General features: G+C 55.8%; 4 protein-coding genes across 7 annotated transcripts in view; all 4 read right to left on the bottom strand.

Moving 5' to 3' along the window:
• Positions 1-11,528: 11,528 nt before the first annotated feature.
• RABL6 (RAB, member RAS oncogene family like 6) lies at positions 11,529-72,046 on the bottom strand. 3 transcript variants are annotated; one of them, XM_086625024.1, is made up of 16 exons: positions 71,917-72,046; positions 63,823-63,957; positions 57,548-57,595; positions 55,578-55,607; positions 51,132-51,184; positions 49,482-49,573; positions 48,368-48,508; positions 46,530-46,635; positions 40,764-40,867; positions 31,062-31,411; positions 28,689-28,854; positions 19,001-19,213; positions 17,737-18,085; positions 15,774-15,945; positions 13,988-14,037; positions 11,529-13,362 (listed from the first exon to the last, which is right to left on the bottom strand). In XM_086625024.1, exons 1-16 carry the CDS (start codon positions 72,044-72,046, stop codon positions 13,165-13,167), a joined length of 2,337 nt encoding a protein of 778 aa, XP_086481150.1. In that variant the 3' UTR covers positions 11,529-13,164. The 3 variants fall into 3 exon arrangements, with proteins under 3 accessions (XP_086481150.1, XP_086481149.1, XP_086481148.1); XM_086625023.1 differs by lacking the exon at positions 55,578-55,607; XM_086625022.1 differs by lacking the exon at positions 55,578-55,607 and having other exon boundaries at positions 28,689-28,887.
• A 1,739-nt stretch (positions 72,047-73,785) lies between these two features.
• On the bottom strand, positions 73,786-79,648 carry AMBP (alpha-1-microglobulin/bikunin precursor). Of its 2 annotated transcripts, none has more exons than XM_086625253.1 (10): positions 79,541-79,648; positions 78,688-78,830; positions 78,333-78,409; positions 77,722-77,835; positions 77,131-77,232; positions 76,522-76,559; positions 75,592-75,670; positions 75,334-75,501; positions 74,986-75,162; positions 73,786-73,817 (listed from the first exon to the last, which is right to left on the bottom strand). In XM_086625253.1, the coding sequence occupies exons 1-10, from the start codon at positions 79,646-79,648 to the stop codon at positions 73,786-73,788; spliced, it is 1,038 nt and encodes a 345-aa protein (XP_086481379.1). The 2 variants fall into 2 exon arrangements, with proteins under 2 accessions (XP_086481379.1, XP_086481378.1); XM_086625252.1 differs by having other exon boundaries at positions 75,592-75,694.
• Positions 79,649-98,887: 19,239 nt separating this feature from the next.
• Positions 98,888-99,242, bottom strand: NRARP (NOTCH regulated ankyrin repeat protein). The gene is given in 2 exon segments (XM_086625338.1): positions 98,888-99,082; positions 99,084-99,242. Coding segments are annotated over 2 exon segments (354 nt in total).
• Positions 99,243-110,715: 11,473 nt separating this feature from the next.
• Positions 110,716-140,670, bottom strand: part of EXD3 (exonuclease 3'-5' domain containing 3) — a 331,172-nt gene continuing 301,217 nt past the window's right edge. Inside the window, exons 21-22 of the mRNA XM_086625151.1 lie at positions 121,596-121,689; positions 110,716-111,047 (exon numbers count right to left, since the gene is read on the bottom strand). Of these exons, the coding sequence (XP_086481277.1) occupies positions 110,716-111,047; positions 121,596-121,689 (426 nt within the window). The remainder of the gene's footprint in view (positions 111,048-121,595; positions 121,690-140,670) is intronic.

Genomic DNA, 140,670 nt, shown 5'->3' on the forward strand with positions numbered 1-140,670 from the left:
AGGGTGCCCCAGCACCCCCTGCCCTGCCCGCACCCCTGGAGGGGCTCATCCTGCCGGGGGGAGCAGCACCCCCAGCCCGGGAGGGTACCCCCTGTGCTGGCATCCAGGTGATGGGTGAGCAGCACCTTGGGGCAGCAAGGGACACCCCGACCCCAGCCAGCCCCCGGTGCCCCCCGGGCCCCCTCTCTGCCGGCCAGGCCCCGGGCCCCCATCCTGGAGGGGCCCCCACAAACGGGCAAGGCCGGGGGGCTGGGGGCACTCCGGGGCCGGGGGACCCCGGGTGGGTTTGCGGTGCCCGGGCCGGGTGGCGGGTGCGTGGGGCGGCTCCCGGGGAGGCGGCCGGGGGAGCGGGGCTGTCCCGGGCGCTGCCGCCGCCGCGCCCCGCAGACCCCAGGGCGGCGGCCCCGGCCCCCCCCCCCGCTGCGCACCGGCACCGGGCGACACCGGGCCCGCTGGGCCGCGCAGGGCGCTGAGCCCGCCCGGGACCGGCGTCACCGGGAACCGGGGCGAGATGGCCCGGCCCGGGCACTGCGGCGGCTGGGATGGGGCAGCGCCGGGCTGGGGATGAGGCTGGGGGGCACGGGGGGATGGGGTGCGACCGGCTGGCATGGCTCGGCCCGGGGGAGCGGGATGGGGATGGCCCTGGGGGGCCTGGCGGGATGGGATGGGAACGGGGATGTGGGGCATGGGGGATGGGATAAGGGGGGGATGGGATGGGCTGGCCCGAGGGTCTCGGGAGGATGGGATGGGATGGGATGGGGGTATGGAACACGGGGGGATGAGATGGGAGCTCGGGGGGGAGAGGGGCATGGGGGGATGGATGGGATGCGATGGTCCAGGGGGGTTGCGGGGGGATGACCCGGCCGGAGTCCCCCGGAGGTACAACAGGCCCCAGCCCCCCGTCCGAGTCCCCCTTACCTGCTCCGTGCCCGCCGCCCGGCGGCCCCCCTGCCGCATCCCCGCCGCCGCGCTAGGCTCGGGCTGCCGCCGCCCCGGTGGTCATGGCCCGGCCCGGCTCCGCCCGATCCGGCCCGGTCCGGCACGGCACGGCACGGCACGGCACGGCACGGCACGGCACGGCACGGCCCGACGCTCCGCCGCGGCCGCCCGGCTCCGCCGCCGCCGCTTGTTTTCCCATAAATACGGCAGGCGGAGTTACCGGCCGGGGCCGGGACCGGGAGCCACCCACCGGCGCCGCCCCCGGCCCCGGTCCCCATCACCGATCCCCCATTCCCGATCCCCGGTCTCCGGTCCGGCTCCGCTCAGCCCCGGCCCCGGCGCCATCCCCGCCCCCCGCAGCATCCCCCGCCCACTGCGGGACCCCCCGGGCAGGGTCTGGGGGACGCCCGGCGCCCCGCGCCGCTCTCCCGGTGCCATCCCTCGGGGGGGGTGGTCCGCCGCACCCCGCGTGTGGGCACCCGCGGGACCCCCGGCCGAGGCACCGGTGTCTCCCGGAGAGGTTCCGGGGGGCTCAGCCCCACGTCGAGCCCCATGAGCCCACCGCCCCTGCGGGGATGCCCTGCTGCCGGCCGCCCCCCAGTGCCAGCAGCCCCCCGGGCCCGGCACCGCGTCCCGCCTGACCTTGGCGGATCCCCGCGGTCCTGCCCGGCCGCGGCCAACCGGGCGGCGAAATCCCCCGATAAGCTCCGCCGTGGAGTGGCCTCGTTTTCCCGGAGGCGCCGGGGCTGCCTCTGCCCGCGGGGGGATGCTCAGCGACCCAACGGGCACCGTGCCGAGACGGGCAAAGGCGGCGTCCGATGGCTCTTGGCACACAACGCCAGAGCTCTGCCTCAGTTTCCCCATCTCCCACATCCTTGATCCAGCCTCCGCTGCCCACAGCCCCGAGGGCACCACTGGTGCAGCTGAGGGTCCCACTACCTGTGGGTGCCCCAGCAAGGGGCCTTGGCACTGGGGACCCGCTGAGTGCTCACGTGGCTCCGAGCCCAGAGCTGAGGTCGGCCGCCCTCTGCGTGTCTCTGCCCGGTGGGTCCGTACCATGATTTGCTTGATTTCAAACCCCTTCCCTCCCTCCGCTGTGGCACTGGGAGCACCCTTCCGCAGGATCCCGTGTCTGCACTGGGAGCACCCTTCCGCAGGATCCCGTGTCTGCACTGGGAGCACCCTTCCGCAGGATCCCGTGTCTGCACTGGGAGCACCCTTCCGCAGGATCCCGTGTCTGCGCTGGGAGCACCCTTCCGCAGGATCCCGTGTCTGCACTGGGAGCACCCTTCCGCAGGATCCCGTTCTGCGCCGGGCAGAGAGCTGGGGTGAGCCCGGGGTCTGCAGCAGCTGGTGTTGCAGGAACGCAGCCCAGGTTGATGCATTTTGCCCCCAAATGCCTCCCGTGCTCCCAGGGACGCTGTGGGCACAGCTGAGCCCCCGGGGGAGCAGCACGCACCCTGCCTGGGACCAGGCTGAGCCCCAGGAGCTCACTGCACAGATGAGTGGGGCGGGGGCAGGTGGGGAGCCGGGTCAGACAGGGCCAAGCAGCCCCCCGGGCCCTCGGGCCACGCTCAGCTGGGCCCCACCGTCCCCCTCAGCACTTCCATTTTCCTCCCTGCAGGATGCGGCGCTCGGGCTGCTGGTTTGGCCGCTCCCGCTGTCCCCGGCTTCCTGTCCCTGTGGCCCCCACAGCCCCCACCGTGCTGCTCCATCTGCTCCCCGCCTGCTGCCAGCCCTGTGCCAGCCAGCCCAGCGCCGGAGCTGAGCACCAGCAAGGCTCATGACAGGGTCACTGATGCACGCGGGAGCACGGGCCAGGCCAGCTCGCTGCCCCGGGGGGTGCCAGGGCTCAGCATCCCCCATGGGTGCAGTCACCCAAATGATGCAGGAGCCCAAATCCTATGGTAATCCATGGAGTCCCGGCATGGAGGATGCTGCTGCCAGGTGGGCACAGAGATGCCCACTCTGAGGGCATACCCTGAGGTGTCACCCTCTGTCCGTGCAGCTGTGGCACTGGGTGACATCTGCATAGATTGAGGTCACCTGTCCAGAGATCTGCACTTCAGGGCGGCTGCGGGGCCTTGGCTGCCGGAGCACTGGGGACGAGTGGGCTGAACCGTGTCCGCCGAGCCCGGTGGCGAGGGGTGGTGGGACCATCTGCTTCCCCCATGCAGCTGCTATTTTAGGCTGGGAAGTGTTGAGGGATCCAACCGGACCATGGGCACATCTCCCCGCCACCGGAGATGGCAGCGCCATGCATGTGCTGAGATCACTGGGGCTGTGGACACAGCCTCCTCCTCCTCCTCCTCGAGCCAGGGGAAGCCAGGGTGAGAGGAGAAGGAAGGATCCCACAGGAGGAGGATGGAGCCGAAGGCTGTGGCCGTGCTGGCTGGTCAGGGCTCGGCAGACGGGCTCTGGCAGCGGCTGACACCTTCCCTGCTGCTTTGGGCTGTGGCCCCCCGCCGCGGGCACCCAGTCTGGGGCACCCAGGGAGGGGGGCAGCCCCAGCCCAGCCCCATGGGTGCTGAGAAACCATGGGGTGACCCTCGCGCAGGGATTGGGGGCTGCCCCCCAGCCTTGTGCCCGCTGCCCGCGGGGGTGGCAGCCCCTCGGATGGAGGGGACCCCTTGGCAGCAGCCGCACATGGGCAGCAGGGCTCTGCGGGGCGGATGGGACTGTCACCCGCCCCTGCGCACAGGAGGGTGGTGTTGGGTGCCCGCCATGGCTGTGCAGGTCCGGGCTTGTCCCTGGCCGCGCTCTGGGGGCCCCTGTCCTGCTGGTGAGGGACACGCGGGCGGCCAGAGGGACAACGGAGCAGGGCTGGTTCCCGCGGCGCTGCAAGACAAAGGCCAACGCGGTGCCTGTGCCCAGGCAGGAGCAGCCTCTGTCCCTGCGGCTGGCATGCATGGCGCAGTTGCCCGGCATGGGTCGCTGGCAGGGCCAGGAGCAGGCAGGTGCAGGGACAAACCCCCTCCTCTGCCGGGGGTTCTGCCCGCACAGTGCTGAGACCCCCCCGAGCTGCGCGCTGCATCCCCGTGACTCAGTTTCCCCACCAGCAGCACGCTCCTGGCCTGGTCCCTGCTGATAATGGCGGGGAGAGGCCGTCCCCGTGCTGCGCAGGTAATGGCAGCTGGAGCTCTTCACATGAATCATTCACCGACTGCTGGCACGCACCGGCGCCGCAGCCCGCCCTGGCCCTGCCAAAGAGGCCAGAGGTGGCCGGTAGCGGGTGGGCAGCACAGGCTGGGGCTGAGGGCTCGGTCTGTGCATCTCCCCATCACCGCACACCCCCTGCCACCACATCTGTGTGTCACAGACTCAGCTCTGCCGTGCCCCAGCCAAGGGGGAAACTGAGGCACGGAGCAACAACTTGCCCACAGGTCACATCGGGGGTCTGTGGTGACGCTGGGGACTTGGCCAGCCCCAATGCAGGACAGACCTGGGCCTGGGGGGCATGCGGGGGCTCAAATCTGCCTTACACAGCCTGTGAGGCTGGGAGGGGGCATCTCCCCAGGCCTCCCCGAGGACCAGTCCACTGGGGCCACGCAGAAGGCTGGGAATGCAGGGCCGGATGGTGACGCAGCCTGTGGGCCACCCACCACCCCTGCCCTCAAAGGCCACCACCCTGCCATCGCTGCAGCGCAGCCGGGTGCCTCCTCGCGGCCCCTGTCCCGGTGCCGGTGCTGGGGTCACCAAGAGCCCGCTCTGTCCCCGCTCTCCCATGGTCTCCCTTCCGACCAGCACATCTCCACGGGAGCTGGGCAGCGGCTGCGGGGTGAGCGGGCAGAGCCAGCCCAGTGCCGCGCGGCAGGAAAACCCCAAAGGTTTCGGGGCTGGCCGGGTTCACCCGCTGCCTGCCCGGCCCCGAGCCCTGCTCTCTCCCACCCGGCTCAATGGGATCCAATCCCCCTGCGCCCCGTGGTGCAGCTCAGAGCAGGAAGGGGCCACTCAAAGTGGGGTCCTCCCAAGTGTGCCCTGGGGACACTGAGCCCAGTGGGGCCGGGCACAGCTGCAGAGGCCACCAGTCCCCAAAACCACTGGGCAAAGGGCTCTCCTGGCCACAGCCCCCGCGTCAGGCTGGGAGAGAGGTCTCGCAGAGCCAGAGCAAGGTGGCAAGGGACAGGGAGGCTGGTGGGGACCACATGGACACGGGTGGAGGAGGAGAGCTCTGGCCGTGCCAGTACGGGGCAGTTTCGAAGCTAGAAACGCTTCCTGGGCATTTGCAAAACGCTGTATCACTCTGCCAGGAGGGCCAGAGCCACGGGGGAAGCAGGTACAGGCAGGACAAGGTGGGCAGCGAGGGAAGGTCTTCAACAAAGGAGTTTTCCCAGGGCTCCCCCAGCCCCAGTCTGGCAGGGGGACTGGGGCACTGGTGTGGTGGTGTCCAGGGAACCCAGCACAGCCCACTCTGGGGGAGCAAAAGGAGCCGATTCCTCAGAGAAGCTCAGAAAGCAACTGGGGGAAAATAACTGGAAGGACATTAAAGACAAAGAAAGGATGCCCACCTCTGCCACGCGTGCTGGGCAGCGGCAAGAATGCCCAGCCTGGGGAGACAGGGGCCAAGCTGCCCTCCCACAAGGTGCCCCTTCAATCCCAGGGGACAGGGCAGGGTGATCCTGCCCCGTGGGCACTCGGGGCTGTCAGGGGCGGTGGGTGTGATGTGGCAGATCCCCGCTGGCAGCTCAGGACCTGCTGCCACCCAACATCTTTCTGGTTGGCGAGGGGCTGGGTGGCCCCGATGGCACGGCTGTGAGTCGAGAGGGAGGCGAGCAGCGCCCGCGCGGGCTGGGCAGCTCAGCAGCGGCACCGCGATGGGAAGCGACGGTGCGGAGCGGGCAGCCGCCAGCCCGTCCTCGGGGCTGCCCGCGAGACGGAGCCCAGTGTCAGGGCGATTGCACCCGCAGGGTGACGGCTCAGCGGGAACGGGGCCGGGGCGCGAGGCGAGCGTGAGCAGCTCCGGTGAGGCGGGTGAGGAGATGGGTGCTGGGTCTCGCTTGGCTTCCCAAACGCAGCAGGAACATCCGCACGACCCCAGTGCCAGGCTACAGCAGCGGGTTGGGTTCTGTACCGAGCACCGAGAGGCGATGCAGGATGGGTGCCATGCCACCCGTGGTGCAGCAGGGGCTGGCCAGGCAGGTGGGCAAGGGGTGGCTGCCAGCCCCCAGGCTCAGTGGTGCTCCACTCAGTGGTGCTCCACCCGCGGGTGCTGCAGCCACCGCGGTGGTGTTTACCAGGGTGAGGGCTCCAGCACTGGGGGAACAGTGTGGGGCAGCCCAAAACAGGACGGGGAGGCCGTGGGACCCACCTATGGCCACCCTATGGGAAACAGGTGTGATGGGCACCCAGTGCCTCGCCATGTCCCCAGGGGCCTGGGGAAGAGCCCATCTGGGGACCTATGTGCATCGTGGATGGCATCGGGAAGGGGTTGGGGATGCTGCACATCACCCCGCTCCCTCCCACGCTGCTGAATTTATTCAGACATTAATATTTGATACCTTCCCTTCGCCTGGGCTCATCCATCCCCGGTTGCCGTACTCGCCGTGTGGGCAGCCAAGGTGGGCAGGGCGGCACAGCCCACTGGGGCACAGGGCATCACCCACCGCAAGGCCAGCGGAGCAGCTCTGGGGTGGCCAGAGCTGGGGGCTGGCAACCTCCGCACCCCCTCCCCTGCCCGTGGGCAAGGGGTGAGGTGGGTGGGGGGCAGCACAGGCAAGCCAGGGGGAACGGGGACAGTGTCTGGCGTGTCCACGGGGGAGACCTCCCCCCTCACCCCCCCCCCCCACCCCAGGCATCACCACCACAAGCTGCTTCGAAATCCTCCGTTTCCAAGGCAACGTGGGGATCCCACAGCTGGGATGGGATGGGATGGCACGAGATGGGGTGGGATGGGATACCTCCTGCTGCCCTGCCTGCCCGCTCGTTTGCCCCTTGCTGCTGCCTGCTGGGCACCCCACACCTCCTGCGTGGGGAGACGTTCTCGTTTTCCCCGAGCGAGGAGCACCGAGCTGGGTGTCAGCGCGATGCCGGGCTGGGTGCAGGGGGGCTCTCGCCTCCTTCCAGCTTCTCTCCTCCTCCTTCCCTCCCACCACCTCCCTTCCCCCAGCTCTGAAACAAGGGAGAAGCCAGGCCCTGCCGCCCGCTGCAGGGGCTCAGGAGGGGGCTGGAGCCTGCCCGCAGCCCCCAACAGCTTTGGTGGCAGAAGAGGGTGAGTGTGAAGCCTGTAAAGCTGCTGCTGGCTGTAGAGAGGGTGGTTAACCCCACATATTCCTGCCTGCATCCTTGGGAATGACAGCTTGGTCCCCAAAGGCCAGCAGGCAACGAGTCTTGAGCTTAAGCACAGGGCACCCATCTGCTGACCCACAGCAGTGCCAGCGGCAAGAAGACGCCCCTTTGGTGTGATCCCCCCATCACTGTCGCCCTGCAGTGACACATGAACTGACCTCCTCGGTGCTGGGCTGAGGACCCCGACAGCGGGCAGTGCCGGAGGCAGCCAGGCCAGGGTGGGAGTCGACCACCTCGTATCCTTCCACGGAGCCGTTTCCTGCCAATGGCATAAAGGGTGTTTCTCCTACCAGCTCCCGGGAAAAGCCTGCTCTTTTCCCAGCCTGCTGGCTCCTTCCCGCAGCCCGTCTGCAGCTGCCAGCACAGTCTCCGTCTGCAGCTGCCACCAATGCTGAGCCGCCGGTGCAGGCAGAGCTCCCCTGCGCCGACACACGCTATCCTGGAGCAGGGAGAGGCATGCAGAGGGGGGCAGACCGGCATCTCTCAGGTGCCTCCTGCCACCGGCACACACGGCACCCCGCTCCTTGCTCCCGCCGTAAGCAGAGCCTGCCAACAACGTGCAGAAAACCGGGGAGTTTTATGGGTCCGCAGCCTGGCCGGCTGCCCCACGGCAGGACCCCGCGTACCGCTCCGAGCGCAGCACACGTGTAACGCTCCTGCTTCAACCTCTAACGGTGCTCTGGTTTCCCCAGGCTGCTCCGTGCCTGAACCCGCAGCTTCAGCCGACCACGCCACGTCTCACCTGCCCGCGGTCTGCCTGAGCCTACGGGACCCAGCGGGTTCAGCCACGACGGCTCGGAAGGTGCCAGGGGATTATTTCCCTTTGCTGAGCAACTTCCCTGAGAAGCAGGTGAAAGACACAGACTGGATACTCCCTGTGAGCCACCGCAGGGCCAGAACAAGGGCGACGTGCCTGAGATGCTCGAGGCTTGTTTTGGAGGCAAACCCATGAGTTAAAAAGGCTCAACCACTTGCCCCGGTATCTTTAAGCAGCAGACTGAGCCAACACTGGATTAATGATATTATGCCATGATTGAGACTGTTGCTAGGTTACAGCAACCAGTCCCTAAGCCCATCCTACTGCGGGATTTCCCCAGCATCACTCGTCTGCGAGCACACAGGCATCCCAGAAGGACGCACAAGCACTATGGTCTCTCCGAGAAGCAGGACCCTCGAGCACAGGGAAGCTGCAGCCAGCACACCCGTTAGGCATCTTGCCCCCAGTTTCAGAAACCTTTTCATGGTCACTGCTGGAGGGAAGGAAGCAACAGAAATAGGGTGAGGCTGAATCCCTCAAAGGGCAGGATCACTGCACTCCTTGCATGTGGCCCTTGCCCACAAATCACAGGGAATGATGAAGACCTGGTGCACTGGTGAGGCAGCTGCTGGCTGCAAGTCCCTGGCAGGATACAGCTATGAAAAAGGCCAGCCCCACCACAGGTCGCAGCAGGAGATGTATTGTACCGGAATGATTAAATACCAGCCCTGGCATGACCTCATCTGGACTGGCAAGGCCACAGAAGGATGAACTCGAAGGGGAGCTGGTGCCAAGGACGGCTGTGGCACAGGCGGGGGACAGCCTGTCCAGCAGAACAAAAGCAGAGCAGGGATACGAGCCCCGTGCGCGCAGGGCGAGGAGCAGCAAGTGGCATTCCAGCTACGGGGCTGGCAAAGGAACAAATAGGCATAAACTGGCCAGGAATAAATCTGGACAGCAATTATCAGACAGCTCCCGAGCCTCAAGGCAGACGACTGATGGACAGCTTCCCGCAGGGACGCCGGAAACTGAGCCGGTTTGGGGGTGGTGGGGACTCCAAGGACCCGTCAGTCTGTCCTTGTGCTATTTTTCCACCTGGTATGTGGCCAAGCGGGTGGAGGAGGCTGTAGGTTGGGTACCAAGAGACATGATCCTTTTGGCACAGGCTGTGCCATGCGGGGCTGGGGTACACGCTCAGCAGTGCCAAGCAGCTCAATTCTCTCGCAGGGGTGAGTTCTGTGACAGCCATGAACACAGGAGCTTTGGGAAGCAGGGCCGGCCACCTGTGCTACGGAGACTTGGGCCATCAGGAGAAAGACGCTGTGAACACGCTGCTTTTGCACAGGAGGAGCCCACGGGGAGAGGACAAACCAGCACAGCCATCAGCTCCAGGCCGCTCGGGTGCAGGTGAGCTGGAAGGTCTCGCTAAAATCGGCTCCCAGCTGGGAAGCCGCAGGGATGCCGGCACAGAAGGCACGCCGGGAAGCCGGCGGAGACCAAAACGTCAGTCTGCTCTCGGAGTATGACTTCACCCACGTCTTGTCACAGCAGCTGCATCAAGTAACACGCCAGCAGTTGCCAAGAGTGACAGGAGCTGCTGGATTGTCCCACTCCAGGGACGGGGACAGCCAGGAATGCTCCCCAGAACAGACACCGGGCACACAGCTCCCATTCATCTCGGGTTAGCAGATCTGGCCGGGACGCTCCACAGGCTGTCCACAGAGCAGCACACCGACTCCTGCAGACGAGGGACGAACGCCCAAGTCCTCTCTCCTCCTGGAGAGCTGCCAGAGCAGCCTGATGCTCGGGCGAGCGGAGGCTGCTCGGCAGGCAGCTCTTGTACCGCGCCGCGCAAGGCTCGGCCAGCGGTGAGCGACGCCGGCTCACCGGGGAGACAGGCGTGTGTCTCCAGCAGCAGCCCCGAGGACAGGGCTCCCCTCGCCGCGCGGGGGAACCGGGTCCAGCCGACAGGCTACAAACACAGCGATAAATTTGCACTTCTCCCTCCTGCTGCTCTAAACCAACTGAGACCTTGTAAAACACGCAGCTCTGGCCAGTGTTAACTGCAAGAAATTGCAGCTCCTCAGCCTCAAGCTCTTGGTTTTTCTTTTGGATGACTGATAAACCCAAAAGCAAATACACTGGTTCCTCCAGAGATGCTCACAGGAACTATTTATATCGATGTGATCTTGCAGAAGCTTCCCCATAATGACAGGCACGTACACGTACTTTTTATGTTTAGCTTATTGGAAAGACTGGGCATAGGAGAGCCCAGCTCAGACGAGGCCGATTTCTTTCCCTGCTCACTCGCGCTCGCCAGCGCTGGATTACACCTCCTGCTGCAGTCCTGATCAGTTCAGGAAGGGACCTCAAAGACCATCTAGTTCCAACCCTCCTGCCATGGGCAGGGACACCTTCCACTACGCCAGGTTGCCCAAAGCCTCATCCAACCTGGCCTTGAACACTGCCAGGGATGGGGCAGCCACAGCTTCTCTAGGCAACCTGTGCCAGTGCCTCACCACCCTCAGATTGAAGAATTTCTTCCTTAGATCTGATCTAAATCTTCCCTCTTTCAGTTTAAAACCCTTACCCCTCGTCTTATCACTACATGTCCTTGTAAAAACTCCCTCTCCAATTTCCTGCTATTCCCTTCCATGCTCCGACCTCACTCCCTGGGTGGGATTTCTCTGACCCAGCTGCCAAAGCCCAAACATGCCACACACCTTCCTGGGGCTCTGGCGCAAGTCAAGAGAGCTCCTGCATCTGCTTTTCTCTTTTGAAGGAGCATTTTGGAACACAATGACTCATCTTTGCTTGTTTTTGTCTCAGCTCCTTGCACTGACGAGAACACGAGCCGCAGGGAACAGAAAGGCCCCTATGGTGGTCAAATCTGGCCCAGGTGAAAGAGGAAGCAATGCCAACATCAATGTTTCCAGGGGACTCAGTGTCTGCAGAGCCTTCTGCTCACCGCGTTTGCAACGGAGCAGAGCTCAACGGAAACCCCATCCCCCTTACGCTGCGTCAAACAACAGCTCTCTCAGGACAGACCTCCGTTTTGGGGAAAGAACTCATGTATTTTACATTCAACTTGGGGTTTTTTGGGAACTATTTTTAATTTAGCGCCCCATTCCATGAAGTGCAAGAACGCAGCAGCACGAGGAAGGGGTGAGCGGGACGCCCTTCTGTGAAACAAGCCCGGAGGGACATGCGGCTCCCGAGCCCAGGCGGACACGCTTGTGGTGGAGAAGAAGACGTGCAGAGGCAGTTGTACGACAGAGCTTTATAGTCAGAATGGATTGTACCAGGTTTTTTCGATGCAGAACGGAACATGACCCAGAATCTTCACGGAACAGAAGTGCTTTCAGGAACGCAGCCAGCTGAAGCTCGAACACCTGCCTGCCTTTTCGCAAGAGAAGCCGCCAACCCGCCGCGTCCCAATCCACGTTTTCCTCCCCAGACGTGCAAAGTTTGAACTGTCCCATGCAATTTTCCTACAGTGTCATGTGAAATGTAGTAATGCTCAGAAAAGTAGGCAAATGCTAACGGCAAACAGACCCGAACAAGATACTGCTCATGCAGCAAAAAAACCAGTTTGTTTTATAGGGGAATAGTTACAAGTGCATTGCGGGGTGCAGGGGAAAGAAAAATGGAGCAGGTAACTGCCTGCTGTTCAAGACAGCTCTGGAGAGGATAACGGATCCAAAGAACACCTCGCTTTGTAGGGAAGTAGAAGGAAACCCCAAACTGGATTTCATGGTTGACGTTTTACAACAAAAAGGGGAGAGGGAGAACAAAAACCAAACCTCAAATCAACCTGCAAGCAACAGAGTAATGTAATGCACGGATCCTTGAGGGAGCTTCACCATCTGAGCCGCGAAAGGGACACCAGAACCAAAATAGAGGGGGGTACAGAGAACCAACAAGCTCCATCAAACACAGGGGCTGCTCACTGAGACGCAGGCAAGTGCGAAGGGCTGGGCTGTAGTGCCCATCCGAGGGCGACCGATGCTGCTGAGCAGGCACCAATCCATGGGTCTAAGTTCACAGGCTTCCCAAACTCCTGGGATAGGAGAAGACTCTCCACTCGGGGCAGCACGCTGGCTGCTGGGAGGCTCGGCCCAGTAAGCGCAGCGGCAGTGTGGGCAGAAGCTGGACCAGGAAAGACGCTGTCTGAGCTACAGCGGTTGTCCCTCTCAGCGCAGAGGGGCAGCCCGTGTTTCACAGCGTTAAAATGCCTGAGAAGCAAATGCCTTGCCATGCTAATACTTCCCTGCAGACAGTTCTGAAGCTCTGGATATCTTCATTTCCACGTGAGAGTCATGTCCCTGAGAGGTACCGAAGGGGGGGGATTCTAGTGTATGCAAATTCACGGGTGGGAAATGCAGAAAAGCACTGATTTTTCTCTCTCCTTTTCAGGTTAGCTTTGCACTTTGCATTGTTTTCCCAAACTGCATAGCAGCTTACGTGTAGTGTCTGAGACACTGGGGCCACGGAAATCAATGGGGCTTCATGAATTCCAACAGCAGCACCAGTGAGTTGCTAATTAAGCTGCTGTGCAGAAAGGTCCCGTTCAAAGGACTCCAAAATCACACATGCTCTCTCTCACTCTGGCCCTGCGGCTGCTGTTTTAGAGAGCTGTACCATGGCATGATCTGCTCGATTTAAAGCTCATCAACTGCTGGGTAGAGCAATGGCCAATACCACCTTTCTCATTAAAAAAATAGGAAGGATAAAAAGTTAAAGACTTGAGACAGGCGAGCACGATGCGTTCATGCGGCATGTTTTGTTGCACTCCTCTTAACAAGGCAGGAATTTCAGGTGTGCAGGAGTGGTATATAGCAGGGGTGGAGCAGAAGGCAGGTCCCCTTCGCCTCCCACACCCCGCCAGCTACCCGACGGGGCGTCTCTGGAAGGACAAAACCCAACAGCCTGGAAGCAGGCCTGGGAACCGTGCCCTGAACCTTCCCCTTACTCAAGTACATCTCAGCTGGATTTTCTTTGTGTAACAAACGCACCAGAACAGCACACACAGATGTAAAGCTTTTGTTTTGCCAGCTCTGTTTTGAGAGAATATATGGCAAACAGCCAAAGCTTTACACATCTGCACCTGTCCTGGTGTGACTTGTAAGAAAAGATGGAGAGAGCCATGACAGAAGAGTCCGCTGAGCGTACATGCGGCCAGCCTACAGCTCCTCGTAGTCCCCACCTCCTCGTGGCTTGCTCATGCTGCCTCCTCCTCCTCCAAGAAAAGCCTCCAGTTCATCTATCTCATTGTTTTTCTCCTTGCTCTTCTTTTTCTTCTTCTTCTTCTCCTCTTTGCTCTCCTCCTTCTCTTTGCTCTTCTTATGTTTGCTCTTCTTTTTCACAGACTTCTCTTCTTCCTGCAAAATGAGAAAATTTTTATTAGTAAATCCTCTGAGCATGCCAACAACCCAGCACATACCGCCCTGAAACTTGGCTCTGATGGGAACCTTACTTAGGGTGAAGCATCTACTACCAAGGCTGCCCTGGAGTTAATTCCAGAAGACCCTTCTGCGAGTTTGGACAGAAGAGAAGAAAGACCATCTGGTTTATATGTAGCAGTAGTCTGTCAGGCAGTTTGTGCCCGACAATATCACAGTATTGGACAGGCAGAAATGTCAAAGACAAAGCCTCCTGCAGACTCCCCTCACAGCCTCTGAGATCAGGTCTGTCAGGGACACCCCTCTGCTTGGAAAAAGTCATGGTGCTACCAACAGGCTCAGCCCGGCAGAGATGCACTGCTCTATTTCATCCTACACTGTACAAACTCACACAGTGCCTTTTCAAAATCCAACCGTTGTAAAAAGCTTGCTTTTAAGCTGCAAAGCAGCTAAGGGTCTGCAGAGCCTGGGAGGCACAGACCCAGCTGCAGGATGGGAGGAAGGAAGGAAGCCCACCAGGTACACAGAGTACGCTGTAGAAGGCCACCCCTCTCCTTGGCTGGCAGATAATATGGCAGGTCAGCTCTGAGGAATTAAAAAGTACCTCTTTGCTTTTCTTTTTCTTCTTCTTTTTCTCCTTAGAAGGTTGTTTATCTGTTCAAACAAAAAAAAATAACATTGTTTTCAATCAATTTAAGCCCTAAGAGATGCAATTCTGCCCTGTGCCGATTTCTGGGAACAAAACGTGGCATTCTGGAGCCACGTGCAAAGGCAACGCCGACTCCTCCGGACAAACCGTGCCCCTTCAGAAACCAACACTGGCCCCAGCAGGCACATCCTAATTTAACCAGACACATCTAGTTTCATTATAAGCATTATATTATCTATGTTATGCTGTGCTATGAGCACTCGATGTTGACTGTATCACAGCTACTAGGAAACAAATACAGAGACCAGCTCTACAAACTGGTCCAAAGGCCAAATTTGAGACCAGGTTATTATTTCCAGAACTGAAGAAGAGCTCCTGGGAACAATTTCCTTCTGATCACTAAGTATTTCAAGGCAGACAGAAATCCCACCAGGCCAGTTTGTGCTTCTGTGAGCCGAGCTGGTAATGGCAGGAGCTCTCAGGACAGTCGGCGGATGGGAGCTCCCTCGCAGGGTCGCGCTCAGTTGTTCCAACTGTGTGTGGAAATTGTACCACCACGAGGCCAAAGCGTCAGTGCTGCAGCTCATTCACAGTATCCAACGAGTCCCTGAGTCCACCACTGTCAAACCATGTGTCCCAGGTTACTGTGGCTGCTGACTTGGCTGCTAATTAGGCTGCGGAACTGCCTTTGCACAACACCTCCTTCAGCAGGAGAGTATCTACTCAGCTCTTTCACAGGAGGGTTTACAACTGCACCACGTTTCACATGTGGTACTCGATTGCCAATCTTACCTACACGTTCCTGTCCTTGGTTGATCTGTAAATACAAGTCAGCCACGGAGAAGTCTAGTTGCTGGTCAAGCTCCAACTGACTGACTACTGAGACGTGTTTTTATATTCAGCCCAGAAAGAGGAGACAGGAGGAACCCACGTTGAATTATTAAAGATGCTAAAATGAAGTTAAATTATTGACCTGGGCCTCTGCAGATGCACTTCTAGCTATTTCAAGCTGTGCTGTTCAGCAACTCCAAGTGACAACCGATGAAGCCAGCGCAGCCTGTGACACCTTGCTTACACTTTTGGAACAGCTATTCAAAGAGATCTCTCCCTGGTGCTGCTTATGGCTTTTTCTCCCTTAAGTCTTTAACTTCTCATCTTTTGTGGTGACATCAGGGGCAGATCTATAGGAAGTTGCTTTGCAGCAATGCCAAGACAGCAGAAATTATTTGCACGAGTAAGATTCGTTCCCTCAGGGGATGGGGGAAAAAAAAAAAGGCTGAGGAATGCTTAGGTTGTGATCAGAACCCCACCCCACCTTTCCCAAAAATAGAAGAGTAAATTGGCAGGGTATGTCAGAGCATTTTGCTCAAATTGATCCAAGTTCTTGAGGGGGTGGACAGTGCGATGCTGAGCACCACTTCCCAGGCATGGCAGGCTAAGCAGGAAGCCTTCTACGGAAGCAGCTTGTGAAAGATGTGCTCCTGCTTCCAGCTGGGACAGAAATAGTACATGGCTGCTGCCATGGACGAGCCCAGTTCCTCCCCTCCTCACAGGGAAAAACTTCCAGAAAGCTATTTATGCTGTGTTAAATCACAGTAAAGACTCACACAGGGAACTGCACGAAGTTACAGGGTATTTCATTTAGTGCAAATTGGTTTGCTCGCACCCTGGAACCGTTTTGGAAAAAACAGATGCCTGATAATCAAAATCAGCAAGAGTGGAAATAAGGTGTGACCTTTACCTTCCTCACTGCTCTCCTTGGGACCAGTTTCTTCCAAACCCAAACCGAAGAGATCTGAGTCATTTTTCAGTTTAAAGGAGTGGACTGCTGGTTTCACAGGCTGGGGTGGCTTTGCCAACGAGGTATCGTCATCGGATGTTTCAGAGAGATCTTCCCGGACCGGGAATTCATCCTAAAGACAAGAAAAGGCAGACAACACAGACAAATCTTTCAACCAAAATCTCTAAGCGTTTTGTCTACAGAGACAGCAGGCAGGGAGGAGGGAAGGTGGCTGAACTTGGCTATTCCCTGGAAATCAATGCCCTTGGATCTTATGAGCTCTATCTATTTCTTGCCTGGGTGGAACGTCTCAGTAGCATTGGTACTGAAAGTGTGCTCTGATAACTCAACATTTGTGCAACCAAAATCAAATTTCTCATGTGAAGAGATAAGACGAGACCTTCAACTGTGTTAGCTCACCAGCATCAGCCTCTAACTGCCCTAGAGAGGCACCTCTGCTTTGGAGGAAACAAATCTCATAGGCTGAAAACTCACTTCCAGACCTGACAGACAAAACCTTTTTGCTGTGTAGCTCGGTGGGGTCTACCAGAGGCAGCAGGGTCAAGGAAGCAGTCTGTGATTGCAGAATAACTCTCTTCATCGAGTCAAAAGGGAACGTGCTCCCAGGGCAAATTTGCCACTTCAACGTGGCCTAAAAACCAGGATTCTGCAGAGACTGGTTATCACCCCAAAATCCTCTGTCTCTGCGCGATGGGAATGGAAGTGAAGTTTAATGATCCTCTGATACTTTCAGAATTCGTTACCCACTCTTTATATCCTCCATACTGACCAAACACAGCCCCGCTCTGCTGCTGACTTAGGCAATGCCCCCTCCTCCCTGCTAAGGGAGGTGATTTTACTGCCTTGTCTGACTGGTAAACCTTGAACTTGAAGAGCGTTCACAAGTTGTGGGGCATCTCTGTGACACTGTCACAACGGCAAGCCCCCTCACAAATCCCATTTCTCACCATCACGTGCTAAGAGAAGTGAACTTCCTGCAAATACTTTTGCTGTCATATCAAAGTGCCAGGAAAAGCAGGTACTGAAACTGCTAAACGAATGGAAAATTCCTTAATAAACAGCATGACACATAGGCAAGGTCAAAGAAACTGGGACAACTGTCCTTTCTGCAGGATTCTAGAATGATGCAAACACATAAACCACTCCTGAATACCAGCTAACTCAGATACCAGGAGTACCCCTGAACAGCAACTGCCCATCCCAGATCACGGACAGCAGTTTCCATGGACGTCTCTGCTGGCTGCGAGTGCAGACCACTGAAATCAGGGATACCGAGAGCCGCAGCAGCGAGCTCCTACCAGCCCAGAGAAGATGCTTGTGTCCTCTCCATCTTTAACACACACCAGGTGCAGAGGGGACTCCTGCTGCACCGAGTGCTGGAGCAGACACCTGCAGACTGCACCCAGCTGCTGCCCACGTGTTCAGCATCACAGAGACATTACAGCTAACTGGCTATACTGGAAAGTCCTTCTCAGGCAGATTTTCCTACTTCAGTAAGGAGCTTTGCCAAGCAAATTTCGTTATGGCCTTTTGATTGCTAGATTGACTGTAGGGAGATGACTTATTCTCTCTCTCTGGCAGCACACACTTCTACAGACTAAACTTTGGGTGAAAACCCACTAGATTTGTACTTCATACCTTCCACACCACTGGACCAACTGTGCTCTGGACTTACTGAGAATAACCAGCACATTAAAACCCTTATGCACAAATCTTGTTGCCGTGTGGCTTCAACAATCGCTAGTGGGTTTGCGCTTACATCTGTCTCTTCAGGTCGCTTAGCACCTGGCGTGCTGCGACTGCCACCGAGATGGGGGAGCAGATGAAAGCTCTGCCCGGTGAGACGCCTCAACTTCACGCTCAGCTTCGCAGCAGCGCGCAGTGATTCATGCATGTTATTTACCATTTTCTTCTTCTGGCTGTCAGAATCCTCGCTTTCAAAGTCTGGGTCATCCATAACAAATGAGAGCATCTGAGTAGCTATTGGTCCCTCTTGATCACTGTCAGACTCCTCAGGCTTCTCCTCTTTGACCACTTTCTGCTTGAGAGCATGTCCTTTGCTTTGGGAAGTGGTCTTTGGGGCCTGGACTGCTGCTGGGGTGGCAGCAGCAGCAGCTGGCAAGCTAGCGTTAAGCTTGCTGCTGCTGCTTCTTTCAGACCCAGAACGTGGAGGTAAAATGTCAGGAGGCTTCGGGTCAGTTGCTTTGGTCAAAATTGCTTCGTTCTGTGGTTTCAGAGAATTTCTGGAAGACCTGAGGAGAAAGAAACAAATTGTCAGAGCCTGTCCACACTCCCACTCGGCAAAGCAAAGCACAAACACAAATAGCTGAGCCCGCCTCGAGCTGCAATGCGCATCTCAACAGGAGGAGCAGTTCATCCTCGAACCACAGAATCACAGAACGGTTTGGATTGGGAGGGACCTTCAAGACCATCTAGTTCCAACCCTCCTGCCATGGGCAGGGACACCTTCCACTACACCAGGTTGCCCAAAGCCTCATCCAACCTGGCCTGGAACACTGCCAGGGATGGGGCAGCCACAGCTTCTCTGGGCAACCTGTGCCAGTGCCTCAGCACCCTCAGAGGGAAGAATTTCTGCCTCAGATCCAATCTAAACCTACCTACACCTAGGAGAGCGTGTGTGTGTGTGTGTGTGTGTGTGTGTGTGTGTGTGTTCAAACACTCAGAGGCTGAAGTCGGTGCTCCCCCCCGAGGATGCCCACGCGCAGCTGCCCACGCGCCACGCCTGACTATCGCCCACAAGATGTGGCATGTGAAGAACGTGATCCTGTTCACCGTTCTCCAGCACAGGGTGTGGTGTACGACTTCCACTCCCCTCACCACAACACTCGACTCCTCTGTCCTCCTCACGCCGCTACAAACAGACGTGCAGATGCTCCAGTTACAGCCTCCTGTTCGAGCTTGAGAAAAACGCTGGGCCATTCCCGAGCAGAAATGTACCAGTGACCACAGGTGCACTGCGCTCAAAACAGTGCACAAAACAGTGCATAAAGCAGTCACATCTGAAGCAAACACAGCCCCAGCTTACAGCTGAAGGAACGGGCAGGGAGAGACACCAAGACTTGCCAGATGCCATGCAGAAGTCAGTGGCAGGGCTGGGAAGAGGCCCAAGTTTGCCAGCACAATGCCACACTTCAGGCTCTCCGTACCTTTTTTTTTCCTGCTCTATGTTGATGTCTTCATCAGGTATGAGGACGACTCTAGAGTCTTTCACCTCTTCCTCCTCTTCACTGGAGAGGGTGATGTTCTTGCTGGGCACTAGTTCTGCTGCCAGCATGGGTTTGCTGGAGATTTTGTCATCCAGATCCAGGTCATCTTGGAAACCTGCCACCATGGGGTTCCCCCCGGGCACCTCTCCGTCGCTGCAAAATAAACAATGATCAGACACAGCACCCTCAGGATGTGCTAGGACAGACATGTCTCCCCTTCAGAGCAGACTGTTGCTTGCCTGGCTTTTTTGGCCAACTTCAGGGTGAAGGTCCCTGAGCTAGGGGCAGCTGCACTGCCGGCCTTCCCCCTGCACACTGCCCAGCTGCTGCCCCGGGCAGGCTGGACCTGCGCCCCGTGGGCTGCAGGGCTGGCACAGCCCGGTACAAAACAGGCCACAGAAGGACGTGACACACAGTGCCTGCTACTGCTCAAGAGGAAAGTAGGGGCTGGAAAAGGTGAGCCTCAGTGCTACAGAGCAGGCTGTTGCTTCAGCTCTAATCAAAGCATCTCTGGTCCAACACACAAGGATCAGCCAATTAAACCGTGGGAACAGCCTCCCTTAATCCCCACATCCTGTAATTAAACCTGATCATATACTGCCACTACTATGGGAATTCACTTGCAGCTATTAGCGTTTCCTGGAATTATTCCTATTTCTCTGGTGCTCCCTGAAGCAGGCAGCTACCCAGACACCATAACCATGCTTTAACATTCTCCAAATTAAATTAACCTAAGGACACACTTTTAGAGCTAGCAGTCTGCCAGACTCCCTGGATGTAACACAGTTATGTGTTCAGAGGCATCTTGATAGAGAGCTTCGCAGCTGAAATTACCAGCTGAGGATTCTTGTCTGAACATCCTCAGGACTCAACAACTTTAATACTTTCTGAAGGATTTGCTCATGTCAGGAATATAGATATCTCCCTGTCTCAGCTGACGAGCCTTTGCATTACCTTTCCTCATTCTATTTGCTTTACCTGCAACAGATACCCAGTTCCTCCGTGATAACCCACCACACACGACGTTCACTGTCCTTTTCACGACTCGATACAGATTGTACTGTACGATCTGTTTGTACACAGCCTTCGGTTTTAGGCAGAGACAAAAAAAATGATTACAGTTTGGAACAGATTAGATTTTAGAGGCACAAAAGGAATCAAAAAAACCCTAAAATCCTTAATCTGGATGAAGGTGGTGTTCCCAGTCATTCGTGCATGGCCAGCACTGGAAGAGACAGTGGAGGACGGTGAGCTGATGGGATGGGAAATGCCGAGGCCCTAACATGGTCTGGCTGATTGCACTACTCGCTCTGGCTCTTCAGGCTAGTTACTGGTTGGCTAATTAGTTTTAAAGAATTGATACATCTGCCAACAGATAACGGAGTTATTTGTGACACACGGGACACCACGCTGATGGCAACCAGTGCGGCACATTGAGAGTGATCACAATCCGTGCTTGTCTGGGCTAGAGCGCTAACGCCAGGGCTAACGTCCAGCCCCCCCTTCCGCCTTCCGTGTGGATCCCTCTGCTCGCAGGACTCGCAGTGCAGCTCCCAGCTAGGCAGAGGCAGGCTGCTGAAGGGCCCCTTCATCATTAACACTGCTGCTCTCATACCGAGCCAGAAAGGAGGCACACAGCCCGTCCCACACAAAGGAGAAGGAAACTGGTGCCCAAAACAGCCTCCAAGGCTGCTGGAATGACAAGTGAGCGATTCCCGAGGTCTGCGAAGCACTGGCAGGCCTTCCTCTTGAAATGCACTGAAAAGAAAATGGAGTTGCATCCTAAAAACGGCAGGATATTATTCTGAAGTAGTGACACCGCATTTCTTTAACATGTCACTGCTCTATCAAGCACGGGGACTCTTCAGAGATCGCAGCCGCTGCCGCCGTCGTACCGCACACCACACGAGACTCGCAGCCTTTAAAGCGTTCCCAGTCCGCACAGACCATCCCCGTGTGCACACACCAGCCCAAAGTGGGTCACCTCCCTTCGCAGTGAACACACCGCCTCCACCCACAACTTCCACACAAATTGTTGAGCGACAGCTTAAGAGCAGAGCAACGGAGCGCAGATACGTCAGGAGAATCACTGCTGCAGTATAAACAAGGCCTGACAATGCAAAATTAGTATCAGCTTGTGGTCCTGAGGTTCCAGCTGGAGGGAATTCAGAGCATGCAGAAACAAGCACATTGCACCACTCTCTCCAACACCTGACACGCTGCCAAGGCCGTGTTAGTGTTGAGCCAACGTGTTTGCAGGCGCAGGTACCCACCAAAAATGACTACGCTCACCCAGGTCTGCGCCTGAGCTCCTGACCAAAGAGCACGTCGGGGTTTCCCCAGCGAGCTCCCCGTCGTGTGCACAGGACGGCTGCTGGCGACAAAACAAATCCTGCTGCAACCCGAGCACACGGTCCGAACCCCGGACTGACCATGTTCCACCAGCCCTGCCGTGCGGCCGGCGGAGCCAGCCCCGTGGGCAGCCAGCAGAATCCTCCCACCACGTCAGTTTTTGGGGCTAGAGGAAGAGGAGAAACCCAAACTCTAGTAAAGCAGATAAGCTGAGGGACTCACATGCCACAGGACCAGCCTGCATGACTCTACTCTAGGAGATGGGGGTCTTCTGGTGTGAACCAGTGTCCTCAGCTTCCCTCACCTGGTCTAGCGCAGATGGGTACCACTGTATAAATAACAGATGCCATAAAGAACCAGTTCAAAGCCCTTCAGATGTAAGGACAACAAAATCTCATCAGTGCTTAAGATAAATGCCTCGTGACGCTGAGAAGACAGAACAGGAACAAACTTGCTTTCAGACACCTACAGCCCACCCATGGACACAGGCCAGCCTGACCCAGCCGGAGGGAAGAGCGGAGCCAGTTTGGAGCCAGATTAGCTCCTCCGGGGCAGTCACATACACACTGGCCCAGGGCATCAGGCTAAAGAGCAGCAAATTAAGTTCTGAAACAGCAAATTGGGAGACTGAACTGCCTTTCTAATTAACCAGTAAGGAAACTGATTTGGGCAGTTCTCTTTATTGCAAGCCAGAGAACCATAACGCACCATTAAACAAAACCCAGGACTCCATCAATCCCTGTAGGTCTGTGCCAAGATTTACTTAGAGCAACACCAAGAGACGTCAGTAAGTGCTGAAAGTCTCGGCGGCTGTTGGATCTTTAGGCAAGAGCAGCCTTGTTCCACAGCCATGAGAGCGCTCCTCATGGCCAGCACGCTTCGGAAAAACAAACAAAAAAGTGTTTTTTTCTAACATTAGTGCTCCATGTCAACTCTTGCTCCATTTTTCAGAGACATTATGGAGTAGGGAATGGGAGGAGTTCACACGACGGCACTGCAAAAAAAATAATCGAGCATTCCCCACGTCACTAGAACACACCAGAAGTCCCAGACTTTGCCACCTCTTTCTGAAGCTCAGAAAGGAAAAGCAAACAAGCGCTTACAAACGGCAGCAGGTTCAGCGTAACATCCTGCTGCCAACGAGAACTCCTTCCCCGAGGAGTTGTCCTCTATGTGAGACAGCAGCTGGAGTGCATGGAGCTCTGCCTGGGGATGGGTGAGGAGCCAACTGAGAGCTTATGGGTGAGGATTCAAGAGAGGACAGGTGTCTGCTACAGGCTGCCTGACCAGGAAAAACAAGTGGATCAGGCCCTCTATAAAAAGATAGGAGCAGCTTCATGTTCACAGGCCCTGGTGCTCATGGAGTTCAACCACCCCATATCTGCTGGAGGGACAAGACAACAAGACGTAAGCAATCCAGGAGGTTCCTGGAGGGCATCAATGATAACTTCCTTCTCCAAGTGATAGAGGAGCCAACGAGCAGAGGTGCTCTGCTGGACCTCATAGCCACAAAAAAATGAGGGGCTTGTTAGGAAGGCGAAGGTCAAAAGCAGCCTTGGTGGAGTTCAGGATCCTGAGGGCAGGGAGGAGGGTAAAAAGCAAGCTGGACTTCAGGAGGGCAGACTTTGGCCTCTTCCAAGATTTGCCTGGAAGATTCTGGCGAGATAAGGCCCTAGAGGGAAGAAGGGCCCAATAAAGCTGGTTAATATTCAAGGATCACCTCCTCCAAGCTCAACAGCAGTCCATCCCAACATATAAGGAGTCAGGCAAAAATGCTAGGAGGCCTGCATGGATGAACAAGGAGCTCCTGGACAAACTCAAACACAAAAAGCAAGCGTACAAGGAGCGGAGGCAAGAACAGGTAACCTGGGAGGAATACCGACACATCGTCCAAGCATCCAGGGATGAAATCAGGAAAGCTGATTCCCCAGAGGGAACTGAATCTGGCCAGGGATGTCAAAGACAACAAGAAGGGCTTCTAAACTACATGGGTGACAAAAGGAAGACTAGGAAAAATGTGGGCACATTGCTCAATGAGAAGGGGGACCTAGTCACATAGGCCATGGAAAACGCTGAAGTACCGAACGCTTTCTTTGCCTCAGTCTTTACTGGCAAGACCGGTCTTCAGGAATCCCAGAGACCAGGGGGATAATGTGGAGCAAGGAAGATGCACCCTTGGTGGAAGAGGATCAGGTCAGGGATCCTGCACAATGCAGAACTGGACATACGTGAGTCCATGGGCCCTGACGCGATGCACCCACGAGTGCTGAGGGAGCTGGCAGATGTCACTGGAAGGACGCTCTTGATAATCTTTGATCAACCATGGTGACGGGGAGAAGTGTCACTCCTATCTTCAAGAAGGGCAAGGAGAAGGACCCAGAGAACTAGAGCCCCATCAGCCTCACCTTGATCCCTGAGAAGGCAGTGGAGCAGCTAATCCTGCAAACTATTTCCAGGCACGTGAATGACAAGAAAATCATCAGCAGTAGTCTCGGTGGATTTACCGAGGGCAGCTCATGCTCGAGCAACTTGATAAAAGTCTACAATGCAATAACCGGCCTGGTAGATGAGGGGAGAGCAGTGGGTATCCGACTTCAGTATGGTCTTTGACATTGTCTCCCATAAGATCCTCGTAGGGAAGCTGTTGATGTACAGGCTGGATGAGCAGACAGTGAGGTTGACTGAAAATTGGCTGAGTGGCTGGGCCCAGAGGGTGGTGAAGAGTGGCACAAAATCTAATTGGAAGCCAGTGACTAGTGGTGTACCCCAGGGATCAATACAGAAGTCCACCAGACCTGTTTATCACCTTCATTAATGACCTGGATGATGGGGCAGGGTGTACCCTCAGCAAGTTTGCAGATGACACCCAACTGAGACGAGCGACTGATCTGCCAAAGGGTCATGCTGCCACCCAGAGGGACCTCATTAGGCTGGAGAAATGGGCTGCCAGGAACCTCCTGAAGTTCAACAAGGCAAAGTGCAAAGTCCTGTACCTGGGGAGCAACAACCCCGTGCACCAATACATGCTGGGGGCCACCCAGCTGGAAACCAGATGGGCAGAAGAGGGCCCGGGGTCCTGGCACACGCCAAGTTGAACATACGTCAGCAAGGTGCCCCCGTTGCAAAGAAGGCTAATGGGCTGCATTAGATGAAGAATTGCCAGCAGGGCGAGGGAGGTGATCCCTCCCCTCCGCTCAGCACTGGTGAGGCCACACCTGGAGTCCCGTGCCCAGTTCTTGGTGCTCCTCAGTACAAGAGGGACATGGGTATACTGGAGAGAGTCCAATGAAGGGCAACGAAGATGATTAAGTAACTGAAGCATCTCTCACATGAGGGAAGGCTGAGAGAGCTGGGACTGCTTAGCCTAGATAAGGCTTGGGGAGACCTTATCAATCTATTTAAATACTTGAAGGAGAGTGCAAAGTAGATGGAGCCAGGCTCTCTTCAGTGCTGCCAATGACAGGACAAATGGCAAGGGCCACAAACTGAAACACGAGAGATTCCCTACGAACATCAGGAAACACTTTTTCCACTGTGAGGGCGACTGAGCACTGGCAATGGTTGCCAGAGGCTGTGGAGTCTCCATCCATGGAGATATTCAAAAGCTGACTGGACATGGTCCTGGGCAACCGGCTCTGGGGGTAGCCCTGGTTGAGTAGGGAGGTAGGACCAGATGACCTCCAGTGGTGCCTTCCAGCCTCAGCCATTCTGTGATTCTGTGAACGTGACTATCTCTGCTTCACACGTGACACACGCCATGCACCAAGGTGTTCTCACATGAGCTAACTGCCAGACTCTTGCTTACGGCCAGCAAGGCAATTCCTCTTATTTGGGTAAGAGAAGTAGCTACAAATTCAACATACAGCCCCTTCTTCTGCCACATCTTCAATGGCTCTTCAGTTTTGGCACTTACACTTGGTTACAGCACACCCAGAAGAAATGCTGGCAAGCTGCATAAGCTTAACACTCAGTTATCTGCTAAAAATGTTGAGGAGACCTGAACACACACCTCTCCAGTATGTTCTCAGGCTTTGTTCCTGCCTCAGATGCAAGGGGAAAGCAGCTTCCAGTATTTCATTTTTTTAAAACCAATAAAATCTCCATTAGGTTTGAGAGGTTTCACAGGAGAACTCTTTAGGTCAGAGATAAATTTCTGCAGCAGTAGATTTTGTTGCAACTACAACCACCTACTCACTGCAGCAGAAGCTGGTTATTAGGGACAGTGCTTACAGAATTCTTACGTTGCTCCTGGGCATCTTGGGGTTGTAACTGGCACCCTGAAGGAAATCAATTATTGTAGGTGACGGTCAGAACCACATCTACATCTCAGAATTTGGTCTGTGAAAGCCCAAAGCTGTCTCCCTTTCTGCCCCCACCAGTTCATATGCACTGGAAGGCTACCAAGACTGGGGACAGAACACAAAAGGGCATCACAGCCAAGAACATGACAGCCCTACAACCAAGGAGCAGGGCTCCTGCACCACTGTTTGAGATGTTTGGCTTTTTGTATAGTTTAACACCTATTTGCTTCCAATGACTGACGTTCTGGAGAAGAGAAGCCAGCAAGAACTGCAGCTGAAGAGCTCTAAGGGCACTCCAGGACCCAGTCCTTCAGCAAACCCCAGGAAGGTCAGGCTTGGCTCTCCCAACATTTCCTTGTTAAACAGAAAAGCAGCCCAGCTCAGCTCCAGCTGCGAGCATGATGCTTTGCAGGCCAGCATGCTTCTAGCAACCACCACTTTTTTTTTTTTCTCTTTCCTTCTTTTTTTTTTTTTTCCTTAATAAAACATCCACGTGTTCTACCATCACAAGGGGTGATGATTCAGGCTGACCTGCATTAGACAGGCATGGAGCCTCACACACAGCATTGATTCCAAGTGGTTGTGGGTGAACTAGAGAACACTGAATCATGACAAAGATGTTAAAAGATGCAGAATCCACCAGATTCAGAGATGAGCTGTATCAGCTCCTGCTTAATCCAGTGTTGATGACAAGAGGCAGCAGGCAAGGACTGTTCTAAGCAGAGGGATGCAGAGCCTGTGAGTATGCTTAGGTCACCTCTTAAGTGACAGTCTGCTTTCAGACAGCTGGCTGCACATCCTGTTGTCTGAGCAGCTCAGTATGCACCATTCCTTTTTCCTTTTTTTTTGGTTGAAAACCATCAAAGCCAGGAAAAGAAAAAAAACAAAAGGAAAAAAAAAAAAAAAAAGAAAATCCAGCCTATAGCATAAGCACAGCTCTGCCATTTGGAGAACAGAATTATAGAATCACAGAATGGTTTGGGTTGGAAGGGACCTTAAAGCTCATCTAGTCCAACCCCCCTGCAGTGGGCAGGGACACCTTCCACTACATCAGGTAGCTCAGAGCCCCATCCAACCTGGCCTTGAATGTTTCCAGGGATGGAATATCCACAGCTTCTCTGGGCAACCTGTTCCAGAGTTTCACCGCTCTCATAATATAAAATTTCTTCCTTAGATCTAGTCTAAATCTACCGTTTCTCAGTTTAAAGCCATTGCCCCCTGTCCTGTCGCAACAGGCCTTGATAAAAAGTCTGCCCCCATGTTTCCCATAGATGGGCCTTGGTCAAGGGGCGGTGAGCAACTACACCGTACATCACTTGTGTGGACACATTTATCATTGTACATATATGTATATATTCATATATTAGTAGTAGCAGTATTAAATTGTTCTTATCTCACCCCACGGGCCTCTTTCCCTTTTCCCTTTTCATTCTCTTCCCCATCCCCAGGGGGTGGGGGAGGGTGAGCGAGCGGCTCTGTGCAGTTTAGTTGCTGACCAGGCTAAACCAGGACAGCCCTGGAAGGCTGCTGGAAGGTCTCCCTGGAGCCTTCTCTTCTCCAGGCTGAACAGCCCCAACTCTCTCAGCCTGTCTCCATAGCAGAGGTGCTCCAGCCCTCGGATCATCTCCGTGGCCTCCTCTGGCCCCGCTCCAGCAGCTCCATGTCCTTCTTGTGTTGAGGACTCCAGAGCTGAACCTCTCCACTGCAGGGGAGGTCTCAGGAGAGCAGAGCAGAGGGGCAGAATCCCCTCCCTCACCCTGCTGCCCACGCTGCTTTGGATGCAGCCCAGAACACGGTTGGCTTTCTGGGCTGCCAGTGCACATTGGCTGCTCATGTCCAGCTTTTCTTCCACCAGTACCCCCAAGTCCTTCTCCGCAGGGCTGCTCTCAATTCTTTCATCTTCCAGCCTGTATTGACACCAGGGATTGCCCCGACCCAGGTGCAGGACCTTGCACTTGGCCTTGTTGAATCTCACGAGGTTCTCATGGGCTCACTTCCCCAGCTTGCCCAGGTCCCTCTGGATGGTATCCTGTCCCTCAGGAGGATCAATCAAGGTGTCAATCGCACCACTCAGCTTAGTGTCACCTGCAAATCTGCTGAGGGTGCACTCGATCCCACCATCCACACCACTGATGAAGATATTAGACAGTACTGGTCCCAGTATGGACCCCTAAGGGACACCAATCGTCACGGATCTCCATCCATACATGGAGCTGTTGACCGCAACTCTTTGAGTGTGACCATCCAGCCAATTCTTTATCCACTGAACAGTCCATCCATCAAATCCATCTCTCTCCAATTTAGAAAGAAAACACTGGGAAGGAACATTAGAAATGGACAGAGAAAAAGAAAGGTATCCTCTAAGATTTTTCTAGAATCTGCAAGCAAGCACACTAGGCAGTGACATTGCCAAGGAAGCATGACCCTCTCCATCCTTCCTTCCAGAATCCCATCAAGCCATGGAGTGCCCTCCAAGTGTCCTCCAACAAACACAAACCCCTTTATAATGCCTCAGGAATGGCAGTACCAGGCCACAAAGAAGCCTGGCCATGCTTTGGGCCTCTGCAGCAGGAAAGTATTAATTAGGCAAAGCATAACAACCCTGCAAAGTGCACTGTTTTCCAGAAGGAAAGTACCTCCAATGTTTCAGCACGTTTGGCCAGAAGGGAAATCCCTTCCTGATCCAAAGCAACCCAGTGGTTTAACACTGAGCATGAAGGCAAGATGGCAAGAGCAGGAAGGCGGGGACCAGCTTTGACTGCTGCTCCTCACGCCGGGGGAGCCGTGCGTATCATTAAACAGGACAGTGAATGCTACGACTGACTGTACCACAGCCAGAAAGGCTTAGGGGCAGCTGACTGCTCTGGAATCCCTTTCTGAAGAGTTGCAACAGGCTAGCCCAGCCTGACTCATCACTCAGACGGCACATCCAGACACATCCCTGGCTCAGCCTCCCTCCATCCTCCTCTCCTTACCTTTCACTATCGACACGGTGTTTAGTCTGCGGTTTCCCTTTGTCCTTCTGCGGGGCTGGGTCCTCTAGAAAGCTGTGGTCCAGGCTGTCATCAGGAACAAAGTCCTCCACGCTCTGTACTTTTGCAGGGGCCTCAGGGTGGGGAGGAGGAGTGGCAGCAGCAGCATCTGCATTAGCAACAGCAGTTGTAAAACACAACGCTCACCACGAGCGAGACAGGAATCTGCTTTTGACAGACGCATCCTGCCCACAGACAGCAGCCACAAAGCAGGACCTCAGCTACACAGGAAGGGAGGAGGAAGGGTATGAACAGGATACTCCAACCAGTCCAGAATCTTGCACGAAGGCATTCACAGACCACCCACGGCCGCTGCGGTTTACGTTGCACCAGGCTCTTGGTCGGAAAAGCTCTCTCCCATGGCAGCCGACTGCTCTGCAGGGAATGCTACAACCGACTATACCACAGCCAGATCTTACACCTGTGCTGTGTGATGTCCCTTCATTGCTCCCTTACCTTTCCCAGACTGCTCAGCTCACCCACGCTCCTCCCTCTTCAACTGTAACTGTCAAAGGCAGAATTGTTCACACTGTGCTTTCAGATGCCCCGTGGAACCAAACGCTCAAAAGCTACTGCAGACAGAGACTTGCTCTAATACAAATTACTTGCAGAGATACCTTTACCCATCTTCAAGGTATCAGGATGAAAACTCATGACATTAGCATAATCAGGAAGCCTAAAGCAATAACAATATTTTCAGAATTTGCAACATTCAACCTTTTTCTTCTGTCTGGACTCACTTCGCATCTAGGCCCTTTTCTTTTGGGTGAACAAAATTAATCTATTTTTTTTTTCTAGATTTTGCTCTAGGAGTACAGCTCTCGGATCACTTTTGCATACGAATAACACTATTACTAATGCGACAGAGTAGCGTTGGTGTAAGAAAAAACACAGCCAAAAGAATTACTACTGCAAGACTTCAAGGGAAAACCTAAATAGCAGCTCCCATAAAAAACAAGTGTTACTCTGCAACAGTGATTTTTCAACTGCTTTCCAATTAGCTAGTCCCTAGGTATGTTCCAGCAGAGGTGCAGACCCTTGGCACGCTGCATAAACCTAGTACTACTGACAGATCAGCTTTTCCTAGCTGCCTTTTGCGACCCCCCCTCAAAAGCACCCTTGAGATACCAGGACTGCAGGCTACAAGGCTAAAACAATTCTTGTGCTAAGTGATAGATTTAAAGAAAAAAAAAAGAAAAATTAAAAAACCCAAACACAAAGATTGTAACAGTAGTAGCAGACCACGTGGCTTTTTTCTACATATCAGTATGACAAAGATTTTTTTATTGACAAGGGATTTCTAATATTTGCTCCTCTTTGTTTGTTTGTTTCTGGGTAGGAAGAGTCATCAACAAACAGAAATGGGTGTAGTGTGTCATACCTGGTAACTGATCCAGGATGCAGAGCATTGTGTGCAGGTCTAAAACTGAAAGATTTCAACATCTGAGACTGCAAACTGTGTTTCCAGTACCTCCTCCTTTCTTTCTGTGGGTGTCTCGAGAGTACTGCGAGCTCTAGGGATTGACAGTTTGAGAGGGAAGGTATTTCCAAAGGGTGATTCAAACCATGTCACGCTAACGATTTTTAGGCAGCGCCAGCTCTGCAGCTCCAGTTAGCGTCGCAAACAAAGTGGATGTGACAGGCGAATTAAGGTCCACATCAGCAAAAGCACATGCAACAAAACCCTCGATGCCTCCGCCCGGCAACTTCGTCCGGCAGCGGTCGGGACCGAACGCTGCGCTGCTCTGCTCCATTGTGTACCAGCACTAAGGGAGCAGCCAGGGCGGGCTGCCCTCCTCCTCGGACCACCTCTGAAGGAGCGCATTTCCCCGGAGGGGAATCCGCTGCACAGCCTGGACTTACGTGATCATTTCTGGCTGAATAACCTTTAAAACCAGCACTCCGCTGTTCTCCGTTAACACACAGGAGGCCCTTTGAGCTGCCAGACTTTTGTGAACACAAAATAGCGTCTCTAACAATTTTTCTTGCTATTCAAGAGGCTTATGTGCTCCTGGTAAGAAGCTGACAGTTATTTTATTAGTGTGCCCTGCGTGTTCAGTACCTTCCTCCTGAAGCACGCTACAGGCACCCCCCAGCTGACTGCACACTGTCCCCATCTAAGCCCAGCTCAGAGACAAAACAGAACTCCAATCAAGAGAAAAGTAGAGTCACAGCGCAGCTCTCCTTGGATACATGCCTGGGGCCTGTGGTCTTCAGATACCTGTCTGCTCCACCTCTCGCAGGGAAAAAATGAAAGGAAAACAGAGAAATGCCCATGGGTGACGCCCTGCCTAGACAATGCACTCCAGCACCTACCTGGCTGGGGAGGAGAGGGGTCTGACGCAGGAGACGTCCCAAACAGACGTGAAATAATGCTGCGCCTCGGTGGCGGGACTGCAGCCGGAGGTGCTGGGGAGGCTGTAGCTGGCGGAGGCTGGTGGGCTTCGGGTGCAGGCACTGGTGAAAAAGATGGGGGGGGTTCAGGAGAGATGGTGGAGCTTGTAGAAAGAGGCTGCGGCGGCTGTGGGGTGCCAGGGCTGGAGCTGCCCGTCGATGTGGAGCTTGGAGGTACTACGGGTGACTGGGAGCCAGAGGAAGGGCTTTGCCCGTTAGTTGTTAGTGGCGACGTGTGTCCTCGACTTCGGGCTTCCATCATTTCAAGGAAGCTGCAGGGAAGACGAATGGCAAATATAAGGAACGGAGAGAACATGTTCAACAGAGCTCCGAGCACGATGCTGGGCTGCTTTGGCTATGTGCTGAGCTGGGAGGGTACTGGTCTGCTTTTGGTTGACGATGCAACTCCCTGGGCCACAACAAATCTGGTTCACCCATGTGAGCTAAACCCACCCGATCTGTGTCGAGGTGTGGAGAACCCCAACCTGCTTTGTACTGCAGGATGATCCCTTTGCAATGCTGCTGGGAACAACCTGGATAGACAGACTATAACAATATGCCAGGGCTTGAAACACAACCGTAAGTCAGTTCTTGGACATGTGTCTCTAAGGGAGTAAGTGCTACAGGAATGGCACATTCTTAGATTCTGCAGAAGAGATCAGAGTGTTCAAGAAAACTCAAATGCTATAAAAACCTCTTCTTTCAGCCAAGAATGGATTTGAGAGGAGAATCCTTCATCCTCAAAAGAAAAGAGCTACCCAGAGGGCTCACAGAGGACCAACTGCAATTATCCTTCTCACCATGTGCAGATACACAGACAGTCTCGCCCCCTGCACGCACTCCCCCTCTGCGTGGGAGGCAGTGAAGCCAAGCAGCAGAAGCTCTGAAGCAAGCTGTGGTCCTGGCTGGATTCTGGACTAGAAGAGGAGTGTTAAAGCCTGTACTGCTACAGAGGTCGAAATACTCTATCCTTTCCAAAAAGCAAACCAAGCCTGAGCCTGCTGCAGCCTCCTTCTGCAGCCCATTAGCTGTCTTTTCCCAAGCTGTAAGCAAAGAAACACTAACAGGACAGGCTCTTGCTATGAAATGGTCTCAAAATAAGATCTGCTACATGCAGCACATCTGAGAGATGTAAAGAGGACACTCAAAGTGAAGTATCATGTACAAAATCTAGCAAATGTCACGGTCTTGCCTCTCATTTCATTAAGCCTAATGAACTCGTGCACAGAGGCTCTGGGTTCAACTGCTTCTGCAAGACAGACAGACTCGGATGTGCTCCAGGCAAGGAGTATGTCAAAACAGACTCCTCTCCCATACAGAGCACAACCTCGTCCTTCAGGGACCTGAGCCAGCCAGACACCTTCGCTGGAATGACTGCTAAGCAGAAAGCAAACAGTAGGGACTAAAAGACTCTAAATCCCCTTGAGATATCATTTCCTATTTTAAGGAGTAACCCAATATACTTTTAAGGAACAAACTAACATCCTTTGTGATCAGCAGTGTCTGGAGCCCTACAGAACACCACCCCCAGGAAGCTGTTACTTGAATTGGAAAACCAGGAGTCCTTCCTAACTAAGGAACTGGCTGAAGTGGAGACAAAGGGTAGCACTAAAAAGCAGAATTAGCTAGGAGAAAAATCTTTGGTAGAGCTCCTCAAGGATTAGCCTTGAGATATATTTCAGCACTTCAATGGCACGGCGCAGAGAAATGCCCATGAGGCTGCAAGTTGGGAGGCAGCATCAACAGAGAAGAGGGCAGGGACAAGATACAGAAAGAACTGGATGATCCCGAGTAACAGAAATGGGAAGAAATTCAACAGTACAAAGGAAATAGTCATGTCTTCAAGGGCTGGGAAACAAGTGTTCTTGCTCCAAGTTCACCACACGAGAACGGCCAGGAAAGACTGGCCTCACTCATTCCACAAGACCGGATTAAAGGCTGCAAACACAACGCTGCCTGGGAGGAGCAGAAAAGGAGCCTGGCTGTCCTCCAGCCATCCCCTGCCTGTCCCCCGAGACTGCTGTCAGGGCATCTAAACTAGTGCCACGCTTTGGTAGCCTCTTGATGCTGCCACCAGGCTCTGGGGCAAGGCTGACGTGCTTATTCCACCCAGCAGACTGGCTACAACAAAACAAGCTCCTGGCAGAGCTGAGATCGGAGCATGCGACAGAGCATCCATTCCAGCACCCTCCCTCTCAGGGGACAGGGTGAGCAGTGCGACAACCCGCTCCACTGAAAAAGATGAATGGATTTGTCACGCACCAAAGAGAAAACACAACGGAGCTCAACTGTCACGCCGAGCTCGGTGGAGACTGCATCACGTTGGTCTGGGAGGTGCACACCGCATCACACACCCCGCATGAACGCGGCGGGGTGTATTCTCGGTGCATGTGTGTCACCGCGCTGCAGGGCCGAGCGATCCCACGGCACTCCTTCCTCGCCGAGGGGGTCACCATCCATGCCATTCAGCACCCCTCCTGGCAGACTAAGCAGGGCACCCACGGCGAGGGCAGGACAAACCCAGGGCACCTGCAACTCAGCCCTTGCCCAGCAACGCGAATGCCCTGAATCCACAAAGCCACGTGAATCGCTCTGGCCTGGAAAGCCGTGCAGGAGATCCGCCTGCACCGCACGTGCGGCTCCGCAGATCCACGCCAGAAGCACTGAGTGCGGAATTCTGTCATCCCTCCCCTCCGAGCCTGGATTCCGGGCTCGCAGCGAGCCGAAGGCAGCAGGGCTGAATGGCTCTGCTTTGCGGTCCTCATTCCTCCCAAGCCCTGCGCAGGGTTAACGATTCCTGCCTCTCAACTGTGAAAAGAGATTAACCCCAGCTGATCCACATGCTCCCCTGCTCCTGTTTATAGCAACAGCGACCCTGGCTGGAAGGCCTGCAAGCTTGGTCACCGTCACATCCAGCATCCAAGACACTGATGCCAGCGCTGCTCGCTCTCCTGGCGCAGCTGAGCCCTCTGACTGCCCAGGGGAGCACCGAAATCACCAACGCCACACGAGAACAGAACCCAACGACCTCGGAGCCTCTGATCCTATGAGCCATAGAGGATGCTGGGCCCCACCATCAAGGCAACTGGATGGACTCAGGCAGGATAAGACGATCGTACACTGAAGATTAAGGAACAAAGATCCTGTATGAAGTACAGGAGTCAGTTTAGGAGACAGAATATGAAGCTCAAAGAGTACTTAAAGCTGGACCCAACAAAGCGCAGGACACTCTATCCAGTATCAGGGTATATGAAGATTTATTGTACTTTGTACTACCAAAACTGCCCATTTTGGAAACAACCTGCTTTGTTCCGGGCAAGTATCCAGCTCCAGAGGGAGAGAGGGCTGCGACTACCACCTGTTTCTCCTGCAGAAACACACGAATTTTAAGAGCTGGAGGGAAAACATGCTACATAACTGAAGTAGAGAGAGTGTCATCCTTCCCTCCAGCTCAGCTAGTCTGGAGAGTAACACACATGCAGGCTGCTTCTGCACCTGCTCCTATGCCGTGCTCACCTACATTACGTGAAGGGCATAAGAACAAGTTATTTTTAGTAGAAAGACACAATGGTTATTTGGGGACAGCACGACACAGGCTCTTACCCCAGCACAGCAGCAAGGAGAGCTGTGGCACGTGTGCTTCGTGTCACCTTCCTCATCGCCAACCAGACACGTGGGCCAAGATCTGTGCCGCGTGCCGTGACACCGGGGAAATAAGGATGGTCTGATACCGGTTTTACACAGGCTGCATAAACCAGCTCTGCTGAGCTTTCATATTCATATCTTCTTCCGTGAAAAGAGGTGGGTGGAAAAACAGCATACATGAAAATGCTGCTAGCAAGCTCTCAGTAATTTCCAGGGTGGAGGTGTCTAAGCATCCTCCACACTTCAAAAATACTACATAATGTATGAATGCTTTCTATGGCTTTACACATGCTCTTCAGAGGCACAAGCATGGCTGTTTTGGGACCACACCAGACAAACCTGCCACATGTCTGTTTTTTCTCATATTCTACACAATCTGGCCACTGCATTCCTTGTTCTATCATTTTGCCAGTCCTGTGCAAAAGGACTCACTCAGACTCTGACTGTGAGACAAGCAGCTGCATGTCCACACTAGGAGAGCAGACCAGGCCCCACTAATGCACAGTGACCCGAGAAGACTTGTTCTGGTTGGGAATCAGAGACAGCAAACGTGCCATGCAAGTCCAGATGGGCTATCTGTCCTCACCTACATGGGCTCCTTGTTTGCCTTTCAATGCTTCTGTTTCAGACCAAGTAACAAGTCCACGTCCTCAAAACCCCTGAATAATTCACTGTCAGTTGGACCTGCTCACAAGAGGAGACTTTTATGCAATTTTAAAGATGAACATGCTCTGCGGGAACAAAAATTCATCGAGGCCTGAGGTTACTGTTGCTCTGCTCCTGGAGCAAACAAAAAAAAAAGGCACAAAAGGGCTTGTTAGCCTCCCAGTTCCCAGAACTGTCAGCGCTCGTGTTAATTTACTGTTGAAGACAGGAGCAGTCTGAACCTTTTTGGCTCCTGGCTCTAACGTGCTGTGATCAATTTTTCAAATGTATTTCCCATGGCAAGAAACGCTTTGGGTTATTTTATTAATTGTGAAAATGAAGATTAATAAGCCATGTGACATCAATTTAATTGGGGTTATTGAGGGTTAGATTTCCACATGTTTGTTTTGGGCTCATTAAAGGTACTGAACCTGATCCCCCCTAAACCCAGGCCCCTGAATGTGGAATGAATTGCCAAGCGGGGTTGAATCCTGCTGCCCAGCCTTTGGAGAGTACAGCCCCTCCCCAAGAGCTCCTCGGGTTTTCCACTTGACCCAAAACGGGGGGGGCTGCAGCAGGATAACCCACCCTCCACAACATACGGGACACGCTCCATGCTCTCCACTTCTCTAGCAAGACTGATGATGATAGCGTCAGTTAATTAACTGCAATTAATTCTTAATGCAGCCCTCCACAAAAAACATGACCTGGAGTCCCACCTAGGACACCCTGGCTCCTGATCCGTCTGATGGCAACAGTGATTCACAGCAAGAGCAAAAGACAAAGGTGGAGCAGGAGGAAGAGAAAGCAAAAGTGGTTTTACTTTCCTAACTGGTCATTCAGCTGGAGTGATTCCGGACCCGCACTTCGACACGGCTGAAGATCGGAGAGAACAGCTCGAGCAGCAGGTCCTCCTGCCAGAGAGCGCTGGTGTTACTCAGCACCACGGTCTTCACAAAATTACAAGCTGTGTTCAATGTGGAAAGACCAAACAAGCAAATAAAACCCCGAAACCCAATCAATGACTTTGTAGTGAATAAAGCTGTCTAACGCAGGGAGCGCATCTCCCAAAAGAAGAGTCCTCCTCAAGAGAGCGCAAATGCCTTTCTGCAGTCACTGCTCCATCATCCTCCCTACCTGGACAGTAGCACCTGGCTATCCAGGATCCCCTGACAAGGCAGACAACAGCCGTATGGCACTGCTGGGAAAGGATCCAGAAGGAATTCCATCACATGGCAAACCTGGGACAGGTTCTGCTGCTGCAGAAGTTGTAGCTTGGATCATAGAGTATCTCAGATCATCTGAAGTTCAACTACTTGAATATATTTTTACATGATTACTGACTAATGGTGTGCATAAGATCTCCTAAACACAAGGATTAAACAGACTGAAAACTCATTTCTAACGAGGAATTCCTGTGGAGAAGTTGGACTTCAAGTGCTTACAAATCAAACAATTACACAGTGGTTTGCAGATGACAATTTCCTGAAGCTTCGCAAAACTGAGCGTGAAAGAAGATGGGATACCTCACAAAGAATAACTTAAGTATTCCTTTTGACTAACTTATATTAATTCCTAGGAGAAAAAAAGAAGTTAATTCAAAGAGAGCTGATTACTTAAACCTTGAAATTAAATTTTGTCTTTTCATATGAAAAAAAAGAGTAATACTAGAAAAAACAGCCAAATGTAAAAGCTTATGAAAACTATACATTAAATCTGCTTCTTATTAACTTTTGCATATGTTTCCACCAGCAGCGTATTCCTGAAAAAAATGAATATGCAGGAAGAGTTTCTACATTTTGCCAAAAACTCTTTCTCCCTGTGCACCATTCAGCGAGGGAACAGGCACGCTGAACATAAATCATCTTCCTTCTGACAGACGATAAGCTGGGTACAATTAAAGATGGAAAAAATGAGCAAATTAAGTAAAAAATCAGAACAGAGTGAAAAAAAGTCATCGCTCTTTGTTTAATAAGAATTCGGGAACTCAAAAAGGGCTGAAACGTGTTTTTAGCAGCATTGAAAACATAAAATCGGAGAAACCAGAGGGAAAGCACCAGCGCAAGAGGCGAGGCAGGCAGGAGACTAAGCACTGGGAAAGAGCTGGAAGCATCTCAGTGTGTCTCCCAGAGGTGGAGCCCAGCCTGCGGCTGCCGAGGGACGGCTTACGTAAGGCGATGCGGCAGCGTTGTGTGCCACCTCGTGTCTTCTCCGGGATCCACATTTTGGAGCAATGACGTTGTGTCCTCGGGTGCCCAGCTGCAGCAGGAGGAAGGGTTCTCGTGCTCTTTCTGTTCTCGCTGATCCAAATTTAGCATCGGTCATCGTGGCAGAGCAGCTACTAGACAGGCACGGGGGTGAACGAAGGAACAGAGATGTCCTAGCGCTGTCACCTCGCCTGGCTCCACGGCCTGAGTTTACGTTAGCGTGAGGCAGCAGACACAATGAGAGCAGGAATCGCCTCGCAGGAGGTGCTGCGGTGGCCACACGGACACCTCCGCTTGCTCCACAACTCGTGGTGACCCACAGCAGAACTCCAAGTGCTGTCTAAACTGAAGCAACCAACACAAGGGCTTCCCATCTGCCAAGGGTCAACGAGTCACAGTGCACCAGCACGCACGCTGTACATAACACGAGTAGCAGAGGACAATGCACCAGGTGCTCATTTCGAAATCCACCGCTGCAGCATGTTAAACATGATAATCCCAAATGATGGGCATGGATGCAAGGACCTTCCCAAGCCCTAATAACGAGCACTGCAGACCTGCCTCACAACTGCAAGCTCTAATTCCCACCATGTACTGTCACTGTGTCCACAGACACTCTGTTCACCAGCCTACACTGTACTGGAAATCAGAACTTCACCCAAACCTGAGTTCCCTGCCGTACCAGTGTGGTGATTTCTTTAAATCAGGACTCTGGCTAAAGGACTCGAGCCAGAAGAGCTCCTGCAGCGATAAAAAATCAATGTAGGAAGAGCAGAACTTTCAACTCTGGAGCTGAAGTAACCCTTTGCAGCTCATCTGTTTCAGAGAGGTGCCGCTGAAACAGACTCTCGTTTCCACCTGGGGCGCAGAGAAAAACCTCAAAAATCCCAAAATAGCGCTCTCTCTTACTCAGTGGGATCAAAGCACTCAGACATGACACAGCCTGGTGCTTTTCTTTAGGGATCAGTGGCTCAAGCCAGGAAGCATCCAGGGATGTTTTCAAGACCTTTCTAAAAAGAAGCGTTATGTTCTGACAGCAAAGAGCACTGGTCTCAGTACACAGACACAAACATGCAGCTGCTGACGTGAAAGCAGAAGTTGGGCAGCTGCACAAAAATGTCCGTTTATTTGCTAAACCAGGATCCTAGAAAAAAGTCTTGTTTTTAACATTTTAACATCTTTTCTGTCAGGCACCACAGCTAAGGTATTTCTTATGCCATGTTAAGCCAATTATGCAGCCTAATAGTGTAATTAGCCACCCGCAGTGCAAGCCCTCCCCAGCAGCTGAGCAGCAACCCTTTGCTACAGCGCACCTTCTGCAGCGCAGGAGAAGGTCACCCAGCCCGCCCGGCCGGGCAGCGCCAGCTTCAGGTGCACGCACCCCATCGCCTGTTCTTCCCGTGCTCACGAGCTGGTCTGGAAAACAGGGCACTGACACGCAGCTCCAACGGTTATCTGGCTTTGAGGTTTCTGCAGATGACTCAGGGGCTTCTACTGAGGCGATGCCACCCACCGCTGACGGCACCAAAAGCTCCTCTGAGCTCGCAGAAGGCAAGAACGTGCCTTTTGACTTGTTAGTGCGCAATGCCTAGAGCAACGTGACGGGTCTGGCCCAAGGTGCTGCATGCTACCACACTGCAAATGACACTCTCCAGTAATCGCCGTATTTCTGCACAGGCATCTACCCAGAAAGGGTGCTTTGGCAGTGGAAGCACACCAGTTCTATGAAATGGTGTTCCTTGGTGTCGATACACTGGATGGGATGACCCAGTTCAACACCCACTGCTGGAACTAGGAAGTCTTGCCATCCCACCTCTGCCAGCACTGTGCCGCTGCCGTTTCCTTTCAGTTCTGGTGTTAAGCAGACGCTCCTCAGAGCCGGCCCAGCTCAGATTAACCCAGAAGTAGACATGGTAGAAGATTGTTTTCTGCTGGATTTGTGAGCTGAAGTGGCACATGCGAGGGTCCAGCAAATACTCAAGCTGGTGTAAGGGTGAGAAGTGATGAAGTAGCAAGGCCTTCTGGCGTAAGTTTGGACCAGCTCTGTCAATTCTTGATTCTTTTAAGTATCTTCCCATAACTGATGTGGTATAAACAAAAGTACTGGAAAACAACCTGACAGCACAGCCCACACAGCCCAGTCCTTTGAGCAGGGACATCAAGAGAATTGCTGAAGGCACGAGGAGACCAACCAGCCCCTAAGGAATGGAATGAGGTGAACACTCTGGAAACAGTACTGCTTGGTGTGCACAGGGGGTATTTCAACGCTCTCACGAAGGAGAACATACCGACCAAGGTTACAGAACTTGAAATTCGGTCTGAAAAACGCTTGTGAAAATGGCTGTGCATGAATATTTCATAATTATCGATACCAGCTTCCAAATAAAGCTGCCTGTAAAGAATCTTTTTCCAATTCATTCTGGGGTTGACTTTTTGGCTTGCACGTCACTGCAATAAAGACCTTGCAATGGGAATTCACGGAACACATTTGTCAACAACATGCAGAACGTATCTCTGAAGAGATTCCTGTTCACTGTGTACAGATGTACTGGCCTTGCAGGGCTAAATCTGGCAAACGCTCATTTCCAGCAGCAAGCAAACAGACAGGGCACTGAACAAACACCAGGCAGCAGGAACCAGCCACTATTTCAAACCAGAAACGCACTGAGGAGTCTACAAGTATTCAAAGGGAACAAAAGACAGCAGTGTTGTTGCTACTCCTTTCTGCCTATCAGAAGACACACAATACACAGGAATGCAATAGCCAGCAGAAGAGGAACCAACTTGTGTGCTGAGCAGTACAGATGGAAAATATCCTCTTTCGGCATCAGAGGCTGCAACATACTTATCAACAACCCCTTCAGCATGTGCTGCTCAGCTCCACCTCCGCTGTCCTCCCCTAGATCACGTGCCTGCAGGAACCAGACCCTTTCAGAGGGATCCCCAAGTGCATGCTTTAGTTCAGGTGATGCCACTTAAAAGTGACATTTTACAAGATCCAAAGAAACCCTAAATGTCACTCACGGGACCCTTCAGTCTGTCCACGTGCCATAGCTGGGGCTGCCCAACATTCATGTGACACCTCGACTGCAACAAAACAGTTAGAAAAGATGGCTCAGTGACATACAGTTCGTAGTTTTGATCTTCTGTCTCTTGCTGCACTGACAGCTCCTCCAAAGTCGCATCAATATCCAGCTGATTCGTCTCCAGCTGCCGTAGCAACGTCTCCCTCTGAAGAAAGGAAAACAAGCTGGGTCTGAGCAGGAAGGGTCATTGTAAGAGATCTCTGTGTGCTCACAGGGTGCAGCAAGATCTTGTGTCACCACTCTACCCACAGCAAGGAATTAAACAGGAGCTTCGGTCCCTCTCACGCTCGTCAGTTTAAATACCGAAGCGCAGAGGGAAGCAGAAGCAACAGTACGTTAATTCAGAAAGTCTGTGTGTAAGAAAGTAACTTCTGCGAGCTGTGCTCAGCTGTAAACCAATAATGTGTGATTTTCAGACACAGCATCGCCAACTGCCTTTGGAGAACAGCACCAGCTCCTGTGGAGAACAGCTGTACAGCCCATTCATTCGGACCTTTTATTTTTGCCCTGTGCTAAAGAGGTTGCCTTGTGAGTAGGACCCAGCTGATGCAGAACCTCACAACAATTTTCTTTTTCCTGTCAAGGCAGATGAGTGAGCACAACCCATCGACTTGGTGAAATTTTAGAAGTCGCTGCCCCTCTGTCTTCAGTTGCTGCCCCGCAGATGGGGGACAGACACTCCAGTCCATTTCAAGTGTGCAATAAGGCGAGTTGGCTTCACTAACGTTAACACGGGGTGGCTTAATCCAGTCCCCCCCCCCCCCCCTTCCACATTTCCAACAGAATCCAAGCAAAAACCTCAGCTGAGGGGAAGTGCTGGCTTAAAAGGCTCCAAATCAGTTGCAAACGGTCATGGGACACTCTTTCTGATAGCCCAGATGGCAACGAGAAGAGATCAACAACCACACGCGTTATGCTGAGACCGTGCGGGCACGGCCAGCTCCAAGGGCTCACCCACACTGGATCCAGCACCAGCCTCCTCACCCATGCGCCCGGCAGACCCAGCAGAGCTAACCCCACATCTGTTTCTGCAGAAACACGATTCAGGACTTTCTGGCCAAGACTAGAGCTGTCTGTGGCCACCGTTCTGCTCCATGGGACAATCCCTGCACCAGAGCCCCTTCCCCTCCGCTCGGATGCAGCCCGTGGTCACCAGCTGGGCACTGGCAGTGGCCAAGCTCCCACCACCAGCACCCTGCCTGCCTCCTGGGAAGGCTCCGAGCAAGGGCCACGCGAGTCAAGTTTACACATCGAATTCTGGAGTCAAAAAGGATGTTCAGCGCCTGGAAGCGTCAGTCCTCCCCCTCGCGCGGCCTCCGTACTGGATGGCACAGGAGGCAGGGACAGCTTGTGCTCAGACACGTCCGACGACTCGGGGCACTGCTCAGTGCCCAGTAACGCAGGGTCTGCCGGCGCCACGGGTGCCCAGCTGCACCACCGCCCAGACAGGAGGAGACAGAAGAGAAACCTCAGGTTTCCTCCAAACTGCAAAGGTTTTTGCTTTTATAACTGCCTTATCCTCAAGGCACGTTTAAAGTTTCTACTGTGACAAATGTTTTTGAATTTCAGCGTCAATGACCGTGGTGAATTTTTAATTTCATGTTTGACAACACATATGCTCACTGCAGAAGACCCATTAAAGCAAAAAGCACAAAAGGAAATCTACTACATAATTGACAGAATAAAATCCCTATTTGTATAGGCAAGACAAACATTTGTATAAAGCAATGGCGTTCAGTCTCCACGTGCAATATACTATTGACAATGTATTTTCATAGACATGACAACTTTGGAGCTATCAAGCAAGTGTGCAAATTAAAACAGCAAGTAACTCGGCTGCCCTGCATCAAACACACCGCACGACTGTGCCCAGGGATTAGTCAGGGCACAGCCCGAGCCCTCCACAGAGCAAGCTGGTTTATACCAAATTCTGCCACGACTTAAATCAGCAAGCAAGGCTTAAGTAATCTTTGTTTTGTATTATAAGACCATTCATAGTGGTTGTTAACATTTAAACATGCTAATTTACTGGAAGACACAGTCTTTCTTGGAATTTAAGAGCTTCTATGATCATTAAAGCTAATTTACTGCTTCCAGTGTGTTCAGATTCTTTATTTTCACCTTTGTCATTGTGTTAAAAGCTTGGAGTGATCCATATTTCCTTAGCTAGGTAATTTTTATTCATAAGGTCTATGCAGATGGAAACTTGACTTCAATTAACACGTATACAAAGAATTATGGAGTCATTAGTCAACTCGAATTCCCTTTACTGCAGGTACATAGACAAGAAAGTTTCTGCAAAACATGCTACACATACTTAAACTTGCTACACTAAACAGAAGTACCAATCAAGATTTTAGAAGTAATTCCAGATTTTAGAACTCAAGATTCAAGAAATTCCAGATTTTAGAAGTAATAATTTGATCCTTTTATGTTATTCATACAGGGTAGGCAAAAATGAGACGGAGCGAGTTTTGTGCTTCTTTGACCTCAGTTTCCCAAGAAGAGTGAAATAAATGCTGAGCAAATTAGCTGAATAAACAGAGGCAGAAGGGACACTGCTCTCCAACGCTTACCTCGGGCACTTAGATGATGGATTTTATTAAACGAGTGGTTTGCCTTTCCTCATGCTTTGGCAGTAAGACATATACCGGAGGTGTATTTATTTCAATTTTCACAGATTACAGTAAATTAAGAATTCAGATTTAATTAATAGAGAGTTGCATTTAATTTTGGAAAAATTCATCACTAATAATGGACTTCCAAATACTTAAAAAATAACTTCTATTTTACGATGGTGGTATTAAAATATTAAAGAAACAGCTCATTTTTAGCAATGACCCAAAAGAACGGAATAAATCATGTGCTACAGAGCAACGCTTTGGCTGAATGCCACTTTCAAGTGCTTCCTGGGAAAAGGCAATTTCAGCTGTCTGCAGAATTCTGTCTCCTTCCAGCACCGCATCCGAAGGCCCGGCTGACCTGACCACATTTGCACATTATGTGGGCCACCAGCCACACCGACGGCTAAACTGCGCTCTCAGGTTGGACAACCCTTCCCCTGCAAGGGAACTGATGAATAATTGAAGAGCTCGGGCTGCTAGAGGGAACGTGCTCTGCGCCGGGGGTATGAATTTCAGCCGCCGCTTTCTTCATGAAAAATGCAGGAATGTGAGCTGAACACAGAAACGTGCAACTCCAAACCCACGCGCTGAGCACCGACTCCGCTGCAGGACGGCGTGCAGTCTCGCATACAGCTGAGCAGCCCCTCTTCCCCCCGGGAGCCGCCGGAGCCTAGGCTGAGGGGCACGGAGAAACCTCACCAGTCCACTGAGGCTGGTTAAATCATACTTAACACCTGGTGGCATTCCTCTCCTTTAACCCTGCTTCGCACCGGAGTACCAGGGAGGTGAGTCCTTCCTAGAGCCTGCTCCTCGCAAGTCTCTCTGAAGGCATAAGCAGAACCTTTAGGTTCTGCACTGGTTGTTGATCAGGCCCAGCGGGGCCAGCCCTGGCTCCCCGAGCACTCGAAGGCGAATCTCCCAGTGAGTCTCCAGGAGCAGCACAACACCCAGAGCCACCCAGCAGCAGCTCCTGCGGAGCAGCGCGAGGCTGCTTCTAACACGCCTGTGGCACAAATGCAAGAGACACTGGAAAAACCAAGTGCAGCACTTGGTTCAGTCTCCACGTGCAATATACTATTGACAATGTATTTTCACGTCTTGGCTGAGGTAGGACATCAAAGAAAGCCCCAAAGCCTGGAGGAAGCAACCGCAGGGGTCCAAATTTGCAGTGTCACCTGCCTCAGCACTGAATGGCGAGGCCAGGGATCTCCTGCACGCCAGAGGGAAATGAAACAAGCCCTCTCCACGCTGGATCCTACGCTGTGATTTTTTTCAGAATGCAAAGAAAAGCAATCCTTGTACGAGCACAAACCTGCAGGAATTAGCTTTGGCATTGCTATTTTAAAGGAAAAGCCAGGCAGCTATGGCCTGATCGCTGTCTCTTTGAGTAACAGGCATAGGACAACCTCCTCCTCAACTGCCACCTTCTGCATCGAGGTACAAAGAACAGAGCAAACATTTGCAAGCATGGTTTACATGTGCCCACCCCAATCTCCCGTGCACATTTTGGGAACTAAACTGTCATGAGAAGTCTTTCCAGGCTTGTTTCTGCAGTGTTGAATTATTTAGTCACATTACAGGAAAAACACAGGATTTGGAGTCTAATTATGTGGCACCTGCATCTTTTGGACTATCCCCAGTGCTACCCCGAGCCCACCACACAGGAGAGTAAATGTGGCTGGTTACCCCATCTCCCTCCCCTCTCCTAAGCAACTGTCACGGGACTCTCCAAAGAGCTAAAGGTTATATCAGATTTATTTTTTCTATTTCCCTGAAGACCAAGATTTGTCCAAGAAGTTCTCAGGCTTTGGGGCCAATTACTTTATCTAAGTGTCCTAATTACTTTATCTAAGTGTCCTAATTACTTTCAGTCACAAACTAATAGATCATGTTTACTTACACACAGCACATTTAAATGAAAGGTCCCCTCAGACTCGCATCCTAAAGCTGCTTCCAAGCGAACCACAATACTGCAAATGCTTCGGTACTTCCTGCTTATAACTACAGCTAGGAAAATCATCACATCTACTGATTAGTAGCAGTATCATCATGAGCAGCTTTCAGAAACAAATCTGGCAGGAAGGCTGTGCTAATGTCTGTCTCTTTTCAACATCTATTTGAGAAAAAACGAAGAGATCTACAAAACCGATAATTATTCTGCATGGTTTCCACCAGACATGACCTTCCCATAGGAGCCAAGGTTATAAAACCAACCATTCAACCAAACATTTAACCATGCTGGTAGATTTCAATCTTCTCTACTGAGCAGCAAGCTGGGTTTATATTTCAGGTTTCTACAACTTCCTCCTCAAAATTTATTGTTTGATTTGTTTCACTGGATTTTCATACATTCCATTTTCTTATCCTGGTCCTTTCTGCTCTGTAACCTGACGACATGGTAACATCCACTATTATATCCAAGCTTCTTCTGAACTAGCATTTCAGTGGGGATTATTTGTATAAAAATACACACAGACATTTCAACTACTGGTGGAAGATAATAAAGATCAACTGTCTGCTTTTTCCCATCCAAAAGAGAACAATGATACAACATCACATGTACCCTAAAAAGCGTATGATGTTGATCCCAAAGGATCCTGTATGATCACCCCAAAGGTCCTCTTCTAAAGGACCATAGCTGAGAATTCCACCCTTCTGTGCCCATTCAGCCTTTGCCTTTCCGCTCAGTCCACCCAAGAAGCCTCAATTACAAAGGAAATATGAGACTTGGATTTATGTGCGCAGGATCCGAGCAGATCAGTTACCGTTAGGGCAAAGATCTTCAGCAAAGAGTTGTCCCTGAACTGCTCAGTTCATGACCAAATCTCTTCTCATCTGAGTTTTAATTGAACAGAATATAAATACAAAGTTTAAAAAATGTGTGTATGTAATATTTTTGACTTGGTAACTACACCGTTGGATGTGATTTACTTGTCAGTGTCACTCACCACCTCGGAGCCTTTCTCCAAGCACTGGCAAACACAGCAGAGAAGAGTCCTCCCGCAAGCAGAGACATGTTTAAGTCACAGGCACCGATGTACTAATGTAATTTTGTTAACAACTATTATGAAAACAAAAATCTGCTCAGGATCCTTTAATACCAATTTAATACCAAATTCCTGGCTCAGAGACAGAGCAATCTGTCCCACCCCCCCGGAAACCAGAGAAATACTTCTGTCTTACCTGCAGCTGCAAGAAGGGGATGTTGAAGAATTTGTGCAGGTACTTGAGGCCAAAGCTGTTCTTCATGGAAGACTCAGCATAGCGAAAATACGAGGAGCCGGGAGGCCTGTCTCAACCAGATGGGCAGAGAGAAGAAAACTGTACAAAGGACAAGGACTGCACGCACGAAGAAGAGGCACTTGCTGAAATCCTCATTCACAAGCCACCCCTCGGCCCCCAGATGTAGGCTAGCAGGTCATTCTGCTCGGGACTAGTGATTTTGCTGGCAGACAAAATCCACACTTTGTGCCTCCCGAACGCTGCTGCTGCTGTGTTGCAGTGTCATGGGGCTGCCAGACCAAGAGATACCACATCAGCACACCGGGCCACTGGGTTATTAAACTGGGGGTTTCACAGCTGTACAAGCTGTTGATTTCTCAGTGAAGGTTTTGTTTTAAAAATCACAAACAGACCCACATGACGTGACAAGCAGCTGAGTGTAATGCTCACTGCTGACAAGTCAGGTATAGACATGAACTTGTAAAGAAATGATTATGTTACAGAATCAAGCCTTAAAACCAAAACCATTTCTGTGTGCCTGACACAGGCACAAACAAAAACCAGACTAAGAGGATGAAAAAATGCCTTAAAAACATAAAACCACACAAAAAGGTACAATCTATTGAATTCTGAACAATAAATAATATTTTGTACTAAGTAACAGAGAGCCTCAGATCTCTGCACAAGGGAAAACCTTGCCCAGCTGGCAAAGGAAGCCTATGACCTGGCTGTGCTCAGTAAGTGCTGTGTGGTGACGCTCTCAGAGGAAGGGCACAGAAGACAGTTGCACTACCTGGCTCTCTTCACAGAATCCCAGAATGCCAGGGGTTGGAAGGGACCTCAAAGGCTCATCTAGTCCAATCCTGCTGCCGGAGCAGGACCACCTAGATCAGATCACACCGGAACGTGTTCAGGCGGGTTTGGAACATCTCCAGAGAAGGAGACTCCACAGCCTCTCTGGGCAGCCTGTTCCAGTGCTCTGTTCCCCTTACTGGGAAGAAGTTCTTCCTCATGTTTAAGCGGAACCTCCTCTGTTCCAGCTTAGATCCGTTTCCCCTTGTCCTGTCATTGGATGCCACTGAGAAGAGCCTGGCTCCATCCTCATGGCAGTCACCCTTTCCATATTTATAAACATTAATGAGGTCCCCCCTCATTCTCCTCTTCTCCAAGCTAAAGAGCCCCAGCTCCCTCGGCCTTTCCTCAGAAGGGAGATGCTCCACTCCCTTCATCATCTTTGTGGCCCTGCGCTGGACTCTCTCCAGCAGTTCCTTGTCCTTCTTGAACTGAGGGGCCCAGAACTGGACACAATATTCCAGCTGCGGCCTCACCAGGGCAGAGTAGAGGGGGAGGAGAACCTCTCTCGACCTACTCACCGCCCCCCTTCTAATACACCCCAGGATGCATTAGAAGGGGGGTGGTTAGTAGGTAGCAGAATTATTTGGAGTAGAGAACAGTTACGCTGCAGGGAGAGGATTCTTTCACAAGAGAATGACCATCCAGAAAGAAGATGACTTCTTGGGAAAAGCTCTTCCAAAGGCACATGCGGGCAGGCACTCACTGTTCCCAGGAATACAGGTAACAACCTGCCCAGTACGGGCTCCTAGATCAAATGAAAAACAGTCTGTCGTGTAAACTGATGCTGCTGTAGGAGACACTCAGAGCTACGAAAGCCCAAAAGCTGGGCACGGGGGCCAAGGATGAACGCCGTGGACATCTGAAACGCAGCAGCAATACCGTCACCTATGGGAGATGACAGAGAGCAGCCGAGGTCCTGCCTGGCGACCGTGGTGCCATCTTACCTGTTTAGGTTGTCGATGAGGTCCCGCACATCGCCAGGCAGAATGACCCGGTGCTCGCCCATGTCTCGGTAATTCCCAAGCACACACACTGGAACGTGGGTCGGCACTTTTGGAAGCTCCCTCAGAATATAGTTAAACGTCCTTTACCATAGGAGAGAGAGATACAGGTAGGTAAGTGGGAAACATCATTTTGCAAGTAGTTTGATGCACAAATAACAGAAAAAAATCTAAAGACATTTTTTTTCCGAAATCCTTCCAAGACTGTGGCTTCTTTGCCTGCCCCACAGAAATACATTAACTGTAAACATGTTTGTATCATTCTTTATGCAGAAATGATTTGACAAGTTCAATAATCCACTGCCACCAGCAACCTCACATCTCCTACAGCAGTATTTCCCTCAGTCCCACAAAAATGGGTGGGGTCAGCAGAAGAAAAGGATTCCCTCCTTCAGCTGTCAACGGACTCGCTGACCCATATGACACCTGTAAACCACAAGCTTAAATATAAATTGCTTTGAGCAACCTGGTGTAGTGGAAGGTGTCTGTGCCCATGGCAGGGGGGTTGGAACTGGATGATCTTTGAGGTCCCTTCCAACCCAAACCACTCTGTGCCTCTGTAAAGCAGGAACTCTGATCACCTCCTCTTTCCTCTCTGGCTCCCATAGGGCAGAATGTGCAAAACAAACAGCTCAGTACTTCTGTATGTTAATGCAGCCTAGGGTCTCTAAATAATCCTTACTAATACCAGTCTTCCTGGGAATTTCTCACTAGCATCCCCGTTCCCCTTGTGCTCTGTCGTCACGGGTTTGTAACATGCCCAGCATCCTCTGCACCTGTGATAGCACTAATCATCAAGCCTGAGACAGCAGCAGATCAGAAACCACAGCACACGAGCCCACAGGGAGCCTGCTTGTTTGAAACAGGCTCAGGAGAGGAGTATAATAAAAGACACGTCAGAAGATAAAGCTATTATTTTATGGGATACAAGCTTGCTTCAACTCATTAGGCTGGTTATCACCTCCAGAGTCCATCTGGGAATCAAGAAGTCTAGAAGTCATTTGCTTTCACTAAACAAGCGAGAATGACGTGGTGCATGCTGCTGAAGATGTCTTACCACTGCTTGGTGATGTCAAACATCATCACTACGCCATTGCAGTTTTTATAGACATCCAGGAACTCTGCATCCAGAGCCATTTCTGACTCTGCCTGAGGAAATAAAGGCAAAAGACGCAGTAAATAACTTGATTCAACTTCAGGCTTGCACAGAACACAACTGACACAGTGCTAAACAGGCAAACTTTCTAAAGTGACAGCCACTGTAAGAAATATCTGTGGATTTCACACCATCATCATTTAAGCAAGATACCTGGTGGTTCACAGCTTCCATTGCCCCCAGGAACAGGCTGTGAAGCACCTGACAGGCTCTGGAAAAAACTGTCTGACAGCAAATGCTGAAACCCACCCCCTCCTCTTTCCCCTGTGCCCTCAGCTCCGGTGTTGACCAGATAACTCCCCGTAAGCTACAGGACAGAGGACACAGCTCCCATTCCATCTCTTTGACAATCCAAATACTGACTGTACTTCTAATGCTTCTCGTGTAGAAAGCCAGGATGCAGTTTCTATTGAGTTTCTCCCACGCAGGGTTGAAAGTATTTATTAGTACCTGATTTGTTTTGCATCATTTGGACTCTGCACACTGCAAAGCACAGCACTCATCACAATTCCAAGGCTTCCAATTTAGTGCCTATGGAACAATTCTTGCTCGTTTCCCAGGAGCGGAAAACTCACCCACGATTGTGAAGGAAGAAGCAGCTGCGATATCTGTTCTCGTGGAGGCTTTTTCCCATAGGAGAATATTTTTAAAGAAAATTCCCCTAATCTGACTGCACAGATTGAGCAGGACTGGCACCCTGGTGAAACAGGGAACTTTTCACTGCCCTGACCCATCCCCAGAAGTGAGGGCTCAGCTCTCTGATATCGGTGATGCTGCCTTTCCCACCAGCTTCAACAAAGCGGTTATTGAGCGGGTACCAGGACACTGCCCGTGCACTGAGCCCCGAAGGGCACTGACACATGAGCAGGAGCAAAAAAGCTCTTTAGGAGCTGCACCAGAGATCATGGGATCAAGTGCCTTTAAAATGAATTTTTCCTGAGGATAAAATCATACATCTTTTGAAAGAGATATCATGGAAGTTGTCTGGCAGCCCATATGCGGTTTGGGGAACGTGGTAGCATGGTCTGTCATACAGCACTTGTTTTCTACAGAAGATCTGAAGGAGACACATTCATAGAAGAGCCTTGAGGAAGCCACTCTGCTCACTTTTATGCACTAGATAGCACTTCTATTGCCCCTTCCTCCTCTATATTTCAAAGGGTGTTAAAAGGTAATTGTTAGCCCAGTTTTAAGGAGCAGCCAGAGAGCATCAAGTGACTTCTTCAGGCCTCACAAGAAGTCCATTACAAAAGGATCTCCTGCTGCTGACAAGGCACAGATAGGTACAAAGCTACTGAGTAAATATCTATGGTGCAGTCATTCCCAAAAAGCAGAATGGAAACAAGCAGGAAAGTTGTGGTGAGGGCAGGAACAGGGATAAAACACACAGGCAGAAGAGTGAAGAGCATCAGGGACCACATTGCCCCTCATCCGCCTGCCAGGCCAGCCTTAAAGCAGAAACAAATACAGAACTTACTCTCCATGGACCAAAGGTGGACTAGAGGCCTCCTGCTAAGTAAGAGGCAGACATCTGCATTCAAGGTCACTCACCTCCTGAGGGTCATTTTCTAGTTTCAAGCCATCTCCTCGTTTTTTGCATTTTCCTTAAAAAGAATTGTTTAAAAAAAAAAAAAAAAAAGCAGCATTACACTGGGCAGAGAACCCCAGGATGGGTCTTGGGCAGGAGCACAGCGTTTTGAACATGACCTTAAAGCAGATCCAGCTTCTACTATAAGCACGGGGAATGAGGAGGGGTGGGACAGGCATGCCTTGCTGAACAATACCAGCTAGTCTAATTCAAAGACGAATAGGAAGAAAGTCTGGGATAGCTTAAACCACATTTTTCACAGCATGAAGTCACAGTGACTGAATAATACCCCTGATCACAACGGGAAGCTGCTTTGTTGCACTTTTTGTTGCATTAGTGTTGAAGAAGCAAAAGATCATGGGGCTGAACAGCACAGCTACATACACACCCTCCTGAGAGATGCTATGACGTTGCTGTGCTACGTCACTGGCCTGAAGCAAGCAGTCTTGTAAGTGAACATGATTTCAGAGCCCACTGAGTGCTTTGGGGCACCCCAAAAAAAGGGGTGGCAGGAGACCGGAAGGTAACAGCCAAAAGACAAACAGAACTTATACAAGGCGAAATCCAAGTAAAATCAAACTGTGGCAAGGAGGCTGAGGACAAGGAGAGGAGAGACAGGCTATGTGTGCATGGAAGGCCAGTGCCAGAGGGTCAGGTCTGGTCACCACCAGCAGAGATGCAGAAAGGAAATCCTCCAGAGGCACCATCCAAGGCCACCCGCTCCAGAGACACGCACCCAGCAACAAGCTAGAGAACAGGTACAACTCAGGTTAAGCTTACAGGAAAGTGCAGGAGGCAACAGGCTAGACACTTGGAGAAGACACTAAAAAGCCACTACAGAGACCTGCCTTGCAGTCCCACAGCCACAGTCCCATCTGGAGGAATCTACAGGTTTCTCTCCAACTCATCTGCCTCCTCTAAGGCACATGCTAAAATACAGCCCTTATACTTAAAGGCCAGACCCCCTGAGGCTTCTCTCTTTTCTTACAGCTTCAATAAGCACTGGATAAGTTCACAAACTGGCATTTTGAAGTACCACTGGCATTTGACTCGGCATCCCCAGAAAAGGAGTCAGTGTTTTTAAACCTCAGGCTTCCTGAAAATTTTGCCTTACAGCAGTTACCCTGTAATCATGTTTCCAAACCTTGAAGTCTGCAGCCACAGCAGGCAGAGACGACGACACCACGTACCTGTACCTACAATCAGCAGAGTGGCAACCAGCTAACACGATTTTCTGGTGCAGACACTCGGCACCGAGGATTGCCAGGAGTCCCAATACGTAAGAGCAAGGACATCTTCTTTCACCTGCTGCCAAAGAAGTTTAATGTGGATAGACCAGGAAAAAATCTGTCCTTGCCCTCCAGGTATTGTTTAAACTCCGTCTGTGTACAGCAGTTTCCAGAGTTTTACCAAATGACGAGCACTGCAAGATCTGGAGTTGCAGATAACAAATATCTTCCAGAGGTTACTAACAGCAATTAAGAACTGTACTTCTGAATGAACTTGGTTCCATATTTTCCTAGTCTAAATATTGATGAGTTCACTAAATTATAAAGGCAGAGACTTGGAATTCCTTCTTACAATTTCTCAAAATTCCCTGTGTCACTGACAACAGGCCGTGTGGGCAGCTTGGATGCCCCCGCAAAAACCCCCTCCCATGACTCTTTCAAAGACTCTGCTACACTGGGGACCAAAACAGCTTCTGCCAACCACCCAACTCTGCTGACTAACACGGAGCGACTCCCTGTAAAATTCACGGTTCTGCCAGACGCTGCACGTGAAACAGAGTGCTTCATTCTTTTTGAGCACAGGTCAAGGATCAATAGTTATGAAACACAGGGTTATTCATGGAAGTTTTAATGCTGCAGGATACAGCAGGAGATTCCAGTCCCTGCGCCCTGACAGTGTGTCTGGTGTGTGCACCTGGGCATCACTGCGAAACGTTTGCCAGCCTTGTGTCATCTTACTGCTCATACCTGAAAGCAGCAGAAATATTAATCTTGATCCTTCCCCGTTCATGCATGTGTTTCCCCGGAGGGTCCAAGTACGAGCTCTGATTTTTCCCAGCGCAACTGAAGGTGTGGGACGCCTGGGCTGTGTGTGCCTTTTCCCACTTCAGTTCAATTCATTTCAGGCCAGCGGCATTTGTGTAGCTTCTGTGACTATCAGAACATCACTACTTCTGCAGTTACTGCTAAATTACGCTTGGCATGACTTGGATGTCTAGGTATTGAAACTGAAGGCCAAGTGCCCACGAACACTCTCCATAGTCTTTCTAACCTGGACACGTCTACAACCAACGCTTTGACACTGCATGTATGACTTGCACGCCTCTCCCTGCTTACGGGCTTCACGCGTGTACCAAGAGGAATGAGCAATATTCTTACACGAAGCTTATCACTGCTGCAAAGGAGGTCATCTGTAAAGCAGTAACAGAGCTGAAAAGCGCATGTGTGTACATATTCATGCACAGTGTCTATTTTTGGAACCAAAACTGCAGGATGAGCCAGATAAAGACAAGATATATGTAGTGAAAAGATGCAGTTCAGTCTGTAAAGGCAAATGCACAACGAAGACTGCACTGTTATATGAACGAGGTCCTGTGTTGAAGGTTGCACTAACGTGTAATCTAGGAGCCTCAATTAGAAAGCAGGGGTCTTCATGTTGTGAGTGCTCAGCTTTTCTACCTCGAACGATGACTGCTCCTTATTTACAGGCACAACAGCAACACCAAAACAAACAACCTTGCGGCAGTGCCCCGAAGTCTACAGGACAGTTGCTACTGAACATCAGACAACTGGGTTTGTGGCCAGTACCTGAGAGGCTCTGCACCTCTATGTACCACCAGCTTTGTCGCAGGATAGCAAGGACTGAGTACAGCTTGCCAACAAACGCTGTCCACAGTGCGAGGGAGATGCTTCCGTTCATCATCCAAAAATAATACATCTAGGATACTTGCATTCCCAGTGTTACCTAACTTATGACATCTGAAACTAACAGAAATATTAATTCTGATCTTCCCTCCTGCTTGCAGCTCACCTCTGGGAGGGAGAGGGGTGATGGGGCAGAGAGAGGAAAGGAATCTCCAATATGAGGGAAAGAGTTTATGATATTTTGGGGCAACAGAAAAAAACAGGATTTGATCCCTTCAGTTAGTGTATGGGAAAAGATGCAGGAACCAAACTAGCAAGTTACAAGACAGGAGATCAGAACTGTTCTTGAATCACCTGCATTCAAGCAGCTTCTTCGCATTCAGGATCTATTACAGCTTTATGACCTGCAGCAGTTACACAACTGCTGCAAAGCCAGAAAGATGAGTCAGGACTGTGACTTTTGCTGAGAGATCTCTTTCCTATGTTCTATTAGTTCCAAGGGCAGCAAAGGAGACGGTATTTACTACACACATGCACAAAATCCCACGCAATCCATAGCTGGGGGCGAGCTCTACTTGTTAAGATTTTAACAAATGGCATCATTAAAGAAACGAGCTCCGCTCTCTGAGCAGGCCCAGGGAGAACACAGCAGGCTGCAGGGAAGTCTGTACTCCACTGAGTCTGCACATCGAAAAAAAGAAATGCCAAAGAGTCAACGGAAAGGCAGGAGGAGCGGGACAGTGCGGCGGCTGCCACCTCCCCCTGCTCCAGCGCACTCAGCAGCCTCTCCGTTCGAAGCTTTCACAACAAACCTCCCCACTTCCAGGTGAACATCTGCACGCTAAACAAACGACACCAAAGCACCCGCAGAGCTGCCTCCTGCTTTCCCACAACAGGCTGCAGGGAAAAACCGAAGGGCGCTGCTGAACTAACAGGGACAGGGAGGCACGCTGCTGCCGAGCGCCAGGAGAAGCGCCACGCAGGAAAACCACACTTAACTTCAGCTCAAAAACGTACACCAAGTTTTCCAGGGTGCACCTTATTAGGTTTCCCCAAATCCTGCTGTGCACGTTCACCCCGAGACGCGACGAGCGGCAGCTCTGCGTAGCACAGAAGAGGCTGAAGCTGCTTTACAAGCCTAAAATTGAAAACTGCAGTTTACGGATACGCCTTTCAGACAGTCCAGCTACATCCTCACATCAGGCTTTCAACACACTTTTCAAGCATCTTAATTTAAACAGAGGGCTCTTAATTTTCTCTAATAAGGAACGTTTCTTCCAAAATGGGAAAACACGGGGAAAAAATCTAGCCTGGAAAACAACGTATGTTGAAATGCATGTTCGGAACGTGCGTTTTTTGGCAGTTTCAAATCCAGCCTGATAAACGCAGCGTTCTGCACAACTCTAAATATGCACGTTAGCCAGGATCTGGGAGGCAAGGAAAAAAAGGAGGCTCAGGTCTTGTCAGCACTATGCTGCAGCAGCACTGGATACTTCACTGCTAAAAGTCTACAGTCTAGACTGGTGTCGCTCTCACCCAAAGCATCCCGCAGGAGGATTTTTTGTCCTAAGCACACAGAAGGAAGAACAAAAACGTCATGAGATAACATTAAGATGAAAGTTGGATATGAGCAAGCTCTTAATGGTTAATTTGCACATTTTCCTGAAGTTATACTTATCAAGAATCTGCAATGCTATGGCAACGAGAAAGGATTTGGGTTTGTTGCATCATGACAATCTGCATTTTTACACTGCATTGATTAAGTACATCTGATTACACAAAAATACGTGTCTGTGGCCCGTTAAGTAGGGATCTCAACAGAATGAGTTTTATTTCAAAAGAATATGAAGTGGAGAGAAGAGAGTCCCTTGAGATTTCTAACACATGCTCCACTGTCAGAAATGAAAGCCGTATCAGAAGAGCTGTTATCAACATCTGCACACATCAAATCTGATCCATTTTGCCAAAAAAAGACAAGTCTCTAGTTGAGAAGATGACTCTGCTCAGAGAAGCTATTCACAGAAATAAATGCTGGAACCACATAATTCCCAAATTAACTGTCTATCTATTCATACCAAAGTTGCAAGGCAGCAGGAAAACAGATGTTTTGCTCAGATTCCAGCCCTGCACATGTTATCTCAGGATCTGAAAGCCAAGCTGCAATCAGACTGACTCCAGCAGCAGCTCTGACCTAAGGAGGGTTTTGTCTACACTGTGAAAACTGCTGTTTAAAAGAATAAAAGATAAAGCTCCCAGGATTTTCATCGAAAGTTACTGGCTCGGGTTTACCTAAAGGCTCCATTGTGCATCTGAGCTAGAGCTGCTATCTTTAACCACATTTTCTTTTTTCACAATTTTAAATACAATTTAGCTAACATGAAATATGAAATTCCTCCCTTTCCCACGCCCTGCTGTACTTATCTCCTCATCTTTTGGTGTTCGCGCGTGTACCGTCGCACAGGCGGTACAGCAGAGGCAGCGCACCTCGGAGGTGGTTCTGCTGAGGAACACGTGCCAGCCCAGACTCCAGCTAAGGCTCCAGGAAAGGGAACAGCAGCCAAACCATGAAAGTTCAAGTTTCAGTGACTGTGGTGAACAGATGTGACTGACAGAAACACAGAAACGAGCAGCACAACCCACCGAGCAAGAGATGCTCACTTGTAGAGCTGCTTTCCTGACCAAACTCGCACCTCAGGACAGGAGCCTGGCTGGCACAAAACATCTCGTAAAAGTCAAACAATATCTGCGTTTGGGGCCTCCGAACGGGCTGTTAAGATTTACATCTGAACTTCAACTCCTTCCGGCAACAGATTCCACTGCTTCCAGATTTGCACTGCATCCAGATTGTGTCTTCACGTATGTTTTGGGGGTTTGTTTTTATTTTTTATAAAACAGAACTTTATACTCTGACAAAAATTGATGAAAAATGTATTTATACATCATAATACTTTCTTGGCTAAGCATTTAGAAAAGATTTTGGATGAAATGTATTGCATTTTCTGTCCTAAGTGAATTTAAGTAATTGGTTTCTTTTATCCTTCCCTCCTGCATACATTATTCACTGCAGATAACATTTTATCGATTTAACAATAGCATTCCTTTACAAAAAGAGCTCGGGAAGAACTTCTATAAACAGAACAAAGAACTCAGTAGCTGTCTAAACATATATAAAAACTAGAAAGGAGAGAAGATGAAATTTATAATAAAGTTCAGAGAATCTGAATACACTAAAGGCTATTTCATCTGTCACGGAGCACATGAAACAACTGCTTCTGAATATTGGGTTTGATCTGAAGTTCAGACTGCAAATAATGGGCTCTAGCAAAGGAGACTCCTCTCTCCTCTCCACATTTTTTCAGGAAGTAGCATCCATGCACTTGAAAAAGTAAGTACAGACGTTTTTCTAAAGTAGAAGTAAGTAGGTATTTCTGAATTCCATGTAAGTTTTTAATTAAAATTGAGAAAGAGCAACAAATCTCCATTAGAAAAGAAATTATATATCTTACCTTTGTCAACTACATCCCAGACTTCAACTTTCACAATATCGTCAGTGGCTAAAAGCGCAAGAAGAACACACAGTGTTAGAAGAGGGTTTCAGTAAAATGACCAACACGGAACGCTCGCCAGAGAGAGGTTAACCTAAAGCCAACATTGTCAAAGTAGCAGACGAATGTCAAAAGAAAAGTGAGTTAAAAGAAAACCCAAACATAACAAGCAGGTCCTCTGTTGAAGGTCCAAGCTGTACACCAAAATGGTGCTACCTGAAGAACTTCTTAAAGACTCTTAGTCACTTAAGTGATAGCCAGATTTCCTTGATGTTTTACGTCAGATTTGAAGCATGTTACAAATATTCTGTGTAGCTTCTTTTCATAACATACAGAGGTTTCCATATTCTTTCAAAAAAGATACACGCTTGACTTGGAGAACGAAGTCTGGTTTATAAGCAAGGCATACAACTGAAAACCAAGGAATATGCACAGTTAAGGAAGATCAACCTTACTAATAGCATCTTCACGTAAACGTGACAAACAGTGCAGACAGCCCAGTGGCCACAGAAATCCATTTTCTGTGCAAATTTCAAGTCGTGTTCTATGAACAATAAGGCACTAATAGCAATTTTGCCTCTTAACAACCTGCAGCATCGGTAAATTATAAGCAGCAATGTATATTTGAGTTGCTAAAATCTGAAGCAAGACAATCAAAACTCTAACTCCAGAGACACTACTGCCAGTACCAAGAGCCAGCAGTTAGCTGTGAGACGGCACGAGGGCTGGGCAGCTTTCGTTAGATGTTTCTATTGAATCCAAAGAAGCAGTCTGATCTTCACCATGTTGTTCAAAGAAACGGCTGCTTTTTGGAAATGCTATAGACTACGCAGCAAAAGCTTGTACTTGGAGCAGCTCTGAACATAAAGCAATGGAATAGGAGGGTAACGCCTCAGACTAGAAGATAATCTCACAGGACAGCATGAGAATTTAGCTAAGCATCATTGTCAAGCCAGGAAACATTTCCTCTACAGAACTCACTGTTGGCTTAAATGTTTCAAAATATTGTAAAGACAGATTATGAATAAAGGAAAACTTTGATCCTCTGCTTCTGGAGAAAGATCCTTTTTTTACATTTCTGCACGAAGCAAAATAAGCCTCCGTTTTCCCTCATAGCAACTCCTGCTTATCTTCCACTTTGCCAGCAGGACCGTGGGGCACAGGACCACAGGAGACTTGCCCAGGGCCAGTGCAGCCAGTGCATCACAGGCTCCGGCGGGACGGAAAACACAACAGGCGTACAGCTGCCTGCAGTCCTGAAACCTCTGCTCAAACCACTGCACTCCAAAATTAATTCTGTCCCCGAGCATTTCTACAGACCATCAAGCCAGGCACGGCCAAAGTCCAACCACTCCCCATTACTCACTCACCTGGCACCCAGCTGTACGGCCAGCTACCCACAGCCAGGCACTGGCACAGCAACAGCAGGGTGCTCCCCTTGCGACGGGCGCTGCCCCCAAATCCATACCCGGCACCTGGGACTGGCAGTGCTGCTGCTGTCCCTGAAGGACATGGGGATGGACAGACCAGGAAAGCCAATCCTGGCGCTTTCAACAGTCAAGACTTTCTGCAAGAGGACAGATGTTTTCCTTTCTCAGACGGCAAACTTTGCAGGGGGGACAGGAGGAGTCCAGAAGGCTGCTTATTCTTTCCAGCAGTGCCATGTGAAGCAGCAAACGAGCATTAACAAGGAGCTTCCGCGGAGAAGCTGGAAGCCCATTTCAGAAAAGTAAGCCCTTGGGGTGATGTGCAGTCCTCTCCTAGGCGGTGACCCAGTACCTAGCACTGGGACTCTGCTCCCGAGCTCCAGCGATCTCCACCTCCTTACCCTACCACCAAATGCACCCTCAGTTAAGATTCGCTCTGCTGCTGCGAGATTTCTGCAGCGCTGCCGTCCCGCTGAGCAGCAGCACCCCCAGACAGCTGAGGAGTTGAACTGTTTGACCTAGAAAGACCTGTTCTACTCTCTTATCTGAGGGGACGCACGGAATTTCACAAAGAAACTGAGTGCATGAGATCCAAGAAAACCATTTTTTCACATAGGCTTTTTTCCTATTAACACCAGCGCTCCTGCTAGCTCGTAGCCAGTAAGTTCTTCCTTTCCATCACCAGCTTCATTCCTGATTATCCTGAACACACAAGAGGATAATTACTTTAGTGCTGCTGCGTCGGTTTTGGTATGACTCATACACAGCAGCATTTCACCTTAACAGCTTTGGAAGGCACGTCGAAGCAAAAAAGAGTGCCAATTCATCCTTTTAACTCTATAACTTGGATTAGCATAAACCATGGATCAAACCACTCGAAAGATCTGCCCTCAGTTGCTATTTGGCTAAGTACTCTGTGGCCAACAGCATCCCTGGACATCGCCTTCCCAGAAAACGGTGGAGCGGTGTGAGAAGACTCCAATTGCAAGAAAGCTGATTTAAAAACAAGAATCACTGCTTTATAGGAATGCACAGGCCCTCGGACATTATTTACTCTCATGCAATTACATGATTTGCTTCGGATCACAAACCCTGCAGAGCAGAGCAGCTCTGCCATTCCTCACACCCATCTATAAAGCATTCAAAGTATTTGAACAAAAGTATTGGCCAATTTTTATTTCAGACTCCCTTTCTGAGACTGTCAAACAGAGAATACAATCGGTGACTAGCATAATCTAAAAAAGCGTTCGTTAGAGTCAGGAATGGTAACTTCTTACCCAGACACAAAAATTACAAATATCCATCGCAGAGACAATTGACACAGAAACGTAATTTTGTTCATTCTGAATATGAAGAAATAACTCAAATTCCTCTACCTTTATTAATTCCTCCAGTATAAAATTTCTGAAGATATGACAAGGTGGTACGTTCCACATCTAAAATGTAAATCTTCTAATACCAGAAAAGTAATTGACAGCGATTTAATTCACACTGTCAATATTTGCTGCCAGCTACCTCATAACGTTTATTCAAGGTAGCCTCAGAGCACCATCACAGGAAAAACAAACTTTCTTTTTCCTCTACAGATTAACTCAGTCAACAGGGCAGTAATTAGATCTGAGCCAATTTCTCAGAGTGCCCACATCGCCCATCTTGGATGGAAAGTTTTCCAAGCAGGAAACGTACCTTACGATGTTGTTAAAAAAGGGGGATATTTTTTAAAACAAGTTTTAAGAAAGCCAACGGAGGATTTCCTATACTGCTGGAAACTATTACTAAGAAAATATTGCAGTGTTTTACAATGTAAAAGAAACCCAGATGAAAGGCAGAATTTCACGGATAGCCTTCCAGATACTGAGACTAGCTCAGCAACGCTCCGCCAGGAGAAAATGCCACCACCATACGTACACATTGCTGTCAGCTCTAACCAGCAAGCTCTACAGAAACACATCCCATAAATGTTTGAACCAAGCACTAGAAATCACGAATACACCTGTGGTTACCAACCTACAGCAAACGCCAGCCTCACGTGTGGCTGTTTCCCACCCCAGGGCTGCATCCCTGCAGACAAAGCCTCCGCTCAGGAAAAGAACGCGCAGTCCCTAAAACACGCAGAAAAACGTGAGATGACTGGATCTTTCTCCAAACACCTTTCTGCATGTATAGAAAAAACAGTTCACATGCATTTCATAGAATCATAGAGTCACAGAATGGTTAGGGCTGGAAGGGACCTTCAAAGATCATCTAGTCCAACCCCCCTGCAAGGAACAGGGACATCTCCAACTAGATCAGGTTGCTCAGGGCCTCGTCCAACCTGGCCTTGAACGTCTCCAGGGATGGAGCATCCACCACCTCTCTGGGCAACCTGTTCCAGTGTTCTACAACTCCCATGGTAAAAAATTTTTTCCTAATATCCAATCTGAATCTACCTCCCTCTATTTTAAAACCATTACCCCTTGTCCTATCACAACTGGCCCTCCTGAACAGCCTCTCCCCATCTTTCTTGTAGGCCCCCTTGAGGTACTGGAAGACCGCTATAAGGTCACCCCGGAGCCTCCTCTTCTCCAGGCTGAACAGCCCCAACTCTTTCAGCCTGTCCTCATAGGAAAGGTGCTCCAGCCCTCTTATCATCTTCGTGGCCCTCCTCTGGACCCTCTCCAACTGGTCCATGTCCTTCTTATGTTGGGGGCTCCAGGACTGGACGCAGTACTCCAGGTGAGGTCTCACGAGGGCAGAGTAGAGGGGGAGAATCACCTCCCTCGACCTGCTGGCCACGCTCCTCTTGATGCAGCCCAGGACGCGGTTGGCCTTCTGGGCCGCAAGAGCACATTGCCGGCTCATATGGAGCTTCTCGTCCACCAGCACTCCCAAGTCCTTCTCCTCAGGGCTGCTCTCGATCCATTCTCCACCCAGTCTGTATTTGTGCCGGGGATTTCGTACGCCTGTTCATGCATGCAAAACCAAGTAGGTTTTAGCAGTCGACCGGCAGGCTCCCAGGCCGTGTTCGCAAACAGCACTTGCATTACCTGCGCTGATTAGGGAGGAAACTGAAGTTTTTACCTCTGACATTGCAGAAAAGCACAATTAGCAGTAAGTGCACTCTGTAGACTGGGATACCTGAGAAAAAGGCGTTTCATTTCTTACTCTGACTATTTCTTACTTCTGTTTAGGCTGAAGTATTCAAGTTTGATTTTTTTTTTCCATCATCCAAACAACTTGTACTTTCTGTGTTCACAATCCAATAACCGATGTGCTGATGTTCTGAGAGAGAGGAAGAGGAGTGTGGGGGAAGGATGCCACAGGTATAACGCAATGTGCCAGAGGTTTCGCTGCAGATGGGGAACACCACAGATCTGTCAATGCCTTGGGCCAGTCAACAGGCAGAACATCAGGAAGATGGCAGCCAAAATAAAGATACTTCATGAAGAAATGTAGAAGCCAACAGGCACACCTGTGCATTACAGCCACATGGAGAGTCCCTGTAAAAAAATCTGAAAACCTGGACATCAGGCTTAGCTCAACATCAGATCCTGAATGACAGAATCATAGAATCATAGAATCGTTAGGGCTGGAAAGGACCTTCAAAGGCCATCTAGTCCAACCCCCCTGCAAGGAACAGGGATATCTCCAACTAGATCAGGTTGCTCAGGGCCTCATCCAACCGGGCCTTGAACGTCTCCAGGGATGGAGCATCCACCACCTCTCTGGGCAACCAGAAAACTGCTAGCTGCAACGAGCAAGGATGACCTGTTTCTCTCCCACATCCAAGGCAAATCACAACCATCTGTCCTTACGCACGTTTCCAACCTTTGTCAAGGGAGCTGACTCATGTGGAACCCTGTCTGCACAAGAGTCTCCAGAACTCTGGTTACCAGCTCCCTGTGAACGTACAACAGCAGTGCTCACCCTGCTTGTGCCCACAGAGCCAAGAGAGACGGAGAGCACACTGTCCCGAGCCAGACTGATGGTTAACACACCCTCTGGCTCCCTGATCTCTATCCCCAACATCTGATAATGGCAAACCAACTGCTGACCTTCTTTTTTAAATCCTTACAGAGCATGTTCATATTGAATCAGTCGTTCAGCCCCCAAGGCTGTGGCATTTTTTATCAGGAACCTGAAAGCTGGGCTTAATGCACTGTTGAATCACAGCCTTATGCAATTTCAATGCCTGCAGTGTCTTCTCCAGGCGAGATCCAGGGCTTGCATAGCCACTTTATACTGTCAGAGCAGATGGGAAAATAAAAAAAAAAAATCACACCTCATCTCTCAGACTCAAAACAACCACTTCAAAAAAAGCTACTGATAAGAAACTTCCGTGCTTCAGTAAATCAGCCTAGAGTTATTAGTACTACAATCATTTTTAAAACATCACCTTCACCATTTACAGGATGTTTTTCATATTTTAATTAGTAAAAAAACTCGTTTGCACCATGCTATTGACTTCTACACAACACAGTAACACCAAAAGCAGGGTTAGCCTCAGAGACAGATTTCCATAATAAACCCATTTTCATCAACAAGTCAAGCGTATCACAAGTATTTCACATCTTTTGGATCACCTATTAAACACTTTCCTTGAATTGCAGCTTCCAAAGACCTATCCTTTAGCATTTATATAGTTTCTGAGTAAAGATATTAAAAACATGACTGAGAAACTGTGAATAATAAATTAAAATAACAAGAGCGATGAGAGACCATTTTATCTCTGAAGCAGACACAGAAGAAAGCAAATGAGGCTGCAGTGGAATTTCTAGCCCCAAGGCACTGTCCCATGACTATCACTCCCTCCACCCTCTGCCATCTTACTTTTATAATTCCAGTGGATGCTGGTGACTTGGATCTCCTGAGTTGGAATATATTCCTCAATAAATTTCTTTCCCTGCAGTCGGTGCCAGAGTGTGGTTTTCCCAGTGTTCCTGTCCCCGCGGATCACAATTTTCACTGGGGAAAAAAGCAAACAGACAAATACAGTTGATTAAAAACAAATTGAGGCATGCTGTGAAAAGCACATTAACTTTTTGCAAGCATTATTCAGATGTAATTAGTTCTCCCATATAACACAGGCATGATGTGTGTGTTAAAAAACACAAGCTTCAGTCATCAAAATCAGCGTTCATTCAGCTACTCACACTTGCTCAGCAGAAAGAACCGACATCGAGATTGAATCTTCAGATCTGCACAACTTCCGCCAGCCAGGTCTCTGCTCCTTCCACCCCTCCCTAGCCCTTACTCCCACTCTGCCATGCCCTATTCCTTTGCTGGCCTTTATGCCAGGCTTCTCCTTCAACTGCCTCCTCTGTCATTCCCATTTCTCCTTAAATACTTCTCATTGCTTGGGAAAACAGAATCATAGAAACATTTAGGTTGGAAAGGATCTTTAAGATCATCGAGTCCAATGTCAACCCAACACTGCCAAGTCCACCACTAAACCATGTCCCTCAGCACCGCATCTACATGGCTTTTAAATACCTCCAGGGATGGTGACTCCACCACTGCCCTGGACAGCCTGTTCCAGTGCTTGACAACCCTTTCAGTGAAGAAGTTTTTCCTAATACCCAATCTAAACCTTCTCTGGCACAACTTGAGGCCGTTTCCTCCTGTCCTATCACTTGTTACATGGGAGAACAGACAGACCTCCACCTCACTACAACCTGCTTTCAGGTAGTTGAGGGATAAGGTCTCCTCTCAGCCTCCTACTCACTTCCAGACCCAGTTGCTGACGGAGAGCTCAAGGACCAGTTCTCAGCTGAGCCCATTAGGCAGGGTCCTGCGTTCAGAGGTGCTGCTCCCTACACCCCACAGGCGTAGGTGACTCTGAACCTTGGCGGCAGTGAAACTGTTCTTCTGGGACAGTTTTGGGAGAGCTGAGAGGTGGCTTCTGGTGAACTTCCCCAACTTTCTTGCACTGGGCCAGCATCCCCTTTTCCAAGGGAAGCAGAACAAGACTATGTACTGTTCTTCAGCTGCTTCAGCTCACAGCCCAGACGGTCTCAGGTGACGAAGCAACCCTTGGCAGGGACAAGGCAGTTTACGTTGAGAGGGGTCTATCTTAAACTGCCCCTGATAAATTCACCAAACTGCCTCTGTTGATGACCACAGCTTGACTCAAATTAAACCAAAATCAGTCTATCTCACATGCATTAAAACCAAGCTAAACTGAACCAAAACAAACATGCCCCTCTGGCGACAAACTCACTTAAGTACCAGGGAAATAAACCCCAAAGCAGTCGAATCCCTGCGCGTCCTCCATGTGTCAGAGGGACGGTCTCCACGCAGGAGCCAGCCCTCAGCTGGCTGTAGGTGAGGCTGTACTGATGGCACCCAGCAAACACATCCTCAGAAACAGGGTCAGGCACAACAGCTCTGCTTCCACCGCCCGGCCTCATCCCCAGCTGCTGATCTACCCCATGTGCCTGGGCTTGGATCCGCAGCAAGGAAAGTCAGTCAACAGAGAAAGTCATTCAAACCCTCCCAAGAAGTGCCCAAAATATCATAAACTGGCCACGACCTGGCAAAGTAACTTCTGTAGCAATTAATATAACGAACTTTCCAGAGGCTTCCCTACTGTTACTTTGTTCTTTCTGAAAACAGTATGTTTCTAATTTTCCTCTTGCATTATAGCATTATTTTTTTAAAATACCATCCCTGTTTTAAGTGGCAACCACAAGGCTACTGGGAAACGTGAGGTGACTTGAACAGAATTTTTATGCTTGTGTTTTGCACAGGAGCCATTATCCCCCAGAAAATGGGTCGCTCAGAGACATTTCACGGCAGATTCAGGTGATCGGTATTAGGTTGTGCATCACCATTTGGGCAAAGAAATCTCAGACTGCAGACTGCCTCTGTTGTAACTCCGGAGTTACTGCAGGCACGTCAGGGAAAAGTTTAAGAGTTCAAATTCAAGGTAAAACAGACAACACACACAAAGTCTGGGAAGAGTTTTGTCTGGTGAAACCTTGTGCTGCAGTTCCACTGTGCGTTTTTTGTTGTACACAGAGAGGTACTGCTGTTGATTCTTTTACAAAGTCACTTATGAAAACAGCAAAAGGATAATAAAGGCAAAAATCAACACAGTATTTATAGGCTGACTTCACTTACAGGTCCCAGAGCACCTCTGCAGAGACAACCAACTGTTTCCTGCATTTCCTGTTGCCCTGTGTGTGATTCTGTTTCCCACTTGCAGATGGTGAAATAATCAATGGAGGATTCCTTTGATTTTTCTTAATTAACGCAGCAAGCCCGTGGCATAGGCAGAATGAGATGCCATTTGTCCCCTTTAAAACCCAAACCTTTCTAAACGCTCTCGCTGCCCACCTTAGAGAGATATTTTAAAATTTGTATTCCCTCATGAACTGCAGCATGAGATATCTTACCAGTGAGTTTCAAGGGGCACATGGACCCTTCCTTAAATAGTTAGGCTGCTCTCAAGGCGGACTTTCAGGATCACTGCCAGGCAACTTGACTGTGAGCTGTCCCCAGAAGGGGCAACTGTAACTCCCCTGGGACTTTCCTACTGCCAACAGCGTGATTTAGGCAGCTACGCGTTGAGTTGGATCAAGGAACAGAACTGGTGGAAAACTAACCCTAAAATTATTCCTTTTCAGTTTTCTTCTCTAGCTCAAGCGCCCAGCTGCACGCAGCAGAAGCAGCACACCGGAGGCACGGCTGGAGTGGCAGGACATCACCCCCACCCCTGAGCAGCTCACGTTTAGATGAACGGAGGGTGCCTGTGGCACCACACGCTCAGTTCGAACAGGTCCAACGGCCCTTTCCAGCTTCAGCACTCTCCATGTTAGGATCTCTTTCCTCCTACATAGTGCATGAGTTTTCACTAACTTTTTTCCTGAAGAAAGAAAAAGTCTTTGAAAACAGAGCAGGAAGAAGGCAGGTGATGTAAATCATTTTTAGCAAGACAAAATCTGTATGTGGGGCTTTGGCTGGGGCAGGTGGACTCAGTGCCAGGCATCTGCAAGACAGGAAGGGCCGAGCGAGCTTCAGGGCACGGCCAGGCAGGCACAGCACGGGCCCAGGCTGCGGCTCAATGTGGAAAGAGGAGCGGTGGTTACGGGTGAGCTGAGTGCTGTTACCTACAGACAGTAACAATTGCTGCCTTGTTTTCAGTTAAATCGGTACTTACTGCACACAGGCCTAGGCTTGTAGCAAAGACAGAAGAGAAGGCTCCGGGGTGATCTTACTGCAGCCTTCCAGTGCCTAAAGGGACTACAGGAAAGCTGGAGAGGGGCTTTTTACAAGGGTGTGTAGTGACAGGACAACGGGCAATGGCTTTAAACTGAAAGAGGGGAGATTTAGATTGGATACAAGGAAGAAATTCTTCCCTCTGAGGGTGCTGAGGCACTGGCACAGGTTGCCCAGAGAAGCTGTGGCTGCCCCATCCCTGGCAGTGTTCCAGGCCAGGCTGGATGAGGCTTTGGGCAACCTGGTGTAGTGGAGGGTTTCCCTCCCTGTGGCAGGGGGGTTGGAACTAGATGATCTTTGAGGTGCCTTCCAACCCAAACCATTCTGTGATTCTATGATTATTTGTGGGAAGAAGGGTAGGGATGGGGAATAGATCAAGATGTGAGGAAAAGGCTGAACAAATCACTTTATTCATATTGTCACTGCATCAGGGAAAACAGAGGGATTTCCATTCTCCGGACAGGGAAATGGCAGCAGAGCAGTGAAGGTACAGGCCCAGAGAGCAGATCTCAGACCAACTCAGAACTAGAAATCAGGAACTCCCAGCTCTGCCCATATTCCTCCTGGACTCTGCAGCAACTGAGGATCTTGGACCCCGCAGCAAAGATCCTCAAACTTCCCTGCTAATCATCCCCATCCGGAGGGTCACAAGCTTGCCCTCATTAAGCCTTTGGGGCTGTGACTGCAAGGCTGCAATTCAAATGCTTTACGCGGTTCTGCTGCCGAAAGCAGCACATCTGATCTGCAGACACCCCCGGGCACACTTCCCGGGGGGCGGGGGGGTGGTGGGACACGGACAGGCCAGACAGCAGCCAAAGCAGGTGGGCCACAAGTTGCACAAACACCTGCACCAGCAGTGGCAGAAAACATGAGGTGGGAAGCAGCAGGAAGAGGGGAAGCTTTTCATTTGGGAGTAATGCTGGAAGAAAAAGCTACAGTCAGAGTCTGGGAACTCTAATACTCTAAAACAACACAAAAGAAGGAAGGACCATAGCGATTACCAAAGGGATGCGCGGTATTAATTAAGTTTCGTCTTTTAAAGCATGTTTCAGGCATAAAGGTAGTAAGGGGAGTTCTTGGAGCTACTCACTTTGGTATTTCCGCACCGGTGACCGTTCAGGGCAGGCCTGCAGCTCTCCAGGAGGAGAGCCCGTGCTCCAGGCACACACAGCGGGGCTTTGTCGGGTGCTGCGCGCGCTGGCTGCAGCGTTACGGGTAAAGCCCAGAGCAAAAGGCGTACCGTGCTCTGGGCAACAGGACGGACGGATCAGAACCTTTAGCACTTCCATGTCTTTTGCTCCTGTCGCTGATCGTCCATGGATAACTCACAGGGAATCCTCCTGCCAGTGTAAACCAGCCAGAACCGTTGATTTCCCCCTTGTTTGCCCATCGTTGCCTTACATAAACTTTCACATTTGAGTAACCTGGTGCTGACAGTTCCTCCTGCAATTTGCCTGGTAACGTGCTTAAAGAAGCACCGCTGCTGACAGGATGAGCTCCACCTCACTCTCTCCCCCGAGCCTACTTGCTCTGGCCTGTGCGACCCTCCCCGGGCCAGCGCAGCTACCCGAATGCTGACACAGCAGAACCGATCCAAGTTCAGGCTAGCTCAAGCAGGAAAAAACCTCCAGTTCTTACAAAGATTAGTTCCCCATATTCGGAACCGTGATCTCCCATAAACATCTGAGCCATTACACATATGGTACAGACCTGCAGCATTTTCAGCTCTGCACCTTCCACGGTGCTCAGGGAACTCTGGTGCTACTTGGGCCACAGCACGTAGAGCACAGGAGCTCCGTGCAGGTGCTAAAGAGGCAAACAAGGAGTGTGTGTGCTGGGAATGCAGCATGAAAAAGCTTTTGTTTTGAAATAGGATGTCCCATGCAGAGGAAGCGACTGCTGCCGAGGGCTAACACTGGCCTTTGCTCTCATCATTTCTTCAGAAGTCTAAACCTACCCACCCCGCAACGCGCTTCCGTTTGAAAACTTAGTGAGACAGAGACCATCAAGGCAAACCATTTCGGTTCAACTCAGAGGCGGGCACTATCCAGTGTTTGCGATCCTCAGTGCCATTAAAACACCACGGGATCTCCAGTACCCCCTCAAACAGGTGTGACACTGGCTGGTTACACAATGCACTTGACAGCCTGAGGGCTGGCACAGCATGGCCTGTTCTGAGCCCTGAAGAGAGGCACCAAGAGCCAGGTGATAAAGTCCATGTCCCGGCCGCTGGCTGCCCACTTTAGAGTATTAGACTTGAGGCATTCTCAGCACACTAAATATACTACTAGGAAGGAAACAGGCTGCAGTTCATGATCAGCAATGGTCTACAAAAGCAAGGAAATGTTTCTGCAAAACCAGTCATCACAGCGCCCTTTGGTTTAGGTTCAGGCAACTCATAGAATCATGGAATCACAGAATGGTTTGGGTTGGAAGGGACCTCAAAGATCATCTCATTCCAACTCCCCTGCCACGGGCAGGGACACCCTCCACTACACCAGGTTGCCCAAAGCCTCATCCAACCTGGCCTGGAACACTGCCAGGGATGGGGCAGCCACAGCTTCTCTGGGCAACCTGTTCCAGTGCCTCACCACCCTCAGAGGGAAAAATTTTTTTCTTGTATCCAATCTAAATCTCCCCTCTTTCAGTTTAAATCCATTGCCCCTTAACGCCAGGGGAATTGAGGAGTTTTAAAGATCTGTGTGCTTTAACGGTGGCTACAAAACACATTCTGCACTCCTCTGCTGAATGTCATGATTTGCTAAGAAAGGAGCACTGGCAAAGCGCAGGATTTGCAGCTCTGCCCTTCCTGAGCAACAGCCCTTGTAATGACGTTCCTTCACAGACAACTTCAACTGAGACCATAACCTCACCGTGCTGGAACCCACCCCAACTGGCCAGTGCCATGGCTACGGAGGGCACTTCGACACCCTTTCGTAAGCCTGCTCGTATCTCCTATAAATATTGTGTAACAGCCATCCTGGGAAGAGTTACTATGGAGATTGGAAAGCTTCCCTTAAGGCAGCGACAGAAAGCTGCAGTTTTATTCCAGATAGGAACAAATCCTGATAAAACAGGGCACAAACCAAAAAGCTTTCCTGAGGCTTTCGGTAATGAGAGAAAAAGCAGCAAAGCCACAGTTGGCAGCTGAGCTGTTGGCATTCCTGTCCTCGCTGTGTTCACGGCAAGCAGGTACACATCCACGCGGGGTTGTCGACAACGCGCTTAGTCAACACGTAACAAAGAGCTGTCCCCTCGACCGCTGTGCCAGCAGGATGCAGCTGATCCGTCCTGTCTGCAGCACAAGCATCCACTCTCTGAAGTCAATTCCTTTTCCCTACATAATTCACAAGCTGGTATCCGCTGCCTGATCGCCAACATGTACCAGTGAAGCGCGTGGATGTGTTCTGGTGTGTGGGCTGCACGAAGTCTCTGCCCAGATCAGTGGTCTCTAACTAGCAGATCTCCAGGTACACGCTGAACGATGCAGTGCTGCATTCCAAGGCACGTTCCACCCTCACCCCCGTCTCTCCCCGGAAATCAAGCTGCTTAACAACAACACTGTGATTCTGTCCACGTTTATGACTGCTTGCTAAGACACTAATTGTCTAAATTAAGCACTACTGGCGTATCTAGCAGATGCGCTATGGACAAAGGCACCAAACGCTCTCCCTAGCAAAGCAGAGCGCTTCAAAAGCGCTGTCAACAGCGATAACATCAAACGAAGCAAGAAAGGCCCCGAACCCCAAAGTGCTAACCTCTCCCTTCACCTTCTGGATCGGATTAAGATGCAACACCAGCTTTACTCCTCCAACACGTGTGCCTTTACAGAAATTATTCAGAGCCACGTTTACAAATCAGACCCTTTCCAACCTGTCAATCTCTCGGCCTTCTGCAATCCGACTTGACTGCCTGCCTGGATCCACACAGACGTGCTGGTCCACGCAGCGCTCTCTAGTACCATCTCTATTTTCAGCAAGGATGACATAACTACTGTCCTCGTCTCACAACTGTTACTTTGGGATGTATTTCACATACTTGCAGTGCCCTCCTGGAGCACTGCGTTAGAAATAACCTTTACTGAGCTTCAAGTGAAAAACGCAACTCAAAGCCTCAACGCTGAAAGGAAAAAAATTCCGAAAAGGTTGCCTCAGAAAAAAGCAAACGTATCAGTTGCAGGAACAGCGAGTCAGAATGAAATTATGTACCAAGGGCACATACAGGCACACATCACTCCCCTTTTATTAAAGCCTGGCAGGGCAGAGCTTTTCAATAGACCCTTATCATATAACCACTAGAGCTTAATTATAAATGCCATTATCCCGGGCTGCAGGGAAGGTCACCCACGCACTCTGGGGAGTCATTCTCTTGATGCTTTCCCTGGCAAAAATTGATTTACAAGGAATTATCTCCCGTGCCACAGTCGGCGGAAAGCAGGCAGCCGTTCAGGACATCTGCTGACTGGGGACACCGCTGCACTACAGGTTCCCAGTCCCGCACGGAGAGAGAAAAGTTTCCCATCCCTTCCTCCTCCCCCGCTTCCGCCAGCTCCAACATTTAATTGCCAGCGTGGCTTCGGCGAACGCCGACAAAAGCACCGACAGCACGTGCGTTCCGCGGTCCCGCCGGGTCGCTGGGCACATCACGGGGCATCGGGCCGTGCCCCCCGACAGACCCCCCCCGCCCCCCCGGGCTGCGACTCACTGTTGTACTGGACTCCCTTGGCAAACCTCCTCTGCAGCGCCTGGTTCATGGACTGCAGCCCCGCGGGGATGTTCTTGTCTCTGCCCGGCGCCTGGTCCGAGCCCACCAGCTTCTTCAGCGCCGAGAACATCTTTCTGGTCCCGCGCCCGCGCCGCCGCCGCCGGGAAAAGCGCTGCTGCTGCTCCGGGGCTCGGGGGCAGCGCGGCCCCGGGGGGGCTCACGGCGCGGGTCGCTCAGGGCCGGGGGAGGGCCGGGCCGGCCATGAGCGGCCTGCCGGGCTCGGCGGGGCGGGAGCGCGCGGGCTCGGCCCGGCCCGGCGGGGAGGGGGCTCGGCCGGGGCCCGCCGTGTGCCGGGGGAGGGCGCGTTAACCGGGCATGGCCCGGGGGGCCGGGGCGGCGCGGGGGGAAGCGGGGGCTCCTGCCGGCGGCGGTGGGGCCGGGGCGGCGGCTCAGCCCCGCCGGACGCCGCCGCTCGGGGCCGGGCGCGGGGAGCGGAGGCAGCACGGGGCACGCGCCGCCGCCGCCATCTTGCCTCTTCCGCTTCGCCGCCGGGGGACGGGGCGCGCGCGGCGGCGGCTACGGCGGCCGGCGGGGGCCAGCGGGGCGCGGGGCGGAGCGCGGCCGACGGCGCCCCCAGAGCCCCCCGTGATCCCCCCACGGCCCCTCGTAGCCATTCCAACACCCTGCGGTCCCCTCATGAGACCCCGGGGCCCCCGCCGCCCCCCGAGGCTCCCCGAGACCCTCGCAGTGCCCTGCTGTGACCCCCATAGCCCCCCCCGTGACCCCCCAACCCTGTAACCCCTCCTGGGACCTCCACAGCTGCCCTGTGACCCCCACAACCCCTATCATCTCCCCCTGGGGCCTCCCCCAGCATCCCTGAGACCCCCCCAAAACACTTTAACCCTCTCCTGGGACCCTCATAGCCCCCCCCAACCCTCGTAATCCTCTCCTGGGACCCCCATAGCCCCCCAGACTTTTGTAATCCTCTCCTGGGACCCTCATAGCCCCCCTCAAACCTTTCTAATCCTCTCCTGGGACCCCCATAGCCCCCCCAAACCCTTGTAATTCTCTCCTGGGAACCTCATAGCCCCCCTGCGATCCCCGTAATCCCCTCCTGTGACACCCCTATTTCCTCCTGTGACCCTCACCACCACATAATTCCCTCCTGTGACCCCCAGTCACCCCTTCGTGACTCGCTGTAACATCCGTAATTCCCTGCTGTGACCTACCATAGACCCTGTGACCCTTAAACCCCACAGTCCCTTCCCGTCACCCTCCAGGGTCCTCTCTGGCACCCCGTAATCCCTCGCTGTAAACCCATCTGTCCCCACCATGATCGTCATCCCTCCCCATGATCCCTATCACCGCCCATGACTGGGACTCCCTGGTCCCATCATGCCTTTCCCAGTATGACCTCGAAGCAGCAGCAATTATTCACCTTTAGGGAGGATGAGGCACTCATTCCCCCTGCTGCCCCCTTCCCAGCTGCTCATCACCAGTCCCTGGGAAATGGGGGGCCCAACCCCACCCAGCAGGACACCCTGAGCCCCTCGGTGTTCCTGTTGGCCCCCCCAGCACTACGTGGGCAGAGGGCCGAGGAAGGGACAGAGACTCAGCAGGGAGCACCCAGCAGACCCGCAAAGTCGGGGGACACCGCACCGGGGAGGCCAGCAAGGACCCTGCAGCATCCCCTGCCCCTCCTGGATCCCCCCACCCTGCTCCCCACCAGCTCAAGGATGGACACTGGGCTCGCTGGTCACATTAGAGACATTTACTGCTGGAGGCATCTCCTGTGCCGCTGCCAGCAGCTGCCAGAACCCTCCTGTGGGTCCCCAGTGCTGGGTGCTGGCAGCTCGTCCTCTGCCCGCCTCAGTTTGACAGATGCAGAAACTCCTCATCCTCTGCAAGTGGAGAGACACACGGGGTGACAGACAGACGCACAGACCCCCTCCTCGCCCCACAGATATGCTTCCTACTTTGTCCCTGCTGTCAGTGATGGGGGAAGCGGTCTGGACCCTCCGCGCACCCTGGGATGTCACTTCATGTCCCACCACCCACCACGGTGACATTCATGCACTTTATATTGGTGACAGGATAACAAAAGATGGGTTCTGCCCTGAGATGTGTTACTCTGGCCCCATCTCCCATCTGTGGGGGCACGGTGCACCCCTGGCTCCGATGCCCTGGGAGCTGGATCACCCAGGGCTGGCTGTGGTTGAAGACCCCGGAGCTCACCCCTCTGTGCGGAGAGATTCCCCCTGCCACGCTCCTGAAAACCTGCTTGTCCATCTGTCCCAAGAGCTGAGTGTGTCTCCCAAGGAGGTTCAATATGGAAACCCCTGCGCTGCCTAGAGATGGAGGGTCTGGCAGACATGGCACGGAGGGTACACCCCAGTGGAGACTCCCGTTTGGTCCCTATTTGGTGTCAGGGTCCCTACGCCACCTCAAATCTTTCAGCCACTCTTCCCTCATTGGCATCCCCTGCCCGGGGTCTATCGCCTCCACTGCTCCCCAGTGCACCCCAGCCTGCCTGAGGCTCTTCCTCCTTTTATCAAGAAGGACTCGGAAGTTCAGTCCTGGCCTCGGTACATCTGCAGCCTGTACGTACCCCGCTGTGAGATACTGTCTGCAGACCAACGACCATATTCCTCAGTCCATCAGGGTCCCCAGCCCAGGACGGACCCATCCGAGGCACAGCACAAACCCATCCCAGATCCATCCTGGACCCAGGACAGACCCATCCCAGACCTATCCCAGACCCAGGACAGACCCATCCTGAACCCATCCAGATCCAAGACAAACCCATTCCAGACCTATCTATCCCAGGCTTATCCTAGACCCAGGACAGACCCATCTTGGACCCGTCCAGACCCAGGACAGACCCATCCTGAACCCATCCAGACCCAGGACAGATGCATCCCAAGGCTCATCCCAGATCCAGGACAGCCCCATCCCCAACCCCAGGCAGACCCAGCCCACTCAGGGATGGGAGATGGTGCAGGCTGCTGCCCCGGCTCCCCCGGCACGGCACGGTGCGGCACGGGCAGGGTGCAGGCAGGGTGGGGGTACCTGCCAGCGGAGGAGCCCCGCAGTACTCCTTGCACTCCTTCTCCGAGTAGAACTGGTTCCCGTTGCCCTTGCAGCCTCCGTAGCTGAACGTGATGCACTTGCCCTGAGCCGCGTCGAAGGCCCAGCGTGTCACCGGCTTCTGGCAGGGACCCGGGACGACGGGCAGCCTGCAAGCGGCTGCGGGGACAGGGGCTGCGCTGAGGGTGGGGGGTTCAGGGCCCCCCACTCCTCCTACACGGATGCTGGACACCCGGGGTTCGAGGCCACTCTCAGATCCCCTCTGATGCCTCGGCAAAGGCACCTCCCATGCCCTCACCCGCCGGGATGCCTCCCGGTGGCCCCGCTCACCCTCCGTCCGGCACGCCTGCAGGCACTCCTTCTCCGAGTAGAAGTTGTTGCCGTTGCCCAGACAGCCGCCGTAGAGGAAGGTTTCGCAGGCCATGGAGGAGGAGTTGTAGAAGAAGCGGGAGAGCATCCCGCTGCAGGGCCCGGGGTCCCGGCTCAGCCGGCACGAGTCTGCGGACGAGCGCGGCACGGGCTGTCGCAGGCAGACGGGGATGCGGGGCAGGGGGATGCCCGATGCAGCCCCCCTCCCCTGGGACCTACCTTCCTTATTGCCGACGTAAGGGGGCAGGGGTCCCACGGCCGAGCCCTCCTCGGGGGGCAGGACCGCTCTCCGCGCCCTCTGCACAGGGAAGGAAGCACAGAGCTGCCGTCAGCCCCTGCCACGGGACCTGGACCCCCGCCAGCCCCGGGACAGGCTGTGCTGGGTGCTGCAGCCCGTGCACGCTCCAACCCTCCTTGGCGCTCCCAGCTCATCTCCAGCTGGGAGCTGGAGATCTTGGGTCAACAGGCTGTGATCCCTCCACACCTCATGATCTTCCCAGCCCTGTGCTCATCCCGCGTGGGCACTAGGATTGTGTATTTTGGATAAGGACATCCAAAGTGCCCCAGTCATGCCCTGTGCTGGGCTGGGGATGTGCCTCTGCTCTCGCTGATGCAGGGTGGTGTTACCTGCTCTCGAGTCAACTGGGCTGTTTCTCCTAAGAAATCCCATCACATCTTGAAAATCCTCCTAAACTCAACCCTGCGAGATCAGGAGGTGCTGAGGGACTGTAGTTGAAGGATCAGTGGAGTCCTGAGCTGCCTCCCCATCCCTGGAGGGGGGGTTCACAGCCTGGCTGGGGCACCCACAGCCAGGCAAGGAACAAGGAGACACCAGGCTCTGCATGTGGCAACTTACACCTCGTGAAAAATCAAAGTAGGAAAGGGCCATTGCCTTCCACTGGGGAACAAGCCCTGGTGCCCACCTGGCCCCCAGGACCCTCACCCTGCAGCCTGTGCCCGCCTGTGCCCTGCCTGCATCCTCACAGAGATGAAAGAGCATCTCACAGGATGGTCAGTGGAGCCGCTGCCTGAACAACCTGTCCTGCTCACGGAGTCTGGTCCTCGGACTCTAGGTCTGCAGTAGCTTTGGCTTGGAGGGGAAGTCCCCAGCCTTGATCCATCTCAGGAAGTCCCGGCTGGATGACTCACCTGGGAGGCAGTTGCTGTCTCCTGGGGGATGCATTCACCTGGCCCACATGACAGGAGAGAAGATCAGCAGTGTGAGAAGGGAGATGTCCTGACAAACTCATCTGACTGTGGTCCTGCACCATGCGCACACAGGACCCCAGCGAAGGGGTCGCCTTCCCAGTTTCGCCCCAGTGTTCTTTCCCTCTTGCTGCTTTCCACCTCCTACTCGCAGGAGCATCACCCTGCAATCCCCGCACCCACCTGCATCGTGCTAGCACCTTCTCAACCCCAGGCTGAGCAAGGAGCTCCTCAGGTCCTGGGAGCACCCAGCCATGGGGAGCAGTCGTGAGTGTCTCTGGGTGTCCTGTACCCTCATCCCAGCGTGGTGTTGCGGGTGCATTGACCTGACAGCCCAGCAAGGACCCCACTGACTGGAAGCTGGTGGAAGCCTGACAGATATGTGGCCTGATCTCCTTCCCATCCCATTTTACTAAAGCCCTCATCACTCCTCCCTCCATCCTGACCATCTCCCCATCTCCCCAGCCCCATGCACCAAGAAGCAGCAGCCCCAGTGCACCGGCATGCCAGAAGACAGGCAGCAGGAGGGGTGTGTGCCCCATGGTGGGTTACCTCTGTTGGTCAGGATAAAGATGGAGTCTGCAGGGATGCCCATCTCCAGAGCCAACTGCTGAAAAGCCTCGATGAGGTCCTCCCGCAGCTCTGGGCTCCTTCCTGGGCAAGGAAACAGGCTGAGTGGGGCTGTTGTTGGAGGAGGTCTGCATGCAGCCCCCCAACCACCCACCGACCCGCAGAGCTCAGGCAGCTGCAGGCAGGCCCAGTACCAGCCTCCTGGTCCTTCCCAGCCTCTCCCCTGTTACTCTTGATCAGCCTTGACCAAGGGCTTGGACAAAGTAGTTTTAATGTTTCATGAAAGGCGGCATCTGCTGCCACTGCAGGACCTGGCTTCCTTCCAAGCAGGTATTGTCACCTCCATCCCAAACAACAGGCAGGTTCAGATGTTCATTGTGTGATATCGCTCTAAGCTGAGCCACAAGACTCGACCTCTGTGGTGCTGAAGATGAGCTGGTCCAAGGAACCACTTGCAAAGCCATGGGCAGGTCCCTTGAGGCAAGAGACCTGAGGGACCCTTGGGTGGTGTTTCTGAGCTGCATTGGCCCACCCCAGAGCCTGCTTGCCCACAAGTGTCGTAGCCAGACATACCGTACAGCTTCAGGGTGGTGCTTGGGCCAAAACTACTTTTCTTCTTCATCAGAATGACAGCGTATTCTTCGTAGTTGGTGCGGAGCACATAGGACTGGATAGACACATCCCATTCTGGGTGAGACAGAGACATGGGGAACATCATTCCTGCCCCTCAGGGAGAAACGGGGCAGTGTAAGACAGCCCCAGAGCTGGGGGCTGAAATCAGGCAGCTAATTCAAGAAAATAGCCGATTTTGGGTAAACAGACTCGGATACAATCCCAACTCCCTTTAGGCCCACCAGCCTCTTGCTAATCAAGGGGATTGGAAACCAAGGGTTGCAGACAACTGAGATACCACCAATGCTTCTGAAAGGTGGCTGGTGGGATCCTGCCCCAGCTTGGGACCCTGGGGATGGGAGTGATCTGCTGGAGCATCTCATAGTCTTGTGCCTGTGCAGGGACAGTGTTGAAACAGCCCCTTTCCCCCAACTTCACTCCCTACTTTGCCTGGAAATGACCCAAATTGTGGAGTGGCTTCTGAGCCCTGCTGTCCTGAATCCCTTCCCCAGCCGTGCCAGCTGTGCCCAGCGCTGGTTCCCATCGCCCAGCCATGCCGCAGCCCGACTTACTGGGGTTGTAGTAGGTGTATTTGCCGGGGGTGCTGGTTTTCTGGTACTCTCCCGAGGTGCGCGTGCAGTCGCCTTGCCTGGAGGGAGGAGGAAAACAATCAGCTGCCCAGAGCAATGGCTTTTCCTGGTTATGGCACAAAAATCATGCCTGAGGCACTGAGGCCATGGCACGGGACCCTCGAAATCCCCCTGCCCAAGGCATTGGGTATCTGAGCCCAATCCAGCTCCTCCTCAGGGCTCGGATACCAGCCAGAGCAAGCAACCCCCATGTGTGGTCCCAGTCCCTGGGAGATGCAGCCCGTCTGGGTGGGGGGGCTTTGGGGGAGGCTCGAGCACCCACGTCAGGGCCCCATACCGCAGCCTGGTGCTGGCAGTGCTGATCTGGTCGGCGCTGGGGCCGGGGCCCAGCACCAGTGTGCCCATGCTGAACTTCTCCTTGTAGTTCTTCATCCACTTGCAGGTCGTGCCGATGGCGATGTCGTACCACTTCCCATACATCTGCCAGGAGAAAGGGATGTCTCCGCCACGAGCCCTCTCCACTGAGGTGGGGCATCGGGGTTTCTGCAGAGCTGAAATATTCACAGCCAAGAAAGTAACCATGGGGTGATGGCACAGGGTGCCGGGGCCAGAGCTGCCGCAGGATTTGGGAAGCAAATCAGCACCGAGCAGGATTTGCCTGGGTCCCCTGACCAACAGGCGGGGCTGGAGGCATCAGGCTGGCATCTCCTCGTGTGTCCTGGGGAATCCCAGACCCAGGCACACGTGCGGGGCTGTGCAGGGCCTGGCAAGGGACAGGGCTGCCTGCAGATAGAATCATGGATTTATTTAGGCTGGAAAACACCTTTAAGATCATTGAGTCTCCCAGGCAATCTGCTGCCCACAGGAATCCTGTGCACTGGGGCTGCCCGCGGGCCGTGCCCACACCTCCTACACTGGGCAGATCAACAGATATCTCATGGGATTTATTAGCCCCAGCCACTTGGGCTCCAGCTGCCCTGCCAAGGTGTTTGCTGGGGTGAGGCCATCCCAAGGGCTGGTGCTGGTGGGGTGGCACCTCCCGACTGGCACCCAGGGAGGGCCACGCTGCCAATGCCTGTCCTGCACAGCCTGATGTGGGCATGGATAATAGTGCCTTTCTTTCTGAAGGAAAATTAAATAAATATTTCCCTCATCCCTTCTGCTCCCAGAAATTTGCAAGCTGCCGTTACCCGCTCAGCCTCAAAATTCTCCTGCACTTGGATATCGTCATCCTGGTCCCCGATGGGCGTCCCGCTGGCCACGGAGAAGAGGAGGAGGGAAAGGAGACCCCAAAACATGATGGCTGGTCGCTTCGGAGTGCCGCTGAGCCCCAGTGCACCGGTGGGATCCCGGACTCTGCACTGTCCCCACTGCGCAGCAGCGTGACCTTCAGACCAGGGCCAGCAGGGCCAGCCCCACCGCGGGGGCCTGCCGGGGGGGCCGGGGGCAGCCAGTGGCCCTGCACGATCCTGGCCATGTGGCCATGGGACGCACCGCTGCCCTCGGCACTGGTGGGGATGCGCAGAGAGGTGGGATGGGGTGTAGGAGAGGAGATGAGTGTCCTCCCACCGTGCCAGGTTCAGCTCCTCACCCTCGCCTGTTCCGACAGCACCGCTTGGCACAGATGCGGAGATAAGACCTGTCTGACAACTTTATTCTGCCTTGGGATTCACATGCCTGCCCTGGCATCCTGCAAAGAGCCCTGATGATGCCCCCAGCGCCGGCGGACCAGCCCGACCCTGCAGAGGAGCGGAGGGGACAGAGGGGGTCCCCAGCGCTCACCCCACGCTGCGTAACTGTGACCAGTGTCTGCAGGGAGCAGAGCCTGGGCTGCCTGCCCCTCTTCTGGACCCACTTCCTCGGGGGTCTCAAGCTGGTGGCCAAGGCCCGGGAGCCATCTGGGTGCCACCCACCCCACGGCCGAGGGTCCCCATCCCGGCAGGCGCGGGAGGCGTGGGGCATGCCGTCCCTCCCCACCACTGTTTGCCTTCGCAGGATGATTAACTGAAACCAAACAGCTCGAGGGAAACCGCAAACAGAGCGAAGGGCAGGAGCCCCTCCGCGCCGCGGCCCCCAGCCCAGTATTTGCGGAGAGGGGCCGGAGCCAGTGGCACGCTTGCAGGAGCCAGCCGGACTTTCACCCCTTCTCTCCACTGTGGGCCCCCAACGGGCCCTTTGCGCAGGACCCAGGGGTGCTCTGCCCGACCCCCGCGAGCGGCTGGGGGGGCAGCGGCCCGGGCACGGACAGCCCGAGCACCCCAGTGTGTCCTGTGCCACAGCCAGGGTGCCCTCGGGAGCAGGGGGGAGATTCGCACGCGGGGCAGAGACCCCCTTAAGAAGCCCACCGCCTCAACCGCCCGGGCTTCCCTCTCTCGGGAGGAGCCCCCCCGGTCCAGAAGCAGCCCCGGGCTCCTGTGGGCAGGGGCTGCCCTGGGGGCCCGGCCCCGCGCCGGGGTCCCGGTGCCCCCGGCCCCTCCGGCACTAGGTGGCAGCCGGCGGTAAGGAATGGCCGCCCGGCGCCGCTGCCGGGCCCCGCCGCGCCGCAGCCCCCGGCGGGAGGGGGGACCCCGCTGTGCCCCCCGCGGCGGCACTGCCCCCGGCAGCGACGGGCACCGGGGACCGGCAGCGATGAGCAGCGGGGACCGACAGCGATGGGCAGCGGGGGCCGGCAGCGACGGGCAGCGGGGGCCGGCAGCGACGGGCACCGGGGACCGGCAGCGACGGGCAGCGGGGACCGGCAGCGACGGGCAGCGGGGACCGGCAGCGATGGGCAGCGGGGGCTGGAGGCGATGGGCAGCGGGGACCGACAGCGACGGGCAGCGGGGGCTGGCAGCGATGGGCAGTGGGGGCTGGCAGCGACGAGCAGCGGGGGCTGGCAGCGATGGGCAGCGGGGACTGACAGCGATGGGCAGCGGGGGCCGGCAGCGATGGGCAGCGGGGACTGGAGGCGATGGGCAGCGGGGACTGGAGGCGATGGGCAGTAGGAACCGGCCCCGGGAGCCGGCCTCGCCGGGGCTGTCCCGGGCAGTTCGCAGGCGGTAGGGAACGGTGGGTGAGGCAGGACTGGCTGCCCATGCTGCCCATGCAGGGAACAGCCCTTCCCACGGCCCTTGTGCACAGGAATGCCCCGTGGGGGCAAACGCACCCAACCAGTGATGGACCCGGGTGTGAAGGACGCAGGACACGCTTCTAAATATCCTTGTTGGGGACCAGCTTGCTTTACTGGGAGCACACGTGCCCCATGCCGGGACCTGGCAAGGGCGGGAGGAGGATGCATAACCCTGGCATCACCGTCCTGCTGCCCGCCGCTGCTGGTGGGCTCCTCTCCTCCCGCTGCTGGGGCAGTGTGGGCAGCTGTTCCCCTCCAAAGGACAACAGCTGGGGAGCTGCAGGCCTGGGGCACATCCAGCCCAGTCCTCTGCTGTTCTGTACGCATGAACACAGCCTGGGCTGTGACCATGGGCCCGTGGGTACCATCCTCACTGGGAAAAGCTGGGGAGCAGCTGCACTGGCTGCAAAACTCCACTCGTGCACGTTGCCTGTGCTGAGAAAGGCCCGGGGAGCGGTGCAGCACCCCATCCCCTTGGTCACTTCTGAAAACACCCTCGCTGTCCCCATCGCTGAGGCTGTGGCTGCTGGTGTCGGGATCACTGAGCGGGGATGGAGAAACCGCCCAGGATGCCAGAGCACAGGGCTGCGATGGAGCCTCTGCAGGGCATGGCTCTCCAGGGAGGGGGCTGCTGTGACCCCTGGGTCCGGGGCCCTGAGCTCTGGAGTCCCACGCATGGCATCCTCAAGGAGTGGCAGCGGGGGCAGGCAGCTGTGGGTGCTCCAAGAGGGACATTCCTGCAGATTGCTCCAGCAGGGAGATGGGGCAGCAGTAGCAGTCCTGTGGGAGCTGCGGGGCACGAGGAGCTGCCAATTTGCAGGAAGTTTAGGAAACGCTTTGGTTTCAGACCAGTTTGGACAGAAACCAAATGTAGGGAGAAACCACCAAAAAATTCCCACAGACCAAATTCCCCCGGCCCCACCGGTGCTGAGAGGCTCCAGCAGCCCCACGGGGCTGGGCAGTGCGGCGGGGGCACGGCGGGGCTGGCGCAGGGGCAGGAGGGACAGCAGAACCTGGGGGACTACCAGGCACCGCGAGCAGCGCCCCAAGGCCCCATGCCTTGACCTGGTGGCTGGTGGCACATCAGGCAGAGCCCTGCAGAGGTGATGGCCACCAGGACTCGGTGTCCAACAGTGGAAAATGCTATTTATTTACACGGGCCTGGCTGCCCTCCTCGCCCACTCCCCACCAGCTGTATTAGGGGTTGGGGGAGGCATCCCTGCCTAGTCCTTTCAGTGTCCCTTTCTGAACCTGTTGTCCATGAGCTCATCCAGTCCCTTTCTGAACCTGCCAGTGTTGTCTGGCTCCTTCCTGCCCCGTGGCAGCGAGCTCTAGAAGTTCAAACCCTGCTGTGTAAAGAGTTTTTATCATCTCACCTGTTTTAAACCCACCACCTACTAGTGCTCCTACTCCAAGGATTGCTGCAGTATGGTAGTTTCATGCTTGTCCTGTCCACCACCTTCATTATTTTGCAAGCCTCAGTCCTATCTGCCCTTGACCTTCCCCTTTCCAAACAGGGAATTCTCAGCCTTTCCAATCCCCTCTCATACAATGGGCCTAGAGAAAGTCAGCTCCTCTATCTCCTTCAGAAGAAACCAGAGCTCAAGCACACAGCACCCAAGATGAAGGCTCACCCAGGTTTTGTACAGTGTCAAAACACTTTCTGTCTTGTTCCCAACCCCCTTCTTGACCCTACATTTTGACGACTTTTTTTGGTTGCTGCTGCCCGTTAACAGTTCTCTGAAATCACCAGGTCAGTGGTGGCTCCCAGCTCTCCTCCTGAGTTTAGCCATCTGTCATGAGCTCCATGCCAATGCCCCTCTCTGATTGCTTCTCCCTTGAAACATCACCTTCATTTCGCTACACCAAAGCTCTCCTCCTACCTCTGTGCCCCTCGTTTTGTGAGGTCCTTCTGAAACTCCTTGCCTTCAACACAGCCTTTGGCCATCCAGAAGAGCTCAGTGTCATCTGAGAACTTGAAGATTTCCCTGTTCACTCTCTTCTCCTCAGGATGGATGAAGATGTCAAACATAAAACTGGTCCCAGGGCGGGTCTCTGGGGGACCCCACTGCTGACTGTCCTCCATCCCGAGGAGTGACTGTTCAGCCCTATATGTTGCTTCTGGTCCTTCAACCACCTTTCAATTCATGGAAGAGCCTTTGTTCTGCTCCCACAGCAAGTTTGTTTCTTTAATAACCATTGACGTGGTGTCTCAGCAGCAGCTTTCTGACAATCCAGACAGGTGATGTCCCCTGGATCCTCTGTATTTGAGACAGGGTCGCTCCTTGCAGAAGCCTTGCCAACTTGTTCTCAACTCTGTGTTCAGCCATGTGTTCAGCAATCCCATCCTTCCATACAGGCTCTGCTTTCTCACTGCTGCTACAGGATCAAGAATCTCCATTTTTTAGCTCCCAGCACCCCACTTCCACAGCTGAAAGTTTCACTGTCCACCAGCCTGCTGCCCGGTTGTAAGGCGAGGTACCATGCTGCAGCACCGCTGTGGTTTCACATATAAGTTCTTTCCAAACTTGAGCAAACACCATCTGTCCTGGGGACACAGTCATGGCCAGTTCATCCCATCAGTCTGGGACTTCCTCTAAATTTACTTCAAATTGGTCTGGCTCCTCTGAGCAACCTGCTGCAGCACGTGTGCCAGGCCTGGCCCCACCACTGTTGGCCAACAGGAGAAAACACTGACCTTCTTCATGGGGCCTCATCATCCTGAAGGTCCCGTTACACCCTGGGTATCCCCTCAACCCCTAGTTGGCTTTCTGCCTTTGATGGTTTAAGGGCATGTTTTTCAACCAGTTGCAGGATCTTTTTCAGAGTGCTCTCCATATGAATTTTTAGCTTTTTAGTCTTCTGTTTCCAGCAGACCTGCCATGTTTTGTGGACTTTCCTGTTCTCTCCTAGACAAGCTTTCTGTTTCTGAAACATGGGTGTTTTCCATAGTAACTCCAATTAACTCTCCCGCCGAGCCATGAAGGGGGTTGCTGAACCACTTGATTTTCTTTTTGAATTGTGGCACATGTTTTACTCAAGCTTCTCATGCCCTATTTAACACCCTCCAGGCTATGTGTAGGGTCTTGAGGTTTAAGGGTTTTTGGGGGAAGGTGTGCCCCATTTCTACATAGTTCCCTTTCCTGAACTTGTTATGGGACATACCTGGCCCTCTCTGGCCCTCTGCTCTGTTAAACCTAGCCGTGCTGTGGTTTTTAGTATGGAGCAGTTCCCCCAGTACCTCTTTAACCTGGTCCCAAGCACTCAGCATCCAGCCCAGAACAGGATCTTTCCTTGTGGGTTATGGATCTCATCGCTCCAAGAGGTTTCATTTACTGCACCCACAAATCGTATCTCGGCATCTCGTCGTGACGAAGCTGGGCTGTACGTGGGGGGAGTGATGTCCCACCGCCACCGTCTGCCTTTGCACGTTCCCTGGTCTCACTGTTTCCAGATGACTTGCTGTTCTCAACCTGTGCCACCGGAACTTTGCATTTTTGTTACTAGAGCCTGGAATTTTCACCTGCAAAGATTCCTTCATGCACTTTTTCCTACATTGTTCCACTCTATGTAACCCCTTCCTAACCACACCCCTCATTGTCATTCCCACGAAGCTGGTAGCTGGAGCCTCTCTGTGTCCTGCTGGTCACCCTCCTTCCCCCAGGTCTCTTTGTCCTGGTGCACGGTGCCACCATGTGCTGCCAAGCTTTCCATCTCCCCTTGTGCTCCCAGCACCGGTGTGAAAGCATTTCCAGTTGTGCCCTTGCTCCCAGGCCAGCCGTCTGACCGCATCAGGGCTCAGCACCCTTCACTCCTGCTTCGTGCCCTTCTCCAAATGCTCTGAGTACCCAGGGCCTGGTTCGTCTCCCCAGCGCCTTTTTCTCCCCCAGCTGTGGTTATGCTCCTGTCTGAGCCTGCCCGGGCTGTGGCCTGGGGAAGGTCCCTGTTGGCATCTGATCAGGGCTGGTCGGGTTATGGTTTTCAAATAGCTGCAGTTATGGCTTTAGAATAACAGCTGCCAGGAAGGGAGCTGGGGCTGCAAACACGGGGCTGGGTTTTGGGGGGTGATGTGTCCCACAGCTCCTCTGCCCGGGAACAGCATGAGATGCTCATGCTCTGCAGTGGGTTTCCTTTCTGGGCTCCACAAACTTGCCTTTCCTCCTCCTTTTCTGCCTTCTCCTCCTCTTCCTCCTCTTTCTTCTCCTCCTCCTCCTCCTCCTCCTCCTCCTTCCTGCCTACTTGGATGCTCCTTAGCTTGGAGGCTCTCCTCCTACCCTGAGGTTTTTGAGGTCCCTCGCCCCAGTCTCTGGGCCTCGTATTGAGGGTGAACACCCCACAGCACTTGTGGGGCTGGTCAGGAGACCTGTTGGAGGCTTGGGCCAGCAGGCATCTCCCCTGCTTCAGAGGCTGGCTGGTATGCCAGGTGCTGCCAGCATCTCCTTGCACTGGGCTTGCTATCCTCGTGCCAGCCAAGAGAATAGGCTGGAATGGTGGTACAGGGCGGGTGAGGACTTGCAAGGGGGCACAGGTATCGTGGAAACCTCAGAGGATGCTGCCTTGTGTCCTGTGGGTCACAGAGTGCTTGTGAGCAAGTTGTAGGCTGAGGACAAACTGCAGGAGAAGAGCAGGCAGGACCACCAGCATGGCCAGCACGTCTCTGATGCTCTTCAGAAAGAAAAGTTGAGTGTTCAGCAAGGGGCAGAGCAAAGAGGGGCAGAGGCTGGACTGGGGAGGGAAGCACAACCCAAATCCAGGGGCTGCGAGAGGCCCCCATCACCCCAGGCTCATGGAACACAGAGCTGTCCCTGGCACAGACGGGGTGGGACTGGCTCCATCCGTGGCCCAGACACCTGTGTCCCGCTCCCAGAGTGTTCCCTGGCACCCACCGCCCACCACCAGATCCAGCTGTGGACCTGCCCGTGCAGACCTGCTGGGCTGCTGATCAGTGGCACATGACCCGTGGTGGCCTGGGCATCAAGGCTGGTGCTCAGCCTCAGCTGGGCACAAAGGACAGCGCGAGGGGTGGGTGGTGGAGCAGTAGGGCTGCTGGGAGAGCCGGTTCTCCAGAACCCCTGACGTCCGAGGTGTCCTGGGGCTGGCTGCATGGGTGCGGAGGGACGGGGGGACAGGAGCTCCACCCTGGGTGCAGCCGCCACGGGGCCGGGGCGACACTTGGAGCAGGGTCTCAGGGTGGAGATGGCATGGCCATGTGTCTGTCTGGGGGTGTGTCGGCGTTCTCAGGTCAGCGATGTGCCACGGGGTGCCCTTGCATGGGTGTCCCGTGCTCCGAGCCGCCCGCTCGCCGTGGCATCAGCCCAGGCATCTCCGTGCCCAGAGGTGTGGGGACACTGCCCGTTCGCCTGCCCGTGTCTCCACAGACCCCTCTGCCTGCCCGCTGGCCCTGGGGCTGCCCCCTCCACCCCGAAACCCCAGGGGACCCTTCTCATGCCTGCCTGGGGGACGGAGCCACTGCGTGCCCGTCCCGGCACAGCTCCCCGTCCCCGAGCCGCCCGCTGCTCCGGCCGCCCAACCGTGCCGACGGCTGCTCCGCCGCGCCGGGTCGCAGCCTCCACCCTCACGTGCGGCCGCTCGCCGTGTCCCCTCTCGCTGCTCACCCCATCCCTCCCGCCCCTCCGCCCCGCGCCCCCCGGCGCAGCCCCCACCGGAGCCAGCCACACACACAAGTGAACTTTTCTGCGTTTTCCAGCAATTAAAAAGAATAAAGCAACAGTTGTCTCCAGGCAGGGCATGGATCCTGGTGACCCTGATTTTCTGTGTGGCTGGGCAGGGTGAATGGGGCTATTGAGACCCCGATGACTGGCATCTCCACTCCAGGATTGTCTCCCCTTCCAAGTCCCCCTCCCTGCGCTCTTCTCCTCCCTACCCTCCTCCCTGCTTTTAATTTCCTTCCTGGAGAGAGCTGCTCATCCCCTTCCCATTGGCCAAAGGCCTGAAAGGGAATGGAGGAGACAAGGGAAGGATTAAAGACGCTCTGCTTAGGAGCAGGCAGCCTGAATACAAGATGCACTGGCTGGGAAAGAATGGGGGCTTAGTGGGGCACCAGATCAGACCCGCCTCCGCCGCATTCAGCCCGACCTGCATTCCTGCATCGCTAAGCAGGGACCTTTTTCCCCAGCCGGCCCGCCAGAGGGACACCCCGGACCCCCTGCCCCACCTGCCACTGCAGGTAGACCTGGTCCCACCATGCTGGAGGACAGCGGTGCTGCAGTGCTTGTGGGTGCCTTGGGTCAAGCAGTCCAACCCAGGACATGGTGGCCCCAGCCAGCCCTGTGAGGATGAGGAGGCAGCTGGGGCATCCCTTGGACCAGCCTGGGAGCAATGTGGGGCAAGTCAGGTCTCCGGGATGTTCAAAGCCCTCACCCCAGCAGAGCTATGGGCACCACCCTTCAGGCTTGGAGCTCAAGGCACCGTCGCTTCGGTGCTCAGAGGAAAGCTGGAGCCTGCCGTAGGGTCAGGCCTGTGCTTATTCACCTGGAGAAAGGCTGAGGCACTTCCAGCCACAGCCCTGGTGTCAGAGATGGTGGTGCCCCTCTGCTTGTCAACCATGTCCTCTCAAGCCACAGAAGACTCCTCAAAAAGTCCATGGGTGCTCATTGCCCTTCTCAGCACCTCCTGTAGCCATGCAGTCTGGGGTGCAGACAGGGCATGGTGGTGTGCGTTCATCCCTCCCACTGATCCCATTCACCCCATACCACCAGTGTGTGCGTGATGAAGGACTTGCCATGTTGTGGTCTTCGGGCTGCCCTGAGGGCAGGTCTGGAGCAGGGTGGATTTTGTTGCTGAGGCTCATCCTCAGGAGGGGCTGGAGCAGAGCGAGATGGTGGAGCATGGGCTCGGGGTCACACTGGGAACGGGGGATCCCCAAGCATGATGGTGGGTAATGGCCACTTATCACTGACCAAACCCATGGGGAGTCACTTAGGAGCAGAACTGTGCGGTCAGCAGCATCTGGGGCTTTCCATGCCTCTTGCACCCTCCATGCCAGGTTGACTGTCCATGTCTTGTCTCAGATGAGGAGCAGGTAGAAGTGAGTCACCTGCTCAGGGTGGTGCAGGATCGGTGCCCGCTGTCCCTGCCCCAGGACACCAAGGCAAGGCCACTCCATCGAAGCTGGAGCAGCACAGCCCTGTCAATGTCATCAGCGTGCTGGGCTGATCCTTGGTGCTCTCTCTGGGAACTGGGAATCTGAGGCTGATGCACTCTGGCTGGAGCTGGTTTCCTTCACAGGATGGGAGAAGTTTTCTTGGAAACCTCTCTGGGTCCCCACTGACTTCCACCCTGGTGAGCTCCATTTTCTGGGGAAAACACGTCCCTGGTGGAGCCCAGCAAGGCCCTGAAGTCAGCAAGACCTTTCCAAGCAGAGAAGCTGGTGGTCCACAGTAGGGAGCGAGGACGGGGTGGGTCAGCAAGGTCCTACAGCCCTGCAGCGCAGCTGGGAAGGCACCGCAGAGATCCCGCGCGGTGAGGAACATCCCGAGCAGCCCAGGTTCCCACGCAGGGACACAGCTTGTGGCACTACACACAGCTCTGGGGCCCTGCGCTGCAGGGACGGGGTCTGAGCTCCCATGTCCCATGTCCCACGTAGTGGTTGATGCCATTCTGGGTTTTCTGAGGGTTGTTCCACCTCTCTCCAGCTTCTAATCTACATCTCTTGCTGGCCTGGTCCCCCATGCACCCCACATCTATGCAGCACCTGCAATGGTCAGGATGGAGCCTTGGTGATCATCCAACACAACTGCAGGTGTTCAGGGCAGGATATGGCCGAGCACATGGAGGTGGCCTGTCAGGACAGCCTTGATCACCTTCCAGACTCCTGGTTGTGTTGATACAGAGCAGGATTCAGGCACCAGAAGACAACCACCTTGTGCTGTATGAGATGCCTTGGGGTGCCCAGGACACCTGTGCAAGGCTAGGACACAGGGTGCCCTCCAGACTCTGGAGCAGAAGCCAGGCAGGACATGCGGGGACAACTCAAGCAGCAGAAGGAGCTTTGGTGTGAGTGCTGCCGTCTCTCCCCTCCTTCCACAGCCTGTGAAGGAATCCAGACACCACCTGAGATGGACATCCCAGGGTCAGAGCTGAATCCCACCCCGTTGACCAAGCTGCGTAGGCTGAGTGCCAGTAATTGCTGCCTCCTGAGCACCATGTGTGACCTCACAGTTTCCAAGGTCCAGCTGGCATCTCTCGATGGCTTCAATCCTCACATGCTAAAATCCATGATTTTAAAACATTTCTCAATATTTGGTACTAAAAGCCCCATCTCCTGGAGTCCTGTAGCTCTAGCAGAAACTTGGTACCAGAGAAGAACATGAACTCTTTCCTGGAGGTGCATCTCTATTTCTGTCCCAGAAGGCAGAAGAAAATGCCCATCTATTCCTTCCCCAGAGTCACATCCCTTCGGGCATCTCACCACCCACCACCAGCCTCAACAGATGACATGGAGCCCACCTACATGTCCACCTCCATCACTCCATCCTCTTGCTTAGGGAACGAGGTCTGAGGTCTTTGCACCAGAAAACTGCTCTCACTTTAGGGAAAAATAGGCAAAATGGGTAGGAAATCATCAATTTTGGCACAAGGGACCACTGTTATCAGCATAAGGCACCTGCCCCTCTGGGTAAGCACCAGCCATGGTGAGGCAGAGGTGACTGGTTCTCGCTTGGGGGCTGATGGGCACATCACAGTGGCCTTTGGCTGTGCAGGAGCCCTCTCCCTTCTCACCCTTCACCAAGGCCTTTGAGATTGTCTGTGGGAGATCTTCAACACCCTAAGATTCGAGTGTCCCCATTGCCCTGTCACTGCCATAACAATCCCCAGCACTGTCAACAGGCAGGAGACTCTCCCATCCTGTGCAGTTCCCATCCAAGCCCTGGCAGCTGCTCGTACTGCCTGCAGAAACCAGGAACCTCATCCTGACTAGGAGCTCCATCCCAGCAAGGAGCCCCATCCCAATGAGGAGCCCCATCCCAACAAGGAGCCCCAGCCGGACTGGGAGCCCCATCCTGCCCAGGAGCCCCATCCTGATGAGGAACCCCATCCCAGCTAGGAGCCCCAGCCTGCCCCGGAGCCTCATCGCAACGGAGGAGCCCGAGGGTCCCAGGTGGGGAAGGAAGCTGGAACACAGGTGAAAGACAGCTCATCTCCCTGTGTGGTGGCCGGGGGGCTTTTGGCCCTCTCCCACCATGCCAAGGAGCCGGACCCCAGCGTTTCCCAGCCCGATGGGGATGGGGAGCCCTTCCCTCCGCCCGGCTGGGGTGGAGAGGGACCACGGGGCTTTCTCTTTAATGCAATGCTATGAATACTCGGGGTCTTTCTGCTCGCTGTTTAATGGATTTGAATGTGAAAAGGTGGTGGAATTGGGAAGAGGGGAAGAGAGGGGGGAGGCCAGGCCTCTTTGTTCGGGGATGCTGCTCCAGCCTTGGATTTATTTAGCATTTGGAGGGGCTCTGGGGTCTTTCTCTCCTCCCCAGCCACCGCAAAGGCTCCGCTCCCTTTTCTGCCTCATGCTTATTAGCATAGCAGCTGCTCGGGGAGAGGGGCGAGGCGAGAGAAAGGGATGGAGGCGTCCGGGAAATGAATAGGAGGGGAAAAAAATAGCTGAAAAGGACAGAGGCTTTGAATGAGGGGGAGTCATGAGTGGGAAAGGGGACAGGGGGCGGCTCAGAGTTGTCACCGTAGCTGTGAATGTGAGCAGGGTGAAACGCGAGGACCCGCTGGGGACGGCTGTCCCGATGGGTGCTGCGCCGGGGGACAAGGGCCTGATCCTGGCACTGCGGAGCGAGGGCTGCCCCGTGCCCCCCTGCTCATGGGAATGGGCTGGAACCCTCCCGCACCCACAGGCCTGCTGCCTTGGGCCACCCTGCACCCCTCTTCCTACAGGGATTCAGGGTGTCTCCCAGCTGTGACCTCTGAACTGGGAGAGACCCCATAAGTGCTGCAGCAAGCGGAGGTTCCCAACAGTGTGGGGCTGCTGCAGGATCCAGCTCTGCTCCATGGGGCAGGGCGAGCGCGGGATGGAGCAGCAGCGGAAGCCCCCAGGGCATACCGTGAGGATGAACCAGTGCCTCCCATTCCTCCACCCGCTCCCCGGCAGAGCCCTCCAGCCACCAAATTATTGAGTGGAAAATACAATGATGAAAGGAAATCAGGTGTCCAGGGAGCTGCCACACCGCCCCTGCCCCTGCGCGCAGAGGGATGACCGTGCTGAGCCATCCCAGCGAGAGCTCCCCGAGCAGGCAGGGCTGTGTGGGCAGAGCCTGGTCCTGGGCAGAAAACCTGGGAAAGGTCTGGGCACGTCCGGAGTCTGTCCGTGTGCAATAACACTGCTGTTGACGGGGCATCGGTGAGAAGTGGTTTTTTAGCTGGAGAAAACAAGAAACGAGGTCGCAACGCTCTCGCGGGGGTGAGAGGGGGCTGCGGAGGTGCCGATTCCAGGCAGGGGCTCTCCTTGGTTGTACAATTCATTTGGAGACAGAAATCTGCTTGTCGTGCCCTCGTGTTTGAGGGCACAAAGCACCAGTGCCAAGGTGCTGCTCAGGCGCCATGCGGAGGGCCGGGCACCGTCCCACCACGGCGCTGAGGCTTAGCAGCCGCTGCCCAGCCGACGTCCCTGCCGGCCCCGTGTCCCCTCGGGCCAGCGGCGAGCGTGGCCATGCTTGCTGGGCCAGTCCTGCCACTGCTGGCTGGTGCTGGGCTGGATCGGAGACGAGGAAGATGGATTTTCGGTGAGCCCACTGTGGATGGAGGGGCTGAAGCGCACAGCCGGTGCTCGCGGCTCGTGAATGTGTTTCTGTGCCCCTCAGCACGGCTCCAGCTGCCTGGGCTGCTGCCCAGAGCACAAGGGGAAAGGGCATCTGGGGGACCCTCTTCCTAAAAAGCCACAGGAGAACATCTCCAGCTCAGCCAGGCCAAGGTCTGCCACCTCCCAAGGGTGCTGCTGGCAGTGCTGCTCTCCTTGGCTTGCCCTCGGAGACGCGTTGGATTCGGGCTGAATGAGGAGTTGCCAATTAAAACAGTTGTCCCAACCACCCCGCAGCCTGTCATCCATCCAGCAGTCCAGCTTTGCCTCTCTCCATTCTTCTACCCATCCCTCTGTCCATCCCCAGCCGTGCCTCTATTCCCCCATCCTTCCCCAGCCACCCCCATTCCTCCCTCCCTCTGTGTCCCCAGGAATCCCCCCCCATCCCTCCCCAGCCATCCCTCCGTCCCTCCATCCAAGCAGCCTTCCACCCCTCCAGACACAACCCCCATCCACTGTCCTCCCCAGACAAGCCAAACCAGGACGTTGCCATGCTTGGCCATTTCTTTAGGGTCAGGAAGAGGAACCTGCCAACATGAAGAAGCCAAAACCAACATTGGATCCACAGGTCTGTGTCCTACCCGATGTGAGACCCAGAGGTCACCTCTTCCTGGGCACCCCGTGCTGGGCACCCCAAGAGATGAGTTTCAGGGAAGAGTTGAGTTTCTGGGAAGAGCAGATATGTCTCCTGCCCTCGTTACCACCAAGAAGAAGCAGGAGCTGCCTACGGTCCCTGCACTGATGCATCCCAGGCCTGGGAGCATCCTGGGGGTGACACAGCCCCCTGAGCACGGGGGTCTGCAGAGTGACAGCGATTTTAGGGCACGGGGGCTTGGCACTGAAACCCTGCACCCTGTGGCAGGGCGGGAGGGTCATGCACGCTGCAGGAAGACCCTAGAACAGCTCCATGCTGCAGGAACAGGGCAGCCACTCCAGCACCAGCATGGGAACAATCCTGGGGGCCTTTGCATGGAGTCCCAGCACCAAACACCGCAGCAGCTTTGGGGCAGCAGCAAAACGGGTTGAAACCAGGAGCCGTCCCATCCTGCACGACGCACTGTGGACCGCCGGTGCCACCGACCGCAGCCACCCTGTCACCCCCTGCCTCCCACCCACCCACCCACCCACGCACGCAGAGGGGCTCACCCTGGCAGCAGGGATGGAGCCCAGAAAGCATCAAGAAGGGGCAGAATACGGAGGCTGGAAAAGCAGCCAGGCTGGCCGGCCAGCCCGAGCCGCCGGCTCCTCCCCGGCACCGAACAGTAGTTGATTGTGATTTTTTTTTTTTTTTTTTCAAAAAAGGTAACTCCTTTTGGGATCTGCAGGCTGCGGCATTATCATAGTCATACAAGTGCCCAACAAAGCACCTATTTAAAATGTCCTGAATTTTGATTACGGCCCGTCCCCTCTCGCTCGCCCCGCTCGCCGTCTTTCTTTCTCATTCATTACTTACTGTGTTAAGCTCCCTGAAATTCAAATAAAATCCCACCTCCCCCCCATCCATATGCGTTAGTCGATTCAGCTCCGATGGCTGGGCTTGACGGATGAAGGGCAATAGAAGAGAAGACAAAGCTGTCAAACCTCGCCGGGCTCTGTTGACTTCCCATCGCCCCCGCGGCCGGAGGGGAGCCCGATCCATCTGGTTTGGAGTCAGTAGCACAAACAAAAGCAAAAGACAATGGCAGGAAGCACTTGAAAGTTCAAATTCTTGCTTTGGTTTCTCTTGGAACAACAGCACCTACGTAATGCGGCCGGTGGACAATAACGCGCAGCCAGGGACACGCAAAAATGCCAGAAGAATGTGCTTACGCCACCAAACTATCCAATATTTTTGTTTTATTGGAACAAAATAGAAAAGGGAAAGAAAAAAAAAAAAGAAAGCGAGGCTTTGGAGTTCCTAGATTTCTTGGACGGGGTTTCTGTAGAGAGGAGAGCTGCGAAGCGGGGCGGCCACGGGCCGCGCAGGGAGCGCAGTACGGGGGGCTCAGTCCTGGGGGTGGGCGTTTGGCTGCACCCACGGCGCGTCCCCACTGCTGGGGCCCGTGAACACATGGGCACACGGGAGCCCGGGGCCGCCGGGCAGCATCGCGGGCGCTGGGCTGGGCGCCAGCGGGGTGCGATTTGTATTCACTGCCCAGCCCGAACCCCCGCAGAGGGGCTGCCGCGGGCCCCAGCCCCCTCCGTGCGCCGCGGGGCAGAGGAGCTGCCTGCAGCAATGCTGCGTTTCCTCCAAAAAACCCGTCCTCGAGGTCGTGGCTGAAGCCCCGGAACAAGGTGAAGGGCGAGAAGCTGCGGGGCTGAGCCGGGTGGAGCCCTGGGGAGCCTGAAGCAGGTGCCTGGATGAGTTTTTGCATCATCCCAAGGCTGGGGAGGTGGGCAGGGGTGAGCCGCACCCGCCGCTGTGACCCCGCAGCGCCGTGACAGTGGCAGGTCTGGGGGCACTGGCCGGTGAGTCAGTGTCACCCAGTGCCCAAGTAGGGCAAAAATCGTACCACGGCAGGAGAGGGGAGCGATGCTCGCCCCGCACACACATCCCACAGATCTGGCCACAGTCAGCGGCTGCTGCGAGCGCCCGGGTGACAAACCTGCAGGAACATCAGTGATTGCAACTGATGGTTTTGGCATCATCTTTTTTTTCCTGCTCAAAGCCAGCCGGGTCGCTCAGTGCCCGTCTTTTGCACACCAGGCTGCTGCCTGGGCGGGCTGCGTGTCCCCAGGGCACCCCAGGGCACTGGCTCTGTGAGTCCCAGGCACCGTCCCACACTGGCACTGGATGGCGCAAGGGCTTGGCACATCGGAGCGGAGGTTGGCCAACCCGGAGAGGTCACACGAGCCTTTTCTCCAGGTTTCCTCCCCGCTGCCATTTTTCAGGACACTGCTCCTGGCATCCCTGGGAACCCACACCCTGGAGCCAAACTGGGCACGGCACAAATTTCCTGGGGATTCAGGCATTTCCAGAGCTGGCAAAATTATCACTATAAAGCCTCATCCAAAAAACCCACATGCTGGCAGGGAGGGGGGCTGACCCGCACCCTGCCTTCAAAGCCTTGGCTGCAGGCAGGGCCTCTGCCTGTCCTGCATCCTGGAGCAGCTGGATCCTGCCTGGATCCAAAGGTACAGGTCTCAGCCCTGTTCTGAGCCACGCGAGGGGTCAGAGATGCCTTTGGGGGATGGAGACCCTCATAGCCATGCCCCTTCCAGGGGGTGGCTGAAGTCACCATCAGTTTGTAGCTGGAGGTGATCCCATCATCAGAGCCCAAGGGCTTGGTGAGGACCAGGTCACCTCAAACCCTTGCTGGGGCCTGGGATGGGGATAGAGAAGCCCGGGAAGGTTTGCAAGGAGCCATGGGGGTGCTCAGCTGGCTGCAGTCCCATGGAGGTGCCCCATTCCCATGGGCTGTGATCGCCACTGCTGGGACCCGCCCGGGACCCCGCTCCCCAGGGCAGGCGGCTTCTTTCGGACCACCTCAAACCCCACACGCCCGGTCCAGCACCAGGCTTCGATCTGAGCCATCACCCCTCCACCAGCCTCCAAACACGGCGATGGGACAAATCAGGACAACCCCCCCCCCAAGTCCCAATCCCGGGAGTTTCCTCCAGCCCCCCAGAACCCACCCCTGGGGATGCCTTTAACCCCAGAGAAGCTGCAGATTCGGACATTGAAACAAGGACCTGAGGGTTCAACCAACCACCCCCCACCAGAGGAACCACCCAGCATCACCCATAAACACGTAGGAAAGAAGAAACGAAAAAGCCTTTTTTTTTTTATAAAAAGATCAATGAAAAATTTATTTATAATTTCGCACTCTGGGGCTACACGTCTATATCATACACTCAGGAATATGCTGTACTGTACAGACTTTATCCAGTTAGAAATGATCATATAGTGACCCACATACAGCTTCAATATAAGCCTAAAAATTCTTAACATTAATTAACATAATTAAAAAAGGTATTCGCATCTAAGAAAAATCTACAGAAAAACTCCTTTCTGGAGCAATCTGTGCATCAGCTTCAATGTCTGCTTATTTCACTGACATATCAATATATTCTTCTTACAAAAATAATAATAATTAAAAAGATGACTGCCGGAAGGCGACCAGTCATGCACGAAAGAGCCTCCCCCACCTGCCTCTTTTTTAAATTTTTTTTCTTGTACTCCCCGTTTTGGCGTGAAGGGTCAGCAGCGATGAGCCAACAAGGGGGGTGGGGGGACCCTCATTTCAATTTGAATCAATCTGCATCCCTTTTACTTCTCAGGATCAAGAGAGACGGGGGTGTGGGGGTTGCATAGAAAATTGAAACTCTAGGGACTAGGAAGGGCAGCAGCTTTTCAGTAAAATACAAAGGGATGTAAAAATACATCAACTCACAATTTCAGAGCAAACCCCCTTCCCCCGACGTACAGTTTCCCAAAATCTCAGCGTGTCTAAAGCTCCAGGAGGCTGGAAAGGAACAATACTTTTCTTAAACAACTCACCCAGCAATTCACACAGGAGATTCACAGTCTTAATAGGTATTTTATAAAAATATAAATATGGGTTACATCATGTTGTCTTTACAACACTGGACAGAGCTCCCTTTAGACTGGGTTTATAACCAAGATTTCTTTTTAAAAATCCATCTAGAACTTGGCTTTACAATACACTTTTTAATATCATGTCATAAATGTTATGACATTTCATTGTGGCAAATCCATTTAGTCAAAAAAAAATATAAATGTGCAACCATCTGGTAACGACGATAAAACCTCACTAGAAAAGATCTTGTTCCCACCCCGTAACTATCGCACAGAAGCACCAGTGGAAGTGCTGGACGCCCCTTCCATGCTCACGGAAAGACTTCGGCCAAGCAGTTCCTTGCAAGTTGCAGCACTAACGGTAGACGCTTTCGACAGGGCTTTTTTTTTTTGTTCTTTTTCTTCTTTTCAATCTGGAGCTTTTAAAAATCATCTCAAATTGTTGAAGCGGAGAAAATCAAAACCAAACTGCAGGTGAAACCATCAGAGACAAGCAGAATATTCAGTGCAATGGGAAACAATCATGGCAGACTCAAGTTTTTTTTTTTTAGTTTTAAGACTAGGAAAACAAAAAAAAATCCAAAACCAAGCATATTTCCCAAACCATATTTTTGAAACACTCACCACCAGCTTCAAACAAAACCAGGCTCACAATCTTCACCCACAAATATATACATACATGATAAATAGTTAAGACACAACCCAAATAAACCAGCAGGTAACTTTTCTTTCTTTTTTTTAATCGTAATGGTTGGGATGCAGGGAGCAAGAGAGGAAAGAGCAGGGAGACGGCAGTGATACGGATGGTTTTAGTGCAGACGAAGAGAAGAGGGCCGAAAGGCCAGCGGGAGAAAGGAGACTTCTGAAATTTTCCGCATTTTCCAAATGGATGTTCTTGTGCCATAGCAATAAAAAGCAGCATTTGCGATTATACGTGCAGTCACTTCAAAATGCGACTTCAGGTGGCTTTCTCTTCCTCCCTTTCTTTTATAAATATATATATTTAGGCATATATATATAATATAAAAGGCAGGTGAATCTACATACGTCAAGTGAATCGTTCTGCATTGAGAAGTGTTATCCAAGTTTCACCAAAAGAAAAAAAAAAGTTCCCAAACTATTTTCAGTAGTTTTCCGGCATCTCTCTAGGCAGCAGAGAGCGCTCGCGCCCCTCTTCTGTGCAAAAGCAAATCCACTGCCTCTAGAGTTTATTTCACTTTTTTTTTTTTAAAGAAAAAAAAAAGTCCAGGATTTGCTAATCCTCCCTTTACACACAAAACCAGAAGGATTCAATGTCTTTTCCTGGGATCTCAGGCGTGCTAAACGGATTCAAGGAGCGGGTGAGGACGCAGACTTCCTTCGGACACCCAAAAAAAAAGAAAAACCAAAGCAGAAAACCCAACGTGAAAGAAAACAAAAACAAAACAAAAAAGGAGCGATGGGGGTGAGAAAACCGTATCTGTCATATTCCAACGGAGTCGCCTCGGAAAAAAAAATAAGAATCAGCAGTGGGGAAAACTCTGGGAGAAGACTGCCAGAGGAGGAAGGCTTTCCGCTCTTCCAGGCGGGGGAAAGGCCGTGGGCAGTCGGGAGCCTCCGGCCCGGCCCGGGGCATCGGTCCCGGGGCATCGGTCCCGCCGGGGGCTCCGCGGGGGGAGACACCAGCACCAGTGGGTTACGGCGGGGAAAAAGGCGGGCGGGTTTTTGGGGAGCGTTGAAATGAATTCGTTTCTGAGCCAGAATACTTTAAGTCGGAGGGATGGGAGCGAGGGGAGCGGGGAAGGAGGATTAAATATTAGCGGGGAGGGGGACGGGGGAGCCTTTAAAGCATCTGACCAGATGTCAAACTGAAACCGTGAATACTGTGAGTGCAGCCGAGGTAGATGGAGAAAAAACCCAACATATTACAGTAGGAAAACAACCCTTGGAAGGAAAAAAAAAATAAATAAAAAAAAATTAAAAGCAGGCGAACGGTGGCGTGTTTTGCGTGGGGCCCCAAATCTTCGCCAAATAAACCCCACGCGGGGGGTGGGAGCAGCTTTGGCGGCCGGGGGAGCGCGGAGCGGGGTCGGGGGGAGGCGGCCCTGGCATCACCGGGCACCGGCGGAGTATTTGGCCTTGGTGATCAGGTAGAGGACGATGTCCTGGTGGCCCCCGAAGGCGGCGATGTGCAGCGCGCTCCAGCCGTCCCGGTTGGCCAAGCGGATGTCGGCGCCGAACTTGACCAGGAGCTTGACGAGCTCCAGGTTGCCGTCGATGACGGACTGGTGCAGCGCCGTCTGCCCCCTCGGGCCCGAAGGAGTTGACGTTGAACTCGCAGTTCGTCATGTTCTGCAGCAGCGACTGCAGCTCCTTGGTGTTGCCGCGCCGCACCGCCTCCTGGAAGAAGCGCTGGCTGGGCGGCGGCGGCGGCGCCGCGCACGGCGACACCTCGCTCTGGCTCATGCCGCCGCCTCACGCCCCCGCCGCCCCCGCATGGACGGCGACGCCTCCGCCCGCCCGGGCATGCGGTGGCGGGCGGCTGCTGGTGGCGGGCGGCTGCTGGTGCCGGCGGGCTGGTGCTGCTGGTGACTGCCGCTACCGACCGCCGCGCAGCGGCCCCCGGGCCCCGCCGCCGCCGCCGCCCGCCTCCGCCTCCTCCTCCTCCTCCTCCGCGATGCTGCCGCTCCGCCGCCGCGCCCGGGCCTCTCTGGAGCGGAGCCGGCCCCGCGCCGCGCCTTTTACCCGCCCTTTTATTTGCATAACAATGGCACGGCCGTGACGCGGCGCCGCGGGGCGGGGCGCCACCGCCGCGCGCCCATTGGGACGGCCGCGCGGGGAGGGGGCGGGGGCGCAGCGGGAAGCCACGCCCCCCCCGGGGAGGGGGGGGAGCCCGGGCGCCCCTCCCCCACGCGCGGAGCGGCGCGGTGGGGGGGCGGTGGGGGGCGCTCCCGGCCCGGCCCGGCCCGGCGCTCCGCTCGGCTCCGCTCGGCTCCGCTCGGTGCAGTCCGGCGTGGCCCGCTGCGGCCCGGCTCGGCTCGGCCCGGCTCGGCCCGGCCCGGCCCGGCTCGGCTCGGCCCGGCCCGGCTCGGCCCGGCTTGGCTCGGCCCGGCTCGGCTCGGCCCGGCTCGGCCCGGCCCGGCTCGGCCCGGCCCGGCTCGGCTCGGCTCGGCTCGGCTCGGCCCGGCTCGGCTCGGCCCGGCTCGGCCCGGCTCGGCTCGGCCCGGCTCGGCTCGGCCCGGCTCGGCTCGGCTCGGCTCGGCTCGGCCCGGCTCGGCTCGGCCCGGCTCGGCCCGGCTCGGCTCGGCCCGGCTCGGCTCGGCTCGGCTCGGCTCGGCCCGGCTCGGCCCGGCTCGGCTCGGCCCGCCGCAGTCTGCCCCGGCTCGGCGCGGTGGCCGCAGGCAGGGGGCACCACCGCCCCGGCCGAGCCGAGCCGAGCCGAGCCGAGCCGAGCCGAGCCGAGCCGGGCAGCCGCCCCCCGCGCCGCCCCGCTCCAGCGCTGTGCTGGAACCGCGCCGTGCCGGTCCCCAACCGCCCCGCGCGCCCCCGGGACCCCGCCGATCCCCACGTCACCCGCAGCCGGGAGCCAGCGGCCTCGGCCCCCGCGGGGATGGGGGTCATCGAGGGGCGGCGGGGGGTTTCTTTGCAAACACCCTCAAAGTTGGGGGCGACGCCGTTTTGCTGCGGGTTGAGCGAGCGGGAACAGGTCACGGGCAGGGACGGGGGGATTCAGCCCAGCAGGATCCAACCCCTCTGGAGCCACGTACCGGGGCCTGCACGAGGGTTCAGGGATCCACGGGTGGGGTTGATTTTGGGGGGGGGGAGAACAGCCCCCACCAGGTCCCGCCAGCCCCGAGGGACTCAGCTCGGTCACACGGGGCTTTTTCTGGGGCCTGATCCGCTGCCCAGCCGGTGACCGGACCCCTGGTGCGGGAGCGCTGGGAGATGCTGACACTGCGAGTAGGCAGGAAACGGGCATAAAGGTACCAAAAATAGTGTATGAGCCCAAAACTGCTCCGGAGGGGCCCTCCCTGCGCCCGTTTGGCCTGTGGGGAGCAAACGGCGGAGGCTGGGCGGGAAGCGGCATCCCCGGGCCGGTGCTCGCTCCGTCTGCTGGGCATTTGGTCGGCCCGAGCGGAGCGGGAGGTGCGGGAAGAAAGGAAGGAGGGCGTCGTAAAACGAGGTGACAGCAGCCACGCCGAGGGCAGCTGGCCGGCAAGCTGCTGTCACCTGGCCGTGCTCGCGCGTCCGTTTGGGGTTGGAAAGGGAAAAATCAGTCAAGTGCTAAATTCTGCCCTGATCGAGTGAGAGCGCTTGGCTGAAACATGCCACCTCGGAGCCGTCCGTCGCACGGATGGAGGACAGCGGCCGTGAGCTCGGGGCATGACTTGCCCCATGGTGTTTCCCTGCGGCTTTTCCCTGCGGCAGCCAGGGAAGGCGGGGGCTGACCGTGCTGCTTCGGTGGAGGTTAAACCAGGCTGTAGGGAGGCAGCAAAGCAGCTCCTGTTCCGCCTCCCGGGAGGCTCTACTTTTCTAAGTCCGTTGCTGCAGCTAGTTTTTCTCATCCCCATCCCCGTTCCTACTCCATTCCCATCTCCACACCCATCCCCACATCCATGCCCATCTCCCCATCTCCACCCATCATCTCATCTGCGTCCCCATCCATCCTATCCCATCCCCATCTCCATCCCAGCCCCATCCATCCCTGTCTGGTCTCCATGTCTCACCACCCTTGGTGTTCCCAAGCCAGAGCTCTCCCAGTCGCATCTTTAACACCAGCGTATCGAAGCACATCATTCCCGTGGAAAAGGGAGAACTGGGGTGTGACGGCGGTCGGGGGCTTGTGGCTGGCACCGCACCACGGCTGCTGCTGCAGCTGGGCTGCAGGCACTCCCCTTCTGGTGTCCCGTGTCCGTGCAGCTTCTCCCAGGCCATCCTTGTGCCACTGAGCGTGGAGCCCATGCAGCACTGTCACGTGGCACGGAGGTGGGCTCAGGGCCTCGGGGTCTGTGCAGGAGCCAGGTTTGGCTGAGGACACTGAGGTGGGGTCACCTTCTGCCTGTCCCGTCCCCCCAAGGGGTCCATCCTGGGCAGGGGGTGGTGGCTCTGCCCCCCATCACCACAGCAGTGGTGGCAGTAGGGGACACAGTGGCAATCCCTGCCCTCCTCTCCCCTGTGCCACCTCACCAGGGTGAGCGGTGGGATGTGAGCGGTGGGACGTGCGGTGACTCACAGTGACTCACGTGGCGTTACAGTTGTGCCCAGGGGCCCGGCACAGCCCGGCAATGCAAACAGCTGTGCCACACCATGCGGGGCGCACTGAAGCCATGGCAGCCGTGCCCGTTCCTGGCACTAAACCTGCCGAACCCATCGCAGCGAAGCTGGCAGGTCGTGCGGTGGTTCGTGGCACGGCGGTTGCAATGGCCTGGGAGTTGGGGCTCCGCTCCTGCCAGCTCGCCCCGTCCTTTCCACTCCCAAATAGCCTGGGACAGCTGATTTTGTGCATTTACGGGCCGTATCCTGCGAGATGCTGAGCCCTCGCAGCGAGCCGTGGGAGAGTGGGAATTGCTCACACCTCCCCGGTCTGGGGCTTGGCCAGAGTTACATCCTCGCAAGCAAATCTGCATTTGCCAGTGACACTGGTGAGAAAAATAAAGAGCCCGGGCAGGGACCCAGCCATGCAAATGTTCCGGGCTGGCAGGTGGGGGCAGGACTCGGCCTGGGAACGGCGCCAGAGAGGGAGGGAAAACAGCAAAAAAAAACCAACCAGAAAAAGGAAAATAAAAAGGCAATTTTGAACTGCCGCGTTTCAGCTCCGATTTGTGCCCCAGCTCTGTAGCTGGAGGGGAGCCGGGTGCGGCACGGCGGCAGAGCCAGCCTGCCCGCACGGCTCGGGCTGCCCGCGCGCCGGCGGGGGGCTGCGGTGGGGCCGGCGGTGGGTGCTGGAGGCCCCTTTCCTCCCACCCAGCCCTGGCTCGGTGGGGCCCTGCAAAACCAGTAGTCCCACCCAGTGATTTATCGGCTCTCTTCTGAGAAGAGGGGAAGCCGCGGCGAGCGCCGGCGCTGCGGACGGCAGCGAGAGGCGCAGAGAGGGACCCGCTGCCGCGATGCCTTTGGTGCGGCCAAATTTCCCCTCCTCAAGCGACGTGACGACCAGATTTCCTCCCGCTCACGAGAGCCTGCGGGCGAGCGGAACAGGGACGGCTGCCGCCGGCGTTGCCGGAGGGGCTCGGAGTTGGGCTGGGCACGCCGCAGCCCTCTTCCAAACTAGCCAAGCGGGCAGTGCCCACCCTCTGGGCCAGGTGGACATGGCAGTGAGAGTCCAGCCACCCCCGGAGGCCTCCTCGAAGGGAGCTGGAGAGCCGGGGGGACGGATCCGGAGCAGGCGGCGAGGGGGCGTGCCCCCACTTAATTCATTAAAATGTGTCGGAGAGCGTGGGAAAGACGAGAGCTTTTCTTCCCAGCGCGGAGACCCAGCAAAAGGCGCGCGAGGGAGAGCGACCCGCCTGCGCGGCTCCCTGCGAGCCGGGAGGAAGCGCAAAGGTTTCCTCCACCGCTGGCCCAGCCCCTGCTTTGCCTCCTGGCTTTTTGGCAAAGCCGTTGCCGGAGCCTCGGTGGGGAAACGCGGGGTTCGGCCAATGCCGCCCGGCCGGCCGCGGGGATGCGGGCAGGGAGGGGAGCCCACGCGGGGCTGGGGTGCTGGGGGTGGTGGTTGCTGGGTGGGAACGGTCTCCCTTGCGGAGATCCATCCACCTTCGCACGGGAGGAGAGGGGAGCTCTGCCCTGGGGGGCTGCTTTCGGCAGTGGGGCAGTGGGGAAGGGGCTGCGGGGGGGTCTCAGGGACAAAACCTTCCTCTGCGCTGCCTGAGAGCTGCCCCACTTGCAGCGAGAAGCAAGGGGGGGCGCAGCCATGGGACCAGCCTCACGCTCTCCCCATCCAGGCGAGGTGGGCATGTCACACGGTGCGAGCCTTCGGCAACACCCGAGCAAGGCCCTGGGGGGGCTGGACCCCCACCAGCCCTGCAGGCAGAAACCTCCTGAGGCCAGAAACCTCAAACCTCATGCTTGTGTGATGAGGACTCATGTGCAGGTGCCCTGTGCCCTCTGCGGGGAGCAAGGCACCACGAGCAGAGGTCTCATGGGCAGTTTGGGAAGCCCTGGGGACAGGGGGAGGCTCCAGGCACCCCCCATCCTCCTGGGACACCTGCACCATGGGGGGGCCACCACGGGAATGTGGGCTGGGGACTGCCGCTTCCCAGGGATGCTGCTCAGTGTGTTCCCTCCCTCCCAGCCTGTGCCAAACAGGATTTAAAACCTGAGCGAGACTCAAGCACGGTCATAACCCTACGTGTGGTCGCTGTCCTCGGGGGGGACGCCAGCAGGCGCAGCCCTGCACACCTGGCCCCAGGGCTGGGGGACCCCAACTGCCTGCAGGGGCTGCGGTGATGTGGTGCCAGGCTGTGTGGGTTGGACTGGCACACCAGGGCTTGGCCTTAAATCGTTCTGGTGCCCCCGTGAGTCCTTAACCTGCTGGAAATGCTGCAGCTCTTCTGATGTTCAAACCCTGCCCATAACCTCCAGCCCCGTATCTGACAGTGGGAAAATGCCGTTTGGGCAAAACGCCACCGACTGAGACACCCTTGGGTAGAGAGCTGCCCCTGCTCCCACCCTGTGCCACACGCAGGGCTCTCCGCTGCGCCGCTGTCCTGGTGCTGCTGGGCCACCCTGCGGCACCATCTTGGCTGATGGTCCTGCCACAGCCGGGCACGCTTGTACCAAACTGCCCTGTCTCGAGCCCGTGTCTCCCGAGACAGGTGGTCCCCAGGGCTACCAGTTTGTGCTGTGTGGTCCCGTCTCAGTGGTGGCCATGGGGACGGGGGTCTGTCACCCGCTGCTCCGACTGCGCGGTTCCACCAGCAGACACCTGGCCTGGGGACTGGGTGACTGCTCCGTGGGGGCACCCCTGGGGTGGAGACAGTCTGGGGGTGACATGGCCTTCTCCCCCCGGCGCACACAGCGAGGGGGGGTCTGGCGAGCGGCCAGCGAGTCGTTTGCCTCCGAGTCGTGCCTCCGTATCGGCAGGCTGACGGGAAGGGTCCGGTCCCGGCTGTTTCCCAGGGAGCAAACATCCTCCTGAGGCAAATGTCCCTCCTCACATGGCACCGGCACCTCTCTCCTCTCCTGCCCCCGTGGGAGCAGCGTCTCCACGGCCGGGGCAGCAGGAGGGTCTGCGCTCGCAGCCAGCCCCAGGCTCGTCAGCCCGTGCCCAGAGATGCACCAGTTTGCTCCCAGCTGAGCAAGTGGGAGCTCGACCAGAGCATCCAGTGGGAAGCACAGCTCTGCATCGAGGATGAGCAGCGGTGTAGCCTTCGCCCTCCTCCTCCTCCTCCTCCTCCTGCCCTGCCTTGCTGCTGTCTTGGGGACTGACCAGCCCTTCCAGCCACAAAGTCACGCCAGGGAAAACTGAGCCGATTTCTCTGAGCCGGTCAAATATGCGGCGGGGTTTCCGCTCCAGATTACAGGAGGAAGGAAGTTTGCTTGGAAGGGGATGGGGATAAGGTGGGGGAGAAGGGAGGGAAGCGCATTCCTGCCCGATGAGGAACAATGTTGATATGTTCATTTGTAAACTAAAGCTGGCCTGAGCGCCAAACACCGTGTCCCCATCAAACTCCGACGGATATGCGAGGAGCGCGCAGGGCGAGGAGAGGAACTGGCCCGTGCCCGATGCAGCGTGTGATTTCTCCAGGCTGAGGGATGCTGCTCGTCCACGTCTCCTTCAGGCTGCCGGGATGCAACAGAGACAAACCTCTTCCCCAGCGCTGTTTGAGCCCAGGGTCCCCCCCCCGTTGCGCCTGGCAGCGCAGGGCAGGAGCTGGGCGCAGGTGGGGGGACCGGGGGGCCGAGGGGCTCCCGGCCGGGGCAGTGCACCCATCGCCCACGGCCCTGCGCGAGCTTGGCAGGAGCTGCCCTTCCAACATACCATCAAATGGCTCCACAAAAACCACGGAGGGCTCGTTACTGCCCTAATAAATGTTAAACACAGTATGGCACAGACAGCGGGGTTTTTTTTTGTTTTGTTTTAAAGTAGCCAGATAGGGAAACAATATTGCAGGCTGATTAAAAAGCTGCTTTAATTCCCTTTGATCTGTATCCACCACCCAAAACCGGACAGTTTATTACTTCCTGGATGCGGCTCAAGGCAGGTCTGACGTGGAGCTCGATGTGGGTTGTGTCCATCGCTGGAGATGACCTCGCTGCACAGATCCCACCTCGCATCACCTCCCGTGGGCAGCAGGAAGGGAGAGGTGCCAGGTCTCAGCCACTGCCCCACCCCCAGGAGCTGGATGAGACCCTCTGGGAGCCCTTTCGTGCCATGCCCACATGTACACACGACCTGCTGGTGTCCACCCTGGCTTGGGCTTCTCCAACGAGCCCCACCATGGTGAGCCTGCCCCAGCAGCCCAGGCGGTAAGCACAAGAGCTTGCCCCCAGATGGATGGAGCTGGCAAGGAGATAAAGCCCTAGAGGTGGCTGGGAGGTGACCGGGCTGTCCCCAGGGATCCGAGGGAAGGGCCCCTTCCAGGCTGTGTGGCCAGGAGCTGTCCCCAGGGTGAGGGACAGGGTCAGCACACCCCGCTGTCCCCCTCGCTGCAGTGTGAAAGCGGTGGCAGATCGGCATGAAACCACAGCTCCAAAAACCCCAGGGAGCAAAGCCCAGACTGCCCACTGGGCAGCTGGACATGGTGCTGGGAGGCCGGGGTGACTCATGCTCGTGCCACTCGGAAGTTCCCCAGCTGGGTCTGGGGAACCATTCCTGCCCTGCTTCCTCCTCAGGTTCCGTCTTCCCAGAGCAAACCCCGCAGCGGCAGGATGCTGACACGCGGATGAGTCCGTGTGGAGCCCGGCGGAGCCTCCAGCGCCAGCAGACTCACGCTCACCGGCTGTGGTGGCCTCGCTGGTACCCTCCACCAGTGGCTGGGGGCTGCTGGCAACACATAAGCTTTGTCTTCGCTCTGCTCAAAGGACACTCCAGACGCTCCTTAGGGTCCCCACGAGCTGCCCGGCAGGAGCTGGGGGTCTGGTTGCCCACAAGGCCATGGCAAGGCATAAGCCAGGAGCGCTCGTGGACTAGGTGGCTCACACACTGGAGGAGTGACGATGGTTTTGCAGAGCATGGAGGATGCTGGCACCAGAGGCGGTGGAACGTAAGGATGTGCTGCTTCCAGGCACTGAACAGGTCACCTGAAAACACACGGACAATGGGAAAACCCCCACAGCCAGAGCACCAGCCCAAGGCTGAGAGTGGCGGGACATCCCCAAGAGGCCAGATACAGCACCCAGCACTCGTGGGGCACCAATGCCTTGGGTGGGTGTGGAGGGACCCTCAGCAGGTCTCCTGCCACCCAGCCCAGATTCTTGAGGACTCTGGGAAGGTTTCTCAAGGGAGAAAACTGTCCTGGCAGCCTCAGGCAGCCTTCCTGCCCCTGAGCAGGGATGGAGGGATTGGAGGGATGGAGGCATAGAGGCATGGAGGGATTGGAGGATAGAGGGATGGAGGGATTGGAGGATGGAGGGATGAAGGGAGGGAGGCATGGAGGGATGGAGGCATGGAGGGAGGAAAGGATGGAGGGATGGAAGGAGGAAGGGATGGAGGGATGGAGAGCTTCAGAGCTGGTAGCACTGATGGATGAGAAGACATATGAGAAGTCCATACTGCTGAGACTACAGCTGGCACACTGAAAGCACCTCCGTCCAAGCATGTCCGTGTCCAAGCAAGGCCACTGTCCTACCACAGCACCAGAGCTGGCTCAGGCTGGAGGGACTTCAGCTGCTTGGAAGGAAGGCACTTGCTTCTGACACTGCCATTGGGAATGGGGGACAACTTTTAAACATCTACCCACGACATAGAGGCAGAAAACCTGCTATCACGGGTGCCATTTCCTAGCACCAAAGCCCTGCACCAATGGGATTCAACACTGGAGCTCATCCTGATGGCCCAGGACAAGGTAATTATGGTCCACAGACGGGCAAGTTGGCCCAGGGCACATAAAACCAGGGTCTGTGTCTCCAACCGACTGTATTATCACGCACAAAGTGGATATTTGGCCCCTCCATGTACCAGTTTTCCAGCACCAGAGGCCTTACAAGCAACGACCAGCGCACCAGCCCAGGCACATTTAGAGATGCTGGTTTAGCAGAACACAGTTTATCCTCCGCTGTCACCGCCTGGCCCCAAACTGTTGCACCAGAAACATGACAAAACATGACCTTGGGGTAAAAGCGAAGAGGAAATTCCTGTTTTAGATAAAGAAGGAATTAAGAAAAATGCATTAACAGCTAGAGAGAGCACAGGGCTGCGAAATAGGACATGAAACACAATTCCTTCAGGTTATATGCAAAAAACGTAGACAACTGAAGGAGGGAAACGGAAAGAATAGATGGAAAAAATGATGGCCACCGAGGGTGAGATCAGCAGAAGACATTTTAATCCCATTAGGAGAAATAATCCCCATGGCTGGAGGTGTCAATGCCTGTGCAGGAAGGTGTGCCGGGCCCTGGAGCCTCCTGCCAAGAGGGAAAATCCGTCTTGTTCTTCTGCCCATCTCTGGAAAAAGCAGCCATCTCCAGGGCAAGCCAAGAGAGATGGGGAAGGAGGTGATGAAGGTGATGAGGATGAAGTTTGTGCTCAAACAGACCATTTTTGGGTGGCAAGCCCCGGTGCCTTGCCCCCACTGGCCTGGGAGGGTGAATGGGCACCAGCCCCCAGGGAAGGTGGGCAGTGCCGCGGCATGGCTGGGCTGCGGGGGGTCCCGGGGTGAGAGCCCACCCTGGGGACAGGGGATCAGAGGGGACAGACGTGACCGTCCCTGGCTGTGACTCTGCAGGAAGCACAGAACCTGCCAGCACAGCACCTTGGGGAGGGGAAGGGAGGGGAGGGATGAGGCCAGGCAGGATGCCTGGGAATTCCCCAGGGAATGCCCCCCCAGACCCAGTGTCCCCATGTAGCCAAAGCCTCGGAGACATGGTCCCTGAGTCCTCCACGCGTAGGGGCTGCACCGTGCTGGGGGTCCATCTCGGCTTTGTTCACCACTAGAGGAGGAGCCGTGGTTATTTTATGCTTCCACTTGAAAGAAATGGGGCTCCACAGCTGCAGACGAGGTGGTGGGTGGCCCTGGCAGGGCTGCGAGGGAGATGGGGATGGAGGGGTGGGAGCAGGGTGGGCACAGGGGTCCTGCTCCCCTCTGCCATCTTCTAATGGAAATTGGGACAAAACGGCACATGTGACCATGGAAATGTCAGCAGGGATGCTGTGCTGTGGTGGCAGGGGGTCATGCCCATGGCCAGGACTGGGCAGGGGCTGCTGGGGAGAGAAGAGGGGTGTAGTAGGGGGGATGGGCACCTGCCAGGGACCTTTGCACTAACACCCAGGCAGCAGCTCATGGCAAGAGGGATGTTTAAAGTGGAAAAAGGTTCTTTTTGCCAAAGGGCTGAGCCAGAGGCTGAGCTGTCATAGAATCACAGAATGGTTTGGGTTGGAAGGGACCTCAAAGATCATCTAGTTCCAACCCCCCTGCCATGGGCAGGGACACCTTCCACTACACCAGGTTGCCCAAAGCCCCATCCAACCTGGCCTTGAACACTTCCAGGGATGGGGCAGCCTCAGCTTCTCTGGGCAACCAGTTCCAGTGCCTCACCACCCTCAGAGGGAAAAATGTCTTCCTTGATCTAATCTAACTCTCCCCTCTTTCAGTTTAAATCCATCACCCTGTGTCCTGTCACTACATGCCCTTGTCCAAAGCCCCTCTCCAGCTTTCCCGTAGCCCCTTTAGGTACTGGAAGCCTGTCCCTGGGGGGAAGGAGCCCCCAGCACTGCATGCCCAAGATAGCTTGGAGAGGGCAGGCGAGTCGTGCCCTGCAGCGCCGGGCGCCTGGGCAGGCATTGTGCTGGCCCGTGAATGCCACGCTCCAGCCAGGAGCCCCTCGGGCCCTCTCAGCAATAACGTCAGGGCCTGGCAGTTATCTGGGACCAGAGCAGCCATTCTGCCAACGCTCCGCAGTGGCAGGGTGGAGCGGTTTAAGCCTGTCCCTGGGCCGGGCGGCATCAGAGGGCAGTGCCCGGAGCTGTGGGACAGCCCGGCTGGGCTCCCCACCTCGCCTGGCCCCACTGACGGCCCCTGCAGCCTCCGCTGCACTCCGGCTGTCCCTGCCAGCGACCCCGCTTCCCGGTGATGATGGGATCACGCAATTCCCTGCATGGCCCAGGGACCCACCGAGCAGCCTTGGCAGTGATGGGAGCCCCCTTGGACCAGTCCAGCTCTGCTGGGGCATCCCTGGCTCCAGTGTGGGGTGATGCGGGTGCCAGCACCCAGCAGCGCTCAGCCCCATGCCCACCCATCACCTTCAAGGAACGCTGGGAGAGGTGCCAGGAGAGCAGGGCTTGGGTGAGAGGGGATGCTGGGGATGGGTCATGGCATGACGCGTGTCCCACGGGCTGGGGAGCACTCCGGGCACCGGAGATGCCCTCTCTCCCCTGTGCTGCTGTTGGGGAGGCGGTTCCTGGCTCCCCAACACGAGCAACTCAGCAGAGGGGCACCGGGGTGAGATGCCAGGGCCCGATGGGTGCCATGGGGTCAGCACTGCCTGAGTGGCGTTTTGGAGAGCTCTGCCACCCTCTCACCATGCCCAGCCTGGAAGGAGGCACAAATAAAGCAAAAGGTCCACCTCTGATTTAATGAGCTCATGGAGGCCACATATTTTCGGGCTGTTGCAAACCACCAGCGCAAACATGGCAGTCCCCTCCATTGCGGACCCCACACGAGACCCCCCCTCCAGCCTCACACCGCAAACACACGGCCCGAAACCTGCCGAGGTTCACCAGGGAGCACATCCCCACCGCCCCTGTCCCTCTGCGGAGCCGTCCCAAGTGCCCACACCCGCCTCAGCTCAGCTCGTAGATGCTCTGCTCGGCCCCGGCGGCGACAAGAACATCCTGAAACTGGGAGACGACGCGGCCAAAATGGGACCCTTCCCAAAACACCTTCCCGCAGCGGGTGCAGCAGTAGAAGTCAGTGAGCTCGGCTTTGTCCAGCACCCCGGGGGGGATGGCGGCGACCTGCAGCACCGTGCCACCCGCCAGCACCACGGACGCCCCACGCCGCTCCGGCCCCTCCGGCTGCTCGCCGTGCGCGGTGTAATCAGGCTGGGCTGTGCCGTGGGCTGGCACAGTGGCATCGTGGCTCTGGCTGGGCTTCTCACACCTCACCGGGCAGCCTGCGGGGAGAGGAGACAGCAGATAAACCATCAGCCACTGATGTGATGAGTGGGTCTGTGCTCAGCCACATGAACGATCCTTGTTAACCTCACTGGGAGTCCAGGCTCTGCCCTGCATCCCAGGGAGGAGCATCCCATAAATTTGGGAGAAGGTGGCCACCACATCCACCAGCTGCCTGCCCTGAGCATGACACCTGTTCAGCCTCCTGCTCCCCAGCAGCTGCCTGGCACCTCCCGTAGCTCCTCCGCTGTGTCCTGCTGCTGCCCGGACTGCAGGGGGGTGTGCCGTGGTCTTGGGGGCTATTCCAGCCTGGATAACTGAACCAGTGCTGCTGCTGTACTGGGTGCCATGGTTTTGCCAGGCTGCTCCCCGAGATGTGCTGTGCCCCTCCGGGCTGCATTACAGGGTGAGCAAACAGCGAGGGACGCCCTTACTGCTGCTTTAATTAAAAAATCACCATTAATAGCTGTCTGCACTGCTCACGACACCCCCAACCCTCCTGGCCTGCCCGGGGACGCCGGACACGTGTGACATCCACCTCCTGCCGCACAACCCGGGCAGGGGACAGCGTGGGGCACGACGTGGGGCCGTGCCCCGTGAGCCGGCCCCGCCGGGCAGGCGGATCGCTGCCGTCGCACACCAAGTGCCACAAACCCCACGGCACTTTTGGCAGCTCGGCGCAGGCTCTCGCCGCCAGGGCACCGCAGGTCGCTGGGTCCGGGTGGCGGAAGCCGAGGGCCTCCCATCCATCAGGACACTCGGCAGCGGGAACGCCGGCCGCAGTTATTGCTGCCGGATGACTCACTTTTGGCAGGGGAGGGGGACTTGTCCTGCCCAGGCATCAATTAAGACACCAAAAGGCATCCTGCATCGCTCTGGCAGCACCTCTGGGGTGTCCAGCCTGCCCCTTCCGAGGATCAGAGGGAGCCTTGTTGGGAGCCAGCTGTGCTGGAGAGGGACATCGGCATTCCCGGCTGCCGGACAGCCACGCCACGCGGCACGGCAGAAAGAGCCCCAGCCAGGGAGAGGTGTGGGAGGCTCAGCTCACACCAGCCCCTGGTTGAGGGGAGCTCCCCAGGGCCCCCCAAGACCTTCCACACCTCCCTGGAGGAGACAATCAGCCCAAGCTGGGGCACATGGTCACCCCCCTGTTCCCAGCAGACAAACAGCCACACTCTGGGTCCAGGCTGCCACTGAGATGTTCTCAGGGTGGTTTTGCAGACCAGCCCTGTGCCACCACGCAGCCCAGGAGCGGCACAGGTTGGGGGGCTGCTGCCGCACCATGAGGGGAAGCAGCACCCAGCCCAGTCCCAGCCACTGGCCAAGCGCTGGGCTCACCATCGTGGTGCCCTGGGCGGGTGCCCCCAGCCCCACCCATGGATGTGCCTTTCCTCCATCCTCTGCATCTGCTTGGGACACCAACATCCATTCCTGGCTAAAAACCAGTGACCTCAATTTCCCATTTTCTCCGATTTTTGGCATGTGCTGCAGCACCCAGGCAGCTCTCAGGAGCCAGCTGGAGCGGTGCCACGGAGAGGGAGCCCCATTCCTGGGGGTTTCTCTGGGACAGAGCCTGTCCGTGGGTGGCAGGGCCCCGTGGGGGGGCGCAGGGGCTCTGCCCACGCCCAGTCCCTGCCTCCCTCTGCCCTGTGCTACACGATGGCATGGGGTGGCCTCAGCCTGGGCACGCAGGGACCAGCGCACTGAGGAGGCCAAGCTGCAGGATGCACCTCCAAGCACATGAACCACAGACTCCCTGCAAAACCCTGGGCCACCACTCGTTTGTTTTTATTTTTTTCCAGTTTATAACAAATCTGCCTTTCTTCCCCTTTTCTACGCAGCTCTCGAGCCCCGGACCTCTGCACGAGCCTCCGGGACCCCCACGGGAGGGACCTGCGCCTTGGCTGGGACTGCGAGATCCAACCGCAATCGAAACGACGCTGCCAGCACCAGCACCCATGGCCAACACTTCCCCCACCGTGGAGCCTAAAACCCTCCCCGGCTCGCCCTTGCAGCACCCCGGCCCTGCCCGCGCCGGGCACCCACACCCAATGCTGCCGCAGGAATGCCAGGCAATTCGCTCGCCCTTCCGCCGCGCTCCGTCAGCCGCCGCGCTGCTGGTGGGCAAAGCGAACCGCAGACCCCCTCCTTCCCCGCAAGGACAGGGGGGGTGAGCCCTCCAGCTCCCCCAAAACCCCCCGATCCCACCGTGAGAAAGAGGCAGGCAGGGAAGAAAAGCTCATCCCTCAAAAGCCCGGGGAGAGAAAGGCCGCCATGGTCACCCAGCGGTTTTGCCTTTCGCTTGCACCAGCCCCCTCCTAATTGTGGCTCTTCAAAGGGTTGAAAACGCTACATCACTTCAAAGTGACAATTTTTGAATGGGAGCTTGTAAAACCCCCTCTCCCCCTCCCACCAAATTCTTCCCAGGGCTTTTGAAGATGCCTGCACTCCCCTCGCTGCCGCGGCGAAAGGGCCACCGGGCGCCAGGCGCAGGGTGCCAGCCGGGCACGCGGTGAGAAGGTCACATCCCCCAGAAAAAAAAGGATTTTCCTGGGGTAAAGGGGGGATTTTTTCAAGAAGGGTTTTTTTTTTTTCTCCCTCTTGAGAGAGGCAGAGCTGGCCCCAGCGGAGCCGCTGCTCCCGGGGGGGCTGCAGCCTGGCTCATCCGGACGCTGCCCACCGCGGAGGGACACCGGAGACGGAGCGAAAGGCGTGTGTGGGGTGCGTGGGGCCGAGGGAGCCCAGCGTGCCCTTCCAGCGCACCGGGAGTTTTTCAGCTCTGTGGTTTCCAGAACTCTGCGACGGTTCGCTGGATTCCCCCCGCGTCTCCGCGGAGGAGAAATGAAAGCGATTCCTTACCAAATCGATTCGAAACACCTCTTGGGAACTAATAATCCCATTATAAAACATCTTGAAAATAAAAAGCCCTTTTGCCTCTTGCTCACCTCGCCCCCTCCTGCCCGGGTCACCCTGGGGATGATGGAGCCTGATGGGGGGCTGAGCCCTGCAGCCCTCCCAGCACCCCGGAGTTGAGCACCCACACGTGCCAGTGCCGCAGAGCTCCGTGGGCAGCGAGGATCGTCCCCGTGCTGGGATGGTAGCCCTGCTTGGTGCAGAGCTGTCTCCTCCTGCCCTCACCCCATCTCCAGCTCCTGCCCACCCCCCTGCTCACCCATGGGAACCAACACCCCACGGGGACAGCACAAACCGCTGCTGTTCCCACTTCTGACACGTCTCACGTCCCAGCGAGTGCTGCCATGGTCAGGGGAGAGGGGACGCTGCACGACCCCAGTTCTGTTTATTTCTGCATCAGGTTCCTCTCCCCCCTGAGCAAAGCCACCCTCAGTGGTGGGATCCCACCTCTGCAGCCCAGGAGACGCACTCGTCACCTCTGCAGCAGCCCCTCTTTGTGCCCACGCCACTGCCACACACCCAAGGCTGGGCTGGCCCCATGCTCCAGAAGGTGGAGTGCAGCAGGAGCCCCGGCAGCCGGGCAGGAATCCCCTTCCTTCAGCCCCAGATGGTGGGGCAGACCCACGCCAAAGCCACATCTCATGCCCTGGGGCACTGCACAGTTCCTGGTGCCTGAAAACCAAGGGTACCTTCCCTGAGGGGGCGCAGGGCCAGGTGTGCCCCCAGGGCACGGCAGCATCCGGGGACCCTGCAGCCGCAGGCGATCGCTCGGGTGACAGTTCCCCATGAGCTCTGGATGGGAACTATTGCAACGGGGGGACCGTGGTGGGCAACGTGACTTGTGCCAAAGAGCCCAGGGAAGGCGGGGGTGGGACAGGAGCTGCAGCTCCGTGTACCCCACCGTAAGGTCTTGCTCACGAGTCAGGGGGCTGAGCCCAGCAGGAGGGATACGGGACAGGGTACAGGTTGCCCGCAGTGGGCAGGGGGATGTGCACCCTCCCCAGCCCACAAACAGGCTCTTAGTGGTGAGGGGTCATATTGAAAGGCCACCACGATGGTGACACCAGTAACCTGTGGCCCCTGCAGCCTGTTCCGTAGGAGTCCTGGGTCAGCCTTAGTGGGGCAGCACTGGACCCCTCAGTGCGGGATGGGGGGCACGGCACAGCCCGGGAAGCTGGGACAGAGCAGGATCTGGGCGAATCTCCTTTGAACATGTGCCCATTCCCCTTTCCCAGACCCCACAGCCCTGATCTGGCTGGAAACAACCGGTCCCCACGCACGTGAGCCCTGGGGCTTTCAGTGTCGGGGCACCATCGAGTAGCCCAAAATCCTGCCCCCCAGGCCCCGTTTCCAGCCCAGGTCCCTCTGTGTCACCCCAGCTAAGACCAAGGCCTTGGGGCGAGGAGCCGGGTGCTTGTCCCGGCTGGCTCAGGCGGGGACCTGGCGCTCGCCCCGCGGCTCCGCAGCGGGAACCGCAGCCTCCCGAGAGGTTCTCGGGTCTGGCAGCGCTTGTGCAAGCCCAGAGCCCCGCTCCCAGCCCGGCAGCCGCACCCAGCTGTCATCGCAACCTCACACACGGGAGACTCGTCCGTAATTAGGCAATTAAGGCTGAGGTGTTTTGGAGAAAGCGCACACGGCAAAGGCTTTGCACAAGGCTGAAAGTGGAGCTGGGAGCATTCTTGGAGTACAAAGGTGCATGGGAAACCTTGCCGGGTGAGAGATGGAACCCGATAAGAGGAGTTACAAGCCTGAGAAACGCACTCATTGCAGGGCACCGAGGATGCCTGGTTATCTTTTCCTCCTCGATAAGGCAGATAAGCAAAGGACAAAGGACCCGGGATTGAGCAACCTGGGCTGCAGCAGCCCGGCCAGGGATCTTGAGACGTTCCCAGGGCGGAGGAGGGAGGATGAGCTCAAGGCAAGAGGCACCTTCGGTTGCCACCAGCTCCCTGTGCCGCTGAGGCAGAAAATCCTGCCGGCTTCGGCAGCCAGCGGTGGGCAGGAGCACCCAACGGTGCCCGGCTCCTTCCCGGAGCGTTCGGCATGCCACGGCTCTCGGCGGGTACACCAGAGCTCTGCAGACCCACAGCCATGAAAACGGCACCGGCTCCCCAGCCCGGCACTGGTTTCTCATATGAGCAAATGAAATGCTGCTGAAAAGGGGGAGCTGGTGGAGCGCGACCCAGCTGAGCCGGAGGGTGTTTCAGGCTGGTCCCATCACTGCAGCCCCCAGTCCGAGCCCTGCGCTGCAGCTCCTTGCTCCCCATCCCTTCCCCGCTCCGGGACAGACGTGAGCATGTGCCCGTTACCCCACTGCGCCCCAGAGGGGAGAGAGCCTCAACACATGGGGTTGCCTGGTCTGAGGGTGAAGGGGGCTGGGGACCCCCTGGGTCCATGGGTGCAGCCCCTCAGGGACCCGTCCCTTTCCTGCAGAAGTGTGCAGAGCAGCTGAGACATCCCGGAAGCCGCAGCCTCTCCCGCACAGTGGGTCTGGTGCCGAGGCAGTGAGGATGCACGGGCGGCTCCGTGGGCACGAGAGCCCTTGTGGGACAGCACAGGGATCGCCCACCCTTCCCACGCGGCAGTAAGATGGGCGCGATGCTCACGGCAAAGCCAAACGCTGTAGATAAGGGAAGGGTGGCAGGAAAAAACTGCACCCAGCTGCTCAGAGCCCCGCCGGCCCCACGGCATCCTGCTGCCCAGCGCGGGGACATCCCAGCTGCTCCTCCAGCCGCCCGCGGGGCTGCCTGGGGCATATCCTGCACCTGCGGGATGTGTCGTTGGAGGACGAGATGGGTAATGCAGATCTCGCTGGTCTCAAGTACCAGCTTTGGCTGGTCAGGGATGATGCTTGTCCAGCTTGAGCACCCCAGGGTGCTGCATCGGGCTCCCATAGCACCCCTGGCTGCTGTGCCTGCTTCTCTGCCTCTCTCCAGAGGGTCCTGGTTAGCAGCGCAGCCCAAAGAAAAGCAAGACCAGTTGTTTTTACGTTTTGCAAAATGTTTCAGATGGCAAGGGCTGATTTTACGATTAAAGCAGCCTTTTCTGTTTGGCGAATCCTAACCAGATGGAACGCGCGCCATCCTCGCCTTTCCCAGGGACCACGTCTCATCTGGCGAAGCATCCCTGAGCACCGGGGCCCGGTGCCAGCTGCTTTTACCACACTGAGTAAGCAAGAAACTTCCCCTGGCCAGACGAGAGCCTGTGACACATCCCATGGCCCTGGGTCATCTGGGAGTCCGGACGCTGCCAACAGCCTCCAGCAGGATCACGCCTTGCCTGTGCCATGTGGTGACCTGCAGCACTGCTGCCCCTCTCTGCCCCATCCCCTGGCAGCTCTGGGCACCCGCGCTGCTCAGAGCATCCCACTGGGAAAAAAGCATCACAGGGCAAAGCTGTCCGGACTTGAAATTATTTCCAGCACTTTCATCAAAGCCCTTATGCAGGGCAAACACGGCTGTGTCAGGGAAAACGTTCCCTAAAACCTGGGAAAGTCCTAGGTCCAAGTTGGCGTGAGCTATTACAGGATGAATAATTTGCCTTCCAACACTTGCAAGCCCTTGTTGAAAAAATCTGGGAGCCAAACGGAGTGGCACTGGCCCCAGTTTTCCAGCCCAAACTGTCTGCAGCCAGACCCCGGGACTTGGGAGCACCTGGGCAGCCACAGGCTTATGCCAAGAGTTCGTCCTGCACCATCTGTCCCCATTGCCAGCTGACGGGTGCCCCAGGATCCGCGGCTCCTGCTGCACCCTCCTGCTGCTCCCTGGAGACGTGAACCCCCTGGGAGGAGGCTCCCTCCTTGCCTGGAAGCAGGAGTCAGGAAAGGGCATCTTCTTGCCAAGCAGCAGCATCTGCCCATGGTGCCCCCATGGTGCTGGGGGTCAATCCGTGCCCGGTGCTGTGAACAGGATGACACGGCCTGGGCTGTGGGTGATGAACTCCCCACGTGGTGGTGGGTGAGGGCTGAGGGCAGAGCAGGTCCCTGCCACCAACCCCCTCCAGAAGGAAAATGTGAAGGAAATTGGGGAACGACTGAGATTTTCCTTACGAACCCACTTCTCCGGCTGCCCAGCCCGGCCCACCACTGCTGCTGTCCCCAGCGAGCGATGGCAGGACATGGTCACCACACTGCTTCTGCTGCAAGAAGCAGACGTGCCCTGTCTATGAATATGTGGCTCCGTGGCTGGTGTCATCACCACAATTTTGGCTTTTTTGACAACGGGATGGGCCACACGGCACCAGGCTCACTGGCACCGGATGGGATTTGCCTTTCTCAAAGGGGAACGAGGGTCTTTGCACATCAGCTAAGGAGGCTTTTTGACAGGGCCTAAAACTAGATGTGAAGGTGGACGGGGATAATATCAAGCTTGATCAAGATAAGCTGAGAGCACCTGAAGAGCAGCAAAAAGGAATTCCAGCCACTCCAGCCAGGAAGTCAGCTTCATCGGGGCCCAACTGGAATGGCTCTATGCCAACGCACGTAGCATGGGGAATAACCGAGAGGAGTTAGAGGGGTGGGCACCTGCAGGGCTGTGATCTTATTGACATCATGGAGACATGGTGGGGTGAATCCTGTGACTGGAGTGTGGGAATGGAAGGATAGAGGCTCTTTAGGAAGGACAGGCAGGGGAGAAGAGCAGGAGGTGTTGCCCTCTATGTCAAAGACCAGCTGGAGTGCATGGAGCTGCACCTGGGGATGGATGAGGAGCCAACTGAGAGCTTATGGGTCTGGATTAAAGGCAGGGCAGAGGGACAGCTGAAATTGCAGTGGGGGTCTGCTACAGGCCACCTAACCAAGAAGACCGAGTGGATGATGCCCTCTACAGACAGATAGGAACAGCCTCATGTTCACGAGCCCTGGTCCTCATGGGGGACTTCAACCACCCCGATATCTGTTGGAGGAACAACACAGCAGGGCAGAAGCAATCCAGAAGGTTCCTGGAATGTGATGATGATAACTTCCTTCTCCAAGTGACAGAGGAACCAACAAGGAGAGGTGCTTTGCTGGACCTTGTTCCCACCAACAAGGAGAGGCTGTTGGGGAATGGGAAGCTCAAGGGCAGCCTTAGCTGCAGTGACCATGAAACGGTGGAGTTCAAGATCCTCAGGGAGGCAAGGAGGGTGCTCAGCAAGCTCACTGCCCTGGGTTTCAGGAGAGCAGACTTCGGCCTCTTCAGGGATCTGCTTGGTAGAGTAGGTAGAGTACAATGGGATGAAGCCCTGGGGGGAAGAGGGGCCCAGGAAAGATGGATAATATTCAAGGATCACTTTGTTGGGAGGTGCTCCTCCAAGCTCAGGAGCGGTGCATCCCAACAAAGAGGAAGTCAGGCAGAAACACCAGGAGGCTGCATGGATGAACAAGGAGCTCCTGGACCAACTCAAACACAAAAGGGAAGCCTACAGATGGTGGAGGCAAGGACAGGTAGCCTGGGAGGAATACAGAGCAATTGCCCCAGCAGCCAGGGATCAGGTTAGGAAAGCTAAAGCCCTGATAGGGTTAAATCTGGCCAGGGACATCAAGAGCAACAAGAAAAGCTTCTATAGATATGTCAGTGATAAAAAGAGAAGTAGGGAAAACGTGGGCCCTCTCCCAGAAGGAAACGGGAGACCTGGTCACCCAGGCTATGGAGAAGGCTGAGGTTCTCAATGACTTCTTTGCCTCAATCTTCACTGGCAAGAGCTCCAGCTGCACAGCCCAAGTCACAGAAGGCAAAGGCAGGGACTGGGAGAATGAAGAACCACCCACTGTAGGAGAAGATCAGGTTCGAGACCATCTAAGGAACCTGAAGGTGCACAAGTCCATGTGACCTGATGAGGTGCATCCGCGGGTCCTGAGGGAACGGGCAGATGAAGTTGCTAAGCCACTATCCATCATATTTTAGAAGTCGTGGCAATCTGGTGAAGTTCCCACTGACTGGAAAACGTGAAACACAGCCCCCATCTCTAAAAAGGGGAAAAAAGACCCAGGGAGCTACCGGCCAGTCAGTCTCACCTCTGTGCCCGGCAAGATCATGGAGCAGATCCTCCTGGCGACTATGCTAAGGCACATGGAAAATAAGGAGGTGATTGGTGACAGCCAACATGGCTTCACCAAGGGCAAATCCTGCCCGACTAACTTGGTGGCCTTCTATGATGAGGTTACAGCATTGGTGGATAAGGGAAGAGCAACTGACATCGTCTACCTGGACTTATCCAAAGCATTTGATACTGTCCCACACGACATCCTGTCTCTAAACTGGAGAGACATGGATCTGATGGATGGACCACTTGGTGGATGGATGGTCGCACTCAAAGGGTTGCAGTCAATGGCTCGATGTCCAAGTGGAGGCCAGTGACGAGATGCCACCTGCCCACGAACCACAGCTTCTATGTTATGTCTCTGCTGCAGTGAAACACCAACCCTCTGAGGGTGTTGGGGCATCTGTGGTCCCTGACCACTCCCTGTCACAGCATGGTCCCAGGACGCGGCTGGCACAGGGCTCCCAGCTGGCCCAGCAGACAGGGGTCCTCCCTATGAGACCCCAGGGACACGGGGGACCCGTCAAGCTGCATGGCACGATGGGGACATGGGGTGTTGCAGACATGGTGTTAACGGGCAGAGCGAGGTGGGGGCTGCGTGCAGGAGCCATGGTGCCGTGTGAGACCCCCCCCAGCTCCGTCATCCCCATCCGAAGACGGAAGGGAAAACCGCTCACGCGGCTGAGCACAAACCACAGCATTTCTATTTCCCATAATCTAAAACTGGCTGAACAGGCCCGGCTGGTCGCTGGGTACACACAGCGAGTGCCCTCACCAGAGAAACGCAGGGGAGGATGCCCCGGCCTCTCGGGAAGCGCCGCGCTCCCAGGCTGCCGGCACCATGGGAAAAGCTGCCCCACTACGTCCCTCATCCCCAGAGCCACACGTGTGGTTCCCAGCAAAGCCACAGCCGGCCGGGAGCGCCCAGCAGCTGCTGCTTCACACTGCTCTGTCCTGCCAAACAGATGGGGAAACTGAGGCACGGCCAGCGATGCATGTGAGGGCTGGTGGCAGAGCCCGGGCCAGGCCAGAGAGGCGAGAGGGGCACGTTTCCACTCTGGTGTGCCTGCGGCGGGTGTCACCGCCAAAACGTGAGGAGGAGTGCGGGGGGGTCAGCGCAGCTCGGGGCAGGGCATGGAGGAGCCTTCCCCCACCGCGAGCAGGTGGCATCGCCTCACTGGGGCAGCCGGATCTGTTTTGAGAGGCGGCTGACATGGGCACCCTCAGCAGCGCCAGCCTGGGGGTGTTCTGCAGACCAAGCGGAGTGCTCCAGTCAGGCAGCCATGGCCTTAGACTGTCGCTTGAGCCACTGCTGGCCCGTCCCCAAACCACCCTGGGCTGGGCGATCCGTGTGCCAGCCGGTGCCTCGCAGGGCAGCCGGGGCAGAGGGCTGGCAGCGATGCTCGGTGTGCACAAGATCCACCTGGCATGCAGCAGGCTCAGCAGAGCTCTGCGGTCTGCACTCAGTGGTAGGGTGGTGGCAGGGGACCTCCAAGAGACCCCTGGCCCGACTGGGATGGTCCCACTCTGCCCAGGGCACTGAACCCCAGGCGGGAGCACAGAGACGAGGCCGGGGTCAGAGCATCGCTCCCAGCCATTGGCACCCACCCGCTTACCTGTGCTGCCGTCCCCCGGCGCCTGCCCACTGCCCTGCACCAGCTGCCTCATCCTCTCCCTTGAGACCTTCAGGTACTTGTCGCAGTTGCAGACCTGGAAGAAGAGAGAGGGGGTGGTCGGTGAGATGGTGGCCATACTCCCCGGGCACCCCCTGCCCTGGGCACACAGCCCTGCACTGGGCATCCCTGGCAGAGGCTGGGCAGCCCCCAGTTGCATGCATCATGGCAGGGGGAAACTGAGGCAAGGCCTGTCCCACCCAGGCGGGGCTGGCAGAACAGCACCAGACACAAATTTGGGGGTTCAAAAGCCACAGGAACCTCCTTTCCAGAGGCACCCCCTCTTTATGGTGCTTAGCCACATCTTCATGCCAGGCCACCGGTACCACTGCCTGCCCCCGGCAGCCCTCACCCCCCGGCCCTGCACAACGCCAGAAAACGCCATAACTGGGGCTGCCTTAGAACATCAGGCAGACACCCAAAGTTTGGGCCGGGGCTTCAAGATTTGTTCTCTCTTGTCTCCCAGGAGCTGTGGCAGCCGGCTGCGGCCCCGAGACACGCCGGGGGCTCGGCCGGCTGCCCTCGGTCCGGCCCTGCCGCAGCACCGAGCCACATCTTCTAACCCCACCTTTGGTTTGCCGAAACGCGCCCGCGGAGGTGTCCGAGCACCGGCACGTGCCGGGTGCCGGCCCTCAGGGAGCCGAACCCCTCGATTTGCTCCCAAACCCCACCGCTGAGGAGCACCCGTCACCGGGTGCCTGGGGCTGAGCCCGGGGCGCAGCCGGCGGCCGAACGCGCTCGCACCGGGAACGATGGGCACTAAATCTCCCCGGCAGCACCGCAGCCGCCTCCCTGACAGCTTCGCTCTGCTCTGCCCTTCCGTGCTGGGACGGGAGCCGGGTGCCGGGACGTGCCGCAGCACCTTCCATCGCCGTTTGCTTTTAGGGGCTGTTTTCTGCTTGCGGAGCGTTTCGAGCGCGCTGCACCCAAGGCGAGCAGGGAGAGAGGTGCCGATCTCCACCGAGCAGAACGAGTTCCCCGCCTGGGGCTTCGCTCCAAAGCCTGTTGAAACCAGAAAGGTTTTTCCATCGCCTGACCGGGCACTGGCACGGGCCCGCAGCGGCTCTGCCGGTTTGTGGCGTGCCAGTTGGAGCGGCGCTGGGTTCACGGCGAGGTGTGACGATGCCCCTTCTTCCCACACAGCTGCCTGAAGGACGACGAGGGGAGGATGATTTGTTTGAAAACGAGCTCGCCACCATGTCCCAGCTCTGCCCTGCAGCAGGAGGAGGTTATTTCCACCGGCAGCCGCCACAAACCCAGCACACGCGCCCCAGCTCGGGCATGGTTTGGCCATAAAAGGATGCCCGGGCTTGGGTCCCTGAAGCTCCAGCCCTGTGGAGGAGCAGCACAGACAGAGAGTGATGGACAAGGTGTGATGCTGAAAGCATCCCAGTGACGTGGCAGCCACTGCGGCGCTTTTAAAAGTGAATTTTGCAGCAATCCCCTGATTTGCACAGGAAGCATCAGGCACCACCTCCTCGTGCAAACGCGGTCAGACCCCAGCGCTGCCCCCGCTCACCGGCTTGTCCCTTTGCTCGTGCCAGCAGTGCTGTCGCAGGGGGCTGAGCGTGCCCAGGACCCCCCACCCTGCACGGGGCACAGCACCCTCCTCATCGCACGTTCAGCCCCGGGGAAGCAGAAGGATGATCTTGTTTGAGTGAACCTGAGTCTCTGCGGAGCCGCATCAGCTGCTGGAGTCACCAGAGCAGAAAGTCGATGCCACTTTGGCATTTGCTGCCAGCCTTGCTCGCAGGATGGTTACCCCGCAGCACCGAGGCCAGCCGACACTGTCCGACCTCCTCAGGCTCCCGCAGTCCCGGCTGACAAGGACTGGAGCTCACCGGCTCCTTTTCACACCTTCACCTCCCCGGCCCTCAGCTCCGCACCAGCTCCGCTGCACCTGCACCAACAGCCCATCACCAGCTGGGCCAGATCCACCCTGGAAGATGGCCGAGAAAAAGGGAAGAGGAGCACAGATGGACCCAGGGATGAGCAGGGAAGGAGACAGATGACTCCTTCTTTTAGGGCAGATGCCACCTGTAGCCATGGGACAGACCCCAACGCTGCTGCCCGGCAAAGCCATGCTCCAGCCCCTGGCAGCTCTGATGGTGCTAATGCTATGGGACAGTCCCTTTGAGGGTCAAGGACATCCCAGCCTGCACCAGCTGGACCCGGAGCCACTGGCATCTGTGCCCTGGCAGCTAACCAGGGCTCACATGGTGCCTGCTGGGATTTGTGGGACTGCGACAGGCAGGCAGAGGTGATGGGCAGCTCCCAGGGACACGTGCCGAGCTCTGCCTGGGCTGGCCCTGCTGCCCTGTGACAGCCACAGCAGGGGAGGGGGCTGCACGAGGAGGGCGCTGAGCCTGGCAGTGGGACAGACATGGGATGGCACCTCCTGGGCAGAGTGGCAACACCGACTGCACCCGGGTGTCAGAGGCTCTCAGAGAGGTCCCAGACTGAGCCACCACTCGGGATGGGCACAGTGGGGGCCACAGGGCAAACAGCACCCTCCTCCCCAGCCCCCCCTGCCGGACATGGACACGCACCCTGTGCAAGCACACGCTCATCTCCCCTCCACCACAAACACCAGACCCACCCTAACACCCAGCCCTGGCAGTTCGAAGTGCACTGCGGTGCTCAGGCAGCTCATGAACAGGCAGCAGTGCCAGCGTGCCGGGCAAGGGCTCCCGGCTCCTGCTCGGGTGCATGGGGTGACCTTGGGCAAGTGTCACTGCTTTTCTAAAACTCGGCATCGGTGTAAACCGGGGCGATCCACCTTCCTGGGCCAGGCACATCCCGGCAGCTCATGAGTAGCCCGGCATTTCCCGCTTGCCCGTGGCTGCCAGACGCTTGCCGCGAGGCTTCAAGCCCCACGCCATCTCCCCGGCCTCGGGCCTTCGCCACCCTCAGCTTCCCAACAACGCAGGGCGGGCTCAGGAGCCAGATAAGCCACTGAGCAGCAGCACCAATTAGCTGTAATAAAAAATTGCAATTAATTTTTTTTAATGCCTTGCCAAAATGAGCCAGAAGAGATGAAGTGAGTGGGGCAACCTGCCACCTCGATAGGGCCGGGCTGAGCGGCTGCCGTGCGGGGGCCGGTAGTGGCCCTGGGCTTGCTGCTCGGCTCCTGCCTGGGGACACGCTCCCCTTCTGTGTCTCAGCATCATGGCCCGAGGATGGGGAGCAGTTTTCTGCGTGGGTTTTGCGTTTGTTTTAAGGGGAGGAAGTGGGGAGCCTCTCTGCTGGGGAAGGGAGGGGTTTTTCCTCCTTGGCAGGGGTTTGGTTTCCCCAGATCCATCGTGGCAGGGTTAGTTGTGGCCACCACGAAGTGGGGCGGATGTAAAGGCAAAAATCTTCGCCACGGTGAGACAGCAGGAGATGGTGGCACTGGGGGACACTGCCTGGGGGTGCAACTGCTGCCAGCAGGGGCCACGGCCGGACAGCAAAGGGTTCGGCTTCTCCCCTGCAGCATCTCAGGGTCCCCCCCAGCCCCTGTGCCCAACTCGGGTGGGGTGGCAGCTTCTGTCCCCCACCCGAGCCTGGCCCTGGGGACGATGCGCCGAGCGGGCTGAGCCGCAGGGTGTCTGCTCACGCCGTCCTGCCCGGTCACCACGGGTGACAAAAGGGGCGAGTTCAGCTTGAGAGGAGGGGGCTGGGTGGCTGCAGTCCCCCCAGATCTCACCGTCTGGTCCCATGCTGGCGTTGCGTGGCCGGGCACCCCGGTGCCCACGATGGCTGTGGGTCGCGGGGCGGCAGCGGGCACACCTGGGAGGAGGAGCAGCGCTGCCTTTCTCACGCTGGGGCAGCCCTTGCCAGCACACGCTTAGTCACTGGTAAATCCCAGCCTAGATCTGCTCTGCCCTCTGTGAAATGGATCTTGGCTGCACCCCCGCTGAAGCAATCCCGCCGCTCGGGAGCCATGGCGGGCGCGCTTTCCCACGGCAGCCCGGCTTCCAGCGCCCCGTGTGAATCAGCCCCTTCCCGGGCAGGCGCCGGGTGCCCCTGCACGGCACACGTGCAGCCGGCTGGGTAGAGCCAGGCGGGAGGGCCGGCCCGGATGGGGCTGAGTTCAGGGTCTCGTGGCGGGGGGACCCGGCTGTGCCATCTCCGCTGCCTCCCTGGGCTCTGCTGGCCGTGGCCATGCCAAGGACGAGGAGCGGGTGCGACCCATCTTGGTGCATCCCTCCCTGTTGTCCCCTCTCCCTGCGCCCGTATGGATGTCCTGACCACGTCTGCACGGTCACCCCTGCAGCCATGTGCTCCTGCCCCGGGGCATCGTGGCAGCACCCCGAGGAGCGCTCTGCAGCCCAGCCTGCTCCGTAATGTCACCACCGAGAGCCGTGACACAGGATTTAAAAGGAGTGATGTCATTGGACTGATGTCATGGCAGGAGAGCTGGCGTGGATCTCTGTGCTGCTGTGGTCCCCGAGCCCGGCCAGGTGCCTGTGCCCAGCCCAGCAGTGCAGCGAGGCTTCCCCTGCCCTGCCCGCACGGCCGAGGACACGGCAGGTGAAACGTCCTTTGGCAGCGCCGGCAGCCCGGCCGGTGGCTGGTTTTTGTTTCGGATGATCCCTGTCTCTCCCAGCCCTCCGGGGTGGGGATTTCACCAGCAGTGACGCACAAACCTCCCGGGACTCGAGGGACTGGATGCTTCAGCCTGGAGCTCCGGGGCCACCTCAGCAACCCATCCCCTTTCTGCGCCTCCGCTCAGGAAGCCAAGAAGCTCAAAGAAAACTCAAGTCCAGCGAACAGCAGGAGCCAAACCCTCTGGGACTCGAAAAGGGCCCCAGGAGCCGGTGTGAGCCCGGCTGAAGGCGGCGGGGTGGGCTCAGCTGGGGGTCCCTAGGCTGGTGTCCAACATGGAGAGGATGAGCAGTTCAGATTGCAGTGGAGTCGGTTTTGCTCCTTCCCTTGATATCCCTGAAAGCTGCACTTCCAAAGTGTTCTGAGAGTCACCCTGGGATGCTGAGCTCTGCCCGGAGGAGCCAGCCCTGGCACAGTCCCTGGGCTCACAGGGCTCTGCTGACAAACGCCACGGGCCAACGTCACCGAGGGATCTCCTTGGCAGGGGTTTTACCAGTGAGACACAACCCTCCGCCTGGAGAGCTTGGGAAATCCTCAGTGTACCAAAATCAGCTGCAGAGGACAACAGTGCCTGGCATGAACTCGCTGCGGCAACTCAGGGCAGCTCATGTCAGGACAATTCCTTGGGTGGCTTCTGCTCGCCATATCACAGCACTGTTCAACAGCCACCTGGAGCGGTATCTCTTTTCCTACTCACCGCCTACCCTCTTCCCTTCCTTTCTTTCCCTCTCTCTGAGATGGATATCATCTGGTGAAAGGGCCGCTCCTCCGGATGGAGGTTGCAACTCATTTTGGTTGTGAAACCCACAGTCCTTGAGCATCCAAGAGTTTCTTTCAGGGACTTAGCAAGACTAGAAACCTCCCTGGAACGGTCCTGCAGGATGCTCGGGCTCAGCCAGCCACCTCCCCAGCACAGGCTGCCCACGCGCAGCCTCCGAGCCCAGGCGTTCCAGCCTCCAGCACACCTCCTGCCTGGCACCCGAAGCAGAGAGCGTCCAGGAAGGATGGAGATGGTGGGAAGGACAGTGAAAGCAAACCAGGTACCAACCTGGCAAATTAAAAACACAAGTCAGGAGTCGACCACGCTCATCTGCCCACGTGTATATTTTCATGAGCTTTACCCAAGTCTCCGGCTCCTCCTTGCTGCGCTCACAGCTTTGACCTTCAGACACTCTCCTCCTCCAGCAACGCTGTGGGCCGGATTCCTCTCTGCCTTGCAGAGCCTTCAAGGTCCTTGCGCAAAGAGCAGAAACCCCAGCAATTCGACCCGACAGAGCTTCCCACACCCTGTGGGTGCAAAGGCCACTTCGGCACAGAGCAGCCGCGAGCCGGGCGCCTGGCACAGCCGCACCCCCCAGGGGATTTTCAGAAAGTGGCTGGTCAGGGTGTTTCCCTTCCCCTTTATGCCAAGAGTTTTTGGCATTGACCTTCTTATCACCAGTACCTGGGAATCGTAAAAGTGCACATGGCTGCTCCTGCTCTGTAACTAATGGTCTAAGGTCTGTCCTTGGGTACCAGCAAACCCACCTGAGCAGCAGATGAGATGCACGGATGTGTCAGCCTGGTCCTTCCGGGGAGCAGTGGCTCTTGGTGCACACAACAGTCTTGAACGGCCACCAAACGCTGGGTAGCTCTGTCTGCCAACACCACAGCCAGAGCCGCACTGGGAGATGGACCGTGATGGTCCATGTGAGACTGCAGCCTGGGAATCCTCCAGCAGACCTGCCTGCGCAATGAGCACCGGCATTTTTACGGCCATCCGAGCCAAGTAACATGCTGCCAGTGGAAATACGGGGCTGCCGGTGGGTTCCTGGCATCGTACAGGGGCATTTTGGTTCACAAAGAGGGAAGGGCTCTGTTTATTGAATCATTAACATCACTTCCCCCATCGCCAGCCAGGTACTCTGAGAGGCCTCTTGGGCAAGTGCTGACCTAGCCCAACCCTGCTAAGCTGGTAAGATGACATGGGATCCCATGCCAGCCTGGTACGGCGTTCCCACTGCTTTCTCTGCTCCCGCTTTGCTATTAGTCATCCGTTTCTGGAAGGTTTCTCATGCATAATAAAGTGTTTCAACACTTGCCTAAGCCAGCTCTTCTCATCAGGAGTGACCCGCTGCATTTCCCAACGCTTTCCCTAGGCAGTCCTTCCGACTGCCACGAAATACGGAGTTAAAACATGAAGTTTTCTATCCCCCTCGGAGGCAAAAGGTGTGGGAAATCGAACAGATAAGAATGCCTTTAATTAGTATCATTTGCATGAGCTCTGGGAAAGGCTCACCTGACAGCTAGAAGGGCCGTGCTTGTCTGGGAGCACGAACCACGGGCACATGAGCGGAGCTGCTCTGCCGACGAGATCGGGGCGAGAGCAAAACCGAGGGGTCAGCCCCAGGATAGAGAGGTGACCAGAGGTGACAGAGCCCCGGAGGCTCCACGGGCACCCCAAATCCTGCTGCCTCCCTTTTGGAGCATGCCAGCTCCCGCTGCTCCCTGTTGGGGCACCCCTCCTCCATTGTCAACTGCTGGTTTGCAGCTGCTCTGAGCGAGAGGGGATGGTGAGGCACTGGCACAGGTTGCCCAGAGAAGCTGTGGCTGCCCCATCCCTGGCAGTGTTCAAGGCCAGGTTGGATGAGGCTTTGGGCAACCTGGTGCAGTGGAGGGTGTCCCTGCCCATGGCAGGGGGGGTTGGAACTAGATGATCTTTGAGGTCCCTTCCAACCCAAACCATTCTGTGATTCTGTGATTCTATGACAGCTCAGCTTCTGGCTCAGCCCTTTGGCAAAAAGAACCTTTTTCCACTTTAAACATCCCTCTTGCCATGAGCTGCTGCCTGGGTGTTAGTGCAAAGGTCCCTGGCAGGTGCCCTGCCCATCCCCTCTACTACACCCCTTTTCTCTCCCCAGCAGCCCCTGCCCAGTCCTGGCCATAGGCATGACCCCCTGCCACCACAGCACAGCATCCCTGCTGACATTTCCATGGTCACGTGTGTCATTTTGTCCCAATTTCTATTAGAAGATGGCAGAGGGGAGCAGGACCCCTGTGCCCACCCTGTGCTCACTTCTCCATCCCCATCTCCCTCACAGCCCTGCCAGGGCCACCTGCCACCTCTCATCCGCGACCGCGAAGCCCCATTTCTTTCAAGGGGAAGCATAAAATGATCTTTAAGGTCCCTTCCAACCCAAACCATTCTGCCATTCTATGATTTCTGGGTTGGAGGAGTCCATCAGCTCCTCGGGAGAAGAACAGCAATGGGGGGAGAGGACAAACACAAAAGCACATCCTGGGATAACGTGGAGGCTGCTGGAGAGGACTCAGCATCTGGCAGGGACGGGACCAGGGCGTTGTGATCTCCGGTTCTCGCTCCTCTCGCGCGCATGCGTTCCGTCGCGCGCGGCGCAGACGGCTGCAGGTCCCCAACCACAAACCCCGTCCCTCACCCCGCCTCGGGTCGGCGGCGCCTCAGCGGCAGCGACACCGAAAGCCCTTTTTGGTACTTCAAGGCCTTTGCAGTGATGAGAATCTCACCCCACATCGCACCTAAACCCACACGCACAGCTGAATTTCCCAGGGGAAAAAACAAAACGATGCTCAGCCCCCCCGGCCCCCGCACACATCCCCCCTCCGCTCCCTCGTCTCCTGCAGCCGCCTTTCAGCCGTCTCAAGTCTCACTTGCTCGTTTTTCCTCCCAGCCGGGCTGGGAGCTGCAGAGATGGGGGCTGAGCCCCTCCAAAAGCCTGGAGCTGCCACAGCACCCTTGACCCAACCTTCACCGGAGCCGCAAGCCCTGTTTGTGCAGCACCCGGCGCAGCGGGGTGCTGCTCTGGGACAGGCTCCCAGCGCTCACAAGTTTAATAACAGAGCCAAACCAGTAATAACTGCCTCATAATGAGGTAACGCAGCATCCCCGAAGCCTTCGTTTCAGGGTGAGCTCTGTGCCAGGAGGTGCCGGGGGCCGGTGGGTGAACTGTCCCTTCGCATCCTCCTCCCTGCCCGACCGCAGCTGCCTCCGTTCCTCCAGCCCTATTCCAGCACACTGCCTCCCTGCCGGCATCAAACAGCTTTATATCCCGCTCCGGGGTGAGGGTTACCCCCTCGTGGTTGTGCCAACCTGCCCTGGGTGTCTCCAGGGCACACACCTCTGGCCCCGTCTGCTCCTGAGCCATCCCAAGGGAGCCTGTGTCACGGCAGGAGAAGGGTTAAGGTGACCAACTCCCTGCCTCACAGCTCGTTTCTGCTCCTCTTCATCAAGCTGAGTTTTACCCAGCCAGAGGTAAATCCCAGCCCCGCTGCTGCCCTGGGCGAGTGGCTGAGGTCCCCCGGGCCAGGGGCTGCGTGGCTCTGCCCCTCCATGGCCATCTGGTCCATGGGCATCCTCACCCGCAGCCCCACAGCCTCCTGCTCCGGAACACTCTGGGGTGACTCGGGCTGGTGTCCCCGGGTTGGCACAGCGGCCCAGAGGGGTGCGGGTGCGTGGGCAGAGGCAGAGCTGGGGATGCTGGGCTCATGTCTCAGCTTCTGTTTTTATCCGGGAAGCCAAGTCTGCCCACGGTGCCATGCGGAGGCCCCCAGGGGATTGTGACCTTCCCCAGCTGGAGTCAGATACCATCTGCGCCCTACCTGCTGGTCCCTGTCGGACCTCCTGGCACAGGGCAGCATCTTCTGAGGCACTGGGACATCTCGCCCGCACCTCTGCCTGGTCCATGGTGCAGTGTGGCAGGAGGGAAGGAGCTGGGGAGCAGAGCCACATCCTCCAGGCACGGCTCTCTGCGGGCCAGGCTGCCCTGTGCTCCAGCCACGCTGAGGCTGGGCACACTTCATCACAGCTAACCCACCAGAGAGGCAGAGCAGCCCCCCAGCACCGTGCCATCAGCCGGGTCAGCGGCCAGAGGCAGGTGTGTCTTCTCACGCCTGGCCTGAAATCCGTGCCATGGGGGCAGGACCGGCCCAGGAGGGCCAGGATTCACCCCACTCCGCTCAGAAGCAGCAGCTGAAGCTCAGAACGATGAGCTTGGTCTGGGGTGGCACATGGTGGGAAGGATGTGGTGGCACTCCAGCTCAGTGCCCAGGGGTAACCCCTGCCACCCCACCCTGCATGGTGCTCTGCCAGAGCCGTGCCTAAAACTGCAGGGCTGCACCAGACCCGTTGCTTTTCATTTACTAAAGCAAAAAAAATGATTTAGTGGACGTAGTTACAGAAAAATGGAAACTTGAGCAGCTTGAGCCTGAGAAGCTGGTGTCCAGAGCAGAGACCGCCGTTACCAACCCAAGAGCAGGTTCCCCAGCACAGGGACATGATTTTGGAGCCTGATCCCTTGTCCTGGGCACTCACAGCGAAGCACTGGGGCAAAGCCCGGAGGAGGTGAGACCCCCCCATCCTGCCGGGCAGCGCCTGCTGCTTTAATTGGGGCGAGAACAGAAGCTGCAGCAGAAAACGGGAATATGAAAAAAAAAAAAAAGCGTGAGAAAGGAAATCTGAGCAAGGCCTGGAGCAATCTAACCAATCCAGCGGAAACAATAGCCCAGGAAGAAAAACCAGTTCCTACACATAAGGTAGAATAGGCTGGGAACGGGCTGCGGGGGGCAGGGAGGCTCACCCCGCTCGCTCCCAGCCGGCAGAACAAGATGGGCATTATGAGGCTGCGGCTGCCCGGGGCACGGTGCCCCCTTTCCCAGGGGCTCCGGGAGGCTGGGGACGATGCCCGTGCTGCCCACTGTGGCTGGGGCCCAGGCTGCCTCCGCTGTAGCAGGTTTGGGTGGAAAACCCCTAATCCTGGGTGTGTGTCCCTCAGCCGGGCTGGGCTGTCACCCACCCCACGGCACCGGACAGCGCGAGGGACAGCAGCCTTCCTCCAGCATTAGCATCCAGTCTGAAATTAGACCTGAGGATGGGATTAGCCCCTGTGCTGAGATCAGCCCTCAGGCTGGGCTCACCCCCGGCTGGGCTCACCCCAGGCTGGGCTCACCCCCAGGCTGGGCTCACCCCAGGCTGGGCTCACCCCAGGCTGGGCTCACCCCAGGGTGGGCTCACCCCCGGCTGGGCTCACCCCCGACTGGGCTCACCCCCAGGCTGGGCTCACCCCAGGCTGGGCTCACCCCCAGGCTGGGCTCATCCCAGGCTGGGCTCACCCCCAGGCTGGGCTCACCCCAGGCTGGGCTCACCCCCAGGCTGGGCTCAAAGGGTGGCAGAGCTGGGCTGAGCCTCCAGCCGGGCTCCCTGGGGCTGAGCACTGGTGGGACACGGGTCCTGGGCAGGTGTCGCGGGGAAGTGGCACTGCTGCTGGTTTGGCCACAGCGGGGGTGAGGAAGGGAACAGGGTTATTCACAGCACCCACCGTGGGAAAAGCACGGGCCAGCCCGGCCACCCCACTGCAAACGTGCGCCCCTGGGGGACAGGTGGCCCTGTGGGCCACGGATGCTCCTTCTCACCTCCCCGGCTCCCACCCGCGGGGTGTCCGTCTGTCCCTCCTGGGCAGCACAACCCGCAGGCAAACCCTCGGGATGGATTCTTGAAGGTGGGGAAAGCCCAAGGAGATAAACCAGCTCCAGCACTGCTCAGCAGCTGCTCCCCTGCCCCGGACACAGCCACGGGTGCTGGGTCCAGCCCCTCGGCTGCGCAGCAGCAGTTGGGACGTGCCGGGGTGGGGGGGGTTGTGCCGGATACTTTCATTTTGAAGCAGAAACTTCAACTCTGCCAAAATCAAAACCACCGTCACGCTCCGCACCGCCAGCGCAGGGACTTTCCTGCACCTGAGGATTTCAATCCTCTCCAGCCCTGGCTCCGCAGACGAGTCTGACCGTCCCCGGAGCTGCTCCCCACGGACCCCCCCAGGGACAAGCTGCAGCGGGCTGAGCTGGCTCCGTCCTCCCAGCCCTCCGCCGTGGAGCAGGCAGGGCTCCTGCCAGCCTGCCACGAGCCAAACAGTTCTCAGCACCCTCCGAAACACCTCCCTGCCTGCGCCGCGCCTCGGCGCCGCTCGGCGTGCGCAGGACGAGCCCAAAGAGGGAGGACAAAGCTGTTCCCAGCACATTTTTCTGCTTTGACACACCGCGAGCCCTCGCAGCGCCGCAGCTGGATTCCCAGCACCCCGCGTCGGGCTCACAGCCTGTGCCCCTCTGCCCGCAGCACGTGGGGCCCCGGATTCCCAAAATACCTGGCAGGGAGCAGCACGGGACCGCGCAGGGCAGGCAGAGGTTTGTTGGGTTCAAGCCCCAGGCAGGGGTGTCTCACCGGCCCCAACACGTGGAGCAGCAAAGCTGCCCCGGGGTCCCACATGTGCCCATCTCGGCACTTAACGAGGTCTCGGCACTGGTTCAGCTCTCGGTGCTGCTGGTTGGGAGCTGGTGAAAATGAGCTGCACAGCGACTGCCCCGGACATGCGTGAGATGAGCCCCGACACCCAAAGCCAGCCTGTAGTTCAATAAAGCAAGAAAAGCTCCTACAGCAGAGACACCGCGGGGCCCCTCGGGCACCCACTGGAGGGACACGTTTCACATCCTGGTTTGTGTGTTACCATCGCTGAGTCCAGGAGGAACCCAACCAGGCGCGGTGCTCGTGCAGCCCACTGCTGTGCGTGGCGGTGGGGCTGCGGCTCCCTCCCTGGCATGGCCCCTTCCCTGGCAGGGCAGGAGTGCGGTGGCAGAACCCCGTGCCCAGCTGACCTGATGGGATCAGCTCCTCCTCCTTGCTCTGAGATGAAGATGCTGAAAGGGCAGCAGCACCTTGGGCAGCGTGGGAAGGCAGCTTCTGGAGGATGAGGAGGGTCCGGGCATTTGCTGGCTCAGCACCACGGAGCTTCGCTCCTGCCTGTGCTTCAGAGGGTTCCTGTCCCCCGCAGAGTGACTGCCCATCTCACCTGGGCAGCACCAACCCCTGACATGGGCTTTGTTCTACTCCCACTGCCTCCCACTTGGTCACTCCATTCCCACCATGACCAACTTGGTCACCCCACTCCCACCAGCTCCACACCATCCACCTCCAGTCTTGTCACACCACTCTCATCACCTCCACACCATCACCTCCAGTGTGGTCACCCCACTCCTTTCACCTCCACACTGATCACCCCCACTCCAACGCCTTCCCCATGTATTCATCACCGAGCTCTTCCCCGCTCTTATTTCCCTCATGCTCTGCCTTTCCACCTTTGGAGGCATTTCTAGCTTGATGCTCTCCAGTTCATCCACTTCTCGCTCACGTGGTGTTCCAGTTCATCCACTTCAGGCTCTCTTGCCCTGCCAATATCCACCCTGTATCCCAAGGCCAAGACTATTTCACAGAACCATGGAATCATAAAACGGTTTGGGTTGGAAGGGACCTTCAAGATCATCTAGTTCCAACTCCCCTGCCATGGGCAGGGACACCCTCCACTACACCAGGTTGCCCAAAGCCCCATCCAACCTGGCCTTGAACACTGCCAGGGATGGGGCAGCCACAGCTTCTCTGGGCACCCTGTGCCAGTGCCTCACCACCCTCAGAGGGAAGAATTTCTTTCTCAGATCTCATCTAAATCTCCCCTCTTTCAGTTTAAAGCCATTGCCCGTTGTCCTGTCACTACACGCCCTTGTCCAAAGTCCCTCTCCAGGGACATTTCTTAGTGTAACCCTTCTTCGAGCTCATCACCAGCCACCCCACAGAGAAGCCAGCTCTCCCTTCAGCCTCCTTCCAAGTCCCGTTGTCGGTCCCAGCAGCCTTCTCCTCTTGGATTTAGCAAAACCCCTCCAGTCCTTTTGACTCATTCTCTTTTTTCCCCAAACCGAAGGGTTTACAACATTTTTTGTGTCTCTTCTGGGGAGCAGTGGAGCAGGCAGCAGCCTTCCAGCAGCTCCCTAAGAGCAAACCCAAACCTGTGCCCTGCGCTTCCGCTCAGCCCGACGTCAAAAATCCGCGATGGGCAGAGACAGCCCTTGAGCAAACCCGTTTGTGTCCCACCCAGCGATGGCAATGGGAGAAGGAGCGGAGCTCTGGCAGCATCTTGACGGAGCCCCCCAGCCCAGGGCTCCCCGATCCCACGCACACAATGGTCTGAGACTCCAACTCCAGCCCGGAGCTGCAGCTCCGCGGGGCTCAGGCAGCGGCAAACGCACCTGCACGCGGATGGAAAACGGCTGAAAGTGGATTTGACGTTTGGCAGAAGAGAAGGGGAAGGAGCGACGCTGCGGCCGGCGGGGAAATAACCTGGCGCAGGGCTCCCGCTGACGGCGGAGGCTCCATCCTGCCGCTCAGCTCTGCGTGACGTTACCCACGTCATACCCTGGCCGTGTTTGGCACAAGATTGTGCACGCAGGACCCCGAGGCCACCGCGATGGTGATGCTGCTCCTGGTGGGCCACTCCTGCAGCCCCCAGCCTCCGCGGCCAGGCTGGCAGCAGTGCTGGCGCTGGAGGGGCACATCTCGCCCCAGCTCAGCCTTCACTGCCCAGGCTGTGGGCTGAGGGACGGATGGTGTCCCCAGAACGGGGCCACTGATTTACCCTGGCATCTTCGGGCAACCTACAGCAGCAGCCCAAGAGCCCGACGAGAACATCTCACAGAGCCTGGCACTGTCACCTCGAGGTGGTCCCTGTGAGCACAGGAATGCTCCAAAAACTGTCACTGCTGGGCACAAACTGGACAGGGAAGGAGCTGGGCAAGAAAGTCAGATCCTGCCCTGAGATGGTACAAAAGGGCTGCACGACTCTTGCATGGCCAAGGAGGGCTCTGGGAATGAGCTGCGGCTCAGGAGGTGCGGTGGGGCTGGCGAGGACCGTGCCACCCTGGCACTGCCCATCAGCCCTGGTGAGGATGTCCCCCAGGCTCGGGGCAGCAGGCAGGGGCTCAGTCTTGGGCAGCTCACAGGCAGCCGGTGAGAAGCAGGAGAGCTCGGAGGGCGCGGGCAGCTGCTGCCTGCGGGCCCCATGGCGCGGTGGGTTTGGCTGCACGACGTCTTGCCGCATGGCACGACGGCAGTCGCCCCAGCGTGCCATGGCCCGGCCTGGCGGATATGGCTCCTTACTTGCATGCAGCGGCCACGGTCCCTGGGGAGCTCTGCGGAGCCGGGGCCCCCATGGCAGCTCCGTCTCTGGGCCCTGCTCTCTGAGCTGGGATGCCTTTGGGCTGGATGATGCCCCTTTCCTCGGGGCTGGGCACCTCGTGTGTGCCGTGGGCTTATCTGCACCTCTGAGCACCTGCTGGCACCAGACCCTGCCTGCATGCCCATGGTGCCCAGCACCCCAGGGAGGGTGGAGCTGCTCGGTGGCTCTGGGAGATGAAACCACGGCCTCACGTTGGGCAGAGCCTGCCCCGAGCCAGGGCTGGGGCAGACCAAGGGCCCCCTCTTCCCCTTCATTTTGCTCGGCCACCATCCCCGGCCAGGACGGGAGAGACACCACGGGGTTGGGGGGGATGTCCCTCCCGGGCTGTCCCAGGGCTGGAGGTGGGGAGACAGAGCCAATATTTGCCTTTGCCAACGCAGCTGTTGCCATTACTGTTACGATGAAGTTGGAACATGGTCTCCATCGCACATAAATCTCTGGGGGTCCAGGTAGATTCACCCCTCCCGAGGTCACCTTATTTCCCAGGTGCTGCTGTCACCGTGTTGTCCCCTGGGTCTCTCCCGGCGATTTTTCAATTCCATTCACTGGCAAGAAGAAAGGCACAGCAGCTCCTCGCTGGAGCCACCTCCAGTACTGAGTGCCCTGACCCTATCCTGGCCAGCAGCCCCGTGGCTCCCAAAGTCCCTCCGAGAGAAGACACCAGCCCCTTCAAATCCATGTCCAACCTCCAGGATGCTGGGGGAGAAGGTTGTGGGGAGCCCATCAGCAAACACTTGCCAGTGTGAAGGGGGCCAGATCCTGCCCTCATACAAGCGGTGCTGAAATGCACCTTGGAGTGGTATCTCTTGGAGGTTCATCCCATGGACATCTCCACCCCATGTGGGTCTCTGGCCTGGGGCTGGGCACTCCCTCATTGCCATCAGCAGGGCAAAAAAGGCAGAAGCTATGTCAGCCTCCACTGGCCCTCACCGTGCCATCAGGGCTGCTCTTGGACAGCCCTGCAGATCCCGAGACAGGGCTTCTTTCCTTGGTCCCAGCCCAGACAGAGCTCAGCAGTGCTTGGGTGCCCATCTCTCTATGGAAGCAACAGCCACCCAGATGTTCCAGATGTGGAGGGCCACCATGTCACCAGAGACCCCAGCTCAGGAGCAGACCTACCCATGAGCCGTCTGTCGTTCCTAACAGCCTCTGCCGACGGAGACGCTCAGCCTCCCCAGGCTGCGCTCTCCTCCCCGCTCAAGGTCTAACTTGACTCTTCCCCACTGTGAGTCCAGACTTGTCCTTGTCCTCATGGAGAGCATAAAAATCCCAGACCCTCACCCGCACCAGCCCAAACATGGGCCAAGGCTGTTGGGGAGAACGTTGCTCTCGGTGCAGACCCTGCTCATCTCGCAGGGCCCCCGGGGCGGGGGGAGCTTCCTGACGAACGGAGCAGCAACGGAAGGGACCACGGTGCTGCTGGTCGTGCGGCTCGGCCAGGATGTCACCGTGGAAATGGCATGTCCTGCGAGCGAATTCGGTGACAGTCGGTGCCACTGCACGGTCCCCCCAGGCAGTTCGGGACAGTCCCTGCTGCAGTTCATCCCTGTCACCACGCCTGCAGGAGGAGTGGGAGATCCCCACAGCTCCTCCATGGCATCACCTACCAGCCTCTGAGCAAGGGCGTCAGCCTCTGCCTGCACTGCCGGCACGGCTGGAGCAGGACAGAGGGAAACACAGGCAAAAGGAGCAATTTTAACACCCAGCACCATGTTCCCAATCCATCCTGCCAGAATCCTTCTCTCTAGACAACTCCCAGTGGGATGGGACCGATGCTGGTCACCTCTGCGACCAAAGCTGGACCAGTACAGCTGTAGGACACACTGTGCGTGAAGGTGCATTGGCCACGTGCTGCCACAGGGGCCCCAAACTTACCAAGAAACCTTCGGTAGAACAAGGGTGGAAAGAGCATGGATTTTGGTGAGGACCAGGCTGGCACCAAGCGCCTTTGGAAGGCTCTCACCATCTGACGCGATGGTTGCCCCCAGTGGCACAGCCCACCCCACGGTGAAGCTGCACAGCCGGGCTCTGGCAGTGTTCCCAGCACAGAGGAGCTCACAGGAAGCACCATCTCCTTTGAGAACCATCATGTGCATGTCATCTAGAGGGAAAATCCCAGCTCTTGCAGGGCTTCTCCAAGAGAATCTCCCAAAAGCAGCCCCAGAAAGAAGTCATGCAAGCTGCTGACAGCAACCTACAAGAGGAAATTCCCTGGGAGCAGAGCAGGGGAAGAGCCGCTGCTGCTGGAGCACGGAGAAACCCCAGGAGACCTCGTGCACCAATTCCGCACGTTCCCAGCCCGACACCTCCCAGACGTGCTAACGTGACCCCAGCGTGTTGGTGACATGTGAGGTCACCACGGTGACAGAGGCACGCGGGGGTGTTCCCGGGGGGCCCCAACACCTTCATGTCTTCTCACCGCAGCAGGGGGCCCGGGGAGCTCTCTGGAGCATCACATGCTTGTGTCACACACGATAAAAAGGTGAAAAGGGGTAATAATATACACTGAAACACGTGGCATTTTTTTTAGGCTTTTGCTGGACCCAAGGGATTTGCTCTCTACGCTTTCAGTGGCCGACTGGAGGAGAAGCAGCTGGGGCGGATGGCAAGAGGAGCGATCCAGCCCCACCAAACCTGGGTTTGCTCTTCCGCTGATGAACAGGACAAGCGGTGGCAAAACTTTCACTTCACCCCGAAGAAAAAAAATACCTGTGAGTGGAAAATGCTGACGGGCTCTTTGTGGAGGCGAGCCGGGGAAGGAAGGCGTGTGCTCCATTCCTCGCATTCCTCCCCGGCTCCCTCGGGACCGGGACAGTGGCCGTGCTCCCCAGGGTCCACCTGGGTGCCCAGGGCGTGAGGGAGAGGCTGAGGATCCTGTCCTGCAGCTTCATGGGCTCCACCGGCCGGGCAGGGCTGAGCATCTTCCCGTCCCAGTGTGGGGCAAGAGGGACGGGATCGAGGTCTGAATCCCCGCGGAGGTCTGAGAAATGAAACCTTTGATCTGCGTGGGCAGGACCTTGGGTGAGGGTCCCTTGCAGGTGACCGCTGTGTCCCCAGGTGCCATCCCGCTGCACCCCAGCGTCCTGCCACGTGCACGGCTGTCACGTTGCATCCCTACGGCCACACGCCGGAGTCAGCTTCAGAGCACGGCACCTCGGGCTCATCCCAACATTCCATGCCCTCTCCTCCAGACACCCTGCACCGTCCCCTCTCCTGCAACACCAACTCCAAAAAGCAGAGGAAGAACGCTGGCGCTGGTGCGCGCTCCCGCCCCGGCGCTGCCCCGGCTCCCTCCCGGGCACATGCGCGAGGGCACGGCGCCAGCAGCTAATGGGAAAGTTCAGGGCCGGGGCGAGCCGCGGGGAGAGGCACATAAAGAGCTCATTGTGCGGCCGGGCTCCCTCGGCCGCGCTCCTACAGGGCTCGCAGCTCGACAACAAAACGCAGCCCAGAAATACGGCGAGACACCTTTTTCCCAGGCTGCTGTTAAACTCTAATTAAACATTTCGGCACACTCGAGCGAGGCCATGTCTGCTTCTCAGGCCAGGGCTATCTCAGCCGGAAAACATCTCCGCCGGTGCAAACACGCTCGCACAGGTTGACCCAGAAAGATGCTCCTCGGGCCCAAGGATGACGAGAACCCACGGACCAGGGTGGGCAACCTGCTCCCACCCCCCACCTTTGGGTCACCGAGGGACCACATGCTGCTCCTCTCTCTGGAGGACGGGGCCGAGCTGGAGCAGCCTGGGAAGGGATGGTGCAGCCAGGCACGCCACAGGCAATGCCGCTGCTGGCAGCTGCTGGCACTTCTGCCCGCTGCCCACCGCCGGACCTGGGCGTCCCTGCGCCCGCCGGGGCAGCAGCCAAAGGAGCAGAGGCAGCATTGGCACCCGTGTCAGCCCAGTCCAACGAGAGCCAACGCGGTAGCTGCCCTGCCACAGCCCCAAATCCAGTCTTTTCCACCCAGAAATCCCCTCCTGCTGAAGAGGGACCAGGGCTCTGCTTTGCCCCCGTGTTTGTGCAGCGCCTTAGGACAGAAACAGAGCCGCTGTTTCAGTAAAGCCAATTCTTCCCAAGCTTCAGCGCTCCCATGGCCTGTCCCACTGGTTCCCCTCCCCATGCCTGGACCACGGTTCAGCTCCTCTGCTCCAGAGGTTCGGATATTTAAAACCACCCCAACGGGCAAACAAAATGCTGGATTGTCAATCCCCGGGTGCTTCGCGATGCTGACCACGGGCACTGACCACCACTACACCTCACGGTGACGTTTCAGTTCTCAACCTCCCCCACCCCAGCCCCCACAGCCTCCTCCGTGTCTGGGCAGGAATATTGGGTTTGAGCCCCTTTTCTGTCTCCCCAGGGAAGCA

Source organism: Tauraco erythrolophus, chromosome 22 (assembly GCF_009769465.1).
Source record: "Tauraco erythrolophus isolate bTauEry1 chromosome 22, bTauEry1.pri, whole genome shotgun sequence".
Taxonomy (NCBI): Eukaryota; Metazoa; Chordata; class Aves; order Musophagiformes; family Musophagidae; genus Tauraco; species Tauraco erythrolophus.

Bases quoted from the DNA above. Each gene is read 5' to 3' on its own strand.
- RABL6 (XM_086625022.1), bottom strand. From the start codon at position 72,046: ATGTTCTCGGCGCTGAAGAAGCTGGTGGGCTCGGACCAGGCGCCGGGC. The intron at 49,574-51,131 runs GTGAGTGACCTT...TTATTTCCTCAG, and splicing joins TAGAAAATGACCCTCAGGAG to GCAGAGTCAGAAATGGCTCT. The intron at 19,214-28,688 runs GTAAGGAGAGGA...TTTATTTTGCAG, and splicing joins CACCGTGTCGATAGTGAAAG to CGACGGAGAGGTGCCCGGGG.
- AMBP (XM_086625252.1), bottom strand. From the start codon at position 79,648: ATGTTTTGGGGTCTCCTTTCCCTCCTCCTCTTCTCCGTGGCCAGCGGG. The intron at 76,560-77,130 runs GTAACCCACCAT...CATGTGGGCCAG, and splicing joins CTTTATCCTGACCAACAGAG to GTGAATGCATCCCCCAGGAG. The intron at 75,502-75,591 runs GTAGGTCCCAGG...GCTCGTCCGCAG, and splicing joins TTACGTCGGCAATAAGGAAG to ACTCGTGCCGGCTGAGCCGG.